Source organism: Seriola aureovittata, chromosome 22 (genome assembly GCF_021018895.1).
Source record: "Seriola aureovittata isolate HTS-2021-v1 ecotype China chromosome 22, ASM2101889v1, whole genome shotgun sequence".
Classification (NCBI taxonomy): Eukaryota; Metazoa; Chordata; class Actinopteri; order Carangiformes; family Carangidae; genus Seriola; species Seriola aureovittata.
The window spans coordinates 3,228,260-3,330,131 of record NC_079385.1 but is presented as its reverse complement, the minus strand read 5'-3'; the positions used below and the strand labels follow the sequence as shown (position 1 = coordinate 3,330,131).

The 101,872-nt window shown below is 41.6% G+C and overlaps 1 protein-coding gene across 6 annotated transcripts; it reads left to right on the top strand.

Moving 5' to 3' along the window:
• The first annotated feature begins 6,079 nt into the window (after positions 1 to 6,079).
• On the top strand, positions 6,080 to 101,482 carry kcnc2 (potassium voltage-gated channel, Shaw-related subfamily, member 2). Of its 6 annotated transcripts, none has more exons than XM_056367169.1 (6): positions 6,080 to 7,188; positions 88,942 to 89,875; positions 92,476 to 92,646; positions 92,910 to 92,971; positions 98,627 to 98,722; positions 99,735 to 101,482. In XM_056367169.1, exons 1-4 carry the CDS (start codon positions 6,634 to 6,636, stop codon positions 92,960 to 92,962), a joined length of 1,713 nt encoding a protein of 570 aa, XP_056223144.1. In that variant the 5' UTR covers positions 6,080 to 6,633; the 3' UTR covers positions 92,963 to 92,971; positions 98,627 to 98,722; positions 99,735 to 101,482. The 6 variants fall into 6 exon arrangements, with proteins under 6 accessions (XP_056223144.1, XP_056223143.1, XP_056223142.1 ...); XM_056367166.1 differs by lacking the exon at positions 92,910 to 92,971 and adding an exon at positions 97,411 to 98,264 and having other exon boundaries at positions 6,083 to 7,188; XM_056367168.1 differs by lacking the exon at positions 98,627 to 98,722.
• The last annotated feature ends 390 nt before the right edge of the window (positions 101,483 to 101,872 follow it).

Below are 101,872 nucleotides of genomic sequence, written 5' to 3'. Positions count from 1 at the left end.
ATGTGTTGTTTGATTATAGATCAGGTCTAAGTTCTGTATTAATACTGTGAAAGTATCAGTGCTCAGTCCACAGAGAAATGCACACAGCCTGTATTCAGAAACTGAGCCTTCAAACCAGCCGTCAGGACTTCTTGAACTTAATGATGTCATAACTAAGCAGTCACCTGCTCTCAGCCATGCCTCAAGCTACTTTCACAGAAGAGAGACACTGACCTGTTGTTACTAGAGCTCCAGAGAGAAGCCTGAGAGGAGATATAAAACTACATTGACATGATATTTGGTTCTTAAAACCTCAAATATACCTTCTGATGGATCAGCACTTCAAATAAAACACAGCAGAAATATGGGACCTTTTTAAAGACATAAAAAGTGCAGATTATCTCATTAAAGGTACCCCATGGAGTTTTTAATGGGTCTCCATTCTCGCTTGCTTGGAATACAAACAAGCAGTTGATGCGATAATGTTCTCTCCTACAGTTTCAGTTTGTGGCACCAAGAAAGGCAAAGCACTAGGCCGGAAGGAAGACTGTTACAGGTGTAATCTTTAAACACAGATTTTGATACCGTTTATGGTAGGCAATATATATTCCGTGTATGTACATTATGTAATCACCTCTCTACATAGTAGCATTCATTGTTAGTCTGCCTACCAGAGTTTACCTACCACATTACAAGCATGTAATCCAGTTGAATTTATCTCTTATTTACTCTCTTATCAGAGGTGTATTAAGTTACTTCTAATGCTAACCCACTATTACCTACTGCTGCAGCTCTGTTATTAGACTGTGCGTTTTGGCTTCAGCCCATAAGTAATTATAAAGTTTTTCTATATACTTGAAGTGTTTTTGGAGTTTTGAACTCTGCACTTTTAGGTTGGAAGCAGGTGAAGTTGTGAGAAACCTGAACTGTGCTTCTTCTGCTGCAGCTTCACAGAAGCAACTGGTGAAACTGGAGGTAAAGTTTTGAAAAAATAGGATTTGCAAATGATTATTGAGGAAGGGCAGCTTCAAAGATTTCACACACGTATTTTACACCTGATAATGCGATCAGGATTATTGTCGTTTTAATAGTCTAGTTTCTACAGATGTATGGCAGAGAGGCTATGTTAAAAGATGTGGAAGTTTAACAAGCAGGGAGGCTCGAAAGAAAAGACGCCCATCATGGGAAATATAGGACTGAGTATTTTTGGAGGATTAAAAGTGAGGATATTTCAACCTCTGCTGCATCGATTTTGACCTTCCTTTGTTTCATCTGAGTTTTCCAACTTTACAGAAATGCAATACGATACTGGAATATCTCTTTAAACAAATGTCTAGTTATGTGATAAGAATGTGGTCATAACTGAAGGTGATCAATCTATTTTTTATTTATTTATTTGTTTGGAAAAATGTTAGACAGTTCACTGGGCCTTCCCATAGCGCCATGTTTCCCTCTTACTGTCACAGAATAAGATCTTGGCATGTAAGCATTTCATTTGTCATTATTTGAAGGGACATTTGAGAGAGCAGAGTTTTTATTTCAGCCCTCAGACGAAGATCTGTCCTTTTGCTCCCAAGTTGTCTTCAAAGTCAGCAGGATTGTGTTGTCAGACTTCTGGGAGGGAGGCGGAGGTATTGTGCTTCATCAGATATAAACCCAGCAGACAATCTGTGCAGGACGGTGCCGAAAGTTCAGACTGAAAAATCTCCTTGCCTCCGTCTGCCAAGGGCACTGCTCTGCAGTTCAGAGCAAGGGATTCATTTCAGTAGTATTAATAATCATCCAGTCAATTTCTCTGAAACTCACACTATGATACAACCATTTACTCGTCGTCTTTTTTTTCTGTTGACCAAAACTTTTGTCTCATTTTCCATATCAGTTCCAGCTTCTTGTAATGAATATGAAGAATCTGCCCTCTGCTGTGGCCTAGATTATGTTTTTATTTTACTGAGCATCGCTCTTCCTATTTTATATAGTTTGAAATAAGACACTGGAACTGGCTTTTCTTTTCACTCGGTCCTCTGCTTAGGAAACATTGAACATTATCGTATCATACTCCATTCCTGCATTTCTGATTGATGTTATAGTGAACCTGAATTGGAACCAGCCAAGGCCACTTGTCTAGCCTCCAGCCCCCTCTGGGACTGATACTGTGGCTCTACTTGGGGAAAATGGACTAGCCAAGGACCTTGGCTTTCCAATAGACTTTTATTTTTTTTACTCTCCAGTTCCCGATAAAGATCAGCAATCCGCCTGCTCTATTTTTAGTGAAGATATTAAAGGGAGGGAGAAGGGGAGAAGTGTCTGGATGCTATTTTCTTCCTGTATTGGTCAGTACAAGGATAGCTGTTTTTAGGCAAGGGCCGTCTTGACCCACTATAGTCCCCAATACTTCATCCTCTGTGATGAATAGCCTCATTAGTAAAACATTAAAGGGACTTAGCATCCCAACCATCTGAATCCACCAGCCGGTTCATTTTAAATCAAAGTGGGAAGCAGCAGGTCGTGGAAGATGAGTAATGTTACCACAGTAGAGTTCATGCTCTGTGTGACCTGAATTGACCTCTGCTGGTGATCTGTAAGTATTCAATAAAGTCAAGCTCATTGTAAACCTGCAGTGAAAATTATGATAGGAACAACATGTTTAAGTTTCTCAGGGGATCAGTAGCAGTTCCCTCAGGGAACAGAGCACACTACCAGGTGCTCAGGCAATCATGCTTCTGCTGCTGCTGCTTTTATTTTTCTGCATCACTCTTGTAGTGTGAGGCTTTGGCTTTAACTGTGGAAATGCTTTTCCTCCAAGAACAGAAGAAAATGGATGAAAAAGTATGCATGTTCAAAATTCGCATGCTAAATCAAAATTCTGTTAAAGCTCTGACTTAGTATTTTAGTATTTTGATATAATAAGCCGTAACTGACTTAATAAATCAAATTCTTGACTTGCAAATCGTTTTATTTTTACCATAACATGAAAAGTTATGTTACGGTAAAAATAAAACTTGCATTTTTTCATCGTTGTTGTTTCATACTTAACTGCACTGAAAATATTGTGATTTTAATTTAGAAAAAAACCCACCAGGTTTGATGCTGTTGTACCAAGATATAATTTGTTTCAGCAGATTGTAGTCGATGCTCCATGAGCTCATCTTTCACATATCCCTCATTGTTTTAATAATAGCTTGTAATTCAATACTAATTCAGCTCTTAACAGCCAGCCCTGCCCTGCCCTTCTCTTGAACTATGCTAGCCCTGCAGTCGACTCGGCTAAGTCACAAATTTACAGAAAAGATTTTTAAATAATTGACAAAGGAAGATGAAACAGAAATGTCTACAGATTGCAAAGATAATACATCTTGGGAAATTATAATCCTACTTTGTGTTTTGCATTTTATGACATAAATGTCTTTTCATGACAAGCACATATTGGGTGCTGAAAATCGTGAAACAAATAAAGTGTTGTATACACTTAAGTCCATCTGTTGAGCATATTTATTAGGTAATTGCTTTTGCTGTAAAACAATAGCCTACATAGAGCGTTGTGCTGTGCAGCCACTGGCAACTACTGTTTTAGAGCAGAAGAACTGATTTCTGGTAAAGAGTGTAACGTTAGCCGTTTCCTAACATCAGCAATTTTGCAACATTTTTACACTGGAAAGTCCCACCAGTGTAAAAAAAAAAAACAAAAAAACTGTGTACTGTATTTAAAGCTTTTATTTTTGATTTTTTTTTTGAGTGATGGTCAAATTAGATAAACAGAGATTCTATGGCGTTCAGGTATGTGTTCATGTTTTACAAAGGGTTTAACCTGAGCCATGCCTGACAACAATGATGGTAATCACACCACATCTATGCGAGGTCAGTCAGTTTTGGCCAACACACACGTTCAGGTAACGGGAAGTAAAAAAATGGCATCGGAATCTATTTATTGGTGAATATGTTTTCAAGTCCTTTATCAAGACAGAACCATGAATATTCTTATAGTTTCAAGCCCATGCTCTCCAAAAGTATCATTTTCACAGCTGGACAGTGCTGAGGAAGTTGGGTGTGTGAGATGTAAAAGTGAGTTGATAGGTTGTTGTTCATTTACCAATTGTGAAACAAACAAACAAAAAAAATGCCGCCTTTAACAAATTTGATCAAGACGGGAAATGAGTAATTAGGTTACTCAGAGGTTGCAGTTTTACAAAGCAGCCTTAAATCAGGGAATAATGATGCATGTAATTATAAGCGGGCTGCCTGCCGTGTCTCCTCTGATTGAGCTGTGCTTAGATTCCCTAAAGATGTCACTCTCTCCTCCTCGTACGCTGTGGAGAGTGGAGACTGTCAGATGACGTGCCTTCTGGCAGACAGCTGCATCTCTGCTCGTAGTTTCTCTTCAGTGCTGTTGAGACTGAACCTTGGTTGTGTCACTGATGTAGACCACTTGATGCAAACACTCCATGAATACATTATGTAAACAGCATTATTCTAAAGGAGTAGAGAAGAACATAAATACAGGTATAGTCTGCTCCATCAATGCTGTTACCACTTCTCATCAGTGTTAACTCATGATAATTATCCTCCTGCCACTGACACAATAACCAGGCCTCCACTAATGCTGCTACTAACACTATGGCCTCTACATCTAATTCTACTACAACTGTCTCTGCTACTATTTTGAGCACTGACTTTACCACTTATGCCACTGGCTTTACAATTACCTCTACACATGCTACTATTACTGGTAATGCTATTGCCTCTATTACCTGCACTACTACTTCTACTGGTACTAATACTGCCTGCCTTTATTCCTAAGAAAGTCCGTGAGTATTCAGGGATGGATAAAAACAAGAGACTTTTGGTCAGCTTGAGAAGTGGGATGAGGAGATCAGGAATGTAACAGCGGGCGAGGTCACGCAGCACCTTTAGGTCTCGTACTGCACTGAAGCTGTAGTGTTGTCCCTCACTAGTAAGTCACTGTGGATAAAAGCGTCCACCACAGGAGTAAATGTAAATATGTAATCAACAGGATTTTGTAGTGTATTCTTAATTTTACAGGAAGCCAATGGAGGGATGCAAGAACAAAGAGCAGGTTAATGTGGGACTGATGGCTTCTAGTTAACAGCCTGGTAGTGTAATTGATGTACCTGTTACTATGGCCTCTACTATTATTCTTTGCACTACTGAGTATTTATGAAGCACTGCATTAATTCAGGCAGAGTGCTGAAGTTGTGCTTGCATCAGCTGGCTGGCACCAACAACTTCATTCATGTTTCACCTCCAGTGGCTCAGGCACAATCTGTTTGGCCACCAGCTGACTTGTATCATTCATTTTCATGCAGCTGTATAGCATTGTCTTTATAACCTGCCACTTCTCTCACTATTACTCCACTGAAATCAACATGCCAGCTGTTGTTTCACTAGTGCAGCTCCCTAATGTCAAATCCAGTTAATGTGAGCCTATGACACAACTTGTGCAACTCTGTTAACACCACTGATACTACTGTTGCCCGGTAAAATCAGAGGGTCAGACACACACGTTTATACTGCATATATGTGTGTGTGTATGTCTGGTTAAGTGTCCTGTTTAAGGTCACCTCAACAGCGTAGAATTATTATAGCAAAGAATTATTGGAGCTCATTTGTGGCGCTTTGGTTAGGATAAAAGCTTCTGCCAAATGAGTCACTGTAATTAAGCCTCAGTTTTAGTCATGTATACACATAATTCATGTTATTGCGCAGGAGGAAGGACGATGTTCAGGCTCAGAACTCATTCCATAGATAAGAATAAATTAATCAAATTAAACCTGTAATTTCATAATGATGTAAACAGACGGAGGGTGCTGGAAGCTACTTGACCTGTTGAAGGATGGAATGCTTATATCCCAATAAGAGAGAATTGTTTTGGTTGGTGTCACTACTTTTAATTTCTAGATAGTTTAGAGTTGTTAAATTATTTGTTCAATTCTGCAGCACTCAAATCGGTTATTGTAGTGTTTGTGATTGTTGTAGTTAATTAAATCGGGTTAAAACGAGATAACGTCCTTAGTCCGGATGGAAATTTCCCCTCCAGTTTCTTTTATCGTGACAGCAGCACTAGAGAAGAGCGCTGGTTAATTTCCCTGAAGATAACTTCCTCTGATTTTTATTTATTTATTTTTTCCTAAAGCAAAGAAACGACAAAGCAGCATCCATGTAATGTCTGACTCTTCCCAGCTAGTGATGGTCAGAGAGCCGACATTACTTTTTGTTTAGAGAGGAATCGCGATGGTTACATATTGTGAGTAACGAGCCCGACGAGCTGACGAGCGGCTGTGCGTCTTGGAGAGGGCAGGGACGCCGGAGACGCGCAACGGCAGCAGCAGCGCAGTCTATTTGGAGCCACCGGTTGAGATCATTCAACACTCCGAGAGCACTGAGTGTCTGAGCGGATTGAGGGATACAGATCGACGACCCAAAAATCTTCCCAAACAAACGATGGACATCCTCCTCGGCCCCCCAGAAAGCCACGAAAGCGACGGATGAGTGAAATCGAAGATGCTGCGCACTACGGCCAAAATCCTGGAGCTTTTTTGAACAGGACTGTGGGTGTGTGCGCGTCGGGCTCGCCGTTACCTCCGGACTGCACTCGCCAACTTCCCCCGCTTTCCATCAAGTCATGTCTGATACAGAGCAATGGGCAAGTTTGACGACAACGAGAGGATAATCCTCAACGTCGGGGGCACCAGGCACGAAACCTACAAAACCACCCTGAAGACCCTGCCGGGGACGCGACTGGCGCTGCTCGCCTCCGACTCGGACATCGACTCCGTGCTGGATCAGCTGCAACAAGTCCCCGGCTTCATCGAGTACAACGCGCGAACCAACGAGTACTTCTTCGACCGCCACCCGGGTGTGTTCGCCTATGTGCTCAACTACTACCGGACCGGGAAGCTCCACTGCCCGGCCGATGTGTGCGGACCGCTGTTCGAGGAGGAGCTCTCCTTCTGGGGAATCGATGAGACGGACGTGGAGCCCTGTTGCTGGATGACATACCGGCAGCACCGGGACGCGGAGGAGGCTCTGGACGTGTTCGAGCTCAACGTGGACAACGGGGAGGAGGACGACGAGATCGGGAAGAGGCTCGGCATTGAGGATGTGGCTGCCGACGGGAATGTGAGCCTGTGGAGGAAGTGGCAGCCGGTGATCTGGAATCTATTCGAGGATCCCTACTCCTCTAGGGCGGCGAGGGTAAGGGCGCACCGCTGCGTATGGGGCTCACCAAACGCACACAATAACCCCCACTTTACACCTTCTTTACACAGAAACGCACATCTCAACAAGTGATTTTTATCCACCAATCATCCAAAGAGAGTAAAGTAAGTCATTTATAAGTTGGCAGAGTCTCAAGAACTTGCATTCCTCTAAAAATGTGAGAGGTGGTGTGGGATCACTTCTTTTCAACAGGTCATTTTGTTTGAATTATATTGATGTCTTTTATTTCTCTTGGATGTATTTTATTTCTCTAAGTAACCAGCCTTATTTTGACTCATTTCAACTTCTTGTTTCAGAGTCTGACGTGAGAACAGGTGCGACTCTCACTTTAAAATAAGCAGAAATTTCCACTAGTCATGAGCAAACAAGGTGTTAACTCTGTCAAAATGGATATTCATAGCAATGTTGTATTTTAGGTGTGTAGGTTTGAGCCAAACAGAGGCTGTAGCCTACATTTGTTGCAGTCTGATTTTGTTTATTTTAACCATGCATCCTATATCTGTCTTACTGTAGTTTTTCAGTTCCAGTCCACAGGCTTTGTTTATTGGGTCACAGTTCTAGAAATTTCACTTCAGCAGTCAGTGTTTGAGTTATCCCATCACATCTTATTTAGTGCTTCTTTCAGCTCAAAACTGAATTGCTCAATTTCTGGTGAACACGAATGAAATGTGTGGAGGTTTGATCTTTTCCAAAATTAGTGCTGCACAACATGCTGGGAGTAGGAGAGATGTAAACTTGCAGTGCATTCAGAAAGTCTTCACACCCTGTCACTTTTTTCACATTTTTTTTTTTTATGTTGCAGTCTTTTGCCAAAATTGTTTAAAATTCATTTTTCCCTTATTAATCTACACTAAGTATCCCATAATGACAAAGTGAACCCAAAATTTCAGATTTTTTTTTTTTTCTTTTTTGCAAATTTATAAACGAAGAACTAATATATCACATTGACATAAGTATTCAGACACTTTGTTGTCACTTTAAATCTAGCTCAGGTTCCTCCCCATTTCTCAATCATCTTTGAGATGTTTCTACACCTTGACTGGATTCCACCTGTGGTAGAATTGGCTGATTTAGACATGACGTGGAAAGACGCACACCTGTCTATACGTCTCACAGCTGTCCTTGCATATTGGAGCGAAAACCAAGACATGAGGAGAAAGGAACTGCTGCAGAGCTCAGAGACAGGATTGTGTTGAGGCTCAGATCCTCCATAATTCTTACATGACTCTCTCCACCTAGAGCAATCAGGGAGAAGGGACTTGGTAAGAGGTGACCAAGAACCCGATGGTCACTCTGGTTGAGCTCCAGAGATCCTGTGTGGGGATGCGAGAAATGTCCAGAACGACAACCATTACTGCAGTTTGTAAAAAAAGCAGCCAAAGTACTCTGAGACTGTGAGAAACTAGATTCTCTGGTCTGATGAAACCAATATTGAAATGTTTGACCTCATTTCTGAGCGTCATATCTGGAGGAAACTAGGCACAGCTCATCACCTGAATACTATCCCAACTGTAAAGCATGGTGGTGGGTCTTCAGCAGCAGGGACAGGGAGACTGGTCAGGGTTGAGGGAAAAGTGAATGGAGTGAAGTGCAGAGCACCCAGGACCTCAGACTGGGCTGAAGATTCACCATCCAAATGGACAATGACCCATAGCACACAGCTAAGACAATGCAGGAGTTGCTCAGGGTCAACTCTGTGAATGTCTGGCCCAGCCAGAGCCCTGACTTGAACCCAATCCAACATCTCTGGAGAAACCTGAAAATGTCTGTCCACTGTCGGTCCCATCCAGCCTCACAGAGCCTGAGAGGATCTGCAGAAAAGAATGGAAGAAAATCCCCAAATCCGGGTGAGCAAAGCTTGTTGAGGCATTCCCAAGAAGACTTGAGGCTGTAATCGCTGCCAAAGGTGCTTCAACTAAGTACTGAGGAAAAAGTCTGAATACTTATGTCAATGTGATATTTCAGTTTGTCCTATTTTTAATTCTGTTTTCACTTTTTCATAATGGGGTATTGAGTTTATATTGATGAGGGGAATGAATGAATTTGAGTGATTTTAGCATAAAACTGCCACAAAAGTGAAGGTGTCTGAATACTCTCTGAATGAACTGATAGGCAGCATGTGGCATCTTTGTCATTTACTTTTGATAATCATGACGTTTTTTTACACTGAGGCATAATGGTAAATTTTGCGACATGACAAGTCTGGATTATGATGTTTTATGGGTGGGGTGCAGTTCCAAACAGTGGCTACTAAGATTAGTTGGTTAGTTGTTAGAAAATGGCACCATCAGATATTCTTAATTACCGCATCACTTGTTCATCAAAGGTTTTTGGAATAGTTAAAGTCACAGTCTGAGTGAATCAGCAAGCCAATCTTTTTTAGATTCCCACTACCTGTAAAGGACAGGGGCTCTGCTAAACTTGCCTTAGGCTCCTGGTGAATTCTGGGTAATGGACAGAAAATCATTCCCTGATCGGCAGGCTGACATTACAGCACTGAATGACTGCTGGCTGTGACGTCATGTTGTGTAAATGGATATTAATGCAAAGCAGCTACTCTAATAACTTCATGATGTCACAGGCAGCAAACACAACTGTTGAAGCTTACGTGTTGAGTTATTGAAACTAATGTGTTATGTTAAAGTTCCTGCTGTGACATCACTGATTGGGGTGTGGCCAGAGGGGATTTTGCTTGAAAATTTCAACAACTAGAGGGTAGTGCAGCTACCTGTTGTTGCTGTACAGTATATTTGATTAAGTGTAGATTTACTATTGGTGGGACAGTATATAAAACATTTTGAAATTGACATTTGATTTGCATTTCTGGTAGCTGATATTTTGTAGTGATATAGATTTGATTCTAATTTCCCTAGATTTGATTTTTCTATTTACATCTAAAACCCATGAAACATCATTTAGTCCATCGCAGGACACTGAAACTCTTCCAGTAGCAGCACTTTGATACTGCTGCAGGAGGCTTCAGCAAAGATAAGTTTGGGCTGGATTGAATTTTTCTGCGTTACATAGCCATGTGACCTGGCAACGCACCGTGTTAAACAACTACAAGCACACGTCAGTTTGATTACCTTGTAGTCCGTCTCTTTTGTATTGTGCTAATTTAATGTTAAATTCACAGGCATTAAAGAGGAGAAATTATTACAAAATTGTACAGTCTTTATATTATAAAACTTATTATAAACTTCCTGCTTAATATTTGATCCCCTATTGCCTGTAGCTCATAGCGACTTGCACCAACACAACCCTTAGAGTTGTTTTGTCATGGTGCTCTGAAAGCATCCTGCTACAGGTAGCTGGGCACAAGTTTTATACAGAGGCTGATCTCAGGTTTTTATTTGTATTGGTATAACCGTTAGCTGCTGGTACAGTAACTTGTTGTTCCCGTTGGCATCTATGAAAAGATCTGTCGTCTAAAATCCTTTCTGAAATGGACAATTCAACTATTGTTTAATGATTTCAAAGTCATTTTAGAGGGTATTTATTTGCCAAAACAACTTAGAGAAAAATCTGTGAACCTGTTTTATGTTTCACAGTCAGAGGGTTATACTGTATTTGGTCAAAAAATATGATGACAAAGTGTTTGTTCTTTATTTGTCTCCCCATTAGTTCTTACTGTTTAATGCAGTGATCATAATGTACATCTGTGGTGCTATAGTGTTGTATACAGCGGTGCACATTAATAAGAGTTACCGTCATGCATTTATTTTTCCTTTGCCCTGCATTAGTTCTAAATGTAGAAGTTCAGCCAAATATTTTTACACTCTTAATTTAGAACCAAACTTATGAGGTTGAGGTTTGAGGAAAGGAAATGTTATTGGTTGTTTGAATAATGCCAAAGCACAAAAAAAGTTAGAACGCCCAAATCAACCAGATATTTCCTTTTTTAATTAAATAAATAACAGGCTATCAGATGAGAAAAGACAAACACATCTTTAATTGTAGAGTTTTCTTTTGAAGAGGTGAAATTCACCAATCACCCCATTTTTTTATATATTAAAAAAAAAAAAAAAAACCTATAAAACACATGTATTAAAATGTGAAGAATTAGGTGCAAGGTCTACAAAAAGTAATATAAACTGAGTGTTAATATATCCTAGAGTTGGATCCTTCCCAGAAGTAAAAAACTAGGGTCACAAAACCCTAGTTTTGGAGAATAGAGGTGCAGCTGTTGACTGGTTTCAGTGATCAGCTTAGCCTGTTTATTCAATCAATATTTAATTGTTTCCGCTGTCGGCCAAATGAAGTCTGTCTCCCATTGACATTTTTAATGAAAAGGGAGGGACGTGTGTGTGTGTGTACTTGGTGAGGGTCATATTGGCATTGACCTCGTCCTGTATAACTTGTCCTCCTCTCACAATCCTTCAGCAAACTTTCAGTGAGGATGACGGCAGGTTTGTCTGTGTGTGAGAGGAATACTGATGCAGGATGCGTACTCTATCACTTGAAAATACTTTCCAGAGTCTAATATTTAGAAATCCTGAAACTTTGAGATTCACACAAACATAATTCATACAGCTAAATCTATGTTTAAAGGTCCCATATAGTTTCAGCAATGCTTGACTGGCAGGAAGAAGTTGAAGGAGCTGAATGCTTGTGTTTACAACACATCCCAGTATGCATACATAGAAATGAAGTCAGGCCATCAGTACAACTCAGAAGCATCTGTTTGTGTCAGTGTCTTCAAAACTCTGTCATCTGAATGTGAGCCACGTTCCCTGATGACGATGTTCTGTCTTCAGCCACATCAGACCTTAGTTTGGTGTCCTCTTTGATGCCAAAATGTTTCCTCTTTTAATAAAGGACAGCTGGGTTTGATTAACCTTTTTAATACACAACTCGTGGGTGGAGAAAACCTGTGTGTGTGTGTGTGTGTATGAAACAAAGAGGAGTGATGAAGTGTGTGTGTGAAAGCAAGCGTGTGTGACTAAAAGATGGCCCTTAGGACACTAATCCGCCCCCTGACAAGGCGTTAGCAGAGGGTAATGTGGAATTATCCTCCATGGAAATGAAAGGTGTGATTCCAGCTTGCTGACCCGTGCCAGTGGAAATCTCAGTCCTCTTACACAGTTCACCTTTGACCCTGACATCACAGAGCTGACGGTATTAGCTGTAAAGTGCTCTATAACTGCAGAAGTGACATTAAACGTAGCGGTGAATAGAAAGATGGCCAGGTGAATCGTGTGTGTCCTATGAACAGTGATCATCATTCGACAATCAATCACCATTTGCAATAAGGCTCCAAGTCATTATATCATACTCACTATTACAGGTGCTGAAGATATCATATGGTTTGTGTTAGTCTAAAGGCCAACTCTGTTTTCCACAGTTAAAAAGTTGTGTTAACTCTTTAGATGGGATGTTGGTTCTCCAATGTTTCATGGTTCTTTGGCAGTTCCTCACATTGGAATAGCTAATTTCTTAGAAAAGTTATTTTTTTGGCCATTTTGGTTTTGAGCTGTGCTATTATAAGTTTTTCTCATGACCAGTTGGCATTTTAACATGAGAAACTTACATTAGGTAACACAATGTGCCATCGGAACACAAGAGTGAAAATGTTCATCAACAGACGGCTGACAAATTAAAGGAATAACCAACATTAAATGTCAGTCAGGTGTTGGGTCATCACATGCCACCAGAACAGCTTCAGTCCTCCTTGGCATTGATTCTACACGTCTATGGACTCTATTGGAGGGATGAGCCATTCTTGTAAAAGATTTTCCCTTCGGGTGTTTTGATGATGGTGGTGGAGACACTGTCTAACATGTTGATGTGAATCAAATTTTGTGGCCTTCAGTCACCAGACCTCAACCATTCTCATACTCATCAAAATATTTAGTCCCCCCCCCCGCCCTATGGAGGCATTGTGATCCTGGAGGAGTCCACTCCCATCAGGATAGAACTGTTCCATCATAGGTTAAAGGTGATCACTCAGAACAACTTTGTATGGATTTGCAGTGACCCTTCCCTCTAAAGGGACAAGTGGACATAAGCCACGCCCCTCACAGTGTAACAAAGCCACTGGATCCCCTCACTGTAGGGTCAAGCATTCAGGTACCGTTCTCTTTGTGTACTCAGCCACTTGTGGAGAGTAAGATGAAAGATGACTCATCTGACCATATCACTTTTGCCACATCTTTGTTAAACCAGTGCTGCTGGTTTTTGCATCACTGAATTCTCAGATGTGCATTCATCTTTGTCATGAGGGGTTTGTGCACTGCAGCGTACCACAATATCTCTAAGTAATTATGACGCACTGTTTCTCGCTGACTCAGTCTGATTTACGTTGATACATATCGCACTAATGCATGAGCATCATGCTCATCAAATGTGTGCTGTCGACGGTGATGTCCGCCCCTGTTTACTGACGTCTTTTCCATAGATCTACATGCAGATGTCACTTTAGCCCGTTGAGCATCTGTGACTGAAGCTGCTGCCACCCGTGCCCCAGCAATGAACCCTCTTTCAAAGCCACCTAGATCTTTTCCTCCTGCATCTTGTCACAAAATTAGAGTCAGTTAGGCCTGCTCAGCATTTTTATACACAATGCCACAAAGCATGATGGGATGTTAACTGCTTCATTGTACCACACAGTGCACCTGTGTGGGTGCATCTGAATTCATTGTTTATCCACTCATTTACTCAGGGATTTTCCTGTAATTTGTTACCGTATGTAGATATTCAATTAAGAAGCTCTTACAAAAAGCACTTGTTGCAGCGATGGCCTCAAAAGGATGTGCTACAGTATTAGGTTAAGGGTCCCAATATCTTTGTTCATGCATTTATCTAAGCATCATGTATGTTCTATTAAATACAGAATAGAATAATTGATATAATTACTTAGGCAGTATCAACTTATTCCAGAGGGGTTGTGTTTTTTTTTTTCTTTAAGTGGAAGGCTACAAATAAGCTTTTCCTACCTGTTTTTACGGACATGTCTTTCCTGTTGTGGCTGTCAGTGTAAATGTGTTCAGTTCCACTCTGCCACCACAGTAATGGCAGCGGTGCTAGAGAGTGCAACACATAAATCAGCTGCAGGATTTCTTTGTAGAGATCAGTGGAAATGAGGGTAGAGACAAACGGGGAATGACATGTAACAAAGCTCAGACACAAACCACTCGTGTTGCAATTCACAGCCTGCACCTTAAACACTCTAGGCCACCAGGGGGCCCCATCAAATTTTTAATTTAAACACAGCAAAAACATTCAGAGTTTCCAATGCTAGCTTAAAAACAGCTCCTAACTTGCTCTTCAGTGAAACACATGGTATAGTGCACTGTCAGGAAAACAGGCTCTTTACAACACTTGTTAAAAGGTTTATGGGAAATGTGGCCTTCATTTTGGGACTCACCAGTCCTCTCCATCACTGTATCATGTGTTTACATGAATTAATTCCACAACTCTTCATATGGAAGCTTCTTCACTACTGTACTAATTGACGTCAGACTGCAGCTCAGTGTCAGCTCAGCTGTCAGAAAACCTTTCATGGGATTGTTTCTCCAGGTAAGTTGAAAACCCACGAGTCTGATCTGTCCCTTTAACCAGCCCATCCACGAGTGTTCATGTGCCAGCAGTCAGCGGTAGCAGGCGTGTTTCTCTGGGCTCCCCACGCTGTTTCTATTGTTGTAGCCATCCTGTTCTCTCCTCACTCTCAGTGCTGCCTCTTTAATCTGTATGCAGTATGTTTTCACAGCGGCTGTTGGTGTGTTCACTCGTCTGAGTGAGACAGTGAGAATTTCTGTTTGATTTTTACCTGTATGTTCATGCTTGTGTTTCTGAAAAGGAAAAGAGTGTGTCTGTGTGCTTGTGTGTTTGTGTCTGTGTGTCTGTAAGTGTATATATTCTCCTATGTGTTAATCTGTTTGTTTGTCCCTCTCATGTCTCTGTAGTTGGCCATTGCTGGATTGGGATGGTAACAAAAAAGGAGAGAAAAAGAAATAACACCCACCACCTTTTTCATTTCCCATGTCTGTGCTCTGAGGCAGAGGTTTTAACTGATGCCTGACTTTGTAGCCCCACACACACACACATACACACACACACACACACCGCAACTCCCCCACCACCACCACCACCACCCACCCACCCACCCTTCACCCCCTTCCTCCCATGATCCCATCTGAGACTGCAGCTTTGCTTTCTGCCACTTAAGAGGTTAAAAACCCAAACCGTCTGGGTGCCGCCTGCCGCACGCCTGAAGACACCAAAGCCAGGCTGCACGCTCAGCCTGCCTGTTGTCATGGCAACATCATCGCTCATCACCACGGCCTGTTTTCATTCAGATCTGTCCGGTCTGTGAAACTGATTGATTTCAGAAACCTGCTCGACCATGAACCCTTATTGCTCAGTAACCCCTCGCGTGCCAGCTTGTTAGTCTTGGAGCAGCGATGCAAAAAGAGGGCGTTGGAGCGTCACTAACACAACTGATCCATGTGTGCGCGTCTCTTTAACTGCTTCCTTATTGCTGTCAGAGGTGATGCATGGTGATGTGCTTCAGCATCCTCACATTCTCTGCTCCTGTCAGGGCTACAGGTGCATGAGGGCTCATCAGAAGGCCCTGCTGAATCACATTGTGCAGAGTCTGAGGTTGTAGACGACAAGGCCACGCTGAGTAAACAGAGTCTGATGTGTAAACAGCAGCAGATCTGACGCTGGGTAGGAGAGCAGGGCAAATAGCTGCCCGAGCGTGGGCGGTGACGGCACGCCGCTGGGCATGTTTGTAGCGGCTGCCAGTCACGTTAATATGCCCCGCCAATCATCATCCTGTGCTGCTTTGGTTGACTATAATAGCTCAGTGTACAGGAGTAGTGTAGACGGCTGCAGCTATGGTAATTAGGAGTGAAGTTAGTGTGAGTAAGACTTTCACATTAACAGCTTTGGTTCTGTTAAATGTAATGTCAATTATTTTGTTGTAAGCGCTCATCACGCTGATGTTCATACATTGCATTTTGTGCTGTCAGTGGTGCACTTTGGTCTCTGTGATTACCTTCTCAAACATACAGAATGTAGCAGGGCTGGGTGTTGTTACTGATTTCCAAAGTTGATTCAACATTGATTCAGTTACGATACCAACTTTGCTCGGATATGAAGATTCTCAAAACTGATGCTGTAAATTGTTCCTCTAACCAGGTGCATTCTTAAAAATATTGATGTTTACATTACAAATGGACCCCAAAGCAGTTATATTAACGCAGTGTTTAATTTAATGTGACCAACAGTTCAGACACACATCTCCAGAGATAATAGGTAGGTCAGTAATGTGCATTGCTAGTGTGCCCCGGTGCACCGGCTACAGTTTGAACCAACAGGTGCACACAGCTTCTTCTTCTTGAATATCTTGCTTATGGGTTTGCTTTTGTCTCGCTCTTCACCGTCATCATAGTTTTTAAAATCTGAAATTTATCCACACATCTTCCTGTAGACCTGTGCCTTCAGTCACACATCCACAGGAGACTAAAAAACGTATAGTAGAAGATCAATCTCAGGATTTTATGAATCAACAGCGGATTATTCAAATGATGATTGATTTGAATCAGAATTGGGGTTTTTTTCCCCCAACCCAGTCCTTGAATGTAGAACAATGTGATCATGTAACATCTGTGACATCACCTGTACGTATATGAGAGGAAGTCTTGAAGTTTGGATATGGATGCTCTTGGAAGTTAATGTAGCTACAAAATTTCAAATTTGGACATGACAGAATAAGCCTAAGAATTGCAAATGTGTGGTTGTTGTAGCCGACTGTTATATGCAGCTCTACGATTTATTTCATATGTGTTTCTCACTGTCAGACTCAAGTCAGTTATCAGTCTAGACCCAGACTACAGTCCGCTTATTAGTGACCTCGGCCAATGGGTAACATTATGCTATTTACAAAAAGTCCATTCTTATTCACCCCACTATGATAGTAGTTGCCAGTGACTGTACAGCGCAACTTCCAGTGTAGACTACTGTTTTAGTGCAGTGCCGTGTTTTATGGGAAAACTGCAGTTTTTTTTTTTTTTTTTTATCTGGGTGTGGAATTATGAAATTTATCAATACATTTATGTGGCATTGGATCAGTGCTTACAGTCACTTACCCGCAAATGCCCGTATTGGAATCAGATCAACTCTAATTGGAACCAATAGAAAAGATGGCCACAACTACAAAAATATGATCCATGTTGTAATAAACTGGAGTTGTTGTTCTCACTTGCTTCACGAACCAGCTGCAGTGGTTGTTGTGCGGTTTAACCATTCTTCTGTTCAGTTTGTTGTAGCCAAAAAAGCACCACCACCCAGAACATCGACCAAAAAACCTGATAAATAAAACCCACCCACTTTTGTTACTGTTGTATTTTATGAATTGGTGAAATAGATGAGCAGGAGAGATGTTTATTCATATGATGAGTCAGTGAGCATCCACCATAAACAAAAATGAAGAGCAGGAAGCTGTCTGTGTATGCATACAGAAAAGAGAGAGAGTCCTGTTGGATATTTCATGAAGGAGACTCGCTCAGCATGCATGATTGGATCCGTTGCCTTGCAGTTGCTTGCTATACACTGTATCCCATCAGGCCTTGCTCTCTGTGTCTGTCTGTTGGTCTCACCCTCTCACTCCCTAATGCGCACACACACATTCACACACCCTTCCACCAAAATGAGGAACATCCTCAGTGTCTCTTGCAAAGTGACTTTTGGATTATTACACAGCAGTGTCAGATTTGGCACACGTGATGATGATGTTACTCTGAGGCCTTAAACTGTGTCTGTGACTGATTTCTTGGTGGATATAAGAGTAATGGATTGTGGCTAGTCACTGCTGCGTTGATCTGTTCATCCTTGACGGAACAGCAAGCACCAAGAAGAAAAGCCGAAAGTTCACGTTTTTAAAACTGCAGCAACTGGACACCAGTCGGCATGATGCGCATTTGATTCTGAATGAAGCATTTTGAAGCATGAGAAAAAAGTGCATGTATTCCATGACGGCAGCACTCCTCTTTGTCTTGTTAAAGGTTTCTACAGGTGTTAATTCAACAGAGCATCTGATACGAGTAGTGCATTTATTAACTCACTCCCACCCACCGTCTTCCCACAACAACCAGGCCGAGCTTCTACTGGTGCACCTCTGAAAAGAGTAACAACACAAAGCTTAGTCATCAGATCATGTGAAGTGTTAAAATGTTGTGTGTATGTACTGGAAACACGTGCGAGAAGAGAGTGACAGTCACCTGAGAATGAAGGCACGGTGGGTGGAAATGCATTTGGTCGAGCTTTATTGCTCAATTTGCAAACACAAACGAATGTCACCTTGAATGGAGACCACGAGGAGCTCTGCTGAAAATGGAACAGATCAAAGAGGAGTTAGGTCTCGTTCTTTGATGTCCATCTCGGCAGGAGAACACTCTGAAAGATACTGGATTATACAGTAGATAGTAGCGCTTCACAGTCAGAAGTGCACTTAGGAATGGGTTAGATAAGAGTTCTGTATCATGCATTTATGGATGTGATGGCATGCATGCTAAAGGTGTGCTCCTTCCGTCTTCCGTGCGCTGCCCATCGACTGCCAGGAGGGGCCCTGCTGTGGTCCCTGGGCTCCGAGAGCTGCAACAGATGTGCCGTTTGTTTGGGCTGAATGCTGAATAATTAATGCTTATCCATTCACTCTGAAAGATTGAGCTCTTCCCAAGGACAATGGATTTACTGAAAGTTCTTTTCTCTGGCACCGTTTGCACAACCCCGAGGCTCACGCATTAAAAGGTAATTAATAAATCAGACTTTCAGGCTGATTTGTGTTTCTTGACTCTGCGCCCCAGTTGGCTGACTGTAGCAGAGTCGCTGTCTAAGAGTACAGTGTGAATTCAGGGGAAGCAGGATAAGTGTGGGTTTAAGCAGCTGAACCCTCATGTTTCCATTATTTTCCTTAATTCTCTTAAATGGCTCCAAAGTTAGATTTTCCACTTTGCTCGATGTATTTCATGATTCAACAGTCAATTTTTACTGCTGCAGTTTATTAAATAAGAAAATAATGTGTTGTTAATGATTTTATTCACATCCCCTTGTATTTGATCATAGTGTTTGACAAGATTTCCTCAGTAAGTACTGATTTAGTTTTTTCTTGGCCTGTCAAAAGACATCTAAACAGTTGTTAAACCGTTTTAATCCGAGGTCCGTTTACTTGCTTGTGCTCCTGCTATCTACCATATCACACATCCTTCATCGGCAGTTTGCTCAGGAAACTTTGGATGTAGATGTTTAAACTTTTGACATGTTTGACAACAAGCAAGTAAGTGGACATTAAGTTGAGATTTTTTTGTCAACTGCTGTTTACAGGTCAAGCATGAACTGTCAGAAATCTAGTTGAAGTTATTGGAGGGTACTGAATTATTAAGGTATTGAAAGTCAGTACTTTTTTGGAACCAACTATCAACAGTATGAATAACTGAAAACTGGTATGAAATGTCTGGTCAGATTCACAATCTTGTTTTCTATCTTTGATCTGAAGTTCTTGATCTAAATAAAAACTTTTTTTTTGACCATTTTATTTGTGTTCAAAGAACATTCAACATTTAAGAACTTCAGTTTCTTTTGTTCAACCTGAATGAAATCTTTGTTTGGCCACTTGGGGGCTGCATGACTGTAAGTAAACATACTGACAAGTTATCACCTGATATACTGTACTGAAGCTGATGTTCTGTAGCCAACCTGTTGGCGAGCAGTTGCCACTTTACATGTCCAGTAGGCGTGGGGCAACTTTAGCATCTTTTGATGTCATGTTTCTGGTCACATGACCAGCGTAGTATTCATGTTTTAGCTCCGTTCTTCAGAACGGAATTCTTGCTCTTTCGCTGCTAATTTTCCACTATGTTCACTGGCTTGTTACTAACTTTGTCCGCTGTTTGGTGCTGGACACGTTGTGCAGAGTCAATTTAGCAGAGCATTTTTTGTTAAACAGCTGCCTGTTACTGCTGGACATGAAATTGAGAGAGAGAAAGTAAGAGCAAAACATTAAAGATGCAGGTTGTAAAACCAAATCTAACAGCTGAAAGACTTTTATTCCATTATTAATCTAATATGACACATGTCCCAGTATCAAGAGTGATGTTGCCATATGTCACCTATGAGGGGATGATATAACTGCATAAATCCCAAATTTGTATATTTACATATACAGTACATCTATGTACATAATATAGTATAACACGTAACAAGCATACATTTTAACAATATATTACATTTATATATGCTAGTTTATTAAAACAGCATACGTATAACAATGCTATACGCTTATGTGTGTGGGGGGGGTGTAACATATTTTTAGAATATAACCATATATATGGGCTAGATGTATATGTCAATATATGAAATTGTTCCTATTTCTAATAGGTTTTACAGTTAATTGTTACATATGTTTATTTAATGTTTATATATTTCATATATGGAAATTCAATATATGCACATATATTACATTTGCATACGAGATTCATTGGTGCAGCTTGAAATGAAAAAAGGGTCAATATGATGATGATCATTTCGCTATCTGACTATTAACACTAGGATAGAAACATGTACTCTGCTGGTCAAACAGAAGTACATGATTGTGTTTACATATGTAGATAAAACCTGCTTCACACTGGAATATAAAAAAATGATTGTTTAAATACAACATGCTTCATCATCAAGCTAATCAAAATATTTTCTTTGTTCATGAAAAGTGAACGTTCTTGAGATACGAAGTTTTGACTTGACGGCAATAGACACACACTTAAATAAAAAATATATACCTCTGTCTGTGCAAGTCCTTTGTCTAGGGTTTGATAACCCGTCACTTAGCAACTGAAGGCTGCTGCAGTCTAATCTGCGCAGCCTTCAGACCTTTTTTGCCTTTAAGCCACAGAGTAAGTATTGAAGAAACCCTCTCCCACTGCTTAGATTAACTCACATTTGGTAGGAATGTACCCAGAGAGCCATCCAGACTTGACAGGCAAAGATCAAGCCACATTCTTAGAGAGGTGTTCATACTCACATTTATATCACGGTAGGCTCTTGGGTGACAGCAGACAGCTCAGCCGCCCTCACAGCTTTGATTTGAAAACCTGATCCCAAATAAACATGGTGGGAAACTTCACTCCTAGGCACAGATGAGGATCAGGCTGCAAACTGAAAATGTCACACCAGCAAAGAGATGACAGGGGCGTGATGTTCACAGAAGGAGTTGTCATCTCGTAATAATGGTGACTAGTTGCCGGCTGACCCTCTTTGACAGCTTTGGTTTCGATTGAAGCTGTAAAACATGTTGGTTGTTCTGTCCCAACACAGCGGGGAATGGTAATGGACTGGATGTTGCAGTTTTCTTGGTATCTTTGTCTGATGCTAATTGCGTTCCTGGTTACCCTGCTGGGTCAACCCCTGGCTTTCAGCTCTGCCCGCTGATCATTTACACTGGTTCAAAGACCGAGACTTTAAAGAGGATCCACTGTTTAATGCAGCCGCCTCTGAGTGAGCAGGGCTCAATTAGAGGACATGTTGAGCCAAATCAACACACCGAGAAACAGCGGTGGACAGCAAGATGTGGGCAGCTGGAGGGACTAATAGTGAAAAAGGAGTAGATGCTTTTCAAGATAATGACTCCTCTACAGTTTGACTGTAAAAGAGTTCAACCAGTGCATCACAGGAGTGTCATGGCTGCACACGCCTTAACATGGTGCCTCACCACCTGGGGAAAAACAAGACACATTAAATGTTTTTATTAAGTGCTAACAGATTTGGACATCAAGAGTAAAAGTGTATGAGAGTCAAATAACAATATTTACAAATTATTAAAGGTCCATATAGTCTAAAGGCAGATGTCCATGTGTTGTTTGATTATAAAGCAGGTCTAGGTTCTGTATTAATACTGTGAAAGTATCAAGCCTCAGTTTACAGAGAAATGCAGTGATTTGTGATGTCGCAATAAAGCAGTCGCCACTCTCAGCTAATCCCCAAGCCCCGCCCACTTGGATGCACGATCGAACCTTGCAGGATTTGGTTTCTCTGAGTGTTTACCTGAAATCTGCTGTATATTTATTAGATCACTCAGAAAACAATCAGAAGAGAGGCTCAGAGCCTGCTCTCTTCTGATTGGCTCACTGACCTGTTGTTACTAGAGGTCCAGAGAGAAGCCTGGGAGAGGAGATGTAAAACTACATTTAGATGGTTTTTGGTTCTTAAAACCACAAATATATCTTCTTATGGATCAACACTTCAAATGAGACACAGGAGAAGAGGAAAATATGGGACCTGAAACACTGGAAGTCAGTAAGTACTGGTCATATTGAAAAACGAGGATTTATAGTAGTGGACACACAAAGTTAAACATACAAGATATTCCTAATCTAAGCCTTTAATGATGTGTATTGATAAATGTTCTGCTTCGATTTCACCATTCACATTGGTAACATCAATCTGTGACATAACATAGGAGCATAAAGCTGCTTTCAGACCGTTAGCATTTACCTCTGCCACATTCCACTGTAAGCGTGGTAGTTGCTAAGGTACCACAGTTATTTTCCACTGCCACCTGAGTTGGCAGTGGTTTGAACTTTTATAGTTCGTCAAGGTTGTTATGTGACCATGACAACCACAGAAACCACACCAAGGAGAATTGTGCAGGAGCTGATTTTACTGATATGTGAGTGTCTAATATTCACCAGCAGTGAATGTTAGATATGGCTACAAGCTTTTATCAAATGACAGTCTTGAATGTTGTCTGGTGTTCACTAATAAACAATATTTATGGTTGTTTGGCTAATTTTTGCCACATTGTCATACTGCTAATCGTTTCCTCTTTTAAAAGATACTGTAAATCAGGTGATATTGTAAATCCCATCAAAACCAAATCCAAAACCAACCATGCATTGATCCTTCATATTGTGTGTGTATCCAAAGCCTGATGTATCTTATTCCTCTGTGTTATAGAGCCACACTGTTGCACAAAGTGACATGTTCCTTCATTACCATGGTCATTCACACTGTAGTTCATTTTAACTGAATCCCACACACACTATCCTCCTGTTCACTAGAGCACCAAATGTGGATTAATCCACCACGCAAAATAGTCCCTAACAAATGCACTACTCCTGTTTGGATAACATTTGCTAAAACCTAAAGTGCCCAGTTGTTTTAGAAAATGATTGAGCTCATTTATATGTTTGGTGTTCTTAAAGAACAGAAGTATTAGTATAATATTGCCAACCCTATCCTTTAATCTACAGACACATCCATTATACTATGTGATGAGATTACAGTAGGATAGCAACATGTAGCATATGTTACAGGTCTTGAGTAGAATCGAGTGCAGCTGTTAAATTACAGAGGGGTGATGTAGTGCTATCAGCTCGCTGTCTGAAAAGCACCGGGGAATTTTTCATACATCTGCGCTCAGACTAGGGTTTCTGCAATTAACCGGAAAACTATCAAAACCGACATTTAGATCTGAAGAGTGCATGGCTCTTGAAAAGCGAAAGAGAGATCGATTTAGCTCCAAAGTAATCGTTCATTAATCATAATCAAGGTGAAAGCTGTGATATTGATTCGAAGAGTTATCACCCAGAACTAGCTCAGATCTGAATGGAAATTGCTGTCTGTTGTTAATTTTAAATTAGCAGCAAAATTATTAACTCCACAACAACAAAACGTCTCTTGACTTTATCTTCTGGCATAACTTGACAGCAGTATTTTCAAACGTATCAACAATTATATCCGTTTACCTTGCAGTGTTGAAGTTTTAGGACTGACTTTTGTGTTGTAGTGTTATAAGCAGAACCATCTCTTTGTTCTCACTCGAATGTGTTTTCATCTTTGACCTGTGCCATCTACTGAACGTGAGAGACGCCGTGGCTCAGGGAGTAACGGCATGAAAAGAAGCTCTGTGAGGTGCTGTACCTCGGAGAACAGACTCAAGCACAGCAGCCGCTTTTCTACGGAACTGTTATTGTAAATACTGTTAATGTAACTTCTCTCCGAACTGTCAGGAGTCTCTGGCTGATGATGATGACATATGGTAATGCAGTCTCTGCCAGCCTGATATCGACTGCAGTCAGTAACAGAAACCTCCCTGGAGGTCTTCTCAGAAAAAAAAAAGTTAACTGTACAAAGAGTCAGTGCACTGCCTCTGCCCTCTGGCACAAAAACACATAGTCAGGCAGGAAGCGGAGCTCTGGAAAATGTTCCTTTTTGTAGCTTTGCAAATTTCCTCGGAAGAAAATCTGCAGGAGACAGAGAATGGATTTTTTTTTTTGAGCTAATAATATCAAGGATACGACGGGAATTTGATTGAAATATCCACCATTGCAAAAGTGTAAATAACAACTCAGATGTAGCGCTAAGTCTTAAATCTCTGCGTATGTGGTGAAGAGACTTTTAGATGCTGTAAACATCAGTTGCCTTTGCTGATGAACTTTTAAGAGACTGTGAACTTCCTTCACTTGCGCCTGCCTCACACTTTTCCTCGTGGGACTTGCAGCTTGTTTTATTTGAAGCTTAGAACATTGTTGGGTTGAAGAATCCTCCACTCTCTTCAAACTCCCCTCACACTATGATATGCGGTCGATCGTGGTATGCAACATACTGTATCGGGAGTTTATTTTATAAATACTACTGTATATTTCTATTTTGGGAAAACATGGTATTGATTGATACAACCTACAATCTGATTTGCTCCAATCAAAATGCTTTTTTATGGACACTAAGTAAGCCTGAACAACTACCTGGTAATTTCATTTAACATGTTTTTAGGGGGAAAAAGAGACTTTTTCCATATGAATAAGATACATTTTAACCAATCTTCCTTCAAACAAATATTATGTCAGAATAACAACTGCTTGCTCAGACTGCAGTAATCGATAGTTATATCTTAACAAAGGGTGACGTGAAGGGGTCGCTCGTAGTGACAACCCCAAAGAGAATGATCACCAGCTTAGTTATGGTGCATTGTAGCATTTTTCAGTTCATTGTTTTGGTTTTGCTGCCTCTTACTTTACTGTTTTGATTCACTCACAGGAAAAAAGCTCTAAAAACTCTCCTAAAAACTTAACTGCTACAGAAAATATGTTTTGTATGAAACATAATTAACATATTGAAGATATGTTAATAATTTACACATTTGGCAAGTTGCAAATGCATTGGTACTGAACATACTTGCAGTACAATATCTATTTTTGTGACCACAGAATTATTAAACTTTGGACACAACCTGTTTACTTACATTTAACAAAATCCTTGATTTTTCATTGACCTTAACCGAAGGACTTTTGTTACCTAACCCTAACAACAGGTGGGACCTGCGGTGTGAACCCCGGCCATCCACCCCCACCACCTCCCTGACTCTGCTGTTGTTGATACATGTGAGGCTTCACTCATTCACAGGATACGTTACCTCTGAACACCACTGATTGTTTCCTACAAAATAAATTTGACTTTGCAGTTCAGTTGTATAGCAACATTATATTCCAGGAGACAGGGTTACAGAAATGAGTCCAAATGACTGATAACGCTGCTTCGTAACTGCTGGATGTGTAAATAAGCAGCTGTTTGCTAGAAAGTGTTATAGAGTTTAAGGTGATAAAATGACAATTATGTGCTTATAGCTCGTTCTGTTGCCTGTAACTGGAAAAAAAAAACAATGCTTCTTTAAACTCATTGGCTTTTACAGCAGAACTAAAATTTGAAGCTAATAATCTTATAAAATCAAGAAATCACTGTGTTCTTTGTTGCCAATTTGTTGTCAATTAAATTATAGCTATAGCAACCCTTAAGTGTCACAGTCCAGATGGTGCATTTTGTCGGCATTATTAGAAAAAAACAAACAACAAGATCAATAAAATAAACCAGGCATTTGATTTTTGAAACCAGCACCAGTTTAGATCATTCAAATGGTGGATATTTCATTCTGGACTGAAAGTCTTCAGTACATGAGAGAAAAAGTGAGTGGGGATCAGGGCCTGCAGACTGAGGACAGTGTGTGCTGAACATATTAAATAAAGAATATACCTCAGATTTATTTTTAATACAAGCGTGACATGGTTCTCCATCCCTACCAGCCTTGGGAAACTGAGCTGTGGTGTGGCGCCGCTGCACAACGGTGCCTTTGGTTTCAGCTGGAAGAATGAACGTTTAGGGAGGATGTTTAATAGTCATACTGAGAAATTATTTTGAGAACAAACTAACCGTACCTCAGAGGTCAGTTTAAAGGGTTTATATGTTTATTTCAACTGTCTGAAGACTTGGATATGTCAGCTTTCACACTACAACAGTAGGAATTGCATTTCTAAATGGAGAAACTATTAATGTCTTGTTCCCTTGAATCGGCTTTATGGATCGACTGAAGGGAAAACGAGCCGACCCCATCCCCCGGTGCAGCGCAGGAGTCTTTGTCTGTCTGAGTCTTCTTCTATGGTTCACTGATACCGACCTGGCAGAACCAATCCTATTAGTAATTCTCTGCTGGATTCAGGCTCCTGGGGACCCAGAGGAGCCCTCCACTCTCGCAGCCTCCTCTTCTTCACTGGGCTCGCAGACAGAGGAGGACATTCACGCCTGGGTGCGTTTGCTCTTCAGTAAAAACCACCAGGGGTTTGCTGGTACAAAGACACAGTCCCGCCTCTGAATGAAGAGGTTAAAGGGCCCACGCCTGAGGAGATATCTCTCTTCTCGCTGTAAGTTCACAACAACTCTCAACTTAAGGCAGACACGCATTTTACACATTTACTCCATGTTCTTATCCACAGTGCTGAGGCTCCTCGGACCGTGATGTGCCATGTGTGCAACAGTTTGTAACCTAGAGAAACCGAGAATCCAACACTAATGTCCTCTCGAGCTCCTGCTTGCTTCTGTCACTTTTTGTTAGAGCACAAGACTGTATTCGCCCGGTTTTTATTTTTGAAGCAGAAGGTTAAGGAAAGATTAATATCATACCTGGAAGAGGCCACTGCTGATGGTAGGAGGCTGGAAGCAAATCAGGGGGTCTGGTGTCTGAGGTGTTCACTCTGTAAGCCTGAGAGATTCCTGCTGAAGAATAACAACATCGCACTACTTCCACCTTTGCTCCTGAGAGAGGACAGTCAGTGCTCACACGCCTGCCAGAAGTCGCCTTTTAGGAAAATGCTTGTTTGTTAGGTTGTTTTAAGCCTTCAAATGTTATTGTTTTGAAGTGCAGCAACCATCCAATAAATCCTTGTACCTCTGAAACCAAGCATGCTTAAATTTCTCTGGTTACGTCGTATTGGAACGTAGAACAAAGGGAATCGTATTAGCAGTGGTTTCTAACTACAGGCTGTCTTGTGCATCATTGTCCTCCTGGTTAATTGCTAGTTTGGCCAAATTGTTGCATTATCTGAACCCAAATCATGATCTTCTCCTAAAAGCTACCACACTGTTCCACAACGTTAACCACATGTTTATTATTGTTACCATGACAACAAGGGTCTGGTATGCCTGCTGCTGGTATGCTCCTGTGGATCATATCCAAGGGAAGGGACAAGTGACCTATATGGTGATTTAGCTTAGAGGACGTGTTGATACAGGAATGACTCATAAGTCTTTCCTATCAGAGCTTTGTTTTTTTTATTTATGGTGTAGAGTGATACTGATACTTGTCACTACATTGCTTGATCTCAGCAGTTTATTTGGTGACTAGAGCAGAATTATTACTGATGGAGATGAAGGCAGAAACTGTGAAAATAAGACTCTCTGTTGTCATGAACCAGAATGAATCATCAATATTCATAAAAATTGCTGCGATATTCTGTCTCCTCCTTATTCCTACCAAAGCTCGCGATGGGTTTTTGACGTATAACCGGTCTGTTTTTGTCTGAGTGGACAGTGCACGATTCCATGAGAGTCCATGTCCACATTTTGTGAGCCAGTACTGCACGTACCTGTGACAAAAATAACCTACATTATTGGGTCAGCAGCAGTTTGGGTGTTAAAAAGTGGCCTGCCTCTTCCACAAGAGCAATGTTACTGGAGTGAACCACTGTTTAGTGGAGAGTTTATTTACAATAATGTCAAAAGCAGTGTGTAATTTTATTATTTCATTATTAGCTATGGTGGAAAGTGGGTGGAGGAAAGGTGGCGGGATCACTCAGATCACTATAGTATCGACACTGAACTGTCTAAATAGTGATTTTTTTTCTTTAATGCGTCTCACATCTGCCCTGTTTATGTGCACATATGACTCATATTAGTCTGTAAAATGAACATCAACCTTTAATATCAGGAAAAATTATTAATTTCAAAACATGAGTGAGTGGGATAAACACAACTGAATTATAAAAACTGTTCTTTTGAGTGTATCTCAGTCTTAGCATAAATATTTTGCAACCTAAAGTGATGGGAAGTAGAGAAGAGAGGGTGTCAAAGTACAATGCTGATTCACTCCCACACCAGCAATTTTGTCATTGACTCACAGATCTTCAGTGTTGCAGGAATCAAGCTGGGATGAGAACATTACCCCGGGCCCTTTCTATAAATGACTCTAAAATTAACCTCATCTGTTTGGCGATAATACTCTAAAAGTCATTTACCGTACAAATGCCTCCGTCTGACCCAGTGACGTCCGGCCATGTGCCACAGAGACATCCAGGCCGCTGCAGGTCATTTTCACTGATCTGTCCCACCTGGCTGAGGGTTTTATAAACAGTGACTCGCCTTCCTACATAGACAAATATCCCACCGCAGACATGGCGGCTCTGTTTGTTTGCTAATATATTAGTTTGTGAAGTGATTTTTGGCTCTTAATAGAAGTTAGATTTTATGTGGAAGTTCCCAACCTTTTCCAACTTGTAGCCCACTTGAAAATCTGGAAAATGTCGGCCCCATCCGACCCTGTAACTATATGAAGGTCGATTAATACGATCTCAGAGCAGAAAAACAAAACGAAACAGTGAAATGTTTTTAGAGATCATTTCGTTTTAAAACATTTAAAAACATCATTTATATTTTTATTACATCTTTTCACCAAAATTGTACTGTTTTGCAAATAATTTGTCAGCCCACTTGCAATACCTTCGTGGACCACCAGTGGGCTCTGGCTCACAGGTGGGGAACCACTCATCTATATCAGTCTGATGTCTCATTAGGTTGATGTAAATGATATAAATGCATTATATAACTGCAGAAAAATAGCTTGATTGTTTCTACCCAGCTCCTGAAACCAAACCGACCCTTGGTCTAAGGGCTGTTTCTTGACCCTGACAATGATGATGCATATTTGGCACAGAACATTACTAATTTAATTTTTCCCAACGTAGAAATACTGGGAAGGTCTTTATCCCTCAGCCTCCACACAACATGTTGCTTGTATTGTAATTAAAAGAAACTGAAGCTTCCAGAATGCAGTAAGAAGATTAACTAAATGCTTAAAATGTGAACGCGAACACGTCGTAGGTCGTCACACGTCAGCGTGACGCTCACCTCCAGTCTAAGCCGAACACCGTTCTGTGACGGTTCACCTGAATTCTGTGGGAATCAGATTGGCTTGGCGTGCAGGGCGACCGAGCATCTGCTCCCGCAGGCTGAGGAGCCATTTTAAGAGCTTGACTTGGGCGCTGCTCGAGCGCGAGAAATGCTGCCTCTCGGTAGTGCGCCTGCTGTTATCCAAGGACGACTGTGTGTCTCATGCTCTGCTCTGCACAGGGACGATACTCTGGCATGTGTGAGAGTGTTCGTCTGAGCAGATGCATGCCACTGTGTGCCAGCCGCTAATGCCTCCTGGCATGTGATGTGTCTTAAATTACCACTGCTGCTGACTGTCAGAAGGGACGAGGATTGTTTTAAGTCAGCACGTGTCTGAAGTAAACGGCTGTTTAATTTACCACCTGGCTCCACAGGTCACTTTGGAGTTTGTTATTGTAAAAGTAAATCAATCAAAATGACGCGATGTGCGATGTTGAAACAGAATATGAACGCCCTTACTCTGAAGCATAAACTGAATTATTTCATTTTTGAAATCAAAATTTTGAGATGTTAGAAAAATGAAGACAATATAAACAAAGACTATCATCATCATTTTATCTGTATCAGTAAAGGAGTGCTCCAGTGTTTTAGTGTATTTAGTCCTTAGTATTGGTCAAGGTCTAATAACCTGGATCCTAAACTTCCCATAATGCAGCTCCAGAGTATCTTTCATTATGCCATGTTCACATCATATTAGAATTAGAGTAAGTGTGACACTTTGAAGGATTGTAGCAGATTTTTTGGCTTTCTGTTGCGTCTCATTAGAGTTGATTGATTTTTGATTATTGCCAACGTTTTCTGACGTCCACACTGCCCAAGACGCACCGCCAACGGGCGTGCCGCTGCTCACCGCCAAGAGACGCTGGCTCACAGAAAATCAAAAGACTTCAGGTCACTTTGGTGTTCTTGCTGCTTTCAGTCTGAACATAAGAGTCGAGGACTCAATGTTACATATTCATGTGCATGTAAAGGGAAAGTTATTTTGAGTTAAGTTGTTTTGCCTATCAACCATTATCTCTTGTAGTCTGTAAAGCTGTTGATCCTGCATTTATATTGGAAAAATTGCAAAATAATAATAATCCCATTAAGAACCATTTCATAAAAAATACTCTCAGGTGGAAATGAAGTCTTTGGTTTGACGTGTCACGTAGTGCGGTTTGTTCCCTTGTGGCCCAGCACCGGCACGGACTTGGTGTAATGATGCTGAACATGTTACTTATATGTGACTTCTGGGAAAAGGACAATTGAATTCAACTGACCATCTTGTAACAGAAGCCATAGAGGTTTATGGGAAATAAGGTCTTTACTTTTTTAGAAACTGAATATGAGACTAAATGAGATGGAGATTTAATATTTCAATCAAACCCTAACTGATCTGATAACGATACAAATGATCATTATTAAAACAATCTTATTTTAATATTAAGCTATTCATCATTACATAATTAACATTTCTTATTACAAATGACCATTTTAGTGATGCTGAATTAATGGCACAGGCTTTTGACTTTGATGCAGTTGTCTGTGCTCTCCCAGACGATAGTCAGTCTTTCTGCCTTTACTTGGAACATATTTCATGAACAACTCGGAGCAGAGTTAGTTTTCTAAAGCACCACCCTGAAATACTTGCTGCCTCCTGGTTGTTTTATGAGAACCGAAGAGGAGAAAAGAGAGGAGGAGAAGGAGGGACGATGAAACAGACCGACAGGAAGAAGGAGAGCTGATGGAAAAAAAGCAAAGTCACCGTGTGTCTTGAGTTTTATCTAAATGACCTCAGATATCACATTCACCCAGATGCTGAACTGGGTCTGATTTTGAGGTAAACAGCTTGACTTTGGGAGGATTACACTTGGAGCTTGCGGTTGGAAAAAGCCAGAACTCTTGCTAGACTTAGCCTTACTCAAGTATCAGTCACTGCGACTGGATCTCAAGGACGTTGGGGTATTTAGGCAACTACTGCTCAGAAGTGAAAGTTAATCAAACTGCGCCAGGTCACAGGGTTCATTGCGTCAGTTAAAACCTCAGACATCTGAGAGCTGGTCTTGCTAAGCAGACATGATATGGTATTCTGTGGTATTCCCTGGTGCTACTCACTGGAGAAGGACTACAAACATTATCACAAGACTTTATTTCCCTTTTCCAACAAAGCCCACATATAATTGGTTTCCTAAACTGACATGTTACATCAGTCACATGAATTGACTCACACTTGAGTCAATTCTACGCATTAAAGAAAGTGATGATAAAAATTCCTGGATCTGCCCCTTTAACCAGATCTACACCAAAAATGAATGGGTTCTTCCCTGGACCATGTCGCATCCCTCCACTGAGTTTAGTGCAAATTATTTCAGCACTTTCTGCTGACAAATAACTGGCAAGTAGCTTATTTTTTCACCATGTCTGAGGTAATGATAATAATAATGAGACTGGAAAAAGAAGAAGAATAGTTTTAGCAGTAGGAGAATTAAACTTTTCATGACCACTGACTTTAACTGATTTAAATGGGGAAACTGAAGCAGATCAAAACTTGATTTGTCTTCCTTGATGCTCACCACAGTAACTTGGGACTTGCTTGAGACTTGCACTTGTGTCTTAGTCCCACCTCTGGGAGCTAGCCTTGGCAACTAGCACTCACCTAGAAAGTGGTAGCCAGTTAGCCAAGCCTGCTAACATTAGCACTGATGCCCTCTCTGCGTGACTTATATTGTTCATGCTATTTTAACACCTGCTGAGTCATCAGCAGCTTCTGCACACACTCTGTGTTTGTTTCACATTATGGTTTTAGCTAACATTAGCTGTCTCTGACTGTCAACACAATGTGTCAACCGCCATTTTATTTTAGTATATATTGATGTCATTTTCTATCACGGTATATTTTCAATAAAAATGAAGTCTTTTAGGATTCTGGAAATCCCTTCATACAAATACAAAGAGTTGTTAAAGTGTTTAGGGTTTTAATCGGATGCTAAGCTCTGTGACTCAAATGTAAGACACAATCACTAAAAACATGAGACATACAGTAAAAGAGCAGCATGGGACTCCTCCTGTTCTCCTTCTTTCTAACGTGCTGGCGCTGCATGCAAAGGTGCGTGCCATTCGGTGCAACATAATTCCACTATTTATGCAGCACGCGTTTATGGAAGTAAAAACAATCAAGCGCTGCGTGAGATCTGCAGGTTTAGCGCCGGCTGCAGTGTCAGATTTAAATGCCGTGGTGTGTCTGCTCGCGCTCACAACCCAGCATGTAAATATAACCTTCTCCTCTGTAGCACCCTCGTATTCCCGCCCTCCTCAGACACAGGCAATTATGCTATTCACTCTCTGCCAAGCTCTGCCTCAAACCATGACTCTCTTCCCATTAGAAGTCACTTAAGCAGCGTGCTGGAGGAGGATAGTGGAGCTGTGGAGAGGGTCTCTCTTTCACAAGCACACACACACACACACACACACACACACACACACACACACACACACACACACACACACACTTATGATAGAGTGTGTAATTTGCTTTCCAAATGCTGAAAATTCTTAATGTTAGTGAGAGGTGAAGAAGACTCATCTTCATCTTGTCTCTTTCAACTCCTGCCCTCTTCAGCTTTCAGCACCTGGTTGGACTGCACACAGGAAAGTTTCAGACCTGTCTGCTTCCTCCACTTTTATAATGATAAACCAGTAGATTTGATGTAAACACCTTAGGAAGTTAATGAGATTTAAAAAAAAATAAGATGACAACATGCTTATTAAACCATTTCAAAATGAAATAAAAAATATACATCATTATCACACTCTGCAACAGTGAATGCATTTGCATGTGTGATCCAGTCTAGCTGACTCTAGTCTCAGTCTTGACACATTTCAGATGACTCAGATTTGTGCTGGTTTCGTGGCGGGTGATTGGTTTCTCTCCAGCACATCACCAGGGTGTCTCTGACACCTCATACTTACAGTACAGTGGATGTAGTAGTACATTTATATTGGTCCTGATACTGTTTGCTGATAAGAACTTATTAGAATTTGGCATGAATTAGTTTGACAAAATAATCTTAATTAAAGGTTCACTTGGTAGATTTTTATTAAGCTTTCAATCACTTCTCATGGTTTTCATCAGCGGATGGAATTGATACAGTCATGAAGATGGTTTTACATGTGATTACTTCTTCATTCGACAGCATTTCAAGTCACAAAGCGAGTGGATATTTTCATTAACAGGTAAAAAAAACAATTTCAGCTACAATAAGCTCTTGTTGGACAATCTTCATCATCTTCATCTTTCCACATTCAATACGGAGGGAAAACTAAATCCTTCGTCTTAAGGATGAAATATAGAATTCCTCTAAATAGATCCGTTTCTTTTTCAACTTGTTTCCATCATGTTTCATTCTCATTACAGTATTCATGTTTGCTGTTGATTGCATCTTTTGCCCTTGATCTTGAAGAAGATTCAATTTGCAACAAAAAACTCCAGGATTGACTCCGCACCATGCTTCTGCTGCAGGTGTGTGAACACCTTTTGTATTAAGCTCAACCTGAGAACACGAGCGCGTCTCTGTCATGTGCAGCGTCTCGCTCTCCCTTTTGATCTTTTGCTCTCTGTCTGTGAGCGCTGACGACAGGAGGGCTGTGACACTGGAGGAGCCCTGCCTCGACGCCATCTGTGCAGCTCTGGCTCTCCACGCTCGCTGTCACATGATGACACTGACGTCACGGCACAGACAGGCGCTTATGTACAGTTCACACATTTACAGTAAATATACATCACATTTATGGCAGTTGCTTGTGGAAGCCAACTTTACCGTCAGCCTGGCTCTGTATTAATGATTAGCCAACAGGCAGTTCAAGTGAAGGTGCTGTAGACACATGAGTGAGGGTGTAGGGTGCTACAGTACAGAAAAGGTCTCACGGCTGCTTGTATCATTCTCGACAAGTAGCTGCTGGATCTGTTCAAAATAACCTCGGTAAGATGATGTGATATTGGTTAGTTATTATCAGACGTGGGATCCTTTAACAACAAAGCACTGTTGGCATATTATGACTGGTCTGAAAATGTAGTTTTGCCTGTCAGGTTGGTCTTCGTAGCCTTTTGTGGCTCAGACACAGAGTTCTTGGAGAGGCAGTGTGTAGTATATGATTTTGTGGTTTTTAAGACATGACGGATTAAATGCATTGTGATTTGCTTGAATTCATGTCAGGAGGGCAGGAAATACATTATGGGAAATGTATTTTGTTTTTTTTGTTTTTTAAAGTCGTGGTTTGGACGATGGCTGACAACCTTACAGCAGTTACCTGGATGAAAACAGCAAAGTCTTAAAAGATTAAGACACTGATTTCAACCTGCTAAACTGAGCTGATACAGTGCTGTCACTAAAACCTTTATTTTCAGCCATAGAAACATTAGATAGAAACCACTGGAGACCTTAAACCTTTAGCTTTTATTGTAAATTATTGCCTTTATCCTTAATGTCCACCAACATAAAAAAAAAAAAAAAATCAATAAATGTTATGAAAGAGTTGAACTGAATTGGAATATTGCTTGTTTTTCCAGCTTCCAAGGCAAAGCCAGTGATTTACAATAAAAGTTGAATTTTGAAGCTCTCAAATGGTTTTGATTTCATGTTTCTATCTGCTTCAGAGGCAGAGAAATAAAGGTTTTAGTGAACATTAAGTTTTTGACACAACAGGATTCAGGAGGTTGTTCTCCTCGGGTCTTAACGGGTTAAAATCAACCAGCAATGAACAAAACATCCAATGAAAATGTTGTTTTCTTTCTTTCTGTAAATGTCTCCAATCGTTTCTTTGTTGAAAGATGAAATCCATCCCAGAGTTTTCCTCTCGGTGAATATGTGGGGTGAGTCATCATCCGTGCCTTGCCAGCTCTCAAAGTATGACTCAGTTTTAGTGTCCCGTTATAGTCGAAACGCTGTCTTGGAGGTGTTTCCACCTTGATAAGAAAACAGTTCTGCAGGAAACACTAAACGCTTCAGTATGGAAATGGCTGTCAGCAATTTAAATCTAAAAATATCAATAATACCCTTCGAAGTCCTCGTTTCCACACACGTCACACCCATTAGTCGTTACGCCTCCTCTAAGACGAACAAGAGGAATAGATAAATTCTTATTTGCCGAATGCAAATGAAGTCAGCTGACATCAGGAGACGTCATCGTCCTCATGTCACCTGAAGTGTTTTAGCATAAAACCTGAGGTTCTCCCTGATTGAACCTGTCAAACCTTTGGTTTCATCCAAACACATATATGAGCGTGCATGTACCTGGGTTACATGAGACAGACCCTTGGTTCTGTGATGAATCATGGACTTCTTGCCCTCTTCGCTGCGAGTATATGCATCAGTCCAATCTGCTGTTTGACCTCAGCTCATTTTGCTGTGCACAGCTTTCCAACTGTGACAAACTGCAGGCTGCCACATGTAAACAGCTCTGGACCCATAAACCCTGGCATTTCAGAGGAGTTTCTGCAGTTATTCCCGGTTCATTGGCACTGCTAACAGAGAGTACAATCAGTTCACGAGGAGAAGACTGACACTTGCACTGTCAAGCGTCTCGTTCACATTTCATTGTGGATCTTGACTGACACATGAGAAGTCAAGTGAAAAGTCAAGTTGCACCTTTTTAAAAATCTTTTTAGTTGCTTATTTTCTTGTGTGGCCCCAAAGGTTTCTCAGGGCAAACTATCCACAGGTTTGTTGAAATTTGTTCTTTATGGACTTGCTTGATGGGCAGTGACAAGTGAAGTTACTCAGGAGAAGGTGGGAGAAGGGAAATGCCCTGGGCGCGCTGGCATCCAACAGTCAGAGGACCAAGAGCAGGAAGAAAAGGTGTTTTAAGACCTCACAGCTCCAACATGCTTCAGTCTGCTTTGCTTGGCCAATGTGAAAACACTACAGTGTTTCTACTCAGTGTCATTTTCTACACTTTATTATGTTTTTCCCAAAAACCAAAAATGATGTTAATCTGCATCTCTTCATCTTTAAATGGCTCTGTTTTGTCTCTCAAACTGAAACCAATCTGCTAAATAACAAAGCCCCATAGTTTTTAACCTGTTAAGGCTTCATCAGTGACATAATAGTGTTTTTGTCAAAGCAATTTTTCAAAATGACCTCTTAAAAAAAGCCCAGTTTTAGAAAACTGTGGGAGAAAAAAACAACAGAATGAAGCACATGCAGGAAGTGGTGTAGTTGCTGTTTAATTAGGTCAGTGTTGGTGCTGACACCTACGCAGTTTGTTGGATGCGTGCTTTCTATTAATGGTTTCCATCTGAACCACTCCAGCGGATTGAGACTTCAGTTGATGCTTCAACAAGGAGACGTGATTCAGATTTCTCCATAAACTAATTGCCATGAATAGAGTCTTATTTCACCTCTGAGGCTGACCGCTCTCCAACCCTCCAACCTGCCAGCTGCTGTCTCATCAATGCAGACTTTTTAAATGAGGGTAACGCTTCTGCACTGGGCTAAAATAGCACCAGGTGAGAATTCAGTTAAATGCATGTTAATATGTTCAGTCATGTGTATTAATATACCAGTGAATTTGCATAGATATTACTCCTGTTCCTCCAAGGAAATGTGCTTTTTACTGTCACACCATCCATTCATGTCTGTGTTGAAGCTGTCAGTCACTGTGACTGATGGTTTGCAGCAGTCCTGTGTTAGCTTCTAGTTTAACATGGAACATATCAGGTGATAGCAGCTGTATGTACAAGCTGCAGAACACAAGGTGGAAGTTTCCTCCCTCAGGGCATAATGTCCCTCAGACAGTATGATAGACTAATGTGTGTTTGATCGTGTGTGTGTGTGTGTGTGTGTGTGTGTGTGTGTGTGTTGGGTAACTGTTCATAATGAACCTATTCTGGGAGTAGATCTAAAAGGTTATGTTAAAGTAGTGCAAGAAGACAGGGAGAACACCACAGGGGCGAATGGGAACATATTGTAATGTAAGAAAAGAGGACCCACAGACCCAGTTAGGCTTGAGCAGAGGACTCGAGGCAACAGGCCACTTCAGCCTCCATGTTTCTTTCACTTGTTGACATTTGCCTCATCATTTTTCTCTTTTTCACTAAAGCTTCCTTTTCCTGATTTGGAGTAGTCTGTCATGGACACAGTATCACCCAATAAATCTGTCTGTCTCTCCTCAGGGCATCAGTCGATCAAATCCAAGGTCCTAGGCAGTATAAGTACATAATGTGGATAGATATTTAGATAGATAGATAGATATTTATTATGATGCTTCTTTCTTTATTCTGTATTTTGTCTGTTTCTAAATATGCAGAAATACAGTGTTGACCAAGTTAAACTGAAATCAGTACACAGTGTTTGCATTATGTTGATATATTAGATATCAAAAATACATTTAGAGCTCAGTGTTACAACATTTGCAAAAGAAGATTGTTTGTCTGGTGCATTGTTGCTTTCCATCTGTATATTAATCAATTCTGATCCACCATCTTTGCTAGTGGCGCCTACAGTCATGTCGCTGAATTGGACTCTCTTATTGGCTCCAGTGGGTGCTCTCACAGCCAATCAGAGTGTTTGATTCAGAGGCTTGGCTGTCAGTTGCTTGTATACCCAGACTAAATGGGGACAACGCTGTTTTATTCTGAGCTCAGAGTGAGGAGAAGTTGGTCTAAGTTTACTGTAGTGACAGAATAAAGACAGAAGGATGTGACCAGTCAGATATTTAGTGCAGCAGAGGAGAGAAAACACCCATAAATACTGCTCCTAACAATGAGCAGAACTCATGCACTGATAGAGATAGAAACTTCACACCTCTCGCACAATCCAAACACAATCACCTCTCTGCCTTGGGTTAGGGTTAGTTAGGCTCAGAAAGTTGTCTTTCTTTATTACAGTTTGCAGTGTTTTAATCTATAAAATAAGTAAAAATCCAAGGTTTGTTTTTTTGTTTTTCCTTGTTTCATGGAATACTTGCACAGAAGTCTTTAATGAGTGACATATATAATTGGCTGAGGTTGCACTGATTCTGAATCTGTGCAGCACACAGTGAAACCTTTAAAAATGACAACTTTACAAGGCAAAACACAAAGATATGAAATACCAGAAAAGTCTTAGTGTGGGCCTGTCAACTTTTATATTTTCTACACATTCACAAGCTTTGGTGCTGTTCTTTCAATATGTGCTCTACAGAAGTTCACTAGTTTATATAATGATGAGATCAAAGCCACAGCTGATGCTAATCAATGTCTTGTTCTTGTGTTCCTTCTTGATCTTCTTGATAGTGACTTTGACCGTGGGGCCAGGACTTTCTCTTGCCCTTCATTCCCCCCCCCCCCCCCCACTTTGCTAGTCTGTAGTTATGTGTGTTTATTGTCCCTGAACACGGCGATGGTGTCAGGAGGGACGTGTAAAACTGTCATGTTGGAAATGGAAGGCGCCTGGCCCAGAGGAAAGAGATTAGAGCCTCGCAAAAGGTCATGTTTTATGGGCCCTTCTCTTAACCCCTCCAAATAGAGGTGATTATGGAGGAGGGTGCAAATCCAGCGACCTACCGTCTGACCACAGTGACTTGTTTTCCCTCTCAACCTGATACTCCCATAATAATAGTCACGCAGCCTTTTGCTGCCGTGACAGCTTCCAAATGTTTTCTCAGTTGCCAATTTATTAGGGACACCTGGCTAAAATTAATGTGGTTTAATGCAACAGTCCTTCAATAAATCCTCCTTCATGAAGGTTATAATGTTGAGTTTGTGTTGAAACTGTGCTGACAGGTGTTTCCTTTATTTTGTCCACCCCATTCAAATCAATGAGTGGGCTGAACTACAGCCAGAGCTCTTTGTTTAATGCAACAGCAGCACAAACTACATCGTTCAAAATGCTCATACAGGTGAATCAACACCTCTTTAACATGTTAACATGAAGGAGGATGTTCTGCAGGACTGCTGTATTTGACTGCATTAGTCTCAGCCAGGTGACAAGTCTAACAAGTGATGCACCTGTTCTTATCAGCAGCCTGCTCTGTTATCAGAAGCAGGAGCTGATATCAGTGTGCCGGTGCTTCAGGTGCAGTTAAATTTGCCTGTCTGCCTTGATGGTCGGCAAGGTAAGATTATGTCATCAGATCTCTACAGGAAATTTAAACCAGTCTTTTCTTTTACTGGCACCAAGTTTGGAGTTAATATCAGCAGTGTAAAGAAATGTGTTCTCAAACATGAAGACTTTTAATAACTGGGATTCATTGAATACTGAGAAGATGTCATGTGTCACTGGACTGATTTGTGCTTTTGACCTTACCTGGTATTTGACTTGAAGTCGTTGGACAGAGTTGGACGCACCATCTGACCTTCATCACCATCTGTAAAAGAATATCCACTATGTAATCACTTTCTTAAGCAGGGAATTAGATTACTTATATTCCTTAAGTATGATCAACACCCTCATTTGTGTGGATATTGAATTCTTTTCTTAGGTATCCTTTTTTCTCAAGCGTATTTCACTTTGAAACCAAACTCCTCCTTCAAAGACAGAGCGTTATCTCGGAGGTCAACTCAGTTCGATCTTCTATTTCAAGGAGTGTAAATAAAGGAGAGCTGCGGAGTCTGAGCCTGCGGAGGGATGGAACACAGGAAGTTCCTGTCACGGGACAGAGAAGAATAGCCACCGGCCTCCAATCTGAACCACATCTGAGCCACTGTGTACTTGTGCCAAGTACAGAGTGCTACTACAAAATAACACTTCTATCTTCACCCCGATCCCGGTGCTGGAATCCTCATCTGTCAGCAGCTTCTAAACTTACCCTCCGGCCTTTCCATTCAATTCAGGGTCATTATATGTTTAATCCCACATTGGCAGCGTTTAGATATCGTGTTAGTACTGCAGACAATTCTTTCCTTTTGCAGGATAAGTAATCAATGAGTGATTTACCAAGTAGTACTCCAATTCTTTAATTCAAGTCAAATCCGACTGAACAACTGTCACTTGTATTGGAGTCGTATTTGACCAGGAGGATCTATACTCTGACCTTAGTCCACCTCTGGTAGGTAATTAGGAAACATTGTATTCTTGTTTAAAATACATTCTATGTTGGATAATTGTCCCGTTAATTGCTGAAGTAGACTGACTGAGTAAACGCAGTCCTTTTGGTTTCACAAAAAATAAAATAAATACATTTGCAACATCCAAAGCTGTGTTAATAAAAGAACCTAAATCAATAGCTGTTAAAGTGGAAACTATAATGGTTAAGTGCAGTACAACCCAATGATTCCCTTCCCTTGGCGGGGAGTGGAACAAAGGGAAGATGGTGGTTGTTATTTCCCCTCCACAGTCTCTCGGGACGCGTCTCCCCCAGTGAATCAGGAGAAGGGTTGTGCAGTTCCAAAGAGAAAGCCACGGGTCTAAGATTATTACCTGTCAGTGGTCTCAATCCCTATTTGGCAGAGGCACCCGTCACCATGTAATGGAAAAATAATGGACGCTGCTGTGACAAGACAGATGAATTTGTGCTGCATTTAGGAGGCTGGATGCATTCCAAGCATTCTGGGATGTCCTCTCCTTGTATGTGTGTGTGTTGTTACTATGCCCGTCCAGCTTTCTAATCTATAGCTGACAGTGACCGCAGTGACAGTGACCAATGAAAATTCATGCTAATGTTTCTAAGAATGGGTTGTTGACTTGAGACCATTGTTAACTAGCTAACATTAACTCTGGGCTGGTTGAAGACTCCTGCTGAGCTTGTTCATGTTTGTGGTTCATTTGTGTGAAAGTTAATTGGACAGCCTCTGATGTGATATTATTATAACTCAGACCTCACGTTTCAGTCTTACATGGAAAACGTCTGAGGATGAACTGTTGACAACAGCGTCTTAGTTAAACCCTCCAGTCCAATACAAAGCGGGACAGAGCCTTTAATGTTTCCCTAAAGGATAACATACAAACTGAATAAAAAGTATGGACACCATGGCAGCTGTCGACACAGACAACACAGACATAAAATACACAATACAATATAAACTCCACAGCAACGATAGCCCACAAACATGCAAAGAGGAAGCCTAGCTGTCTGTTATTGCTCATTGTGTAGCGCGCACACAGCACACTATTTGCCAGGCAACGCAGTGGTTGTTGACGTTCTCCACCGGACAGCGAGCTCATCGGTGATTTGTCGTCACCTGTCTGTCAGTCCCGTGCACCTCAACGTCCTCCAGAGCCTTCTGATCGAGGTTCAACTCCTCTGCTCGTTTGTCTCAATGCAAACTGCAACCAGGCTACTCAGCCTCTCACTGTCAGCTGAACACACCTCTGTAGTCACAAACAGCAGAAAGGTTGTGCACACTTCACTGAAGGTACGAAGCTCTAATTGACTAATTAAAGTAGATGTTTTTTGATCTCAAATATGGCTCTATAATGACACCATCCTTCTTTTTATTGCCTTGTTGTTGCTATGTTTGGTTATGCTCACAGACTGCTATGTCTGGCCCAGGTGTGAACGCAGCCTTCAATGACACAAACATTTAGAACATGTGTCTGGGCTGTGAGCGCCTGAGACTGAGTCTCTGGACATGGAGCTCTGTGGAGCAGCAGCAGCAGCAGCAGCTTCGTCTCATGATTTCCTCACATGACTGTTGTGTTCACTCTGGAATGATTATGAGTTCAAAAGTAGCACACTTGTGCCTTCATTTGATAGAGATACAGACAGCAGATGTGTGTGCAGAGACGGGGGGATCAGTCAGTTGGTGTCGATCCATTTCAGTGCAACTTGCTTAAAACAACAAATGAAATACTTCAATTACTGTCTTTGAGCACCTTCAGCAAACAGCTGTCTCTTAATCCATTACATTTTTCTTTGTATTGTGTACTGAACTGAAATCAGTGCCTGTGTGAAAGGTACAGTAGACACGCTCTGTGAAACCTTCTCAGAAAACGGTCTCCAGGAGTGAGAATAAAATCTGATTTAAAGTTAATGGACTAAAACCTGCAAAACCACCAGCATGATCTTTTAATTGGAACGGGCATTAACGGAGAAAGTTAAAGCAAGGTGTAAATAAATTATGGCAAGCAAGCAAGACATTAGTTGCTCTGTAGCAAAGTGATTTGTCAGAAGCCATTAGAATGATGGAAGATGGCGGGAAGTTAAAGTTGGGGGGGGGGTATTGGCTGGAGAGAGGACCTTTCTCACTTTGGAAGTGTCCCACATCCTTTAGTTCCACTAGTTTCACTCATGACTGTGCACAATTGCTCTCTAATACCCTGTTATAGCCACACGTTGTTTGAGCTCTCTCTGCTCTCCGGCTCGAACGTATTCCCAGCTCAGGTAGCGGGGGGGGGGGGGGAGCAGCAGGGGAGAGCAGCGGAGCAGGCGGCGTTACCTGTAGAGGAAGCAGGGGTGATCAGTCAGGAACAGGAAGAACAACAGGGCGGAAAACACAGACACACCAGGGACCAGCTCAAGCCTGGGCAAGTCTTCTGGTATTCTCTCTGCGGTGTCTCACTGACTTTGACCTACATTCACAACCTTTTTCCATAAACAGGATATTCTTAGACTCCGACTACCCTTAGAACATCATTTTTCAGGGTGGGTAGCGATCACGGTGTGTCTGTAAGTGGACCCAATTTTCGCAAGTTTCAAGTTATGTTTCTGGGTTCATGTCCCACCTGTGAGCTCTCGCTCTCGCTCTCTCTCTCTCTCAGGCACGTGTTTGTCCAATGTGAAAGTGATCTGTTAATGCTAGACACTTGATGACCTGATCAGTGAATCCCTGCTAATGATGGTCATTTTCTGTAATGATGCATCGGAGATCTTTCTGTGCTTAAGGGCAGTTCTGACATTTCCTCCTGCTGGTGTCTGTAAGAACATTAATAGCTCTAAATGTAGCGTATTGTTCAAAACCCATCGCACCTCATAAACTTCCACTGAACTGTTCTCTTTTGCAGACATGTAGTTTCACTTCATTTGTGCTCTCTCCTCTGTCCTTCTTTCTTTCCTCATTATTCTTCCCCCATGTTCTTTATCTCCCGTATAATCCTCTCTGAAACGGTACATATCCCCCCACCAAGCGGGGTAAGACGAGCTGGGTGGCCATATCGCTCCGAGTCTGCCTGGCATTGATCCTGCTGGCAGAGCCTGTTCTTGAGTCTCCTTTGAAGGATAAGCTTTTGCACACATTTTAACGAGACAGCGTGGCTCTGCTTCCCGCCCTGGCCACACAGACACATAAAACACCAAAGATCCTTGTGAGAACGCCTGTTTTGCCGTGTTTTCCTGCTTCACACAGCACGAGTCCTGGATGTATATCCAGAAATCCTTCTCTGTGTTGTTGTTTTTTTTTTCAGGTGTTTGTTGTGCAGCAAAGCTGTTCTGCTCACATGGCTTCTCTGTTTTCACACCTTCACACCCCTGGAGGTGTGCTGTTGTTTGAATGTGGGTATTTTTGGAACATTAATGAATTGAGTTAAGGTGTAAAATGGCAGCCACGGGAGGTCAGACGCTGGTCATTTGTCATCAGGATGAAGTAAGCCAGCTTGAAAGACGGAAATAGCTTTGCTTGGAGTGCCAAGTCATCTGAAGCCAATCTACTGGAACCAGAGGGCCCAGTATTATGCGGGCCAGATCGGAGAGCCAGGCTCTCCATCCCCTCTCCTCCTCGTCTCCTTCATCATTTCCTGTCACACATGGCCCTAAGGCACTGTCCACCAAATGTAAAGACATAAATATCCTCCATCTTAAGAACACGTCTCTCCCAGCTGTATAATAGTGCCTGTGAGCATTGCACAATAGTGTAAAGTACCATCAGTCCCCGCGGTGCACAAGGAGCCTCCGGCAAAACGTGTTCTCCTTTTTGTCCCCCAGTTTCTAGGAGTTCCACCGGCTCAGTTTTCCTTCCCATAATGAAATGGGTTGCATTAAAGGGTTGGTTCACCCAAATTACAAAAAGACATCTTCTTTTACCTCTTGTAGTATCTGGCTATGCAAATAGTTGTGGTTTTATTGGTGCAGGGTTTGAGATATCGTTCTCTGAAATGTCTGTCTGCAACATGATACAGTGGAGGTCAATGAATTAGATTTTCCAGAGGGAGAACAGAATTTATAACATCGAAAAATGTTGTATCTCCTTCGGGAAAAAGTGTCAGCCATTACTCTAGATAATCCACTAAACACACTGGCAGCAGTTGACCTAACTGTCAAACGTTTTCAGAGGACCATTTGGACTCACTCTAATGGCTACTTCAAATATCATTCAGACTCAAAAATGCTCAGTACACAACTAAATGTACAAATGTCATTATAGTGAGTATTAATGGAGCAGCATTAAGGCAGCAGCCAGCAGCTCAAACTGCCCTCTGAGAGGTCAACAAGGACACTGGCATTCCTCACTGCATGCCCCTTACTGACTTTTTACTCACTGTACATGACTCACATTAATAAACTTACCTGGTGTTCATTATGTCTATTTTCACCAAGCTATGATATAGAGGAAAATACGTAGGATCAGATATATGATATCCCAAAAGTTTTACAGGGAGGCAGTCTTGTTATAGACACAACTTTTTTGTTTCAACCCCCTCCTGCTTCTGTTAATGATATCTGATGTCTGTGCACCAGACTGTAAAGGCAACATGATGCTGCATAGGTCATCATGGTCTGAATTTTTAAAGAACTATTTTTTAAGTTAGTTTTTTGGCATTTTTTCTGCCTTTATTTGACAGGCAAAGTGGAGAGAGGGGGTGGGAGGTTGGGGGGTGGGGGGTGGGGGAGAGAGACATCCAGGAAAGGGCCCAGGCAGCCGGGTGTCGTACCAGGGGACTGCTGCTCAGGGCTCATTATGCCCATATGGTATGCGACCTAACCATTCAGACATCACATCACCTGATGTTTATGCTTCTATTAATGAAAACTGCAATGGCTGGAGGCATCAGGTTTCGGGTTGTACGTGCGTCCCATTCTCTTGAAAGTCATATCTCAGTAACTCCTTGAGGGATTTTCTTCAAATTTGGCACAAACAATCACTTTGACTCAAGGATGACTTGATTAGAATTTGGTGGCCATATACATAAGTTCTTGCACTAATTATGACACAATTTAACTAAAATGTCTATAAGGATAAAATAAAGTGATGACATTTTATATCCAAAAGGTCAAAGGTCAACTTCACTGTGACATCAAAATGTTCTGCAAAAACACCTCTGGCAACTTGGCTGGTTGGTGGAGGAAACAACCACAAGGCAGTGATTCTAGTTTACATGGCACATTTCATTACAAGTGAATTCAATGTGCTTTACACAACATATAAAAATGTAGGCATACACATGACAAAAAACACACAGCAATAAAAACCCCAAGAGATCAACACAACCAAATAGAAACCCCTCCCGCACATGTCACAAACTATACAATAAACAGGTGCTGTCAGGTTTGGATTCAGAAAAATGATCTGCAACACAACCATATTGTGACTTCACTGAAAATATGAAATCTTCTCATCACAGTGAGTGCAGAGGGGGGCACAGGCGCAGGGCTGCACAGCCAGGCTACAGTGCAGACAGTTAAGATGTACGTATCAACGAAGAGCTGCATGCAAATAGATGACTAAATGAATGAGAGCAAATGAGCTGAAAATTATGACATAAATTATTACAAAAATATGTGCATGCATGCCACCTGGAACACTCCTCATTAACATTTGAGTGCATCATTAATTTGCATTAAAATATTTGTGAGGTTTGGTGACTGATAACATAGCTTGTGGTTGCTATGGGTAACTGAGCAATTTTCTGCCTCAGTCCTCCTGTGGGTCAAATGTGAAAAGGAAGCACAATGATTTTTTTCTCATTTAAAAAGAGTCTTCATGTCAATGGAAAAACCTTCCTCCTTTGTTTACCTGCCACTGTGGCAATAAATCGAGTCGCTCTCTTCAGCCTCGCCTTAAAGAACTGAGTGTGATATGAAGAAAAGCAAGAGGAGGTGGAGGAGGATGATGTGTGAGGTGTTTTGAGCTCCAGGTGCACTGAAGCACAGCATCCACTCCATACCGACAGACAGCCTCATTGGTCACCATTTACACATCAAGAAGCCCATTGGTCACCAGTCATTTATCATGTTATATACTGATATTGAACCTGGTTTCTGTGACAAACTGTCCTCTGATACCTGATATCTCTACCTCCACTATACTACAGTCACTGCACCTGCTTTCCCTTTTCTCCTGTGTTTTATTTGAAGTGTTGATCCATAAGAAGATATATTTGTGGTTTTAAGAACCAAAAACCATCTCAATGTAGTTTTACATCTCCTCTCTCAGGCTTCTCTCTGGAGCTCTAGTAACAACAGGTCAGTGAGCCAATCAGAAGAGAGGAGGCTCTAAGCCTCTCTTCTGACAGTTTTCTGAGTGATCCAATAAAAATATAGCAGAATTCAGGTAAACACTCAGAGAAACCAAATCCTGGATGGTGGGTCCAGGTGGGCGGGGCTTGTGGTGTGGCTGAGAGTGGTGACTGCTTGAAGTCCTGACGGCTGGTTTTAGGGCTCAGTTTCTGAATACAAGCTGTGTGCATTTCTCTGTTTTTAGTCAGAAAATCTTTAGATGTTGTTAAAAGTTAGTAAGTGGACCTGGGATCATTACTGTGAGACAAAGACAGAATATATGTGTTACTCTACTTGTCCTGCCAAACTGTCACTGCTGCTACTAATACTGCTAATTTTCCTGTGACTACTACCACTGTCAATACTCTGAGTACTACACGTATTTCAGCTGGGCTACATGTTCATCAGTTGACTGTCCAAATACTACTGTTTACTTTGCTACTTCCCTTATCTGTGACACAGTAGCTGGATTCAATCTCCCAGGATTGTGTGAAAATTGAATTAATGTTTTATATGCTTCTGCTTTAAAACAAAAGGCCTTTCAGCCACATTAGTGGCATTGGCTCTGGGGGTGTCAGACATCGGTTCTGTCAGCTCTCTGCCACTGGTCCAGACTGAAATATCTCAACAACTATTTGAGAGTTTGTAATATTTCAAACTGTAATTAGATGAGATTCAGCAATTGAGCACATGACGTCTACTCGAGTGCCAGACTGTCATGACATGTGGTACAGAGGTGTTTCCCTCAGGATGACATCAGGTCAAAAGTTTAATTTCATGACCAAATATCTGCAAAACTAATGTTCCTTGCAGTCTCAGCTGTACTTTGTGCTAATTATCGAACCTGCTAAACATCAGTATTGTAGCATTCTCATTGCGAGCATGCCACCATTAGCATTTAGCTTAAAGCACAACTGTGCCTAACTACAGCCTCATGTAGCTGCGAGCATGGCCTTAGACTCTTGAGGCTAATCCACAGAAAGTGTTTCTAGAGATGTTTTTGACATCCGTCACTCGCTCATCTCACGTCACAGATGCGCTTCCATTTTATCGCATGTGTCAGTCCGCATTGACTGGAAGACCCTTGCAAGAGACGCACATACGCACATCGCCCTTTGTTTTTTTATGCTCTGAGTCTATTTTTCCCCCTGGCTTAGTGAAGTGTGAGCAGCAGCTGCTTAAATCACACAAATCTCCTGGAGTTTATATGTTTTTAAAAAAAACTTTTTAACAGTATCAGTAATGATCGATCAAGGCTCCCAGGCAGATTGCCCTCGCCCGCTACGGTGGACGGGGAAATAAAATCAATAAAGAAAAGAAATGCTGTTTTCTCCCTGTATAATCCTACTTGGAAACTATTTTTACCCAGTAAATCTCTTATATTAGTCAGCCTGATTAATGGAGGTCGGAGTTGGTGTGGATTATCGTGTTATATGAACTCTGGGCAGCACAGCGGTCTTTGTCTTGTAGATGAATTTATAAATGTATAAATTTGTTATGAAAAAGCTTTAATAAAATTAAGTGGAGTAAAATATGCATAAACTGCTATTTCTGTTTTTAACCCTTCCTTCACTGGAAGGTCTTGTCCTGATCTGGATCAATGGAAAGGAGGATAGATTTGTGAAAGCCAATTAACTCCTGTCCATCTCCCTTAGTCTTGGATCTCCTCATTCAGTCATTACAGCCCTACCGCCCACCGCCCACCCCCCACCCCCACCTTCCTGCCATGAATAGCACTGACCTTGAGGAAGCAGAGAATTTGGAAATCATAAACCTGTTGGAGAGTCGAGGGAGGGATGGATGTCAATGGTTTCCTTGCCAGATCTCAGGCTTCATTTAGAAGATGGGGAGTGAGAAACAGGGGAAGTGTGTGCTTTCATTACAGAAGGTGATACCCAAACCCACTGAAAGGAGAGAGACAGACAGACAGAGGGAGAAAGATTAGAGAAAGAGAGAGTGAAAGCCAAATAAAAAGGCTACAGGATCCTGGATGGAGGGTGGGTAATGAGAGAATATTCTTGGTTCTCTTTCTGAATCTCCTTCTAACTTCCTCCTCTTTGTCGCAACTTTTCCCTCCCTTGAGTTTCACATAAACGCAGCAGTGATACAGTCTGATACTACCATTACACTGCTGCACGTCAGCACGCCACTCATCCTCCAAGCTGCTCATTCACAAACAATACATGTACCCACACACACGCACACATACAAACGCTGACACACACGCCCACTTCATCCATCTCCTGCTTGATCTCTTATCATATCCCAGAACACTATACAGTTTCCCTCCCTCTGGCAATTCATTTCATGTTAACACAACATCAATCTGCAGGGCTGCCCTCTCACTCCACACATCCATCTATCGCTGCGCTGCTTATCTCAGTCACCTTCAGGAAAAACAAATGATGTTTATATCCATCCTGCCTCGCCACTTAGATCACCTCCACCTGACTGTGTGTGTGGATCTCTACACACTGGGTGGTTCATGCTGCAGTACAGTAGGTGTAGACAAGTACTGTATCTGTCCTGCTGAGGGGTTGTTACAGATGTGATAGCATGAACCAGTCATGTTACAAGCTAATCTAATGGTTATGTTTAATTGAACACCATGATAATTGTACAGATACTCTATGGGACAGTGGGGCATTTATTCTGATAGCTTGAACCAGCTAAGCATCTAGCATTAAGATCCTTTCCTGTTTCTATGTACAAAACACATACATTCTTATATTTGCATTTGCTGAACTTTAATAATAAACCAAAGCATTATAGGTTTGATCATTCAAATCAAACAGACTGAAGATACTGAAGTCATAAATCAAAATGACTCCCACTCACCAAAAACTAATTAATTTAACTGTTCAAATATATTTTCTGTAAATTTTATCTCCCTACTCCCTACTTATTTATCATTAAGATCGCATATAGTATAAAGGTAGATGTCCATGTGTTGTTTGATTATAAAGCAGATCTAGCTTCTATATTAATACTGTGAAAGTATCACAGTGCTCAGTCCACAGAGAAATGCACACAGCCTGTATTCAGAAACTGAGCCTGAAAACCAGCTGTCAGGACTTCTGGAACTTTGTGATGTCACAACAAAGCAGTCACCACTCTCAGTCATGCCCCAAGCCCCACTGACCTGGACCCACCATCCAACCTTGCAGGATTTAGCAGTGTTTACCTGAAATCTTCTATATTTTTATTGGATCACTCAGAAAACAGTGAGCCAATCAGAAGAGAGGCTCAGAGCCTCCTCTCTTCTGATTGGCTCACTGACCTGTTGTTACTAGAGCTGCAGAGAGAAGCCTGAGAGAGGAGATGTAAAACTACATTGAGACGGTTTTTGGTTCTTAAAACCACAAATATATCTTCTTATGGATCAACACTAAAAATAAAACACAAGAGAAGAGGAAACTATTGAGCTTTAATATCCACCCACCAGAACCAGTATACCATTGGTATACCAGTGTATACCAGATCAAATACAGTTTGTTTGTTGAAGATAATCTTGTTAAAATTCTCAGATTCTCAGAAAGAATATCTACGGCCCTTTTTCCAATAGCAAGAGCAAACAGAAAGTAAGAGGATGCTGCAGGTCTGACAACAGCACAAGGTTAGAGGGAGTGAAAATGTGTTTGGTTTAGATCAGCAAATGTCAAAGGTGATCTGATCTGCATATAGGTTGAATAACTGTTGTGTTCAAAGTTAGTCACTGGATTAAAAAAATTGGACATTCACTCACACGACAGTGTTTTTTTTTTTTTCCCTTTTTCTTTTTTAGGTTAAATGATGAGTTTCTGGTAGTGTCTCAGTTCTAATCACTGCTGCAGGGCTTCTTCAGTCCTCTGTGTGCTGTTCTTCTCAGTTGCGTCTTCTGCGATGGCTCCTCTCACTCCCTGCAGGCTAATTGGCCTTAACTCGATCTGAAACGCCAGATAGGTTCACCCATAATGCCTAGCGTTGATATCTATCTGCTGGGGGCTGCTCTTCAGTGTGTGTGTGTTTGGGACTGAGTGGAGGTGGCAGTAGGATGAATGTCTACTTGTGCACCATGTGTGTCTGTGTGTGTGTGTCTGTCTACGATTGCGTGCCAGACTGTCTGCATGGTACAGTGCTAATACACCGAACGCTGGCTGCTCCCAAATGTCAGTTTGTGCCGTGCAGGTTGCCTGGCAGCATGTTGAGGTTGAGCGAACACGCTAATTTGATGAGAAGCCACATTGTAGTGAAACTGATGAAGATTTGCTCACTCTCTATCTAGGTTACCATAATTCAAAACCTTATTATGCAAGATTAATATTGGAAATAATAAATTACATTATGTTAATTGCTGTAGTCTGAGTGCTGAATCAGTCGTCTGATTGGCACAACATCAGCATGAAAAGGTTAATGTCTGTGAGGAAATGAAAAAGGTTTTTAAGGCATTGCTGTTTCTATCAAATAGAACAGTGGCTTTAGACACCTTCACTTTTTTCACATTTTATTGTATTGTAGAATAAATTTCAAATGGATAAAATTGTTTTTGCCCATCAGTCTACACTGAATAATGTCCCTGCCACAGTAAAAGGGTCTGAATACTTTTGAAAATGAGAGATTTCAGTTTTTAATCTTTAATAAATTTGCAAACATTTCTAAAAACATATTTTCATTTAGCCATCTTAGGTTATTGAGTATAGATCGATGGGCAAAATTGGCAATTTTATCAATTTAACATCCTTCAAAACGTCAGACAGGTTTTATGTTTTGTGCATTCATTCAATGCAGTCAAATACAGCTGCCCTGAAACAGCATGAGGTGTAATTCATGTTGAGAAAACTGGTGTGTTGATTCATATTTTGTTATTTGGAGACCGTGTTTGTCCAATACACAGTACCAAGTAATCTCTGGATAATTAAGAGTAACCATTATGACTGTTACAGTAACAAGCAACCCTATCTTACTGCTGCCCTTAGAAAATGTCTTGCCCTCCCCTCCACAGAGAGGTCAGAGGTCAGGTTTAACTGCAGTAGTACAAAGAGCAGCAGTGTTTGTGCAAGGCCATCAGTAACAATACTTCAGCTACTGACGTTATGAACCTCGTCACCGTTTAAAGGAGCTATTTGTAAGTTTAGCATTAACAGCCGTTTACTTACCAGTTTAGGAGAGACGTTGCGAGTTCAGCATCAAACTTCATTCTTTCACTCACCAAGAGCCGTCTCAAACACCAGTGTTAACTCTTGTGTGCATCACGTCTTTTCTTCTACTGACGTTAGCACGCTAACCAGCTAACCCGTCTCATCACTTTCTGATAGCGACTCACTGCAGCCTCCAATCTGCCCTGAAGACGTTGTGCTGCACAGAGGCCGTGTTATAACCTCTTGCGTCAAAAAGACAATGATGGCTGAGGGTCCTGTCAACCGACAATAACCACCACCAGCTCCCGGCAAGAAACCATGTTCGCGGAAGAGAAAACTTTAACAAAACTTGTGGTTTAGTTACCCAGCATAAATTCTGAGATATTTGTTATTGATCATGCCAAATATAGCAGAATAATAACATTTTCCCACCAAAATTAGCGGGTATAAGCAGGTTTTTTAAATGCAGGTAAACCCACTAATAAAAGAGACTTTGCCTTTCTGTTCGGACTGAGGACACACACAACTGCAAGGAGTGATGTCATCACATGCACTTACAGAGCACACACACAGATTCAGGACAGAGAGTGAGCTGCTCGCCGCCGTGCAAACTGGTAAAACAGACCTGTCACGTCTGTAACGGATCGTCTGTAATGAGACGCTGCCATCAGTGATGTGTGATTTTAAAAGGGCTGCAGCTTCCCTCTTTCATCCCAGTGCAGTGTAGCTGCAGTGTTTCTGGTTTAACAGGACTGTGCTGGACAGGTGACAGGTCTGTCCACAGTGTCTGTGCTCTGAAAGACATTACAGTGATTAAACCATTTTCCATCGCTGGTAAAAGCCCAATGTTAGCAGGTCTTAGCGAGCTTTTTGACCAGTGGAAAAGGGGCTTAAGTCAGAATAAGAATAAGGAAATGTAAGTGTAGACTATAGAACAGGTCTAGTGCTCTCCTTAAGGTTCTTAAGGTCTTGCAAAGAGTTCCTGAAGAACATTATCTTTACTGTCAAAATTTAAGTGTGCTTGCTTACACTGAAAATTACAGGTTCAAACACTGAGTAAATCAAAACCTTGTTGTAGTTTCAAATGAGGCACTTAAATAGCTGAAAGTATCATTTGCAGTGTAAGCCCTGCAGAAAGCTCAGCTCTCAGTTTGTAAGCAATGAAAGTTGTTAAATTAACAGTCAATCAGTGTTGAAACCATGAAAGCTGTTGAAGTGCGTGTTAATGACTAAGGTTTATATACAGTTCTAAAACAGTAATTTGTTGAATCCAGAGAAAACATAGTGAAATGTTTATTTTAAACAAAGGCAGTGCAGAAGCAAAGTTTTATATCCTGATAAAATGAACCTTAGAGAACATGGAGAGTGACTGTGTCTGTATGTTATAAAGGTAGATGTCCATGTTTGATTATAAAGCAGGTCTAGGTTCTATATTGTTATTATACTTCTGTAACTTTGTGATGTCACAACAAAGCAGTCACCGCTCTCAGCTATGCCCCAAGCCCCGCCCACCTGGACCCATCATCCAACCTTGTAGGATTTGGTTTCTTTGAGTGTTTAACTGAAATCTGCTATATTTTTATTGGATCACTCAGGAAAGCAATATCAGCCAATCAGAAGAGAGGAGGCTCTCACCTGTTGTTAGTTACTAGAGCTCCAGAGAGAAGCTCAGTCCACAGAGAAATGCACACAGCCTTTGTTCAGACTTCTGTAACTTTATAATGTCACAACAAAGCAGTCACCGCTCTCAGCCAAGCCCCACCCACTTGGACCCACCACCCAGCCTTGCAGGATTTGGTTTCCCTGAGTGTTTACCTGAAATCTGCTATAATTTTATTGGATCACTCCTCTCTTCTGACTGGCTCACTGATCTGTTGTTACTAGAGCTCCAGAGAGAAGCCTGAGAGAGGAGACGTAAAACTACATTTAGATTGTTTTTGGTTCTTAAAACCACAAATATATCTTCTTATGGATCAGCACTTCAAATAAAACACAGAGGAAGTATAAAATGTGGATCTTTACTGGTGTGTTTGCTGTTTAGAACACTTTGGTGATGTACTCCATTACCGCTCTGTTGGGATTTTACTGTGACTGTGGTGTTGTTAAACTCCAACATGTCCACCAATCACAACCAACAACACCTCTGAGGTTGTTGCAAAGTCCCGTACACCATCACAAGGTTCCTAAAGGTTCAGTTCAACGACTCCCATTTCTGCTGGCCAGAAATTTGAATGACATTACATTTGCGCTGCATCACTGACCTCTGACCTTTAAAACGCACCAGTGTCGGTCGCTGCTGTGTCTTTGTTGGGCAGCGCAGTGGAGAAACAGATTGAAGGTCAAATATTTGATTCAAGTCCATGACCTGGCATGTGCATGGTGTGTGCACCTGTCCACCAGAGCTCCAGACTAGTTCCTTCTAATGAGAGCCAGAGCTTCCCAGCTGCTGCAGCTCAGCTTCTCGTCCGTCTCTTCCCCATGTGTTGCTCACAGTTTCTCGGTAAGTTGGTGTGACGGTAATGGGAGCTGCTTCATGAATCATTAAGCACATTTTTTTTTCTACAATAGAGTGCGATTTGGCTAAATGGATGTGGACGATGAGAGCTTTTCCATCTTATCTGTATTATTTAACGAGGAATGGTTGGAGGATGGATGGTTAGGATCATAGCATGTGAGCCACAGCGAGCAGCCACATTCATTATCACCATTCCCTGTCTTTCTATCTCTCTCTCTTCCTCTTCTTTCATAATTTCTGTTGTCTTATTTTTTTCCTCACTCTTCCATTCTTCATGCCTTCTGTTTTAGCATCAGTAGTCATTCCTTCCTGGCTGTGCTGTCTCTTCATCTCTGGCTCATTCTTTCTCTTTCTCCCCGAGGGTTTTTATCTAATCAGCCTTCTGACAGAAATGTAATTATTGCACTAATGGTATATTTTATTCCAGAGAGCTTTTTGGCACACTGCCATGACACCTAGGCATAAATACGTTGTAACCATAAAGCTTTATTCCAAATTTAGATTAATCATAGCAAAAACTAGAGGAGTGGACATGTAGTTGTGAAGATAGTGGTTTAGAAAAGCTCAACACAGGGTCTGAAATGGAAAGGGTTCATCCTCTGGTAAGCAAGAATATGCTCAGAGATGTCTCATGGTAATCTGCTCAATTGATGTTGTGCATAAGTGAAAATTTGATTAAAAAAATTTAATGTGAAGTGAATAAAAAAAACAAACATCCAAAATAGGTTGGTAGAAATGTGCATGGCCTCATTTGATAGATGTGTATTAGACAAAGAAAGAAAGAAATTCAGTTCTTCTAAAGCTGCTGCAAACATCACGTGAACCTACACGTGAGTGTTATTGGAGAGGCTCACAGTTGAACCAGTACATACACACTCCATCATGTGGTCCCGCACATCAAAAGAGCAGAATGGTTCCTATTAGAGGATGGATTCCAAACAGAGCAGGTAAAAACTTAAAAGTCGTACGTCAAATGAATGTTATGATTATGCCACAACACGGTAGTTGCAACAATAGCTGTTAGCGAGTCAGGTTGGATCTACTTTTTTTAGAAGGACACTTGGCTGACATTCATGTGATTAGATTTGGATCAGGTGCTGGGTTTAGTCTCAGTTTCTAGGAGCCCTGAAGTTCAGCATCTGACACATCAGACTGTTAAACTTTATCACCTCTGTCCATTTGGTTTGTTTAACGTGGTTGCTTGTGACGCCTCTTAATGGGCAACTTGAAACCAAACCTCAACAGGAACTGGAAATAAATGAATAAATAATTCAAGTCAATACCAAAATGTGTACATTTTTAAAAAATGTAAAAAGAATAAAAACAAATTGTGATTTGAAAATGAAAGATGTTTTTGCAGAAATACTGGAATATGTTTTGTATGATATTAAAGTGACTTCTAGTAATACTCTGATCTCTACAAAACAATGATATTATTTCAGGTGTTTAAAAATAAATCCTGAAATTCACCTTGACACCTTGACAGTTCAGCACGAGCTTCAACGTGACAGTGTTTCCTTAGTGATCAGTCAGGACCAGAATACACATCTGATATGAATAATTCAGCAGGCAAGCCACAAATAGATTTACTGTAGTGGCAACAGACATAAGGCTTTGATCCTTTTTGAAGAATAAACGGCTGCAAAAAAAAAACCCCTAGTTGTTGCATCAGACATCCAACAGTATTACAGATCAGCGCTGTCGAGCGGGGGTCACCTCGCCCGCACAGGCTGACGTGATCTGTGACCCTCACTGATAAACGTTTTCAACATTTAGTTTTTTAATTATCTTAATGTATTCAACTGATTGCTGTCTGTGTGTATCACCAAGAACTTGCACTTAAACGGACAAGGTGGTAAACTGGTGAATGCCAGTGGAAAACATCTACCATAAAATGATATGTACCCTCGGTACAAGGTCTTAAGACACAACAAAAGATAAATAATTCATCTCTTGGCCAATTATTTTGCACATAGCTCCCATGGGTGGAGACAAACTGAATGCTATATTTCCCTGTGACACAGGAAACGAGGTGTGTCAGATTGAAAAGAAGGTGTTTCACATTTAGCCGGGGGCCTCTCATCAGTCACGGGGCCCAGATCGGAGACCAGCACAGGCCTGATTTTAAAGAAAGAAAAAAAAAAAACACTGCCTTGACCTTCACTTGCATTAACATTCAGGTTTCTAAGCTTCCTGTCTGCCTATGTCTGTGTAATAGTGTGTGCGTGTCCCTGGGGCAGGCAGGGGTGCGAGGGTGGTGTGTAAGATGAATTTATTCATTGTTAAGGTCGTCAAGCCCAGGAGACCTGTAGCATCAGCCCCGGTCGTCTTCATTTGGCAGAGACATCAAATTCCAATTTAGAGAAAAATGTGATTCATGGTGGTTGACAGTTAAAATTGAGATCATACTAATGGTTATGTCATTATAGCGGCTGTCTCTGGGTGTGAGCAGCGACCTTTAAGAAGTCTGAGGCAGGACCTTTGTCACATACGGTGTTGGAGTAATTTGATTATGCTCCTAGTGTAAGGGATTACAGTTGAAAGTCAGTGATGTTCAGTATAGAAGTTGGTTGAAAGGTTGATATGAGGGCTGCAGGTCAGGAGAGGCAAAAAGGAACCGTACACCTTTATAAAACTTGACTTATTTGTCTTATATCTCATTAACTGACCTGCTAACATTAGCCACAGCTTACATTCAGGAGTCAGCTTGTTTGGTTCAGACTTGGAGGATGTGTGAAATCTGCAGCGTCAATATGAAGATGGGCTTTCTCGTGTTGTTTTGGAAAGATGTATTTTAGATGTGAGGACTTGTCTAAATACGGACGACACAGTGTGTGGGTGTGGAAGCTTTGGAGTTGTTTACCGTGGCTCCTACTGCTTGACTGTCCATCACACTGTTTAGACATCTCTGGCTCACAGAATAGTTATGGTACAGTTTTGATCATGTATGACCAAGGGCCTCACATATATATGTGTGTATATATATATATATACACACACACATATATATACATATATATATATATATATATATATATATATGTATATATGTGTGTGTGTGTATAATATACATATAAATAGAGATGTGTGTATATATACTGTATATATGTATATTTTCTGGAAAAGCAGTTGAGAAGTTGATTATGGATAAAATAACCAGACAAATGTTTGTTTTTGGAAAGTACTAGAGTACCAGAATATAGGCCTGGGCGATATCAAAAATGTAATATCTCAATACAGTCCAGCCCAAATATTGTGATATACGATATTATTGTGGGTGTATTAGTTGGATTTTATATTTCTTTTCTTTTTTTTCTTTTTTTTCTTTTTTTTCTTTTTTTTTTAATAATATGTAATTATATTGCTCTATTGTATGTTTCAGTTATAAGTGACTCAAGCCACAATTTAACTCTCTGGCAAAATCCTGATGGTGATCCTGTGAGGAGTTTGTGTGCTGGGTACTCTGGTTTCCTCCCACAGTCCAGAGACATGCAAGTTAGGTTCAGTGGCGACTTTAAATCTTCTAAATCTTATAAGTGACAGTGTGTACTAGCACCTGCTGTCATCAGAGAACTGTTTGTTTGATGTATAATGAGAGAATGGAAGTCTTATCCCTTATTTAATATGGAAATGTGTGTACTAGTTATTTTGGCTTGTGAACATTGTTCTAATTCTGTTGTGTTGCTGTGTGCGGCACAGAGAATGTTGGAAGTTGTTCAGACCAGTATTTTCACCCAGGCATCAATATTGAAACTCAAGCCCGTCATGACACTCTATATTCTGCCTGTATTACATTCTCTGTGACCTTTTATTAGGTCAACAGTAAATCCCATGAAGGATTATATCACTGGCCAGACTGCTCTATATGGTGATCGCTCACCGTTTGCCTGTGGGCACCCATCTTGCTGAGCATAATAGCAAAGTGGGACCTGCAATTTCAAGTTGCCTGAGGGTGAGGGGGAGATGGTTACACACAAGCCTGCTCTGCCCTGCAATCAGGCCTTAGTAGGAGCCCCCCTGCTGTCCGGCTGGGGGCAGATACATGGAGGAGCAAGGTGTTAATACAAGGCACGCTGTGAGTGCTTTCATCACACTGACTGGCACAGGACACTATTCTGAGAGCGTTTTCTCTAAGTGGCTTTTGACCACATGAGAAAACAGCAGATAAACTCAAACATAACTCCCAGTGCTTTTCAACACATGATGACATTTGTTCAGAGTCAAACAGCAACTGGAGACCACCTCAGAAAGCAAAGGTTTATGGGTAATTTACTAGATGATCTCATGTGTTGTGCTCTCTAGTGATCCTGCGATGACCGTGGTGGCACAGTCGAACTGAACACATCCTTGTTTAACAGTTGCCAGTTGCACTCCCCAGCAGATGAAGCATCATATGTTGATGTGGAGGTTATTCAGTCTCAGAAAAATGTTGATGTAAACGCCAGGTCGTCGTAGAACGGGAGTAAGACATGCATGTTCAGAAATCAAGTGTTTATACCTGAGCACTAAAAAGTAAGTGAGAGCTGTTAATGCTAACAGTGGCTGTGTAGCAAAATTTACAAGTAGCTCCTTTAAATGCACATGATATTTTCGTGTTATGAAATTCACAGTCAGACTGTTATTGGATTTCACATAGCAGTACCAATACGCTGCAGTCATCCTGACTTTTATTTTCTTCAACTTTTATTTTGGCACAGACTGTCATATCCCCCCTGCATTCAGTGTCTAAATGTCTAAAATCTCTCTGCTTTTAGTGATGATAATGGGCACTGAGCGCTGCCAGACATAATGAGAGTGAAGCGTCGCAGGTACGAGCCTCTGCTTGAATGTTGGTTCGAGACCGGCGTGTTGTCAAAACACATCAGTATTCAGCTCAGGGCCGCTCTACGCGGCGTTGTCAAATCTGGCCTTGTCTTTTGTCACAGCGCTTCTCAGCCGCTACTTTCACGTTGCTCGTCACCATAGCAACAGTGGCTTTTCCCTTACTCGTGTCTCAGTGAGAGCCACGGCCCTGAAGATGGTGAATAATGCTGATCTGCTGTGGGAATCGGAGAATGGAGCAAAATGAGAGATCCGCCATTCGACATGATTCATTTATATTCATCAGGCTTCTTTTATGATCGGTATCATGTGACACGAGCCTTTTGTTGTGAAAGTGATGATGACACATACACAGATAGGAGCCTTGGGATGCAACAGGATGAAAGTTCACATTATGAACCCAGGAACCTTTCTTGTGCAGATACAAATCCTTAAACAATAAAGCAGTATTATCAGTACTGTATATAAACTTGTGCTGCCTGGTAATAACAACAACAGATGCTTCATCTTTATATATTATATTTCTTTTGCATATCTTATAGAGACCACAGAGTATCCATAAAGTCACAGGTTTGATCCCTGGACTTCTTGAAGAATATTCACCAAGAAAGAGTTACATGTAATGTGACACAGTTCAGTTTAAGCAAGTAAAACCTTTTCACCAAACCTCATCCACCGTGACATACTGGAAACAGTAGCTCATAAGGACCATGTGATTCTGTCAAAAGCTCTAAAGCAACGATGTAAGTGGACCTTGAGGTGAACATCCACAGTTAAATGGCAATTTAAAGGTCCCATATAGTATAAAGGTAAACGTCCATGTGTAGTTTGATTATAAAGCAGGTCTAGGTTCTATATTAATACTGTGAAAGTATCAAAGCGCTCAGTCCACAGAGAAATGCACACAGCCTGTATTCAGAAACTGAGCCTTAAAACCAGCTGTCAGGACTTCTGGAGCTTTGTGATGTCACAACGAAGCAGCCATGCCCTAAGCCCTGCCCACCTGGACTCACCATCCAACCTTGCAGTGTTTGGTTTCTCTTAGTGTTTACCTGAAATCTAATGTATTTTTATTGAATCACTAACAAAACAAGTCAGCCAATCAGAAGAGAGGCTCAGATCCTCTCTGTTACTAGAGCTCCAGAGAGAAGCCTGAGAGAGGAGATGTAAAACTACATTGAGATGGTTTTGGTTCTTCAATTATATTTTCTTATGGATCAACACTTCAATTAAAATACAGGGAAAGTGTAAAATATGGAGTTTTAACTAACTCTGCTAATTCTGCTGAAGAGGACAGTGTGTTATGCTCGAAAGCACCAGAGACATTGAGAGATTTCTTTTTGAGTTATCTTTTAAGTTAACATTCATAGAAACTCTTAAAGTTAAAACTCTTCAGGGATCAGGGATCGAGCAGAGGTCGTCAGAGCTGACGGTTACTGTCTCCGCCCACCTCCTGACCTCCACCCTCCTTACTTTCCTTCCTTACTCTACTTTCCTTACTTCACTATCCCATTACTCTCTGTTTTCTAGTCAAGTGAAGACTGTTTAACTCTGTGCTTTATTTCACAAAAATCTACGAGGCCTGACTGAAAATGACATAAAACTGCTCCTCGACTCATCAGCAGCATCAGCTTTGACCTTGAACCAGTATGAGACATCACACCCCACTGTTTATTTATCGCAGCCTAGATTTGAACAATACTAACTCTGACTTAGTAGACAGAAAGATTCACAGGTTCTGCTCGTACCATGACGAGGGAGAACTTTTTACCCAGACTGCTCTGCTTCCGACCGTGCCTGTCCAGCTATTTGTGTGTGACCCACTTCGGCGCAGCTTTTGGCTAAATTAAGTCGATGAGATCTGGAACAGGAAGCTCATCAGAACACAAATAACAGAACAGTGACAGATAACAGGTTCATTTATCGGTTAAGGTACAGTAGTGACTGAAGGGACTGGCTGCAGATCTCAGCGGGAGGTAAATGTGTGTGTGTGTGTGTTTGAGCTCTTGTGTGTGGACTCGGTCACACACAAGGAGGGTATGTATAGCGGTTTGACTAGGCTTGTTTCTCTCTTTTATTCCCACTCTCCATATAATTGCATGTTTGTTTCTTTTAAATGACAATAATGTATTCATGTATTCAGGAAATCTTGGGAGGGCTGAGCAAATGCCTGCCAACTAGGCTTTTAATCACAACAGAAAAAAGCCCGGATACTGACATCAATTTTTACACTCCAGCACGGAGGCAAATACGCACATGGACACACACACACACACACACACACACACACACACACACACACACACACACTCACACACACACATCACAGACACACACACACACTCACACACACACATCACAGACACGCACACAAATCATATGTCCCTGTCTACTTATCCACAAATGGATAGAAGGAACACTCCGGTCTCTATTTTACCAAGCTGAATACACATTTTCCAAACCCCTCTGACACAGACTCCCAACATTTTGTTAGATGAACACAAAGTATTAATGTGGTAAAATGGTGGATTTTCTTATGTGTGCAGATGTGGACGTATAAATGACCTCACCTGTATTTTTTAAGGTTTTAATCTGAGTCCTTTCATTTAAGTTGGCTGATGTTACTGTTGCTCATCGTTCACCAAGTCCAAGCCCTGACTTGAAATGTTAAGTCTTAGAGTTAAAGTTCTGGCTTAGCAAGACTGTTATTCCCAAGGCCCCGGCTACATTAATGGATGTGTAAAGAGAGCAGCCAAAATAGAAGCACATTCATTTACTGTGCATTATTCAGGCGTACATGGGATTTGGGTTTCTGGGCTTATGGAGCTGCAATAGAGACTTCCTCTGGATGTGGCTCCGCGAACACGACTGGCATGAATTAATCACTGTAACTTAAATTTTGATGACTCAAAGAGTCATTCCATGAATTTACAGCTGTTCTTTTTGTAATGTTTGTTTATGGGAAAAAGTCATTTTGGGCCAGTGTTCCTCACATGATCTTGTGATATCGAATGTGGCCACGATGCGCAGTGCGCTCCCTGTCCCCTTCCCTTTTCCCGCCAGGCGTAGTTTACCTATTTAAAACATAGTGTCCCGCTTTGCTCGCCTCTCTCTCATTGACTGCAGAAGTTCTATTTACCACCATAAAAAGCAGCAGGACTAAACACTGAACTAAATGACGTGTTCTGTCTGTCGATCTCCTCCACTCTTAAATCACAGCAGCTCCTACACACAACAAGCAGCTTCATTACAGTCAGCTGATCGGAGTGTGTTTGTGTGTGTGTGCTCATGTTGCAATCATGGTTAGATATTGTTATATACGTTAAACGGTGGCAGGCAAATTAAATTTCTTATTAATTTAATACTGCTAATAATAAGTTACTACATCAATGGGAAATCAAGTCAAGTTCTGTCTTCACATTTGCAAAGGCGCGAGCACCCGGCGATCGTTCTGATGATCGTCGGTCACCGACATCATCATCCATCGTTATAACCCTAATTTACATTTTTAAATGATCATACACGAACCCAATCCAAACTCAAGGCAACAGCAATAACACAGTAGAATTCAAAGCAAATCTTAAGTCAAGTCGAAGTCTGTATGTCTCTCTGATTCTGATCCTGAAGAAGGTGAGAAGCTGAAGAGAGACAGGTCGGAGTCAGGAGTGTGCAGCTTTCCTCTCCTTTCTTCTCACTACAGTCGGTTTGTGTTTTCTTTGACTTCCTGATTTTGTCTCGAGTCAAGTCTCATAACACAGCTCATGTATGCAGCGCTCACTGATTAAGCCTGTTTTGTCAATCTATTAATTACTCGATTAATCTCTTTAATCATGTGACACAGGTGGGGGCTTCATGCACATCATTTTCCAACAATGATGATGATTTTTATCGGTATTTTAAGACATATTCTTCTTTCAGGTGAACTGTTGAGACACTTGCTTGGATCTGTCAGAGCTATTTCTGTTTGTTATTTTGTTACTAGGTAGTCAAAGTGGTGAGAAATGAGATTTTATGCCAAAATCAATCCTCTTGGATGTCGGATTTTCACAGTGTGTCTGAGCCACCTGGTTGTTCAGCTTGTCAATATTTTCCTGACAGAAGCAGTCAGTGTTGAATCAACCTAGAATAACTCACACCAGACAAAATGGAAACAAACTAAACCTGCTTCACACGTTTTCAGCACAAGCTACCTCTGCGTGTCTTCCTGTCTCCACCTCGACCAACACAACAGCTCCTGATCCCGGTGTCATCCCGGCTTCCTCATCTTAAGAGACAGCCGCGCCCCGAGCGCTTTGTGCCTCACCGAATCTAACATGTCGCGGGCCACGGAAATATCAAGGCTGTTAAGTCAAATGAAGCTGTTTGTCGTCCATTTGAGCCTCGTCTTTCTGATCGTCCTCCCTCTCAGACTATCGTGTCGGAGTCTCAGATGTGTCGCAGCCTTGAAATGTGATTAATGTCACATTTGGTCTCTGAGGATTTGGGAGCAGGATTTGAATGAGGAAACAAAGAGTTGTGTCTTTTATTGGGATTATGGGCAGTCAGCGTCCTCAGTGGGAAATGGGTGTAGGCTGTTAAGATTAGTGATGATTTGCATGGCATGGCAACTTTCTTTAGATTCCGGGGTGGCTTGGGGACATGGGACGGATGCACCAATCCCTCTGTGACATTTAGAAAAGAAGGGATAAAAGCTGCCTGTCTGTTGATATCAAAGTTTTAAAGTTTGCTACAATCCAAAAGATCATTTGTCCAACATTTACAGCAGCTTTTCATTTAAGTTTTATTCCAAATGGCGTCTGAATCCACTAAAATAATCAATGTCCATTCTTAAACATATATGGAGCCCAAAAAACACTGAATTACAGGTTGTCAGAAATTCAAAAATACAACCAAATACCCCAATAAATAATATTGTTAGAGAAATGAAATGGAATGCAAAAAGAAATATCTAACTTTTACCACCATCAGAGGATTATGCTTCTGTTTAGCTCCAACTTGTTTATTCTACTTGTCAGCTCTTATATGTTCCTATTTTTTAGGTCTTCGCTCACATTCAGATATCATTTATTTATTTCCTTTGTTCCTTTTGAGGCATTTTACATTTTCGTCATCATCAGTTCCAGTTTTCTTTATTCATAAATTTGTCATTTATATTTACAGCAGTCACTGGTCCAAGGCTTTCACACGGTGTGTGTGTGTGTGTGTGTGTGTGTGTGTGTGTGTGTGTGTGTGTGTGTGTGTGTGTGTGTGTGTGTGTGTGTGTGTGTGTGTGTGTGTGTGTGTGTGTGTGTGTGTGTGTGTGTGTGTGTGTGTGTGTGTGTGTGAATGTAACACCAGTAGAGCAGTTGAGTGAAAACACTGGTATTTAATACAGTGGTAGCTACCCTTTCGGTTCATGTGGCAAGCATACACTCACCCACCTGTCAATCAAATAGGCCACGCCCTAAATTCTATATAACATTATCCTTTTAAAATGTAAGCAGGTGAGTTATATAAACAGTTGTCATGAAGGAGGAAATTAGCTGTAGAGACCAAAACTGTAAAACCAGGCTGTAAACATGTTTATTTCGGCCATAAAGTTGGACATTTTAACATGAGGATCGACTCACTGTTGGAGCCAGACTCTAATGGTCATTCAAAGAACTGCTGTTTTTGGCACTTCAGTGTTGGCTTCATTTTTCAGCGCTGGAGGTTGATGCTTGGTTCAGACAGAATGTGAAAGGAATGTTAGAGGCGCCGTAATTGCATAGAAAGTTAATAGAAACATGCAATCAGACGCAAATTTGCCCAGGCTGCACAAATTGACATTTATTTGTTCTAAGTGATTAATGAGAGCAAATATTTTACATGTCTTCCAAGGCTTTATGAATGTGCTTCATGCAGAGAGGAGATGAAAAAAGAGAGAAGCTGGAGGGAAAGAAAAAGAGTTTCTGTCGAGGTCTAAGTTCAGTCACTGAAAAATCTTGCGGCTGTCAGACAATACGGGAGAATAACAGCTGGAGTCTGCCCAGATGTGGAAGTATATTGTGGGCCAGAAGTTAAATTTTGCTCTCTGGGTGGCTAAAATGAACACAAACACACAAACTCCCTCATACATGCTGAGTATGGGTGCTAGCTTGCAGCTAACATCTGCACAGTTGGTACATTTGCTGTTTGGGGAGAATCAACACAAACAGCCTCGGGGTCAAATTTGTGCAAATGAGTCAGGGAGGAAAATTTGCTTCACTTTCCGTCTGAACACACTTTTATATAACTACACCAGCTAGTGCATGTACTGTTAATCATCTATAACTGCACACTGCTGTATCACTGTATGAACCCTCGTAGTAATAACTAAAGCATTTCAGCAAACAAGCTAATGCTGACAAAGTTGGAATTCAGAGACGCCATGCTTCTGTCTTTAACATCATCTTCATCTTCAAGTGCATCTCATGTTCAACCCATCTTTTGATATATGCATCAGGAAAATTTGATGTGTGCTGAAGGAAAGGAAATATGGCAAAAGAAAGAAATGTGGAGAGGAAAATGGGTAAAATATGGACTAGACAAATATTTAAATGTGTGCGAAGACAAGAAAAAACGGGAAAAAAACTGGCAGAAGATAAATAAAAGTGTAAAATAAATTAAACTTTAGTAACAAACTAAAAAACTTCTCCATTTTTTAATTGATTGGAGGTTTAAATATAAAGCTTTATATTTCTTTTTGAACTCCATGTTATTTAAGGATATATTCAGTTATATGTGGGACTTGCTCGCCACCGCCATCAGCTCTCCGCTCAGTCCGGTCAGATCCTGGCGACACTGTTTATGAATGGACTCTCACCGAACGCAACAGCACCGTCATCACTAATATTTATGCTGCTGAAACATCAGCTAAACATCAGCTTTCACGAGTCAGTGGCTCATCTGAGCTATAGGCAAAGTGCTGAAATATTGATGGGCAGATGAACAGATGACAGAGAGAGGCAGCGAGAGAGAGAGAGAGAGAGAGAGAGAGAGGGAGGCAGCGAGAGAGAGGCGTGTTGGTATATTTAGTATCACAGTCTCCCCGGGACCTTCAAGCGGGACTATTTTTGTCAGACTGGAGAGGTTGAAAACAGCTTTTGTTTTATTTTGAGTGATGTTACGATAAGCTGCTGCTCACTTTAATCTTTGTCTTAAATTCTTTGTTCTACCAGGCAGTTTTTTCTGGGGCAATTTTGACAGCCAACAACAGCTGAGGAGTTTTGTGAATTATACAGGACAAGAGACAGGAGACAGATATTTAAGAGCCGTTTTGTGGCTTGTTAGTTGGGAGTATTGCTCATCTGTCAGTCCCCAGCCCACATCCTTACATCGGCTTTCACTATCAACGCAGCAAGAACACGTGTCTCAAAATGTTTAGACATGCCTTTGGATGCAGTTTAGTTACTGCAACGGTTTCTTTTTTCCTACAGAAGACCAACCTGAAATCAGGTGTTCAGGTCAGAGAATGGAAGTAGTTTAAGGCTGAATAACAGATACTGATGACACCCAGTTTTCAACCAAACCTGGTACATATTTATATGACTGTCACAAAAACCATTTTTAAAGTTTAGTATTGCACTTGTGAGGGAGTCACAGGGGGAAAGTGACAAGACACGTTTTCGGCCATAACTGGTGAATTCATACGCTAATTATGACACAATTTAACTCAAATGTCAACAGGGATAAAATGAAGTGATGACATTTTATTTTCAAAAGGTAAACGGTCAACTTCACTGTGACATCATAATGTTCTGCGCCTCTAGCAAATTTTCAGTGCTGTAACTGAGGAAGGTTGTGATGATATTTCCTGTGACTTGGCTGGTTGGTGGAGGGATACAACCACAAGGCAGTGATTCAAGTTTGTCTTTTTGTCAGAGACATAAACATCCTTAATGAATGCAGCATCCTGGTAACAAAACAAAAGGAAGTTGTACAAAATGTTCAGCAACAACGTGTTTCATCCTTCTCTCCTCATCTCTGTGGATATGTTCAGGCTCTAAAAGCGCTTGGTTAAAGTCAAAGGAAGATTGTGGTCTTGATTAAATATTGATTGAATATTAAGTCCACTCTGACTCGAAGCACAAGACTTTCATGGCTGATGATTTAACCACGACTATGATCTCTCCCTCACCTTAACAAAGAGCTCTGTATTAGTGGCACAACAGCAGTGAGACCCGGCATGTGAACCCCGGGTCTCTGGTGTCAAACTCCCTCACCGACCCTCCTCTCTACAACTTCTCTGTGGTAGCACTTTCTTGACATGTTGTACCTGATTATACCCTTCCTTCCTGATGACATCACCATCCTTTTCTCAGGTTTGAAAAAGAATGTGTAAAATTGGTGGACAGCCCCCTTTACATTCAGCAATATCATGACCAGGACCTCACGCATGCTCATCAAAAACTGACCCAAAGCCTAAGATACAGCAGCACATTATGAGCCTGATGCAGAGTCTGATCATATACAGGGTTTTTCTGTCTATATTGAAATTTGCTCCGCGGCTTCTTCCATAACACACGCTGCGTGTAAATGATCCTTTACCTTCCTACATAGATATTTGCAGAGGTGGGAGTAAGTCGCACATGCGCAAGACGCAAGATAGTCTAAAGTTACTGTGGTGCAAATCAAGCAAGGCAAGTCAAATTTTATGAAATTCAGTTTCCAAATTTAAATCAGTTCAAGTCAGTGGTCATGAAAAGTTTCATTTTAATTTCAACATTAATAAAACTGTTGCAGCGTTTTACACCTTCTAAACTTACTGATATTTGACATTTTGTGAGAATCTAGAGTCTGGATCTGTGACTGCAGACACCCACTGCTACACTTATTATTCTCATTATTATTATCATTACCTCCACCAAGGAGGTTATGTTTTCACCTTTGTCTGTTCATTTTCAGCAGAATTATGCAAAAAGTACAGAACTGATTTGCAGCAAACTCGGAGGAGGGGTGCGACATGCTCCAGGGAAGAACACATTCAGTCTTGGTGCAGATCTGGTTAAAGGGGCAGAACCAGGATTTGTTTTTATCACTTTCTTTAATGTGTAGGATTGTTTGGTCTTGGCGGAGGTATGAACTGTACTGAGTGCCACTCTGATTATTACTATTACTCTACAGCTCTATGTGGAACCTGCTCTGTGCCCTGTTCTCTTCCCTCCTGCAGTCCAAACTTGAGTATTTTAGCACTTGCCCCTCCCTGTTTAAAAAGTCAGGTTGCCTCTTCCCTTGTAGATTATTATACAAAGAGTTGTGTATTTCATTTTGTGGGTTTCATTACTTTGCAGTTACAAAGGTAAACTAAATGTAAAACTTCACTCGTCCACTATCCAGAGTTCATGATTTTTAAATCAGCTTTTCTATTGACTGTTACAGTCAATCTGTGTAAATGAAGAAGACAGTGGCTGGCATAGATTCATCTGTCTGTACCTCAGCACCCTGTGGCCCCTTCCAACACTGATTTCATTGTCACTTAAAGTGACAATGAATTATTCAAATAAGGACGCCTGGGAAGTTTTGATAGGCTATATTTAGCTGCAGCATCTGGTTGGTTGCCAGAAGCTATGGGTTTAGCAGGGTTCCCCGAGTGAGCCGGCTGCCATGTCTCAACGAGCTGTATAATAAGGATGGTTAGGAGGAGTGTGTGTGAGCGGGGGAGACGGTGACGGACAGAGCGAGGGAACAGAAAATCCTCCCGTCATGTGGAAACGCTTCTGTGTTTTTGTTCTCTCTTTGCTTTAGGAGTCGGGGATCTGTTTTCGGTGATGCCCACCCGTATCCGTCCTCTGTCAGCTGTTGATTCTAAATTAGCGATAAAAATGATTTATTGAAGCCCGTTCTTTTAGTTGAGTGAGTGATAGCAAATCCTGCTCTTGTTTTGACATCTGTCTTTACTCAAGGCAACAGGAAAGTCCTTCTCTCATCATGTTCAGGGAGAGAGACACAGAGAGTGAGAAAGAGGGGAAACCCTTTTCCCTGCCAAAGAGCACAACCATTCATTTCCCCCTCCACTGCCTCCTCCTCCTCCTCCGCCTCCCTCCTCACCACCTCTCTGCCGCTCTCTCTCTCTCTCTCTCTCTCTCTCTCTCTATCTCTCTCTCTCTCTATCTCTCTTCACACGTGCGATTCACCATCTTGAGCTGTCAAAAAAAAGGAAAGGGAAAGGTGCTGTTTCCATGGCGGCAGCTGATCAAGGAAAAAAAAGTGCAGCCCTGTGTACGACAAAAACATGCTATTGTTTAGGGATTTCATTGTAATGTAGGGCAATTCATTAGTAGCCTCCCATTCTTCCCTGTCCCTGATATTCCCTGGGACTCATCACTGTCCTCCCAGGCACTCGCTTTATTTTTATCTCACTTTATTTAATAAAAGAAATATCATTCAGTCTTGTCTCTATAGAATAAGGCTGAGATGGAAATCAATTACTTGGTGGTTTAATTATGTATGCACTACGATGGTCTTTAAATGAGCCATTCAGCTAACTACACTGCATAATGTTGATTTAACCACTGTTTAATTTTAGAATGGGGAGCTTGATATGACAGAACTTGCAAATGCAGACACCATGTCTGTTTCCCAGCATGCACTGTTCTCCTCCTACAGGATGGCTCAGTTATCACACAGCATGTCTAAGCAGATACTGGATGTGGATCTAGTTAAAGGCCCGCACTCTGAAAGAAGACAGTGATCAAAAGGTTTTCCAACCCCACAGGACCTGTTAGCAGGTTCATCATTTCAAACGCACACTTTGTAAACGAGCTTCACTCAGACCCACAGAACTTTGTCTGGATTTCAAGATTTCTAAAAACACCGTGTTAGCCTCTGTGAGGAAAATGATCCTCAGAAGTTTCTATACTGATCTCTGGTTTACATATTCAGCACATTGTCTTATCCAGAGTGAATGACAACGAGTGCAGCTCTAGAAAACATACACAACATAGATACAAATGAGGACTCGTCCGCCACTTCCTTCATTCACACTTAAAAGGTCAAAGAAGTGAATAAGATCTATGTCTGGCTGGCACACGTTAAAAACAGTTTGAGAGGGTAACATTCCCTTTCCCTCAGATTCACAGTGTCACAACCCATCATGTCTCACTGCGTTGCATTCTGGTATATCGATGCCACTGATGGTGGAGAAAATGGTATTTTCCTGTGTCATTGTTGATTGTTGTTGATTCTGAGCGACATTTACACAGTTTGTAGATACTGTATGTAGGGGTGGCCCCAGGGATTTAAAGCTATTAATAAATCGTGTGAGAGTGTGTGTGTGCGTGCGAGTGTGGCTTTCATCACTTCTCCTTAGAGTGTAAGACACATGCAGGTGACAAAGACAACAGAGGGAGCTGCCATGTGACCACAGATGTCAGTCTGTTTCTTTGCGAAGGCGAGTGGGAGGAGGCTACGTTCAAACCTAAAGCATGTTTGAATAAGTCAATAATGTCTCTGAGAAACAGCATTAAAATACAAGTAAAATGTTTTGCCAAATACATTTTGAGGGAAATGTGATTGCTGTCTGGATTGTTTTCAGTAGCATCATTTTGAATGAAGGAAATGGTGCATTTTTGTACCACACACATAAGAACACAGTGGGTGTGGATGGTGGATGTACAAAGTGCAGAGCTGTGACACTGCAGGCCGAGGTTCGCATCCTGAGGTCCCTGCGTGGCTCCATAAAGATTGTTGTTTTGCTTAAAAGTTCAGAAAGTAAAACAGTGAATCTCAAGCTACAAATAAGTGTAGACTTTCTTTCGTTATTGAGACCCAGACTCAGTCTCTACCTAACATCAGCGGCTCTGTAAACGATCGTCAGTAAGTCAGCTAACACGATCATGTCTTCTGTAGCCGGGGCACTAATGAAAACAGACGCGAAACATTATGTAGACATCAAGCTACTGACTCATGGAGTAGAGGCAAAGCCAGATCTGAGTCAAGCTGGAATCCTCTAACAGCTCACAGGGTTCTCCTCTCAGTAAAGTCAGACCAGTATTAGCTGATAGTCGGACCGAGAAAGAAATTCAGCCTTGGACTTGTCTGCTGGAACCGGACACACGAATGACACTGACAGAACCCATAAAAACTTTAAAAAGAAAAAAATGTTGTATGGATGTTTTGAGGGTCCACTGACTGAGTGGGGTTTGAGCCGGTAGTCCTATGGACATATCTCTGCTGCGTACTGTGCCGTCACGTGCTGGGCGGTGCCTGTTTGAGAGGGACGCAGAAAGGGATAGATACATAGAAAGAGATGCTCTTGTCATTAAGTAGGTGATCAGTGTCCCTCTCTGGTGTGTGTTCAGTAACATAGGTGGGTGGCAGCGGGATGGTGGTGGTTGTTGCTTTGAAGAGACACAACACTACTGAGTGACAGACACTGCAACAGACAGAGGGATATCTCTGCCCGGGGGTCTCTGCTTCCAGCTGGAGCTGAGCTCTGTGTCTGAGAGAGAGAGAGAGAGAGAGAGAGAGAGAGAGAGAGAGAGAGAGAGAGAGAGAGAGAGGAGAGAGAGAGAGAGAGAGAGAGAGAGAGAGAGAGAGAGAGAGAGAGAGAGAGAGAGAGAGAGAGAGAGATTTTTTTTTTTTTGATTTTTAGAAAACACATTTATTTTCTAATAAATAGAACAATATCAACAGAACATAATCCTCAGATTAGACAAAACCAACCAACATGGTTTATAAAAACCTCATAAAAACACAGAGTTAAAAATCAGCTTCCCCTCAACAACAGAACAGAGAGCTGCAGTGAAACACCACTGGGACAGAAACTCATCAACATTGTTCATGAGTACGTAAAACCTGAAGTCTGCTGTGATTCTGGCTTTTACCAGCGACTTAAACACAGACAGCAGCTCCCCACCTGAAACACCTTCTACTTTGCTTTTCCTGCTTTTATAAATGGACAGTTTGGCCTGTCCCACTACAAAGTTCAACAGTTGCCATTTTTTTGCATTTTCTTTTTTGTAGCCAGCACCAAAAATAAAAGCAGTTTCACACAAACTCTCACCACAGTTTAAAAACACAGTTTTCAGAGGCTCAAACAGAACTTCAAGTCTTTTACATTTTAGGACACAGTGAAAAACAGTTTCTATTTCCTGACAGAAAGGACATTTAAAAGACACTGTGGGGTTGATCTTAGAGACCAAGCTGTTGACAGCCAGCGCTCCCTGCAGGATTCTCCACTGCAGATCACCTGACCTCTTTTTTAAAGGCGGTTTATAAAACAGCCTCCACACAGGTTTACAGCGATCCTGCACCTTTAATTCCCTTCTCCACACATTGTCTGTTCTACCACTCAACTTTCTCTTGTTTAAAGCTTGTACACAGTATTTATACAGAGCTTTACCATTGAGCATGTAGAGGTCTGCAGGTGCAGCATGTTTATAGACCAACAGTGGTCCAGTCAGTCCAGTGTGGTCTATTTTAAGACCTAGCTCAGGAAAAGGGTCCGTTCCATCAGGAGTGTCTATTCCAGAACAATAGTCCTTTATCATTCCTGATTCTTCTTCACTCAGTCTTTTAGTCCATGTGTTTAAAATGTCTCTGGTGTGACGATGTGACCTCAGGCCCAGTAGAGAAGCTACTGCCTCTGTGTTGTAAAGTCCTGGACCTGCAGCGTCCACTATGTGTCTCAGCTTCACTGTCCCAGCTGAAACCAGACGCTGGGTGAGACCAGGTCTACTATTGTCCTGAACATCCAGTCTGGCTCCGTGGATTAGAGGCTCCTCCAGGAGCCAGTACAGTGAAGCTGCAGGTGTTAGTCTGATCCATTTAAAAAGAGTCCATGCTCTAATAAGTCCCTGATAAAATGGATTCAGATCACACACACGTATAAAAGTACAATTCATTAAAAACAAAGATGCATTTAAATCCAGACCTGCCACTCCCCTTAAAATGATGCTCATGACTGGTTTCCACACCACGTCATCGCTGCCTGTGAGGTAGCGTTGGATAACCTGTAATCTAAAAGCTGCTACTCTGCTCTCCAGGTGTACCAGCCCCTGCCCCCCCTCTTCCTTCGGCAGGTAAAGTACACTCTGTGGAACCCAGTGCAGTTTGTCCCAAAAGAAATTTACCATAATGGTCTGTACTTTCTGCAGCAGCCCAGCAGGAGGCGCCGTACATTTTAACTTGTGCCACAGAGTTGATGCCACTAAGTTATTAATAATTAGCACTCTTCCTCTGTATGACATTTGAGGTAGCAGCCACCTCCACTTGGCCAACCTCCCCTCCACCTTCTCCACCACTCCCTCCCAGTTCTTCCTGACAGTCTGACTGTCTCCCAGATAAACCCCCAGGTACTTCAGGCCTCCCCTCCTCCAGCTCAACCCTCCTGACAGCTGAGGAAGACCTGCAGACCAACTCCCAACTGCTAAGGCCTCACTCTTTGCCCAGTTCACTCGTGCAGCTGAGATTCTCCCAAAATTGTCTACAATATTTCCCAACTGTGTGACATCATCCTGGTTTTTTATAATAACAATAATGTCATCTGCGTATGCAGATAGATTAAAACGTGTATCACAATCAGGTAAAACTAGACCATCGATAAAAGAACGAATATTGTGCAACATTGGCTCAATAGAAAGTGCATATAACATCCCAGACATCGAGCAGCCTTGTCTGATCCCCCGAGTCACTTTAAAGGGTTTACACAAACCACCATTCATTTTCAGTACACTCTCAACGTCCTCGTACAAAACCTTAATCTTGGCAATGAATCCAGGGCTGAGGCCGAACCTCTGTAAAACCTTCCAGAGGTAACGGTGCTCAACCCGGTCAAAAGCCTTTTCCTGGTCCAGAGAAATCAGACCAGCATCAAAACCCAAAGAACCAGAGACTTCCAAAAGATCCCGAATCAGTGACACATTGTCAACTATGGACCTACCGGGCACACAGTAGGTCTGAGTCCTGTGTATGACCTGGTCCATCACCGTCTTCAGTCTGTTGGCCAGGACTTTAGACAGCAGTTTATAGTCTGTACACAGTAGAGAGACCGGTCGCCAGTTCTTGATGTCCTGAAGATCTCCTTTCTTTGGCAACAGAGTCAGAACTGCTCTCCTGCAACTCTGGGGCAAAGACGAGTCACCAAAACTCTCTGTGAAGACATCTATGACGTCTGTCTTTAGTTCACTCCAGAAAGCTTTGTAAAACTCAGGTGGGAGCCCGTCAATCCCAGGGGCCCTCCCCCCCTGCATACTCTGCAGCGCCATGGAGACTTCCTCTGTAGTCAGAGGACCCTCCAGCTCCTTGTTGGTCTCCTCCGAGACCCTGGGCAGCCCACCGCAGAACAAGTTAAAAGCCCCGTCATCTTCAGTGTACTCACTTTCAAACAGCTGGGAGTAGAAGTCCACAGCTCTCTGTCGGATCTCGCTGTCTTCAGTCAGCAGGTGTCCTGCAGCTGAGTGCAGAGCGTGGATGAACCTGCTCTGCCCATTCTTCTTCTCCAGGCTGAAAAAGAACTTGGACGGTGAGTCCATCAGAGCAGCGCTCTGAAAGCGAGACCGGATCAGCGCCCCTTGTGCTTTAGAGCCCAGCAGGTCCGCCAGTACGGCTTTTTTGGTTTTGAGGTCTTCAATACAGCCTCGATCTCCTGTGGACTCTGCAGCACTTTGCAGCTCCACTATTTCAATCTCCAGATCTCTTATAGATTTGGTGATGTCACGAGAGACATTGAGAGTGTACTGTTGACAAAACTGCTTGATCTCTACTTTCCCACAATCCCACCACTGCTTCAACGATGTAAAATCCCCTTTTTTAGTTCTAAAAACTCCCCAGAAAAATAAAAACGTTTCTTTAAAATGTTCATCCAACAACAAAGCAGTGTTAAAGTGCCAATATGCAGACTTGTGTTTCACATTTGCAATATACACATTACAGGACACCATGCAATGATCTGAGAACCCCACAGGAAGTATTCTGCATCCTTTAAAAATACTAAAATGATGCTTAAAACAATAAAACCTGTCTAATCTGGCCATCGAGAGAAGCTTCTCTCTGGTCTGGACCCAAGTGTACTGCCTCTGTTTGCCATGTATTTCTCTCCATACGTCCTTTAAACTTTGAGCCTCTACCAGCTGCTTCATGGCTCGTTTTGAGGCGGCATGAGGTTCAGTGTGATTCCTGTCCAGCTGATCGTTCTCTGTGCAGTTAAAATCTCCTCCTAAAAACAAAACCTCTTCAGGCCCACACTGACTTAAAACCACAGCTAGTTCATTTAAAAACTGAACTCTGGCAGGTCCTGTGTTGGGAGCGTATACATTAATAAAAACAAGAGTAAAACGCTCATATTTGGCTCTGACCACCATCAGTCTCCCCTTCATCACTTCCTCCACCACATGAGACTGTGGCAGAAAGTTTTTAGAGAAGAGGAGTGCCACTCCTCCACTGGTCTTAGTTAAGTGACTTAAAACCACCTCCCCGTCCCATTCCCTCCTCCAGTCAGTCTCATTTAAAGAGTCGCTGTGTGTTTCCTGGGCCAACATCACATTAACACTCTTCACTTTTATCAGTTCAAACAGACTGGCTCTCTTCCTCACATCTCTGCCTCCATTTATATTAAGTGTGGAGACTTTAAAATCACTCATGGCCTCTGATGTGAGAAGCACCACACACACTAAGACAGACAGAAACCAGACTGTCTTACACTGTTTCTGAGTCTTCATCATTGTTCAGTTCTTGTTTGAGTCTCAGGACGAGTTTCTTCAGTCTGTAGACTTCCTGGTCAGTATAACCCCCTTTTCCTCTGCTGCTCATCTGTGATCTGACAGATCGTATAAACAGTTCTTTGTCTGTAAAATATTCTTCCACTCGGACTTTTTTCATATTTTTCGTTGTTTGCAGGAACTTTTTAACTTGTTGTAATTCATATTGTTCCTCCTGCTGTGATCCAACAGACAGCTGTGAGTCAGTATGAGGCTGGCTGCCTTCATCACAGTCCTCTTCTTCCTCCTCCTCCTCCTCCTCCTCCATGCCAGACTCAGACTCTGGCTGCACCTCCTTCTTCTTCTCTCTGATGGTCACTGCTCCTTTCTTGGCCTGAGAGCCGCTGTCACTGTTGGTCTGTTTTCTTTTTAGAACAGGGACTTTAAAATCATTCTGCTCCATCACGTGTTCATCAGTGTCTCTCACAGTGTCTCTCACAGTGTCTCTCACAGTGTCCTCTGCTGCTGTGTTTGCAGTGTTCACCACAGTGTCCTCTCCTGCTGCCGTTTCACTGTCACCACTTTTCTCCCTCCCTGTGTGACTGACAGCTGTTTCATGTCCTTGTCTCTGAGTGTCAGAGTCTTCTTGACTCTGCTGTGTCTCTTTTGTCCCCCCACCATCTTGTCCAGTTTGTCTCTGTGTGTCTCCTCTCTCCTCCTCCCTCTGTGTTTTATCAGCAGAGGAGACTTTATCAGGACAGGCTCGGACTAAATGTCCCTCCTCCCACATCCAAAACACTTTAAAGTCCCGGAGTTCACAAACACAACATAATCAAAATCATCCACTCTCACATTAAAAACGAGACTGAGCTCTTCATCCTTTTTGTTGAGGATCATCAGAACCTGCCGTCTGTGTGAAACCACATGCTTCAGCAGCGGAGATTTACATCCCGACGGCAGTTTCCTGATCTGGGAAACGATCTTCCCGTGTCTCGCCAGCTCCCTCAACAAAACCTCATCACTGATGAACGGAGGGATGTTCGATATAGTGACTTTTTTAGCCGGTGTGGCGAGAGGAGACACCGACACAAACGTGTCATTCACCACAACTCCAGTTTCAATAATCTTATTAACTTTTTCGACACTGTCCACAAAAATCACAACAGCGCCGTTCATCCGAGCAGCAGATTTAATGCTGCTGTGACCCACAACTTCCCCCACCGCCAGACTGCAGTCCTCCACCGAGCACTGAAACCCAGCACAGATTTTAAACCCGTGTTTCCTGCTGAGTTTGGTGAACTCCATGTCGGCGTTCACCACGCCGACCAGCGAAGACGCCGGCCGACCGCAAAACAACCCCCCAACCTCCTATTTACACACCAAAACTTAACACCTACACAACCTGAACTACACACTATTTACAACATATACAGAAAAAAATTAGGAAAGATAGAAAAACTCGAAAAATCTCACAAAACGCTCTCTGCAGCACCACGCTCCTCTCACTCCGCCATTCACTCAGAGAGAGAGAGAGAGAGACAGAGAGAGAGAGAGAGAGAGAGAGAGAGAGAGAGAGGAGAGAGAGAGAGAGAGAGAGAGAGAGAGAGAGAGAGAGAGAGAGAGAGAGGACAGCTCTGACTGTGTGCATCCTTTTCTCTGCATTTATATCCAGACATGCTGCACTCATTTAAAAGAAGGGTAAACTGTGAATGATCATTTATTTTCCCTTCATTTACAGACTAAAGTTTGATAAAAGTCGTATTACCCATCAATTTATTTGTTTGGCTGCTTGGGGCAGTGCAAAGTGTAAACACAACACTTCATGTAACTTTGTGATGTCAACAAAGCAGTCACCACTCTCAGCCACACCCCAAGCCCCGCCCACCTTGACCCACCATCCAACCTTGCAGGATTTGGTTTCTCTGAGTGTTTACCTGAAATCTGCTTGATCAGTCAGAGAACAGTCCTGACCAGTTGTTACTAGAGCTCCAGAGATGTAAAACTACATTGAGATGGTTTTTAGTTTTTCTTCTTATGGATCAACACTTCAAATAAAACACAGAAAAAGTATAAAACATGGGACCTTTAATGTTTGATAACTAATCACTACTAATTCTTTATAGATCAGGTTATAAAATTTGATTAGAGCAACATCAGGTTGCCGGGTTCCTCACTCTAATGAGCCATCAAGTCTGCAGTTACAACTGTTGGTAAGTCATTAATAAAGAGCCACTGCTTTATCAAACAACAACGGATAATGTCTGCAATTATACAGCTTAGTAAGAAATATCCATCAAGTCTGCAGCGATACATGTTAATAAGATGTTATTGATAACTGGATTGCGGTCCAGGTGCTCTGTCTACCTTTTTGAGAAGGTCAGTCATTGGTCCAGCCTACAGTGAGAGCTGAAGGGTCACGAGGACGAGAACCAACAACCTGGCAACATAAAAAATATGAATCGCTTTAAAGCATTAGGAAATTATTTATTAATAATAAAGTCTTTAGTTATTATCTCTTATTAGAAAATAGTATCATAAGATCTTTACTGGCTTTAAAAATCTGCCTCATGGTGGATTTACCCTCCACACAGTATTACATGCGTGCTGTCTTTGCATACTGAACAGTGATGGCTGTGTTCATGTGGACGTGCAGTCTAACACGTCTGCAGACTTCATGTGTGTACACAGTGGAAAAGCCCTAAATCCAGATTGAAATTATAACCAGGCAATCAAGTAGAAACAGAAGGCAAGCCACATTCAAGCTCAAACCCCCAAACCCCACAGGTGTAATTATGTCGGTGTGTAGACCTGTGTGTGCGTGCTGCTGTTAGTGTGTGTTTGAGATCGTCTTGGACTGTGTTACCACCTCCGGGGTCCCCTTAGCTTGATGATGTCACGGCGGCTTACAGAGGGCCGAAGCAGCATGGCGAGTGGATGGTGGTCTGAGGCCAAGATCGGAGCGCACAGCTTCCATTCATAGTGTCAAACAGATGGTGGCAGTCCAAAGGAGGTGGGGGCAGCGAGCGCTCTGATTGGCTGAGCCAGCAGGGCGTTTTCTGAAGCAGAGCCTGGGCAGATCAGTGGGCTGACTGGTTGTGTTGGAGCGGGGGGGGTTTTTCAGTGGGAGGATGCCAAGGTTTGCCCATCCAACATGTTGCTGTGCCAACAGATGAAGGGATGTATGGAAATATGTGTGACCCTCGAGGGTCGTTCTGTTTTTAGCTTTCTGAGTGAATGCTGGAGCTACCAGGGTTTACCACAGAATATTTCAAGTACTGGTGGGATTAAATGTGAGATTTATTCTGCCAAATATCTGTCACGACAAAATGACTCTGCTAATTTCCTTCACACATCTCCTTAACAATTTTAGAAATGTCTATGATTTGTCTATTCCCAAATAATGTTTTTCTATATAAAGGCTTTGTTCAGAATTACAAAAATACATAAACTGTATCTGTAAAAATGTGGGTAGATCAAAAACTGAAAAATTAAATTGAGTATTTAATCAATTTCTTTTTTAATTTCTTTTTTTTAATGAAGTTTTTGATGTAATTTTTCAGTGTTGGAGTGCCACAATCAAAATTTACTTCCATTGGCGGTGTCATTTCTGTCACATTACACAAGAGGAAACACACAAGAAAGTAAAAAGTTTCCAGCGAGTGTTTGATTTGGGACACTACCCTGTTTGAATTCACGCACTGCGCCAGTAGTGTACTGCTACATGTGAGTGTACTGAAGTAAAGCCAATTTTGAGACACTGCATTAGTTTGATTATCACTGTATCAAGTTAAAGTTATCTTTAAATTAGATTAGGATTATTGATAGGCTTGGGCTGATAATGGATAACATTAACTAACCATTAACATAAAATACAATAATATAACTATATTATATATATAATATATATATATTTCTCCAACAGGATGATATTGTATATTGAGATCTTTGGGCTGTATCAAGATATTACATTTTGGAAATTGCCCAAACCTAATTATTAAACTGGTAGACTTGTGGCAGTAGTAGTGACGGGCTCATGTCCAAGATCAGAGGCACACATCACTTACTGAGCCTTTTATCTCTGTATTGATATAAAATCACTCCCATGACATTATTTCACAGTATATCAAGATAAGTTAAGTTAATATGGGGATTTGGATTTGGATATGGATTTCATAGTGTCATCTACTATAGGATGTAAAATGAAGCATAAATGAATAGATGTGTTTCTATTTGTGCAATCACAGTGCAGAGGATACAGCTCAGTCACATCTGATTTATCACTGAGGCCCGCTCCTCCACTGTAACCTACAAACCATCAAGTTTTTCCTTTCCATTATCATTCTAATGTGACGTCCATGCCGGTGTATCAGTTACTGTTTATAACCTGAAGCCGCATAGCTCCAGTGTCAGCGCCGCGGCCTGCCTGCGCTGGCGACTCCAGGGCGAGTGGCACATGTAATCCGCCGGGGGATCGTTGTGCGATCGAAGCGGTTTGATCTGGCGTTTTCCTCGTGTCTCTTCCTCTGGATGTGGACCGGCAGAGTTCCAGGGAGTGATAGACAAGTCTTGTGAAAAATGATGTGATTATGAAGAAGGCCTCCCTCCTTCAGGACTGTGACAGTGATCACATCCCATCAGTGTTTGGGGTGGTCACAGGGCTGCTGACTGAATCTGTTTAGCCCTAATAAATCACTCTGTGTGTTCTGCACATCTGAAGAGTTTTGCTGTCATTTAGAGTTATGTGCTCTTTACTGGTGTCTACATCTACTTTACATTTCCCACGTTATTTTGAATTGCATGTTGTGTGCTATCATTCGCCTAGTTTCTCCTGGCTAACAAGGACTGAGGCAGGATGGATGTGATAATAATGTGTGTAAGGAACCATGTTTATGATTGATTCTTTCTTGGAAGAGACTTCCTGTGGGCGTGGAGTGACTGATAGGAATGTGATGCTGCACTGATATGAAAACATTCACCTCAGGCTCGATGAAATAACACGAAGACAGACACAGGCAGCACAAAATGATAGTTTATCTTTCCTGTTTACTCTCAACCATTTAGTCAGTTGTTGTTTGTAGCGAATAATAGATTAAACAACATACAGACAATGTAGTTGTTGTTAGATCCGGACCAGAAGTGGCCGAAAAGTGTACATTTTGCTTTGGGATGCGCTAAAGAAAAGGTAATGATGTCATTGAAATCAAAGGGGTTGGAAGCACAAATGTGCTCAACTAAATTCATGCCGAACTTCTAATTACTTCATCAGGTATATTGTGTTGTGGGAATTCAAAGAAACATCAAGAGGTCACCAATAATTTAGGAAGCCCAGCCCAGCTGTTTCTGTCTAGTTGCTGGTCGACTTTTCTCAGCTTCAATCCGGGACTTAATAATAAATATAACACTTTTAAGACACAAATAATTATGTTATCCTATTAAATTAACACTGTCTATTAACGTTACAGACAGGCAGGACTGATATTGCTGCCTAGCTCCCACATTAACATTTGTCATTTTATTATTAGCCATAGCCGCTACCTTAATGATAATTTAACAGACGGCTAATGTGGCTATCGGCATAATTGCTAATAGTTAAACAGCTCACGTTAACGTGCGCTGCCGGACAGGTAAAATAATAACGCAAAAATAATTCCAAACGGCACTTTTTCAGTTTCAGCTAAAACAGGCCTGCCTGTCTGCAGTGCTGCTGTATGAAGCTGTGTTTCAACTGGAGCAGGTGAAGACATCACTGTTGGCATCGATACTGATGCAAATGAGTATCTAGTCCGATACTAATTTTTTGTATCAATTAATATCTGAGTATTGATTTTTATTTTTGACAACCCTAGTATGTTCACCCATGTCTGTGATGCTGTCAGTGATTCAGGTCTGGTGTTGTGCTCGCTGATGAATGTTTCCCCAGTTGAACAAAAGTTGAGCTAATCAGAGGTTTGTAGGTGGGAATGAGGATGTCGACGTCATCTTCCTGTGTCAGTGCCAGAATCCATACAAAGAGAAAATGTTGACGAAGTTGACTTATGGAAATAGCACTGCCTTAAGAGCAAGGTGATTTTATACTTAAGGTTTAATGGAAATCATGGTGTGAAAAGAAAGTCCACCGTTTTCTTAAGGAAAAGGCTGCGATGTGTGATCTATCAAGCTTATAGCTGCAGGTTATTGTCTGTTTGATAATACCGGTTGGAATACTGGTTTTGCTACTGCCTGATATGTCGCAGGAAGCTTCACATTATTGTTGTTGAAACAACACAGCATTACGTATCATTAGCTAACCGGTCACTCACCAAGACACCTGCACTGGTCCACACATCACAGTTCAGTTTCTCACACGTTCCTTGAACATGCTCATGTTTTTGGTGAACGTTGAACTGAACGTATCCGTTTGCAGTAGCAGTAGCAGTAGCTGGTGGTAATGCACCAAAAAGCAGTTTGACAGCTGCCCAAAAAGAAAAATCACAGGAAGAAAAAGTGTTGTGGCAGGGATAGTTCTGGCAATTCAAACATCATAGCCTCTGGGGCTGAAGCCAGTTATTGTTTTACCACTTAAACAATGTGTTTTAAAGCAGGAACATTCAAAACAGAGCAGTTTACAAATGTAATTCAGTTCTATATACATTTTTTTATCATGGAGAAAGTGGGAAAAAAAGGTGCAGTAAAACTAGATGCAATGGAAATGTTATTTAGCCTGGTTCATGTAGGCTAGAGTTGTCCTGCTTTATGACACAGTGTTTACTGTAAGTGGTCAAACAAACTATTTTTCTTTGCTTTTAAAGCTAATATCTGCCTGTGATTCTAGTGGAAGACAGTGACAGTGACTGGGGGCTGGGGATGGATGGGTGGAAGGAGGTTCTACTGAAAGAACAGCTGCTCTTTTAAAAAAATGAAGGTGAACTGCTTAATTTGAGTCTTTGTGAACTGAACTTTGAGCTGGCTGTGGTTACGTGTGAGCGAGCACATCACTGGCCGTGAAAACAATGTGGTATTCCAAACTGATTATCAGGCTATCATTATCCTCGGGGCCATTGATATCTACAGCAAATGTAAATGCCATCTGACTCGTATTCATACCTAGCTCTGGACCAAAATGTCAGACAGATCTACCAACCCGAACATTTCCACCCTTAGATTCCACACGAGGGCAAGAAGTACTGACCCACCTCCACGCCTACGGTCCGTCAGCTGTTTCACTCGTCTTCATGGTTGAATAACAGATTGAACATCAGCTTGTGGTAATCAGTGAAATCAGCTGCTGTAATGATTGTCTAGCGGTGAAAACCTGCGTTCACGTGGCTCTTCACAGTACATGCTGAGAGTGAGACGTGAAGGTCACCTCTGTACCAGCCACCTCTCTATTATCAGCTGTGCCAACGAGCGAGTAACTCTAAAGCTAAAAGCCTTACATGTAATGAAAAAGATGGCTGAAGAATGGGGTGCGTCCTCGGGGTAAATTAGATCTGCATTGTTCAGAGATGGACTGTCTGCGCTGTATCCGCCCTGCTGCACTGCCTGCAAAGAGCAATTTAAGTACAGGACTTATTTAGCATGCAGAGTGAGTGTGCTGGAAATCAGGATGTCGAGAAGCATGTGCCTGTTGCAATCACATGCTAGGGTAGCAACTTTGCATTTTTAATGTCATATCATAAATAACCTTGTGAGGTATAAACATGGGTATCAGCGTGCGCACCTCTGCATATTAGTGTACAGTACACACATGTGTGTTTGGTGTCCGGTTAGTTTAATGTGACATGATTCAGCTGTTACAAGCCGGCGTGCACGGGGGGAGATGATATATCCTCACTCTGCAGACGTGAACACCACAGAATCACAGCCCAGCACGAGGCGGCAGTTGTCATTAGCTGGCGCAGCATCCGAGCAGCCGAAGGAAACGGCTCAGGTCGTCCTGCTGTTCGCTTCAGCCAGTGTCATGATAAGAGGAGGATGGAGATAAAGACACAGAGAGGGGTGAGACGGAGAAAGTCAGGACTGAGCAGTAGGAGCAGAATTTTTGCATGAGGTATTACTTTGCGTTTTTAAAGGGAAAATCAACCCTACTACTTTTTGCGGTGCATTATTTTTCTTTTACTAACTGGACAAACAGTCAGGGTTTGTGGTGTATGAAGTTCACATTATATGGGATTGATAGAGATGGAAAGTATTCCTATGTTTATGACTTGTAAACTCAAGATAGTGGTATGACTGCAGGCTTGATCATTTGAGGGCTAAACATGCTGTGCACTGTAAAACAATATGTCCATTATTTTGGATTTAATCACTTTGAACTACAGCCTTTGACTGAAATGAGGTATCAACACCGTGTCTGACCTTTGTGTAGGCACTTACATATTAAGTTTCCTTTAATTTAGATATAATAATAAGTTTACTAACTTAATTAGTAATTAATTAAGTTTGCTTAATTAAGTTTCCCATTCATGACATGAACACTATATACAAATCAAACGTAAACATGAACACAGCATTAGTTCTGCAGAATAAAAAAAAAGAAAGAAAAGTTTTTAACTATGATGATTTTTCCCAGATTTATGTGTTGTTCTCTCTAGCGATTCCTCTGTTGCTGCAGTGCCACGGTCTAAGACCCCACACACAAGCCTGAAAAGCTAACTGAATTTAAAACAGCTACATGTAAATACATCCAAGACTTAAGCATTAAAGCTCCATATTTTCCTCTTCTCCTGTGTTTTATTTGAAGTGTTGATCCATAAGAAGATATATTGTAGTGTAGCTTTACATCTCTCTCAGGCTCTCTTCTGATTGGCTGACTGTTTTCTGAGTGACCCAATCCTGCAAAGTCTAGGTGGGTGGGGTAGGTGGCTGAGACCAGTGACTGCTTTGTTGTGACATCACAAGCTCCAGAAGTCCTGACGGCTGGTTTTAAGTCTCAGTTTCTGAATATAGGCCGTGTGCATTTCTCTGTGGACTGAAGCTTTGATACTTTCACAGTATTAATATAGAACCTAGACCTGCTTTATAATCAAACAACACATGAACATCTGCCTTTAAACTATATGGACCTTTAGAGATGGATGAGAGTCTGATTCTAGCCAGATGTTGAAAAGGTATTAATGCATCCATCTCCCCAAGATACAATATTTACTCCTCCCACATTGTCAGTGGGCAGTCAGTGGAAGTGCTCTCTGACATTCTGAATACATCAGTGGCATTTATCTGATCCCTGATCAGTTCAACCACTGAGTGAGTTGTGTGGGTGCAGGAGTATAGATCTGTGTGAGTAGCATTGAGTTAGAGCCCATGAAGACAATAAGATGTTTGTCTCGCTCGTACTTTGTAAATACAAACACCATTTCCCATAAGCCCTAGATGTCTGTGGGCTGAACATCACAGCTTGACAGAAAATGCAAATCCATTAGGGGTTACAGCCGGCTCAAACACATCTGTAATAACAGCAGCTTTCATGTGTTGCCTACGTGTGATCATTGTGCATGGATCTGGTATGAGATCAGCGATTCTCTGGAGCTCACCTCCTCACAGCGCATTCAGTTCAGCAGCCCCGCTCTCATTTCATCAACACCCTCCCATAGTGATTGCTCCACAGTGACAAATGAATAATGAAACAAATTAGTCATGAAAGTAGAAACCAACTTACTTTTTTCCTGTAGTATTTTATTATTAGAGGCAGCAATAGCTTAATGAATTCTCTGTCCCTCAATTAATTTTCTTTTTTGTGTTTTTTTTATCTTCCAGATAAGAGGTTTATTGTTGGAACAGCTGATACCAGCACAGAACAGTCTGTGTGGTTTTGGTGATTTGCAGGTGCATTAAAACTGAGCAAACTTTTGTTGAAAAGTTTCATCTTACAACTTTTACTTCATGGCATTTTGACAACTTTATTTTGACATGCACCGGGTTCTGCAGCGTCTTGTGGTCATATTTCTTAGCGAAAGTAGTAAAAATTTATGGCAGTACTGCTCAGGTTTACAAGTGAGATGCCGCTGCAGAAATGCTGTCTTGTTTGCTGCTGCCAGCAACCTGGGTCAGTCTATAACAGAGGAAATAAGACTCCAATTTCTACTAACAACTGCCTTCCTGTATTAGCAGCAGCCTCAGGAGACCAAAACCTGGATCTCTTAGTCTTGTGATGCTCCAACTTTCAGTACATCACTGCTGTATGTTGCCGACCACCAAGTGCATGTAGACATAATTATGGGAGGTAGATGAAAAATGGGTGAAATATAAAAGAAAATGATACGGTCAGTGTTAATAAAGTGACATATGGGGCGTTGTGTGGCGTAGTGGTCTAAGCAGGCGCCCCATGTGTAGAGGCTACAGTCCTCGCTGCAGTCGGCCCCGGTTCGAGTCCCGCATCGGACGGCCTTTACTGCATGTCGTTTCCCCTCTCTCTGCCTCCCCATTTCCTGTCTCTCTCCACTATCCTGTCCAATAAAGGCACAAAAGCCCCCAAAAAAATATATACTTTAATAAAGTGACATACAAAGTACGATAGCTTTTTGTCGAAAGTGGAGTTTGTGACCTTACAGTGATGCAAGAGGGCTGATAACATATTCAGTGTTATCATATATTGTATATTTAATTCAGTTAAAAAAAGCAACATCCTTAGCTGATTCCTGAACGTAGAATATTGATGGTGCGAAGCAACTGCTGAGGGATATAACCTCATCAAACTGAAGTTGTTATTGTCTAACGTATTAAAAGGTGTCAGTGAATGAACAGGATGAACATGATGAAGACACATGTATAATGAAGAGAGCGCATGTTAACAGCAATAGAGTGAATATACGCACGCAGTTCAGGAGCAGGGTGACCCAAATAGTGGCAATATTTTGAGAGTGTGTGAGTCACACAATCCAGAAACAAGGCAGGGTGTAAAACGACTTCTTCAGAGCTCAGTAGGCAGAGAACACCAGTGGATGGACTGTGGGAGGAAGGTAGAGAGAGAGCATAGTAGGCTGCATGTGTGGAAATCTGCTCCGTCTAGCTCTCTGAAAAAAAAACAAAAAAAACGTGGATGTTTGCAAATTCAGCCTGAGCTTCTTCCAGGGAAGAAGAATATCTGGATGTCAGCTCTGCAGCTGACAGGTGGTTTCATAAACACCAAAACAAAACAAGATCTGTTGGGCAAAAAGAACAAAATAAAATCTGTATGTGACTCATCATTTAATACAGTTACCATACACATTCAGACGCATTGGATCAACACGCTGTCGCTGTGCCTGCTAAAGACTGAAGTTACTTAAACTGTATTGTGACAATTACGGAATAAATAAGAATTTTTTAAAATAGAACTTTCTAACAATAAAAGGCATAGGAGTTACCTTGTACTGTATTATCAGTGTTATTGTCATTGCTCTAAACTTGTAATTGTTATTTCTCACTGCCACTGAGCAGATATGAACGAAGGGGCAAGCAAATAGCACTCAAGAGGACTATTTAGGTGTCACTGCCTGACTTTGCCTTTGGACACTGCTGCCCAGACACAAAAGATGGCTTTCGTTTTTAAACCAATTTAACATTGTAATACCTGTGTTGTGCTCTAAATTGAGACACAAATAAGTGATTGCAGATAGTGTTAGAGATGATTGAACATTGATTTATCAGGGAGATTTATTGGGATTCACTGACATGTCACAGATTTCTCACTAAAACATTTCAGTCATCACAGAGAAAAGGTTGTGTAATAAAATACTACAACACTATGTAACTCTGCACAGCTCTCACAACTCAAACTTGTGGCTAGATGTAATTTTAAGTAGTTACCATTCAATGAATAAGGACCTAATTTCTAATCAATGCATAGGGAATGGAAGTTCGTTCTGACCTTGGGAATCATAGTCTGACAAAGGGTCACAGGTCACAGTGAAATTGACCTTTGACCACCAAGATCTAATCAGTTCATCCTTGGGTCGAAGTCATTTATGCCAAAGAAACTCCCTCAAGGTGTTCCTGCGATATCATGTTAACACGAATGGGACGTATGGCCAGACAACCTGAAAACATCATTAATTCATTGACCTGTTCACAACTAGTACACATATGCAACCTTTGATGAGGAATCACAAGTAGACATTGCATCAGTGTAGGGATGTCACAATACAAATACAAAATACAAATGCAGCAACTCTTGCCCTGTTTTTGTTCCACAAATAGCGGACTTATTGGATTGGCTGGATTTATTGTTATTGTGTCCCTTTGTGTTTGACGTAACACTTGTAGGGTATTATGCTGCCCTCTTCAGTCCCAGGAGAATCACATCTCTAGTGCCTACGACAAAAACAAGTACCGTCAAGGTTACAGAATTTTGGCATCCAAACTTAGTACCACAGTGACATCCCCTCTTCATTGTAAGGGGTCGCATGCAAAAAAGGTTGTGAACAACTGATCCACAAGGGTTAGGCCTGGTGCTTTTATGCGTGCTTTAAAAGGATTTTAAAAACAGGTAAATAGTACAATACCCTGATATCACTTACTTACTTTCCTGCTTGCTTTATTTCCAACTGCCCAACATACCAGCAGCAGTAAATTAAATCTGATTGCATCTGCATTCCCATGCCACTTTTACGCCAGGATCACAAGGAAGTGTGTGTTTATTTGTTGCTGTTGCTAATAGATTGCTTCTCTCTCTGGAGTCCATTCAAATTGATGCAAGTTAATTAAACTTGTTTGAGTTAAATCTCCTTCTCAGGAGTAAATATACTGATTGAGCTTGGTGTTGTGTGTACATATGCCAGTGTACATCATGGTTGAAATAACCATACATTTCAGTGATGGATTGATAGTAACAATTGTTTTTCTTTTTTTCTGTTTTCTTCTCTTGTAGTTTATTGCCTTTGCATCTTTGTTCTTCATTCTGGTCTCCATCACCACCTTCTGCTTGGAGACTCATGAAGCTTTCAACACCATCATCAACAAGACTGAGCTGATGCGGAACAGCAGTGTGACGGAGTCGGGCCCTCAGTACGAGATTGAAACTGACCCTGCACTCACCTACGTGGAGGGTGTTTGCGTCTTCTGGTTCACCATTGAGTTCCTGGTGCGCGTGACCTTCTGCCCGGTCAAGTTGGAGTTTGTTAAGAGCGTCCTCAACATCATCGACTTTGTGGCTATCCTACCTTTCTATTTGGAGGTAGGGCTGAGTGGCCTTTCTTCAAAGGCTGCCAAGGATGTGTTGGGTTTCCTCAGGGTGGTGCGCTTTGTTCGTATCCTGCGTATCTTCAAGCTAACACGTCATTTTGTGGGGCTAAGGGTGTTGGGCCACACATTGCGGGCCAGCACCAATGAATTCCTGCTGCTCATTATCTTCCTGGCGTTGGGAGTGTTAATTTTTGCCACCATGATTTACTACGCCGAACGAATCGGCGCCAAGCCCAATGACCCCACTGCTAGCCTCCACACCAAGTTCAAGAACATCCCCATTGGCTTCTGGTGGGCTGTGGTAACCATGACTACACTGGGCTATGGCGACATGTATCCAGAGACCTGGTCAGGCATGGTGGTGGGCGCATTATGTGCTTTAGCCGGCGTGCTGACGATAGCCATGCCTGTGCCGGTTATCGTCAATAACTTTGGGATGTACTACTCTCTGGCCATGGCCAAGCAGAAGCTGCCCAAAAAGAGGAAGAAACACATCCCTCAGGCAGTGCAGGGAGGGTCCCCCACCTACTGCAAAGCCGATCTCAACACCACCTGCAACAGCACTCAAGGTGACCTGTGCCACGTCAAAGGGGGCAGGGTACTAGAACGCAACCGTTCAGGTAAGAACATATGTTCAATCCTAAGCCATATTGAACAGAAAATTGTGAGCAACCACACCTCGGTAGCAAAGTTCATGTTACGCTGAAGGGCATTATTTATGAAGTGACAGCAAGAAGAATTCATAAGGAACGTCATCTGGGGTAGAAAGCAGTAGCCATTTGACAGATTCCCCCCTGAGAATTAAAATGGTTTTCCCTTAGAGACTCACGAGCACCACTGAGCCCTTTTTCCTTCTAGCCTTCATCTCTGGATGCCACACTGATGAGGAAGGCTACACAAAAGGCAATGAGAGTAGGAGATGCTTGTGTGAAATAGCTCATGCTGATAAGAATTCACAGTCCTTATGTCCAAGTCTTTCTTCCAGTAGGGATTGTTCATTTGCTGTTAAGACCGTAGGTGGCTGTTTTTCCCTCTAGGCCTGTGTCAGTAATTTACTCTGACACAGCTGATATTGATGGAAATTAGTGTCGACCTCCGTGTACTGACTTTCTTTGAATTCGAGTGCAGACATTCCTGAGGGTAGGTGCGTGCTCTGGGCTCCCCACACTCTGTTTGTTTATCAGGTCTCAGAACCTTATATATTTAATAAGCATAGAATAATTCATGCCTCAACTGAATGCACAAGCAGAGTCAATCTGGTTTAGTTGCCTGTGTGATTTCCTTAGAGGTCATTTAAAACACACAGTATGCAAGGTTACTCTCCTGCTCAGTGTCCTGTAGATTGCCTCATGATTTATGTTGCAATGTGAAAGGTTTCATTTAACATATACTGTATATATATTCATTTCAGTCACATGTGACAGGGAATGCCAGCTTCTAGTATATGTGGATTTGGTCTGATCTGAAACATATCAACCTTTTCATTTAAAAACCTTTATAGTAACCCAAAGAAATTCACTTTTTTTGTTAATAGAAATTAATTGTAGCATTACTCTATGATTATTGCTGTATTATGGTAATCAGTTTTATACTCATTATTATGTCATTATGTTGATGTCTCTTAAGTGTTATTCACGATTTGCTAAACCCCTCCCCTGAACACCAATTGTCCAATCACAGATTATCAAAGGTAATAGGCTCAGCAGCTCTGTCAAGCTTTTGATTTCTCTGTATGTTAAAGTGGTGTACATGAGGTTGTAATAAGGACGATACTCGACATTTAAACATTTTGGAGGTTGGTGTTTTTTCATCAAATCTTTTTCAACGTTTAATGTGAAAAAACAAAAAAGTAACAGCCAAATGGGGTTAAAATGAAATTTCAGTCTCTTTTTCCATTTTTATTTCACCTCATCATAACTTGCCTTATACAGCAGTACAAATACAATTGTTTCTTCATTTAGTGTTAACATGTCTTCTACATGGACCATAATCTAGTGCGGAGGCAGCTTCTTCTTCAGTCTTTGAGCAAAATATAATGTATTCAACCATTACATGCATCTTTATTAAGACCCCTTTATAAGCTTCTCATTTTAAATTGTTTCAGCTGGCGACATTAACAAGTCAGAAAGAGACTCATGAAGCTAATGTTAGCTTAATTACATAGCTAGTTACGGATTAAATCTGCCAGCGACAGTTGCCCTTTTCTCAAAGTCGATGGTCTACTAAGAATTTCAATGGTAAACCGGCCTCTGTTATCACTGTAAACTGCATATGTAATTGTAGCAACAGTAATGATGGAGGACCTTATGTTATTCCTTATGCCACAGACCTCCACTGTCACCTAAAAACATATCAAAACACATGAAGGAGCCACAATGATGTAATTCATGACATATTCTATCACATTTTCATAACAATGGACATGCATGACAATGGATTGCATTTTCAGTCTGTGGCTAGTAACATCATGTCCAATAGAGAATGCTTAGAGAAGCAGTTCCACTCTTATACACTGACAGGAACTATTACCCCAGCCTCCTTGATTGTACTGATGGAATGTGTCCAAATACAATGGTGTGGCTGTTTTATGTGCTTCTCTCAGTTTTTGGACATAATACAAATTGTTATCCACTGAGAATAGCAAAACCAGTTATCCTACGAATAAAGACTCACTATGGCTCATGAGGGGTTAGTCATGTGTCTTTCTCATCCACTGGAGCTCCACACACTGTCTGACCTTTGACCTCTGCTGTACTGCATGGTGGTGCTTGTGACATTTGGTGCAGGCTTTTAATGTGTGAGGTTGTTTGATTTTATCATGACACTGACTGTGGCACCCGACCCGATGTTAGTGGTGTGTTAGTGTGTGTTAGTAGTATGCACCAGCCATCAAACTTGTGAAATATGACATTAAGGTTAGCACATGCGAATCAAATTTCCACCAAAAATAAGTTGTTGTTACCAGAGGAAACTTGCCACTATCAAAGCTGTATGCCATGGTAAATTCCATTGGTTGTTTTTGCTGGTGAAAGATTTATTTACTACTGAATCTAGTTTTATAGGTTCAGGATTCAAAGCATAAAGCTTATGTCAGATTGTTAGATTTTTAAAAATTGTGCAAACTGAAAAAAACTGGATGTGAAATTTGTTATTGGAACCTGTAAAAAAAAAAAACACCCAGCCAGATGTAACATCTACTAATGTGTTTCCTCTCTCACAGTTCTGTCAGCGGACTGCAGCGGGGGCAGTGACCTGACCATGTCTCCAGAGGAGAGGGTCCCCATGCGAAGGTCCAGCACCAGGGAACAGGACCGTCGGAGCGGGGGCACGTGCTTCCTGCTTGCTGCTAGTGACTACACCTGCCCTGCAGATGGAGGGTTACGAAAAACAGGTAACTGCATGGGGAAATTCAACTGCTTCACCATTTCATTTGAGCTTTGAACGAATATTTTAAAGTATGTAAGTATTTATCATTTCAGTCATTTCATAGAAGTTTTATTTGTTAAAAAGCCATAAAGAATCATTCTGAAATTCATGCTTTGCAGTTCATATTTCAGATATTTTACCATAGAATTACTTATAGGAAAAGGAAAGATCTTGAAAACACAGCCGTTAAAACAGTTAAAATCCTCATCAGCTGATCCGTATCCTTAGTGACTGGGACACCAACATCCCTGGAAGAGGGAAGGCTGTTTGTTCAGGCCTAGTCACATAAGGTAACGTAAACTGTGGCCGTGCTGTTGCGGCACACCATAAGACTTTTTTTTGGCAATTCTGAGGACCATCAGTGTCCGTGCAGCCGACTCAGAACTGCTGCTTTCTTCACAATTTATTCATGTTTTCTTGTTGCCTGGAAACACTTGAATAAATTTCTGATCCCGTGCCTCACTTTTCTGGCTGTTGCCAGGTTCATTGCCCATCTGCAGCTCCCAAATAAACTGTCCAGTGTATCATCAGACTCTAAGGTGATGATACACAAGCAGACATGTCAGATTTTTATTTCACAATCAGAAAAATTGAAATGGTTGAAATAATAGATTTTAATGCCATCCACTCCAAGCATTTTGACTTCTTCATTTGTAACAGCAGGCTCACATTTGTTGCTACATAGAATGAACATGTCGTCAGTTAATACAGTGGATTCAAAAACATAATATAAAACATAAATATATTATATAATATAATATTAATAAATATGGCCTCCTTTCCTTTTTATCTGTTATAACAGACCTGTCCATACCTTAAGATTTTTAACCCTAAAAGTTTCATTCTCAGATGAAAGATGAAAGACCACACAGGGGACGAATTCAAAGAAAAACCAGCATAAAGTGTCTTAGTGAAGTGTTGTCTCCCCACGTGCCGCCAGAACAGTTTGGCATTGATTCTCCAAGTCTCTGAACTCTTCCCTCATGTGGTGTTTTGATGCGCTGTCTAACATGTTGGGTCCAAAATCTCCCATAGGTGTTCAACTAGGTTGAGATCTGGTGACTGTGAAGGCCACATCATGATTCACATTATTGTCAGACTCATCAAACCATCAGTGACCCCTCGTCTCCTGTGGGTGGGGGCTTTGTCATTCTTTTTTTCCACTCGTTCTTCAGGTTTTTCCTTTGGTTCGTCACCTGTCTGCATGAAGAAAACTCAGTTTTCTTCACTGAAAATCCCACTGACATTTCTAACTATGTTAATAACTAGGCTACACATCTAGGTAGCTTTCTCTACAGTATGTCACATGACTCACTTCATATACTTAGACACAGGCTAGTAGTTAGTTCTCTGGATACTTCTTTGAAAAGCAATCTAATTTCATTGTTCATTCAGTATTTATGTTTCTAGCAGAATTTAGCAAACACCATTTCCCATTATTCCCCTATAATTTCTCATTATGTCATATCGGAGTCACAATAATTACCAATTTCCCACTTGTAAACAGCGACCGTAACATCTAAGTTGTAACTACGACTTATATGTTGACAGGATGCCAAGATGGATGCATCTATATATCCATCTTGGCACCTACTCATACAAAAGCACTTAAAAACAAAACAAATATGGACGCCCTAAATAAACCCACATTTTACAGATCAAGAGAAGCATCTGCTTCCAAGCATCAGGTGTGTCAGTCCTGACTGAGGGTAATAAACAGGTAAACCCTTGGCCTTGCAAGTAACGCTGGGTTAGATGACTTCTTTAGGGTTAGGGTTAGTTAACTAGGTTAGTTAACTAGACAGCCAAACATGCTGATGTTAGCAGATTAACTCAAAGGTTGATTCTTTCCTTACACTTTGGTTCTTGTATTTTTGGTTTTGGAAAGGTGATAATATCACACTCAGAGCCTCAAACACTCTGATGCAGGATCCAGAGAAACCCAGTGCACAAAGTCTTTAATAATGTTGTTAGTGTGAACCTTTATATTAATGAAGAAGTCAATTTGCCCACTTTGAGTTGACCAAGGCTCATGTGGCACCACCAGGACGGCATGATGATTCGTGTCTCTGATTGAACCATGTTGAAACTTTCCCAGCAAAGTTTATCACCCATAAATCACGACTGGATATTGGAACAGTTCACAGTGTTTCCAAAGAAACAAGATTTGTCTTCAGAATTTGCTGTCAGATCTTCAAACAGTCGGTTGTCACCTTCAGTCCTGTCGCAGTGCGTCAGTGGAAAGGTCAGATTCAGACAGGGCGTGACCTTCCATACACTTTGACCCAAGCTAAAGGTCATCATGAAGTTCACATCTGCTGAACTTCCAGAGAGCCTCGTCGGCGCTCCGTGTGATTTCAAAAGTAGGAAAGGTCACGAATTAAAATGTATAAACGGAGCAGCTCACACAGTGGAGATTGGGGCTGCAGCTGATTTGACAGCAAAAATACTTTCACTTGCATTTTCTTGTGGACTGACTGAAATAATTCTTCAATACCACGTGAGGCCTAAAGCATGTCTGTTAGATCAATTCCTCAGTTTTATCTCAAGCATCTTGAGGCATTAATGTTGTGTTAATCTGCACTGTGATACGTAAGCGTTAAGCCTCGACTAATTGCCTTCTATCAGAAGTTAACAGCCACTTCAGGAGGCTATCTAAATGTCTTGCTCTCAATATTATTGCTCTACAGCCTCATAGTGCCACTGTACTCACTGTAACGCAGGCAAATCAATGCCATCGTACCATTAGAGTGCCACTTGTAAATTCAAGATTTAGTTTATTGGAATTCCAGCTCCCATTTCAGAAAAATCCTGTGATAGTACAGCATGGAGCTTCACTATTATTATTAAAATAAGGCGTTAATGGTTTTACTGAGATGATCTCGCAGGCGAAACTACTGTACATCTGGTCCAGATCCTCCGGAGAGCACATGATGGTGATCTCCCTCACAGCGAGGCTCCTCACTAGCCTTGTTTGTTTCGACGTAGGCGGCTGAGCAGCTGTGCCTTCGTCTCTGCTGCTTCAGTCAGCGGCTGCAGTTGCCGCCGCACTGACGCTAATACATAAAACATCAGGTCCTTTCTAGTCCCTGCTACCTGTTGGCACAGACCCAAGCCGTCCTTTGTTCTGCCTGCTCGGCTGGTTCTGAAACAGCCCCTGGTTTCATTTACACCCCTTCCTCCTGGTGAAACAAATGGGTGCCGTATGTGGTATTGTAATGAGGCCACGTTTCCATTAGCTGCTCCTCATCAGTGTTTACGCCAGCTGATTGGCATGCTCCATTAATGATCTGGCTGCTTTGGCTTGCTTGTTTATTTTGCACCAAGTGATGAATGCTAATTTACCAGCATGCATCACATGCTGCATTTTGAGACGTTTGAGCTGTTGTACAGATTAATAATACATTAATAATGATGGTCCTTTTCTAATCATCCTCATCATCATCCGTATGTGCAGGCTACAACTTGGATTTCTACACACACAAACAAAACACATTTGATCAATGATGTGCATGCTGGTAGTCTTAATACGTACACTTGCCTCTGTATGACTGTTATATATTCAAACCATGTGTCTTAATGTGAAAACTCAATTTATGAAAACATTCCCAAACTATTTGCCATATATTAGACATTTAGACATAATATTTACAGCATTTAAAACACTAATGATGATGCCACCAGATCAATAACTGCTAATGATTTATTTCATTTTCCAACCCCATTAGTTTAAGAATAACAATATTGATTATTTGACTATTAGTTTTACTGACTGAACTCGGGCAGACTGGAATTTTACTGACACAGGCATTTCTCTGTGTAGGTTAAAGCTGAGTGGCTCAGTGAGGGGGCGGAGCCAGAGAACCATTGTTAGCTGAACGGCAACTTCAAATGACAACACACACACTGGTCAAAATGGGAAAAAAAACGAATTAATATCATGAAATTATTTTATTAATTCATAACCATGACAGTCATTATGTTGGAACGTCACGATATTAGCTAATTAGCTTACCTAGCCTGCTATAGTACGGTGGCCCTGAGAGCTCAACACACTGCAGCTTAAGAAAACACAAGCAGACAGACACAACAAAAAAATACAGAAAACATGTTTCGATGTTTCTGAAGTTGTGTTTTGTTTATTTGCACGTTTGTTCTTAAGTTGCAGTGTGTTGAGCTCACAGGGCCACCGTACTATAGCTACTATGGCTAAATCATGTGAGCTTGTAAATACAAGTTGGGAAAAACCATACACATTACCCTTCCCAGTTGTAATTCAATAACTGAATAAGTAGCAGGTAAAGTGAAGGTGCTAATGGGACGGCCCGATGTATCTTCTCTGATCAGACACAGTTTGAAGATCCTGTTTCTAGTGTTCATGCATCATAAGCCAGACAGACCGTGGTTCTTTGGTTCTACCTGCTCGGCCACTCCGGTTCTTTCTCCCTCCAGAGCAGCTCCAGCTGAACTATCGGCCTTACTGTCAGTGTGAGGAAATGTGCTGTGCATGCTCTCACCGTACAGTATGTTACTGTTGCTCTATCTCACTCCTGTCTCCTGTCTCGGTTCACTCGGCTGGCTCGGACGCGGATCGTTGCCTGCCTGCCTGCGTGCCTGCCTGCCTGCCTGCCTGTGTGTGTTCATGTCCTGTTCCTGCACAACCACAACCACCACCACCTCCACCACCACCACCACCACCTCTCTGTGGCCCCCCCTCACTCATCTGAAGGCTATGAGAAATCCCGGAGCTTAAACAACATAGCGGGCATGACTGGCATGGCTGGTAACGCCCTGAGGTTGTCTCCTGTGACCTCGCCCTATGGATCGCCCTGCCCGCTGCGGCGCTCTCGCTCCCCTATCCCCTCCATCCTGTGAGATGTCCAGCCCTGGGCCTCTTTGGCCTAAACTACCCCACATCCTGCCCCCAAACAAACCACCTCCCTTTGGTATTATATCTGAACTGTTCTAGATATTGTGGCTAGTGGATAAGTACTTAAACTTGTAGCTAAGACTAATGTTAGTGGCTTGGGCAATCTGAGCAACTCCTCACCCCCCTCTTCCTTGAAGGTACATGTGCTTAGCTAACATCCTTAAGTATCTAGTCAGTTCTCCTGTGTCACTTGGAGTTCCCTTTAGATATCGTCATACTTTGAGACTTGAGACTTGCAATAAAAGAACTCTGACTGGTGGCTTCAGAAGTAGCAGCCATGACATTTAATAAAGGACATATTAATAATCAGGGATATTAGATGTTGCTGTATTTAGATACCATGAAAAAGACGTGCTTCCAAAAAAAAAAGAAAACAAAAAAAAAAAAAAGAAAGAGAGATGTCACTTCATTTGAACCTCATACAACTGTGACTTTGTCTTTTGTTTTGCTACTTGATTTTTGGGACGGAGACCGGAGGAATGGCTGCCAGGACGGACGATTATGTCGTTCAGGACTGTGTTTTGACTCACACAAGCACACTTACAGTCTGTCACTCTTCACCTGCTGCTGGGCCCGCTCATGTTTTTGCATGGATCATCCTGTAACCATCGTCTGCGAGCAGTGTGGCGAGGGGAGCAGGGACGAGGCAGACAGTGAGGAGAACTTAAGAAACTTATTTAAAAAATACTCTTTTTTTATGTATATGTATATGTATATATATATATATATATGAAGGATTATTTTTTAATTTAATATTATTATGTTGGGGTTGGGGGGTGGTACATTCAACTTGTATCGTGTCTCATTTTGCCATTGGCTTCACCAACAATTCACCGAGGAGACTAGAAACACAGAACGCCATCTGGGTGTTCGTTTCTCTCTGCATGTGGGTTTTTGCTTGTCTCTCTGCTATTTCCAATTAACTTCTCCCCCCACCCCCCCGTCTCCTTTATGTTTTTTTTTTCTTTGACCGAGCGCCACCAAAGCTGTTGTGTCTCTGGTTGTTTACTCACAGATAACTGCAAAGAGGTTGTCTTTACTGGTTTCACACAAGCAGAGAGCAGCGTTCTATCTTAATGGCTTTGGGGGAAGGCACCGCCATGGCGGAAAGGTAACTTTCTGAACAGGGGGGGGGGGGGGGGGGTCAGATTTCAGTGTAGAACCCTCTCACACTCTTGGTTAATGAATTATGATTTGTGTTTTTGTGTGTGTGTGTACTAAAACTGGGGTTATTCAATAATCCTAAAAGATACCTGTACATGGTTACAGAGACGTCCACAAGCATGCACTCTTGATGGCACCATTAAAGGTGCTGCTTGTAGCATTGTAACCAGTGGATCACTACCACATTAATATTAAGACATCAGTATAATTACTGCAAACAGATGATGCATTTTGCATCATGTGCTGCCAGATTCAGTTTTAGATTTGCTTGATTTACACCCTAAGAAAGCAGATTTGTTATCTGTTATGCAAGTGATACATAATATTTTCCTGCACAGTTTCACTTCATCTCAGCCGTCTCCAAGGGCTATTAGCTGCTCTCAAATCCCCAAACCCGACAAACTGACCGGAATTCCCTCAGACCAGCGTCTGTAAATCTCTCATGAAAAAGAAGCAGCCTTTTTGTTTCTCTGAAAGGCTGCGTCGTTTATTATTGAGGAGACTGTTTTTTTTTTAATGGCGGGCACAAATTGCCTCTGTGCAACCAACAGGTGTGGGGGAAAGCAGACATAACCATGCAGCGATGTGCCTCACCCATCCCTACAGTATGTCTATACCAGTAGCAGAGGGTTGCCTAGCAACTGGCTCCCAGCTAGATGCATCTTACACATAACACGGCAAAAAGTCAAACAATTAAAAATAAGAGCTCTTGCAAACATTTCTCCTTGTCTGCAGACTGAATTATTGAATCACCCCCCAATGAAACCACTGCAATATACAATAGAGCTTTTATAACGCTGGATATGAGCTCCATAGATTTGTACTATCTGATTTGTTCTCATTTTTGTGCATATATTTAAACTAGCAAGTGTGTGCATGGCAAGGTCGTCTGACATGATGCTCAACACAGACAGATGATGCATTTCTGATATTTAGAGATGTGTTTATATTTTATTTAGACAATTCAATTCCTATTTGAATGACGGTGGGATAAGACTGTCATCAGTATGAGGACCTATTGCAGTGGGAGGACCCCATTTGGAGCCATAAGGCCACTGCTGCAGGACAATACGGACGAGGATGCACGTAAAACCCATTGACTGACAGCAGCCTGGCTCATGGCTCTGCGCACAGGAAAGCAACTGAGGACTGTGACAAGCATTTACCTTCTCTCCTTCTCTTTTTTTGTTTTCCTGTTTTGAAACTCTGGAGAAAAAAAAAGGAAAGCAAAGTGCACTGGACACGCCCTTAACAGAGACTATCTACTGTATAGATACTGCTCCTGTAAATAAAACAACGACACAGCACATCTGGGCCGAAGCGGCTCCGTCCACACATCTGTCTTTTGATGGCGAGTCAGGTGGTTGGTTGCTAAGTTGCGCCGTGACACTCAGTGTGAGTCACTTTTCTTGCTGTGGTATCCCTCCTCGCAATAAGTGTATTAAGATGTATCAGTTGAGGCACTTTGTGTTCTAAAAATGGAGTGTATTCATATATGAAATTCTACATACAGTATATACAGTATAGAGAGACAAACGTGCTAAGTTGAATAAATGTGACATTATGGTCATCTTTGCTTTCGTTTCCCTTGGTATTTTCAGTAGGTTAATTGCTCTGCTGTGTGTTAATGTGTGTGTGTATCCTAAAAACTCCAGGGTCAGATCTGCAGTTTGAAAGGCCAGGTCAGTGGAGACTTGCTGTCACTCTTCTACTTAGTTTTTAGCACAAACCTGAATGAGACAGAGCCCCCCCCACCCCCCCCCCCACCCCTCTGTGATGCAGTCGCTGTTGTAGAAGTCCCCCCCCCCGCCCTTGCCGTGCATTGAACATGCAACTACCCTGCGTTAGTGCTGCAGATGTTTGTCTTTTCACAAACCAAATTATCCTGACCAGACTATTCCTCATAACTCCTGGTGGCTAAAAAAAAAAAAAAAAAAAAAAAACTGCATAACTTGATTCTTCCAAACTTTGGAGCAAAAGTGTAGCAGAAGTTTACCAAGTTAAATGCGGGACTTCTAGAATGGCTACATCTGCACAGTAGCAATCCCACGAACCCAAACAATCAGATCGGATTTGCAATAAGCACCCAAAAACAAAAAGCACCGATCCACACTGTGATTTCAGCAGCAGAGAGAAAACCCAGTGAACGCTGATAGAAAGGACTGGCAGGTGGCACAACGTATGTGTCGTGTCGGTCGGCTTGCTGTTCAAGTGTCACCCTGTACCCACAATCCTCCTCGTGTAGTACACACGCTGCTTTACTCTTTGACTCGACAAAGGGGAAACTGTTCTTTGTGTATTTTTAGAATGACGTTGTAACTTAAAAAAAAAAAAAAGGTGTTTATTTTTTTTAATCCAGAACATGTATTTTTGTGTCTTATTGTTGAGTACATTGCTCTTACCTGTAAAAGTCATGGTAGTCTGATGCTGTGCTTCTCCATTGTGTCCTTAAACTGTCAGGCTTTTGATCCGAGTTCATGTTTTGTATGTTTTATTGTGAGGAAAAATCTAGTTTGAAGTCTGTATTTGTGGAGCCTTTTGTTGGCATTCTAAAGTGCATGCTGAAAAAACATTATGTCAAATTGTAAAAAAAAAAAAGGAAAAAAAAAAGAAAAAAAAGACATACTGTATATCACAGTCAAAACAATGTGTATAGAGTAAAGGTAAATGCTATGTGAGTGATTCACATAAACTATTTATCTTTTAACTGCTTGTTTCTTCTTCATTTCTTTGTTTGTCCTGTTTCCTTCTTCACTCTGCCTGTAGGTGACAACACACAGTCCAAATGTGGTTCATCTCCCTGCGTTTGATTGACGAGCTAATACCACAAAAATCTAATTCAAGTAAATCATCTCCAGCTTCACAAAAATATCTTAGAGGTCCCATATAGTATAAAGGTAGATGTCCATGTGTTGTTGGATTATAGAGCAGGTCTAGGTTCTATATTAATACTGTGAAAGTATCAAAGCCTCAGTCCACAGAGAAATGCATACAGCCTGTATTCAGACACTGAGCCTTAAAACCAGCTGCCAGGACTTCTGTGACTTTGTGATGTCACAACAAAGCAGTCACCGCTCTCAGCCTTGCCCCAAACCCT

Coding starts and splice junctions, on each gene's coding strand:
- kcnc2 (XM_056367166.1), top strand. CDS start 6,634: ATGGGCAAGTTTGACGACAACGAGAGGATAATCCTCAACGTCGGGGGC. Junction 7,189..88,941: donor ACTCCTCTAGGGCGGCGAGG/GTAAGGGCGCAC, acceptor CTTCTCTTGTAG/TTTATTGCCTTTGCATCTTT. Junction 89,876..92,475: donor ACTAGAACGCAACCGTTCAG/GTAAGAACATAT, acceptor CCTCTCTCACAG/TTCTGTCAGCGGACTGCAGC.